The 140,795-nt window shown below is 39.0% G+C and overlaps 4 protein-coding genes and 1 long non-coding RNA gene across 8 annotated transcripts in view; 3 read left to right on the forward strand and 2 right to left on the reverse strand.

Moving 5' to 3' along the window:
- Positions 1–33,146: 33,146 nt before the first annotated feature.
- c3h4orf33 (chromosome 3 C4orf33 homolog) lies at positions 33,147–36,562 on the reverse strand. The gene is made up of 6 exons (XM_022204157.2): positions 36,409–36,562; positions 35,708–35,901; positions 34,674–34,734; positions 34,541–34,592; positions 34,256–34,455; positions 33,147–33,928 (listed from the first exon to the last, which is right to left on the reverse strand). Exons 2-6 carry the CDS (start codon positions 35,886–35,888, stop codon positions 33,832–33,834), a joined length of 591 nt encoding a protein of 196 aa, XP_022059849.1. The 5' UTR covers positions 35,889–35,901; positions 36,409–36,562; the 3' UTR covers positions 33,147–33,831.
- sclt1 (sodium channel and clathrin linker 1) lies at positions 35,758–53,572 on the forward strand. Of its 2 annotated transcripts, none has more exons than XM_051945243.1 (21): positions 35,758–35,865; positions 37,320–37,387; positions 38,223–38,275; positions 38,438–38,510; positions 38,762–38,817; positions 38,942–39,071; positions 41,299–41,421; positions 41,616–41,681; positions 42,401–42,471; positions 42,759–42,849; positions 43,150–43,241; positions 44,491–44,668; positions 44,838–44,936; positions 48,749–48,820; positions 48,961–49,035; positions 49,178–49,320; positions 49,448–49,640; positions 50,705–50,901; positions 52,314–52,392; positions 53,063–53,158; positions 53,304–53,572. In XM_051945243.1, exons 1-21 carry the CDS (start codon positions 35,841–35,843, stop codon positions 53,361–53,363), a joined length of 2,040 nt encoding a protein of 679 aa, XP_051801203.1. In that variant the 5' UTR covers positions 35,758–35,840; the 3' UTR covers positions 53,364–53,572. The 2 variants fall into 2 exon arrangements, with proteins under 2 accessions (XP_051801203.1, XP_022059847.2); XM_022204155.2 differs by lacking the exon at positions 35,758–35,865 and adding an exon at positions 36,652–37,122.
- A 67-nt stretch (positions 53,573–53,639) lies between these two features.
- Positions 53,640–116,709, forward strand: dnah6 (dynein, axonemal, heavy chain 6). Of its 2 annotated transcripts, none has more exons than XM_051945240.1 (81): positions 53,640–53,891; positions 54,206–54,294; positions 54,415–54,491; positions 54,653–54,832; positions 55,569–55,901; positions 56,065–56,199; positions 56,282–56,442; positions 56,690–56,876; positions 57,001–57,102; positions 57,198–57,308; positions 57,472–57,558; positions 57,658–57,778; positions 58,546–58,697; positions 59,079–59,231; positions 59,400–59,651; positions 59,838–59,966; positions 60,187–60,300; positions 60,395–60,538; positions 60,707–60,862; positions 61,384–61,434; positions 62,413–62,505; positions 62,601–62,720; positions 63,098–63,278; positions 63,419–63,515; positions 63,703–63,928; positions 64,701–64,865; positions 65,325–65,435; positions 65,585–65,710; positions 65,845–66,000; positions 67,078–67,239; positions 68,428–68,565; positions 70,575–70,742; positions 70,842–70,990; positions 73,215–73,322; positions 73,851–73,977; positions 74,440–74,652; positions 74,737–74,958; positions 75,188–75,310; positions 77,552–77,734; positions 78,016–78,162; positions 79,345–79,566; positions 80,431–80,578; positions 80,959–81,116; positions 82,805–82,936; positions 83,405–83,576; positions 84,322–84,468; positions 84,576–84,649; positions 84,743–84,897; positions 85,514–85,745; positions 85,830–85,982; positions 86,906–87,046; positions 87,651–87,893; positions 88,101–88,268; positions 88,391–88,626; positions 90,742–90,886; positions 91,152–91,268; positions 91,535–91,658; positions 92,280–92,476; positions 94,983–95,186; positions 95,954–96,079; positions 96,248–96,412; positions 97,241–97,308; positions 97,459–97,639; positions 97,881–98,060; positions 98,211–98,444; positions 101,072–101,207; positions 103,087–103,253; positions 103,572–103,762; positions 104,402–104,562; positions 105,379–105,467; positions 107,299–107,445; positions 107,583–107,721; positions 109,746–109,865; positions 110,062–110,183; positions 111,764–111,893; positions 112,044–112,171; positions 112,376–112,561; positions 113,326–113,398; positions 113,912–114,063; positions 116,042–116,264; positions 116,466–116,709. In XM_051945240.1, the coding sequence occupies exons 2-81, from the start codon at positions 54,225–54,227 to the stop codon at positions 116,567–116,569; spliced, it is 12,120 nt and encodes a 4,039-aa protein (XP_051801200.1). In that variant the 5' UTR covers positions 53,640–53,891; positions 54,206–54,224; the 3' UTR covers positions 116,570–116,709. The 2 variants fall into 2 exon arrangements, with proteins under 2 accessions (XP_051801200.1, XP_051801201.1); XM_051945241.1 differs by having other exon boundaries at positions 78,019–78,162.
- Positions 116,710–122,657: 5,948 nt separating this feature from the next.
- LOC110957914 (neuronal acetylcholine receptor subunit alpha-7-like) overlaps positions 122,658–140,795 on the reverse strand; it is a 46,615-nt gene continuing 28,477 nt past the window's right edge. The window contains exons 5-10 of the mRNA XM_022204153.2: positions 138,152–138,231; positions 135,891–136,058; positions 131,524–131,718; positions 130,905–130,991; positions 129,411–129,520; positions 122,658–126,887 (exon numbers count right to left, since the gene is read on the reverse strand). Coding sequence (XP_022059845.1) covers positions 126,288–126,887; positions 129,411–129,520; positions 130,905–130,991; positions 131,524–131,718; positions 135,891–136,058; positions 138,152–138,231 — 1,240 coding nt within the window. The 3' untranslated portion in view covers positions 122,658–126,287. The remainder of the gene's footprint in view (positions 126,888–129,410; positions 129,521–130,904; positions 130,992–131,523; positions 131,719–135,890; positions 136,059–138,151; positions 138,232–140,795) is intronic.
- Positions 129,425–140,795, forward strand: part of LOC127533083 (uncharacterized) — a 50,454-nt gene continuing 39,083 nt past the window's right edge. For both annotated transcript variants that reach the window (XR_007940720.1, XR_007940721.1), the window contains exons 1-3: positions 129,425–129,544; positions 131,528–131,665; positions 135,898–136,042. This is a non-coding gene — a long non-coding RNA (uncharacterized LOC127533083). The remainder of the gene's footprint in view (positions 129,545–131,527; positions 131,666–135,897; positions 136,043–140,795) is intronic.

The raw sequence follows: 140,795 nt of genomic DNA on the forward strand, positions 1-140,795 counted from the left end.
CATCTGAAAGTGTTGATACCTTTAAACACAAACTCATTAGGTTACTGGTTAGAATGTTTCATAACTCTTATTTTATTCAATCATTTTTTTATCAAACTAAAAAAAATGATTGAATGTTGATGTTTCACAACCTCTTAAGGATTTATTTGTCCTTCTATTTGTATCCCAGTTGTATTTGTTTTTGTAATAATATATACCAATATATATATATATATATAATTAATATATAATATATAGTTAATGTATTTTTTATCCCCCCCTCTACACACACGCATACACACATATCAATTTAAACAAATTAGGTATAAATTAAGTTTATAATAATGCTCAAATGTTTTCCATTCATGAATTTAGAAATAGTCCAACTTTGCAATCCATTTTTTTTTTTAAGTCTGGTATTCAGAATTCTTGATTCAAATCTAAATTCCCTCTTTGCTTAGTGGCAGCAAAATCTTTAGCCTTTGATGGCAATAAATAGTCAAGTACTGTGGACGGTTCAGTCAAGTGGACGGTTACAACTGGCTCTAGGTCAAAGCACGGAGAACAGAGAACGAAGGTGGTTCTGAACTAACCTTGTGACACATCATTTATAACCAGTAAGTGTGATGAAGCATAATAGCCTGAGGCATACTGAGGGCCCAAAAAATATATCCACTAAATACCAATCTAAAGCTGTTCCACAAATGCCAACACAATGGATTAGAGTGTCAACAAGAATTCCATGGTCAGTAGCTTGAATGCAGCTTCCAGGTCAAGCAGCACTAATGCAGTGCACTCAGCAGCATTGGCATGCATCAAGAGGTCATTAGTGACTCTGAGCAGCACATATGCTCCTGATGAAAGCCAGGCTATGCAAGTGGCTGTTTGGTCTGGCTGTAAAAGCTGTAACCTGCCGACTGTTCTCTGTCTGATCTCAGTCCGCAGAGCATAAAAGAAAACCATTTATGGAGAACATTATCAAGAAGGTGTGAGATGTCCTGGCGCTCTTACAAATGTGCGGGTATACGAAACTGTCTCACAAAAGAGGAACAAGAAAGAGAGAACAAAATGTAATAGGCTCGGCAGAGGATTGAAGGGGGAAAAAAACGGCCAGTGGAGAAAAACATAAGCCGATAAGCTTATTCTTTTCAGAAACATCCATGTAAAGTACGCTATGCTATCACAAAAGGTAATGTAAACAAGAAAATCTTCCCAATTAGAGTCTTTATGGAAGTTAGCAGGACCCTACTAGCATCTGAATTCACTCAGCCCCATTAACATCCATCATTTAATGCATACAAAATACAACCTCCTGAAAGCTTTCAATACTTGTTTCTTGAAATGATCAGTTTTACATTAAGTCTTGAAGTGTTTATGCGGCTCATGTAGTGTTTATGACAGTACGTTGCTCTTGCAAAAATTACAGCAGCATAATAATTAGGGTTCTGCAGTGCAAGAGCTTTTTACTGACAAATGTTAGTGAAAATTATAGTAATGTGATGTAATAAATTATTTTGGTGTACCAGTTCAAATAGCTCTCCACTTTTTACACTCTATTTGCAAACCTCAATGTACAAAAAGCCCATCCCTTTTGTAGCTAGTGTTGATGGTTAAATAGCAAACAGCAGGTCAGATTAGATATCGTTTACTAATATTAATTCCGTGACTTGATCAGAGGCCAGAATGAAACTGTGCTGTCATCGGGTTTATGTGCTCTCTGCAAAGCTGGTGGAGAAACACGCTTCAACACAACCCCGCTGTCTGCACTCGCTCAGCTCAGGATTGTTCATGAGATAAAAGATGCATCACTCTGCAACACCACAGTATAATCAGAGTGGACTGAGTGATTCCATGGTTTTAACAACAGAGGGTTACATCAACTTCAGCAGTCAGATTCACATCAATAATTTAGACAGATCAGCTTTTAGTTCTGAATCAGGACCTTTAGCAAGTTACTGTTGGAAATAATGTGTGCCAAAGTCAGTCGATGACTCTTATTTCAATGCATAAATACAAATTAAATCATCTTTACTTGCTTTCTATATAGGTATTTATTTTTTACTATGTGCACTGCAACTTTCCTTGAGGATGGCTTAATTTTGATTATGTCTCAATTTCATTTTTTGCAGGGCTGTGGACTTCAGTGAGGTCCCTGCTTAAAACTGTGTATTTTTCAGCCTACAGACTCAGCTGGATCCTCTGAGTTTTGATAACAAACTACTGAGGAAACAGTATAGGTTCATTTCTTTACATTTCTGGCAAACTGAAAGCATTTTATTTAACTTCATAAAAGTCAGAGGTGATAACAATCCGAGGAATCGTGTTTTACAAAGAATAAAGAAGCCCGCTGGTGCATTTTGTTCTCGTTTTTGTCTTTGAGTTTATTCAGCTAACAAGCTCAATACATTTTGTCCGTTCAAACCTCATATTTGTTAGACATTTTCCTTTACTATGCTTCTAAAAGAGAGTTTTATGTTTTTCGCTGCTATTTTTTCTGTCATCAAAATTGCTAGTGTGATCCAGGTAGAATAGTTACAACCTTCATAATGGCTAACAGGGATCCAAATCAATTAAGTTCAGGGAGCACAAAAGCTTGGGTCAGCAGGATCAGTACATTGAGGATGTTGCTGGATGGTTAATTATTAGGTTTGAACCCATTTCAAAACTGTTTTTATCCTTCAGTGTCCCCATCATTCAGTTATATCTTTGATCTATTTTGTGAGCATTTGCTGTCAATATTGCAGTGGTGCAATGCCAACAGTTTGACGCAAGCTAGATGAGAGCAACATTTTTCATCAGAGCACAGCTGCTTTGTAAAACTGCTATGGAGTGCACAGGAAAAGAAAGCAGTATTTTCAGCTTTAAAGCTCCGTAGTCGATATAATTTTTGCATCATCAGACAAAAATCCAATACTAACCTTTCATGTTAGACAGTATGAAGAGCAGCATGGAGGAGGAAGATGTGGAGGTGCAACGGGTGGAATGGAGGACCTTTACTGAGGAGGAGTTTGAATTACAGAAAGAGCTTAAAATAAATGCTTAGCTTGATTATTTTGCATGTTTGAAATGCATATGCACTTGTCTAGTGGGAGGGGCTTAGAGCAAGGGCCTTGTCTAGATTACTGCCTACCCCAGCTTTAAGTTGCCTGCAGAATTTCCTTTGTTCAGTCGCATACTATATAAATTCATGTTCATAAATAGCTTTTTTTCCCTAAGATAAGACTTCTTCAAGGGCCAAGTGTAATGATTACATTGCTCCTGTTAGAATCAACCAGATTCACACAGTATGCTCCATGCACATTGAACATAACATGGCCAGAAATATTTTTACTGCATGAGGTCATCATTTGTTAATGCATCCTGGCTCTGAGCATTCCGATCTGTTCAAGGGCCAACAAATGTCAAAGGTAGACAAGAACAGTATTGCGAGGTACGCTGGGTTGCTGTAAGTAAACGCGTGTGAACAGTCAAAATTCATTTGTTTGCTGTGATTAATCCACAACCGTTCTTGTGACTCAGTGGCATCTCTCTTTCAATTCAGCAACCATTGAATTGGTAATTAGCTCGGTAGCTCGCTGATGGCCTTGGTAGCAAATTCTTGGTATAATGTATTGCTGTGATACTTGAAAGCATTTTTTTTCTTTTTATTTAAAAAGTAGGCTAGAGTGCCATCAAATATTTACATGAGAAGAAAAATGTACAAGTTAGATGAGAGCTTTGCTGTCAGAAAGGAGATGGACTATACTGGGGCGTCCGGTTCTGCGGTGGGCACGAGCAGTGCAGAAAACAGCAAAATGGAAGTACTTTAAGGTGAACTACAAAGTAAGAAAAAAGAAAAGGAGTGGGGGCGGTGGTGGTATGGGGTGGCTAAAAAACTAAAAAGGTACCGTAGTTGGCTCAAGAGGGAATTTGAGAAAAAGAAACATAAGCTATTCCACCAGCCATTTAGCACTGTGTTATAGACACAAGATTAGAGAGGAGCAAGGAGTTGAAATGTCAGGTTTAGGAAGGAACGTGCTCAGATTGAGATTCACCACCATCCTTTTAATCATTGAGTCTAGCAGTGCAGCGTGGAACTCTGTCAGGGTGTGTACGTACACGCGGCAGTGTGTACTTGTGTGTTTATCATGAAAAGGGAGAGGTATCTTTAATGGAACCCCACATTCATCTCACTGCCGCTCCAAATTTAAATGAGACATTTTCACTTCTTGCCTTTTAGCGATGAGGCATATTAATAAGCTGGGAAACCATGTTGAAAGGTTAGACAACTTTTTTTCGCACCGAGGAGAAATCGTATGTATTGTCTAAAGTGCTTGGAGGCTTTAGATGTGGGAAGTGTGTGGAGGTGAGGCAAGAGGACATCAGAGATTATACACAGTTGTGCGGATCAAGGAGAGAAAGGTTGATCAAACACTAGTTAGAGGTCCATTTCAGTGGTGACACTTTCTGAAGACTGCTTCTCTTCTGAGTATTTTCATGTGCTAAAGAAACAGCAAGACGCCGCCCAGCATCCAATCCACTTTTTCTTTTCTTCCTCCCTCTCTTCTCTCCTGCTATTCCCACACTTACCTCCTCTCTTTTCATTGCTTATCCTTTTCTTCTCTCCTTCTCTTTGTCTCTTAGCCCTTATCAGAAGGTGACAGAATGGTTTCGCAGCACAGCTCAGAATCACTGTGCAAAAGGACATGAGTGACATGTTCCCTTTTTTCAGAGACTCCTTGTCATTTTTTGTAATATGTTTTAATTTTCATATTCCCTCATTTGCAGGTGGAATCTGTGACACTGGAAGGCGCCAGCCTGCTCTGATACTGTCTTGTTATCACATTGCCTCAGCATAAGAATATCTTACTTGTCAATTTCATACAGGCATGATTAAAAAAAATTATGTGAAGTGTAATGCTTTTTGGTGATTTTTAAAATGATCTACAGATTGATTCACATACGTGCAGTCTGTGTGTGTTATTTATCCATCATACTAGAAGAACAATCGAAAGTGCACCACATCAACTGAAGCTAAACTCAAATCAGGCAATTAAGGGCCAGTGATAAAATTTTGTTTTTGGAAATTTGGATCTTTCCCATTTTTAATGATATCTTATAGTAATCATTTGCCTGAACTGAAGCAGTTCTAATTTTCTTTGTGGCCACTTGAGACCACAGGAACAAGCTGTACAACAAGACTGACATGTTACAGTGCTAATATGTTACCAAAAGTTGCCCATGTACACATCTAACCAGCATGAACATGATTGCTATTTATTTGCAGTTGTGTTTCTAAATGTAGTTCCAATATTTGATCTTCTTTTTGCTATTTTTTGGGCTCCACCAACTGTTTAGCAGTGCAGTGTTTCTCTAACCCTAACTCTATGCTTGTCATTGAGTTATTAATTCTGAGTGCCTGCCATATGACTTTGTCAGTTCATTTTCCTGAAACAGATCAGAACAGTGAGACTAAACCTAATAAAGCAAAGGTGTGGACAGTAAAACCAAAACAAGGAGCTGAGAGAGACCAAAATACTCCACAAAGCTAAGGAAAAACGAATTCTCTGCTGGTCGCTACCTGCAACAATTTTTACATTACACATTCTCATTTGACACATAGTATCAGTATAATTAGAAATGCATCATTAAGAGGTGATTAAAAAGGCCTTAATTATCCTCAAAATTTATGGGCCCACCAAACCACATTGGGACAATGTAGTCCCAGTGTGGTTCAAAAAGTGAGGCTCATTTTACGTAGAGTTTACAAAACTTGAACATAAATAAATAAATTACAATTACATAGATTTCTTAAATATTTCAGGCACCAGCCCTTCAAAATATTCTATTTGGCTGATTCCATGTCAACTCCCACAAGATCTTACGAAGGTCAAGAGCACCATTTAGAATTTGTGTTGTTGCAGCGTCTTGGTCGATGGGTATACTGCAGCTATTACAGTGTTGCTACCTTTTGATTCCATATGCTTCCTCCACCATTTGTCAACACACACCCCAGTTTGTGCCGGTGAACTGTTGTTATCTAACGTTATGTCTGTTGCATCGCCTCCTTCTTCCTCCGTCACCTTCTTCATCTCCCTTTAGCTCGCAGCAATCACCGGGGTATGCCACAGCACACGGTTTGCTCTTGTTGAACAAGTTTAAAAGTGCACCGATGTGTTCGCTCCACATTTTATGCGACACTATGAAGTTCAAGGATTATGGACGACAAGGGATAGGACATTTGCTCCCTGAGTTTGTCCTCATGACAGTGCTTTTCCACAGACTTGCTGCAGCTTTACTTTACTTATGCTGCCTGGGGAAACTACTACCTTAAAAGCCAAAGTCAGGGAGCAGAAGTCTAGGCGCTGCAGTAAACAACATAGACAACCTGAAAACAAAATGACTGATTGCAGCTTTACTTTGTAAGATATGTCACTGGTATGTGTTTTCATTATAGGCAAGTATACAGTAAATCCCAAGGCACAAAAGCATGTATAGACACCACTACAGCAAAAAGCATCTCAGCTATGCATGTAGCTAGTTAATCCTGTTGAACTGGAGAAGCATTGATCATGTGATATCTATTTATCTGCCTCACATATTTTTTGGATTTAGCTTTCTGATCATCCCTAGAGTCCCAATCAGTAGCTCCCACTTGGAGTATTCCTACATATCTTTTGGCAACTCGACAAAAACAATGCCTAACTAAAGTGCCATTCGGTGGTATATATGTTCGTCTGGTACACCCCTCAGGCCATTATTGTTTGTGCTACGGTTGCAGTAAACCATTACTGATATCCTTAAATTAGAAAACCCTCGTGTTTTTCTTTCATTTCCATACAGTAATGTGGGAGATAATTAGCCAATATACTGAGCTGACTGATGTTACCATGTTGGTTTTAAATGAACAAAATCTTCTCCAATTAGCATCTTATTTTTAGCTACCACAGGCAATGTGGTAGAGCATGAACCCTCAACCTGTCAACATGTTGCCAAGTGTGGTGTGTTTATTCTTGTGGCTAATACACACACACACACACACACACACACACACACTGTATGCACATCTTCTTCTTCTTAAATATGACAATCACAGACGCTCAACGCTGAAAAGGTGCAAAAAGAAATATTTCAATCACTGTAATTGTGTCGTCTGCTTGGAGATCAAGGTTGGTAATAAGGAACAAGTGACAAGCTGTGGTGAGCTTGGGGAGTAGAGGGGTAAGGAGAAAGGCAGCAGAGAGAGAATAAAAAATCTGCGAAGGCAAACTCCCATGCAAGAGGCTTCTGTTAAGTCGATGAAGGATGTGCCTCCACTTCCGAGAGTCTGGGTTTATTCAAAAACTGACACATTTGAGATTTTTGAATCATTTATGCTGTATGGCATTATGAATAATTTTGTCTTTCTACATGATTTGACAGAATATTGAATCTAAACACGGCTCTGTGCTTGCTGCCGAAGAGACTTTAAGAATCATCATCACTAAGTATTGATTTTCACAGTTTTTTTTTTAAATCACAGACATTCTTTATATAGGACCTGAGCTCATCCCTTTCGTCAGTAAAGACATAACTGTCTAATCTGCACTCCGGGCTTTAGATCTATTTTTCTGTGACACACACAGAGACGCACAGTAGGTAGCTAGCTGATAGAGTTAGCAGAGGCATGGGGTTTGGGTTAGGATTTGGTAGGCTGCTGCGACAAACTTTTGATGTGATCCACAGGAGATAATGTGACTGAAATTCAGCTGTAAAGACAATGAAAACAAAGACAAAGGCAGAAGGAGCAAAAGCAGGCAGAAGAAGGTTAATTGTATAGAAACAGCTTGGAAGACACAGAAACAGAAAAAGAGATGAGGCATGTGTGTATGGAGAGGCTGACCCAGAGTGAGAAAGAAACTGTCAGGGAGCTGAGCTGTATGTCTTGTGAAGGAAAGGGAAACTGACAAAGAGACACTTATCTCTGTGAAGAGGATTTAATCACAGTCCCAGCAGTTAACCAATAACATCATCATCCTTTTTCTCACCCTCTGTATCATTCCCTCTATCCAGCTCTGCGGTTTTCCCCAGACACAGACCATTGAGTCTGGGCAGGTTCCCCTCCCTTCACGGCTTCCCTCTTAATGGAAAACTAAAGGTGTTCCGGCTCATTCCACATTCATCTGAGTCTGGTGCTATAACTCTCCAAACAGGGCTTGTTAGTCCATTATCACTGGTGTGTGTGTCCGTGTATGCATGCACGATTCCCTAAGAAGTCACAAAAGTGCTTTATATTTGAGAACAGAGTCATCAGGTGTCAGTGTTTTGTTTTGTTTTTTTTCTTTTAAATCTGAGTCACAAAGGATGAGTCAGTCACAGCATGAGTGTTGAATGGAAAGACGTGTCAGACACCAGTTCTCCTGCCCAAGTCTGTCTCTTATGCACAGTCCCTCAGGCAACACCTTAAGTGCACTGAAAAAAGCCTGCAAGATTACCATCCACTTTCTAGGAATTTATGCCTGCAATGAGGGAATCGGCTTAAACATATTTCAGTTATATACACAAAGGCAGGTAGAATGCAATTTAGAAAGGACAAACACACCATTTTGTCTCATACTCTCAATTATGTGAGTAATTTTCCCTTGTTTCTGCTTCAGGAACTTTGGCTTATACCTAGGAAAACACTTGTTGTGATAGGTTCATTTACATTCGGAAAAAAGCAGTGAAAAATTCTCACCTTACTGTTAACTATGTTTTATTTGTTAACACTGTAAGACAGAATAACAAGCTAAACGGTTTAGCGAAGGCGGGGTTGCAGTATACCCACAAGAATCGATGCAAATTGGTAAACAGCCAAACAGGAAGCTTAATTAGATGTACTCAACGGGTGTAAAGGGCTCTCACTAAGGGTTGATTAAAGTTCATGACCATTTACAAAGCTTGTGCAAAAATAAATGAATGAATAAATAAATACAGCCTTTTTAAATGCTACCTCAACTCTTTTTTTCCATCCTGCTTTCCTTTTGCAATTTTAAAATTATTCTAATTTTTTTTTTTTTTTAATTAGTAGGCAAAGCAATGAAAACTAAGACAAACAAGTAAGGCTGAACCATGGTGTGTATGCAAGATAACGGATGGTTCAAGGAAAGATTACACTCAAGACAAAGTACCAACACTTTATATGCAAAGCAGTGACAATTTAAGAGAAGTAAATAAGGCTGGAGCCAAAGTTACACTTTAGATATCATGCATAAACAGTGTGTTTGTTTAGACATAGAGAAGTATGTTAGTTGGACTTTTTGGAATACTGTTATTTTTAATGATTGTTTGAAAGCATCATCAGCCAACACATGAAACTAACTCCATAACATTGTATAGGTCCCTTTTGTGCCACCATAACAACTCCATTTGGGATAGACATACATATGGAGATGTTGTGTATTGTTTGGCACCAGGATGTTGGCAGTGAATCCTTTGGGACCTGTGGGTTGCGAGATGTGATCTCCCTGCTTGTTCCATCTTATCCTGTGGATGCTTGGTCAGAGTCTGGAGAGTTTGGAGGTCAGATAAAGTCCTTGGGCTGCTAGTCTCAACAGCTTTTTCAATGTGCATCGTCTTGCTGTTGGTGGTCGCTAGCACTGGAAAATGCTGTTGCTTTTGTGGGTGTGTTCTCCAACAATGTTCAGATGGGTGGTGCAGCATGTGTCAAAGGTTCACTCAAGGTTTCCCAGATCTGTATATACAGCACGTGATGTGATGTGTTCTAAAAATTAACTAAATGTCTCATCTCGTATCTAATGTTCCCTGTAAATTAGATTTTACTGAAGAAAAGTGTTGTTCATAGACGATCAGTAACAACATGAAAGCTGCTCCCAAGTCAAATACGGCACATTTCTTTCCATTTTATTCATTTGGTTACTGTCTAGAAATGTGAATGCCAAAAATGTGCTATTGTGCAGTATGTGCAAGTATAAGTTACAGTGAAACATGAAGCTCCAAAATGAAGTGTTATAAAATTATTATTTATAAGGCACTTAGTTTGAATTAATTATTACACTGTGACGAGCTACTGTGAGTAGCACGAATGGGGTAGCAATTACAATTAAGAGGATTGTAGAAATTATATGTGGAGTACATTTACATACTAAAGTGGAGCAAAGCATCAAATTTTTATTTAAAAAAAACTATGCAATTAGTCAACATTGCTGAGCATCATTTATGCATAAAGTTGGTCATCGTTATGCATTATGTACTTTGATGGTCACAGAATTCAACCCTAAAACTGCATACAAATTGTGGAACTGTACAAAGACATGTTGCCTGTTTTCTTCCTACTCCCAGTAGTGCCTGAGTGAGAAAATGTAATGTATAAATTTCTCATTTTTATTTTATAAACTCAAACTTTAGGGCTACACCTGTTCAATATGTGCAATACACTACAAATATACCGGTGCTTAACTTGCACATTCTGCTATTTGTTTTAACATTAAATACTCCTGGAAGCCCACACCAGCAGCACAGCTGGAAACGGTTATGTCAGCATCTTCTGTAGGTAGTTATTGGGATCAGACAAGCTGTAGTGTATTAGTTTGGAGGGGAAGAGGGTTTGGATTTAGCTTGGCATCAGCATTCTGTCATTATATTCCAATACTTTCTTCAGGTTTGACTCTTTTTATTTAACAGCTCATTCCCGCATTTCAGGACTTTTCTCTTGAAACAATCTTTTTTCTTTTAATTCATTCTGTGGCTGTGATGACAGTAGCAAAGACTCTATTAATAATACATTTTGAAAAATACATAGAACTTTCCAAGGGCTGACAAAATCCGTCAAGTGTGACGTGCAAAGTCCCATCACCTGCCTACATCATCATCTATCAGCGGTTCAACCAATAAGAGGGCGCCATGCCATGTAAATGTACAAATATTGATTTGTTGATTAAGTTAGTACTAAATTGTTTGAAATAATGAAAAGAAAATTTTAAAAAAGTAACTATTACATCGTAGCAAATGTCGTGTGGTATCTGTAATCTTTCTTGAAAGCATTAATTGTCTATAATTTTGTTTGTTTTGTGTCTTTATCATGTACATATTATAACTACTGTGCAAACACACACAAATTCCCAGACCAGATACAACATACTGTGATTGTATTATATGATCGATGTGAAAATGCATTAGCACACATGCATACTAAAAATTAGAGCACTTGCAATTTGTAAATGAGACACATCATAACACAACATAATCTATATCCAAGTTTTATGTGTATCTTTGAACCTAAAAAAAAACCCGCTGCTTGATACTGACATCAACCCACAGCTCTGTACGTACAGTAGTGTCAGACCTCAGAATGACTACAGAGAGCAAGAAGGTTAAGAACTGCATCTGTAATTCTATAAGCGTGTAGTATTACATATTGTTTTGTCTCCCCATCTCTGTTACTGTAAATCATAAGTAATATTCAAGTTCTTCCATTCGTAAGTAACTTTCTTTGTTTTATTTGAGCTGAATTACTGTTGTACAACCATTATCTATTTAGAAAAAAATAATCAGTACAGTGTAAGTTTCTCTGAAATACTAAATTGATATAATTTTATTCCCAAACTTATGGTCCATAATTGCTTTATAAGTGCAACATAATTGCAAAATAATTGCGCTGTAATTTGCAGACTCTGATCTTCACAAATTCCAAAGGAGGAACTTGAAACAACTCTAATAACCTGTATTCATCACATTGCTTCTAGCTTTTCTCCTTTTCTGTTCTCAGACAGCTTTTGCACAAAGGACTTTTTCTTTTGTCTTTTTTTGTATGTTTTGTTGATTTAAGGCCAAAGTATGAGCCTGAGGTGAATTTTATTCGCTAAAATTGTTCGTCTTTTTCTTTTTCTTAGTCCAATAGTCTATCTTGTAAATGCTGAAATAAAATCTTGATTTCTCCAATTCAGCATTAATATGCGTTTGGAGTGCTTGCGGTGAAACAATCTCTTAACCAGCCAGCCAAAACACATTGAATTATCTCCTTGTTCAAGGGTGAGTTTATATAATATTCCCATTGCTTGGTACAGTTGAATTTATGGACTAAGAGAAACTGTGTTCCTTTGTGTTCCGCTCGTCTTTTTCTTCTGTCCTCTTCCACAAGCAGAGTCTGTTCATCTGGAGGAAGATGAAAGGATGACTTTTGCTCATTGATATAAATAAATGGAGAGAGAGAGAGGGATGAAGCGAGGCCGTGTAGGAGGGGAGATATCCTTGGGGCAAAAGAAGGAGTAGGAGAGAGGGACGAGCCGACCACAGGGAGGAGAGGAGGTGGAGGGTGAGGGCGAGGGAGGGAGGTGGAAAATGAAGAGTGGAGATGTGCACTGAGAGGATGAGAGACGAAAGAAAAGGGTGATGGTTGTAGCGGAGAGAGACGAGGGGGAGGAGAAAATGGAAAAAAGAGAGGAGAGTGGAGAGGAGAAAAGAGAGATGGTGGAAATGCATGATAAGAAAAAAAAACTCCTCTCTTTATGAAAATGAGATTTTCCACCACATATGATTACAACTATCATCAAAGGGTCCAACTGATTGAGTTTCCATAAACTGTATGTGCAGACAGACACATGGATGCGTGTGTTGGTAAATGTGTGCATTTGCTTGCTGCCTACGCACATCCGCATACATTTTGTCTTCATGTCTATGAGTGTGCATGGAGGTTGTTTCCTTAGTGTTTCTTGGTTTTTATGAGCTCATCTGTCTGCTTTACTTATAAGCCTGTATGCTTGTATTGCCCCTTACAGTATGAGCGCGTGTGCACAGAGTCTTAATCTCATCCACCTGTGCTTGTTGAAGTACATTTATATGAAGCACCAGTTAACCTTTCTTTCCTGTCTGAAGCCATGGCGTCGTGACATTATATTAACTGTGGCAGGTGATATATTACCACACTTCCCACAGTAAGATTACATTACCCCTCTCTGCGTTCTCCTGTTATTCCTCTTTCCCACCACTCCTCCTCATCTCTCTTCTGCTCTACTGCTTCTTTCTTCCTTCCTTCCTTCCTTCCTTCCTTCCTTCCTTCCTTCCCCTGCTCCTTATCCCTTTCCTTTTTTCCTGCTCACCTTCCCCTCATACACACACACACACACACACACACACACACACACACATATATATATATATATATATATATATATATATATATATATAAGAATATACACAAAAAAGGGGTCATCGTTGAAAGAAATAAAGGCAATAAAACACTGAGTGAGAAAGGAAGATGATCTCAACCGAAGTGATGCGAAAACAAAGAGAAAAGACATTCCAAAGAGAATGAGTACTGGAAATGACAGAGAAAAAGAAAAGTGCTGAGAGGTTTTAATGGGGTTGGGGAGAGTATCAAGGCTCTTTAGCATGTAATGGAGCACTCTTTACAGAGTTGGCAACCCTATATGGTTATCTGTGGTGGCTACAGTATGACACCATGGTTTTCACAATGCATGGAGGACTTTAATAATAGCAGCTTCCAGCAGAGTACCGAGGGCTGGTCGTGAGAGGTGTGCTGGGCATAATAACAGAGTAAGTGAAAAGAGTGAGATGGAAATACGTAGAAGAACAAAGATGCATTCAGTGTTGCCATTACAAAGGTGCTCCATGTTCAGCTACATTATTACCTCAACAAGGGTAGTGTGAGTGATGAGGTTTGAGGTAATGATGTCTTAGACTCCCACTGATAGATTGAGATGCATGACAGGATAGATGATGGCTTTGTGGAATGGATGGACAGATGAACAGATGGGGAAAACAGAAATGATGATGATTGGTGAGATATTTTGTGTTGTACATCACTTTTTGGTATGCCCCTTATCCAAATGTCACATTACAGAAAATGTGCATGCATGAAGCATTACAAAATAATAGTGTGACTAAGTATCTGACTCGTGGCTATTTTTCGGCCTGTTTCAGAGGTTAAAAAGCCTGGATGTGCTCACCAATCTGAGTAAAAAGAGCATTCTCGTGCCAAAAAATCAGCTTCAGGAATAAAGTCTGTGCTGCATAACTGTCAAAGTGTTCCTGCCTCTTGTGCATTTCCTACACTGACATCATTAAAGAAAGAGAAAATACAATTTAAGAAAGTTGTGATCATTCTGCGCAAGTGCGACAATTTGATTTATGTTTCTTGTGATTTTTCTTACTTTCTTTTTGTCTTTGACTAGGTAGGTATACTGTAAATTATTCTAAGTTTGTTGACCTCAGAAATACAACCTCTGCTGCTGCTGGCAAGTTAATTTGACATGAAAATTTAGCAGCTTCAAGTGTTGAAAGGATTTTATGCCTCTTTCAGTTAAACATTGAATTAAAGTTGATACAGTGTGGCTATTACAAAAAAAAAAAGAAAGATTATCCCAAGTCAATTTAAAACAGATGTCTACAAACATCAACGAATGAAAATCTAAAATGTAAAATAAATAATTGCACATATTCATGTTCTTTAAAGTGGCAACTTATTAAACAGATGTGCAGCCAATTGGTGCTATAAGTCACACAGTCAGTGAAATGAAGATCATCTGAGTGCAGTGAAAGTGTTGCAAGACATTGTAATATAAAGATGCCTGTATCTGGAAGGTCTAGTCACTGGTGAGTCATTACTGCTGGCTATATCTACCCCATGAAGACAAAAGAACACTTCAAGCAACTCCGTCAAAAGGTTTTTGGAAAACTAAAGGACAGGAAATAGATTTGTGAAAATTTTCAAGTCACTGAAAAACCCTCTGAGTACAGTTAAATGAAGTTAATATGGTACATGCATAAATTAATCTGTCTGCAGCAGATTGCCCTTAAAAACTAAGTGACCATGCAAGAAAGAGATTAGTGAGAAAGGCAACCAGGACACCTATGATTCCTCTGAAGGAGTTGCAAAGTTCAGTGGCTGAAATGGGAGAAACTATGCATACAGCAATTGTTGTCTGTTTTACCAGTCAAAGCTTTAAGGCAGAATGGTGGACAGAAAGCCACTGTTGAACAGAGCTCCTATTACACCTTGACAAGAGTTCGCTAGCACTGGAAGAAGGTTTGTTGGTTTAATGAGACCAAATTGAGCTTTTCAACCATCAGAGTAGACATTTTGTTTTGGAGACACCAAACTTGGCACATAATCACAAAAACACTATCCATAATGTGAAGCGTGGTGGTGGCAGCATCGTGATGTGGGGATGCTTCTGTATAGCAGCCCCTGGAAAGCTTGTAATGGTAGAGGGTAAAATGAATCCAGCAAAATGCATGTAAATCCTGGAGGACAGCTTGATGCAATCTGCAGGAGAACTGCAAATTAGGAGGAGATTTGTTTTCTAGCAAGACAACAACCCTGAAGGATACAACCAAAGCTTCACATAAATGGTTTAAAGACAACAGTGGATCAAATTTAGTACTAACGATACTCACAGTGAACACTATTTTCATCATTATGCAAAGAAAAAAACAAGATTCAACACATCTTGAATGACATACAGCAAGTTGAATGGGTGCTCAAAGGTACAAAGGGAACCTCTCAGGAGAGTTTAAATCTCAGAGCATGGTGGGGAGTCTGCAAGCACTCTAGTTTTGTGGGTTTTAATGAGCTGATTGAATTCTTAGCTGAAGAATAATTCAACCCATCATTTTGTCAAAACATCTCAAATCTGACAGTCAGTGTTTATAAGTTCCAAAACTATCTGAAAATAGAAGCTAGATAGTTTAGGTTTATCTTGATATAAAATTTTTGTATTTGCATGAAATTGGCATGAAACATTAACTGATTATTCTAAATTCTTGCTTAAATTTTTGCAATGTATATAAGAGGAGAAATTACATAATGAAATACAAAGTGCTGATTGGTTGAATAAGTTGGTTGAATACTAATATTTTCAGCCGAACTAAAAACAGACTTTGTGATTTTTCTGCTCACATGTTGTGTTGTAAACTTACTGTTTCAAATAAATAGCCTCCTATAACCCCCTTGAAACTACCATTTGTCCTGTTTTTGTGTCGCTCCTCGGTGACCCTCGACATCCATCCATCCATTCATTCTCTACATACCGCTTTATCCTCACTAGGGTCGCGGGGGGTGCTGGAGCCTATCCCAGCTGACTCGGGTGAAGGCAGGGGACACCCAGGACAGGTCACCAGTCTGTCGCAGGGCTACATACATAGACTAACACTCGCATTCACACCTACAGGCAATTTAGAGTCGTCAGTTAACCTCAGCATGTTTATGGACTGTGGGAGTGCCCGGAGGAAACCCACGCATGCTCAGGGAGAACATGCAAACTCCATGCAGAAAGATCCCAGGCCCACCCCGGGATTCGAACCGGGGACCTTCCGCTGCCTGCGTGCGCGCGCCCGGAGATTTGGAGATTTGGGAGGCGCTGTTTCACCCTTTTTGGTAGCGCTTAAAAGCCCCCGCTTCTTACTGTATGATTGCCAGTCTGCAGCATGTAATCGTGTAGTCTGTTGATTTTAACTCTGATCATGACTGGAACTGATTTCGGCTATCTACATGACTTTAAGTTACTGTAATTGTGTCGGGTTTTTGTGTGTATTTTGTAAGATTTGTAACAGTTTTAAAAAGAGAAATGTGACTTTTACAAGGGGATGGATATTGTACTCAATGACATTTGCCATCTTAAAAATGTGAAAAAATAATAGCTTAACTGAGCAATATTTTCCCTGAACTAGTGTTACCAAATGACCAAATGAGTTAAGCTTTAATATTAGATTTATATTTGAGAGACTCAATGCTGAAACAATACTTGATATGAAACAACACAGGTTGATACTCAATATCTGATTAATCTTAAGAAATGTTCTCAATTTTTGTGTAATATACAGTAAATTAAACACATTGAGTGTAAAAAATACATTTACAGTTTTACTCAGGCAGTATCTATCAGGGCATTATTTTTGTATGTGGATATGCAATTTTATGTCTTCAAATGGAATATTTTAAATAATGTGATTAAATTTACTTAACAGGACAAACCCTACCCTGTGATATTTTTTGGGCCAGATAATATTATTATTATTTTTACCATATAATACTTAATTTTGAATTAAATGTATTTAAGTATTTAAATTAAACTATTTAAAACACAGAAAAGTTTAAATATTCTCAGTACTGTAGGGAAACTTTTATAAAGAAAGCCTTACCATTACTTGTGTGGCTTTATGTAGAGCCAAGTTGTCTTTTTACACAGAATAAAAGCATAACAATAACCATGCTTTTACATAACCACAATATTTTTTGTACTCTTTTCACCCCTGGTATTATTGATTTTGGGACAGCAAAAATATTTTCCTGTGTCTAAGAGTGTAAACAAATTTTGCAAACCACACATGTTAATTTTGATATGCTCTTACAGAATAAATGTCATATTTGTATTGTGTTTTAGCTGTATGTTATGCTTTGTAATTGTAGACCCCTGCATATAATAATCAGGCCTTGGCAAAAAATACTCTGCCATTTTCAGAATTTGTCCCAATCTACTTGTTTTCTTGTTTATAACTTTACTGCAAGCTTGTGCTTTACTGTGTACATAGGAAAATGAAGAAAGGGGTCATCATTTTTCCTGGAAAGATGCTTGTGTCCTTCAGGAGGGGCCCATCAATTTAATAATAATATCACTAATAACTTTTTAGTGTGACTCAGCATTCAGCTACTTTTATGCTTTTATTTTTTTTGGACCATTTCGTCATTTTAACTCTTTATACTCTTGATTTTTTCCATTTCCAGCAATTATCATATTATTTAAAATTACCATTTATTATCAATTATCATCAAATAGCATTCCTCAGATTTCTTTTTGCTCTTGTTAATCTTTTATTTTTTATCTATTTTGTAACCCTGTTTTGAAAAGTGCTGTATAAATCAAGTTTATTATTATGATAAAGTTTATTCAGAGTTTTAGCAGTTTTTTTTAACAAGAGATCTAATATTGTTGTGAGAATCTATTAAATTATCACACAGCAGAATGTTATTTTAAATGAGAACAATTTAATAAACAGAATACTTGAAAACATGTTAAATGTCAGCCACAGTGGTGGGAAGGCAGCACATCAGATGGTAATAATGACTGTCATTCTTCAGCTCAGTGTCTTTTTTTAAGCATGTTTCAACAGCCTTGGTTGTCCTTTACTTTCATCCTCAGGAAGGGTCGGGCCACCAGTTGACTTGAAACAATTCACAGATCTCTGCTCAACATGTGGATAACCTACAACGACAGATAATATTCCACAATAATATTTTACAGTATATTGCAATCGTAAAATTACACCACAATGTACAAAATGCATAATTACATATGTTTTCAATGTATTCTTAAAAGTGAGCAGGATTATAAAAAACACATTATATTTACTCTCTGTACTGCAATTAAGTAGCATTTTGTGTAGTTATGAGTATTTTGTAAAATCAGTACCTTTGCTTAGATTTCAGTAATTTCTGTGGGAAACATAAAACTTTACAATTTTTAATATAGAGTCTGAGCGCTGTTTAAATGATAAACCATGTTATTGATCAATAAACTTATTAAAAATTATACACAAAGAGTGGAATGGCTATAATACCAAAAATGTTAAGACTCAACACTGGTGTGACTTTGTAAATAAACAACAGAATGTTGCAAAAGAATTTTATCACATATTCAATTTGACTGTTTATTTACAAAAGCACCCTAATTTACAAATGCAAAGCAATGATGGCACATTTTGTGCATTATTTTAAGAATGAATTAACCTGTATTTTCTTCTTTAAACCTTATTCATATCATGATTATTGAATTATATGGTAACAGAATTACTTGGCAGTAGTTATAACATAATTTAAGCACAATATATACCTTCATATGCCTTATTTATTTTGAGGTGCAAATATTTTTTGCATGACTTTGTGCAGTTACAGATTAATAGAACTTAAATGGTTTTACTCAAATCATTTCAGCAATTGTACACACAGTAATTACCGTAAATGTTGAACACAAACGTTGATCATGATGTGATTTGAGCTGGTTTCGATCCCACGCCTGGCGGACGGCATCTGACTCTCTAAATTCTCTGCTGTGGGTATACGCGGCTGGCCCGCGCGAGCTGGGAGTGCTGGAGCTAACTTATTGTTACTATCAGCAGTGATGAATACTTACTCTCCTGAAAACATTTCGTATATCCATCCTTGTTCTCGTTCTTCTCCTAACGCTGCTCTAGTCGGTTCTGTGTGCTCCTCCCGGTAAACACATGCTCCATTTGATAAATCATCAGCTGACTCGGGGGAAAGCAGGGGACACCCTGGACAGGTCGCCAGTCTGTCGCAGGGCTACACATACAAACAATCACACTCACATTCACACCTACGGGCAATTTAGAATAATCAATTAACCTCATCAATTAACCTCAAAAGCTACCAACATTAGCTACTATAATGATCATAAGCAGTAGGTGTAATGGGAAAACTCTGCATTTCCCACTTTTACCAACCAGCACACAACACACTGTGAGGATTGCAGGTCAACAAAGGGGATGCTTTCGGCCATTTTGTTAACAAGAGAGATGGTGTCCCCTCATATGCCCTCTTAAGTCACCTACTGCTCATAAGGCCCTGTCTGCCGAAATAACTAAGAGTACTGGATTTAGTGAGGGCTTATTTACCAGCTTAAGATGCCAGCTATTCATTTGTATAAAGAAAGTTGTGTTATTTCTTGTTTTAAACTTCTTAAATCTTACTTTATCATTTCCTTGTGTCAGAGTGTATATTTAAGGTTCTATGTGTAAGAATATGAAGCAAGCTATGTTTGTTAATTGCCTGTGTGTGAATAGATTATAACACAATTAAAATATTGCCCCCACTACCACCACCTCCCCAGATTTGTCCAAATTTCTAAAGGGACACAGAAAACTCACAAATTCCTTGTGCTGGGATAGTTATTGGCTTTTTTTTTAAGTTTGTCCAATGATTTCTTTCCCATAAAATATAAGAAATGCTGAGCACATACTGTGCTTCTATCATATTGACACTGTCCTTTTCACTCTTTGTAGCTTGTAGCTGATTCACTAAGAATCACCTAATAGGAGCACAGGGAGGGATGATCAGTTTTCCACACTGGATAAGAAATGCTGAGTTCAACTTTCCAAAGACAAAACACCTATAGAGATGGATAGGATCACCTCGAGCCTTTTCATTAAACTTAAATTCTTGAAGCCTTACACAACCTAGACACAAATATGCTGATCTTGTTGAAAGTCACTCCTCTGATGAGAAAAGTTAAACTAGAAGCAAGAATGTATAAACGTAAGATTAAAAAAAAATAGGTAATTAGCATATACAATTATGGAAACCTGAAAACTTACCATTCAATGTGTTTTCACACTTGTGGACAGTTTTCTATGTAAAAGACCAGCACAAATTTTCAGAGAATATGCAACGGCTTTGAGGGAGTCAAAATGGTCTGACCCCAAAACACCCTTAATCTTGCAGGTCAGGAAAGCTAAGTCACTTGCCAGACTCTTGTGAAACATGGTTATGAATGATGCGCCAGCATCAGCCCGATTACACTGAACTGGGACACTGTCAGCATAGGGCTGCAAATATCCCGACCAAAATGGCAGAACTAGCTAATACCAATACCTGACTCGCACTGCCAGAGTCGACTTTTTGCCCAACTGCCAGATCTCATATCTAATCATATCAAGCAAGCTAGCAGCTTGTAAAAATGTAATGAGTGACCTATTATTCCACCAGGACTACCCATGACTGAACTTCAGTGTTGCCATAACTTATCTGAAATAGGAAAAGCACTCAGAGAGTGCAGTACTCCACAGAGGCTGCTCAGGCATTGTATAATTTCCAAGTGATAAAACCCAATAAGACTGCAGTGGTGGATTTGTCGTAGGATCACAATCATGTGATCGTCAGCAGGCAGCTGACGTAGTGTTCACTTGCTGTCATAGTTATAGTGAAGCTGTGCTGCTATCTCGTAATGAAACAGAAATCTTTAGCAAATCTATGGATCCAGACTATAACCCGCATCACTGCAAAATGTAATCAGTTGGTCCTTGTGTCATTTCTGACGTTCCCTGAAAATTTCATCTAAATCTGTTAGCACATTTTTGAGTAATGTTGCGCACAGACAGACAGATTCTGATCACTGATCATCAGATAACTGCTGCGTTCCTTGGCAGAGTCAAAAACAAAAAACAGCCCTAGTAAGGATGACAGAAGTGGACATTTCCCTCCAGTGCAATAGCATGCATTTAGTGAAAAACAAAAACCAAATACTTTTGTTTTTTGTAAATCTCTTCTTTTACTGAACTTGTTCAATAAAAACTACTACTCTATGTTTAAATCCTTTAATTAATTATAGACTCTCTGAAGATATATAAAATACACAGCTTTAAATAATGATTTTATTAGCTTGTTGAAATCCTTAACATTGTCTATATTCCTTTTCATATCTTGGAAATAGCTTATTACTGCAAATATTAAGCTCAGGCATTCACATAAAGGAACAATAGGCAAAACCAACTGCAGTGGAATGCAACTATAATCTTAACCAGATTAATCTGTGGTGGCTTTTAAAGTCAGGAGAAAAACCTGTCTAGGTTACTTCACGTGAAGGTTTTGCCCACCCACTTTTTGTTCATGGCATCCCCACCTCACCTCTGCATTACACGATGATCTCATTAACACTCATATATGTAATTCTTGTGCCTTTGAAAATGTCAGAATGAACATACAAGAAACATTTCTTTTTTTGTAAATTCACCAGTATGTATCATTTTTATGCATTTGCATGGGCGAAAATGCAGTGGAGTAGTGGTTAGCACTTCCACCTTGCAGCAAGAAGAGCCATGGTTCGAGTTCCAGCCTGAGCCTGGGATCTTTCTGCATGGAGTTTGCATGTTCTCCCTGTGCATGTGTGAGTTTTCTCCGGGGACTCCCGCTTCCACCCACAGTCCAAAAATATATAGAGGTTAATTGATCACTCTAAATTGCCTGTAGGTGTGAATGCCTGTCTATATATGTAGACTGGCGACCTGTCCAGGGTGTCCCCTGCATTCGCCCGAGTCAGCTGGGATTGGCTCCAGCACCCCCCGTGACCCTAGTGAGGATAAAGCGGTGTATAGAGAATGGATGGATGGGCAAAAATGGTATGAAAAAATGAACAAATCTTGCATGTGATGATAATGCTTGCAACAATGTGCAAAATGAAGGTTAGCTTGGAAATGGAGTCCCTTAATGTCAACAGATGAATGTCACAATACAAACTCCACAGGAGCTGAAAAACTAGGGGGACAAGAAGCATCAACATTGGCAGAGGACATAGAGAAAAACCATCTCCACACTTTGTTTTAGTGCTACCTGTACAGAGAGTCCGAGCTAGTCTCAAATATAGTTTATACAGTAGTTGAACCAGACTGCAGTTCATTTAACAGCCACAGGTGTCATTAAAAACAACGGTTTTCTGAATGTCACACTGAAAACCTTTGACTTCCAAGAAAATGCAAAGTCATGCAGATAACCAGATGATGTGCATCAACGTGCAGAGCAGAAAAGGGCATGTAAGGTTATTGAAACTACAGCATAATTAATAACTGGCACGTTGCTTGTCTTGGCTAACTGTTGGGAGGGGCCAACCTATCACCCTAATTTGACAGACAGGTTTTGGATGGGATTTGGTCCACTGAGAGTCGGCCGCTCACCACTCCAGTCAGTCACCTTCATAGAGTCTGACACCAGACTGCTTTTCTCTAATTCAAACTTCACATCCAATCACTTTTCATTTTCTCATAAATCCTGTTAGATCCCGCCTCCCTCCCTGTGCTCCTATTAGGTGATTGTGTTTTAATTTGGAGCAGCGAATGAGCTATTAGCTGCTGCTGACACGTTACCCATGTAATGCTGGAAGGGAGCACGGCAGCTGTGACAGTTTATCCTTATTCATTCACTCACTCACTTTCACTCACTCACTGAGGCACACACACACACACACACACACTTGCACCTTGCACACTCTAAAATTAAATCAAATTAAATGCACCTACCTTTGGAAACAAGTTTATCCAAAAAGTTTGACCAGAGACAGACAGAAACACAGAGTAATGCAGCACAGAGCAGATAAGCAAAGCCCTTGCCTCCTGCTTCTGTGCTGTTAGGTTAAAAAAAAGTTATACATGGCCTAAGACTCTGATCACATATTCACAAGGTGGCTCAACCTGAAAGGAAAAGGACAGGGGAGATATGCAGACACTTTTTTTTGCCCCTAAGGAGACACAGAGCTCCAGTTAATTGCAGTTGCAGAAGATGTCAGAGCATTATCAGTGTCTGCTTGTCATCAGTGTTGACTGGCAGCTTGATAGAAGCGTTATCAGCAAGATAAAAAGAGAGAAGTGGGTGCGGAAACAGAAAGAAGTGAGGGAGAACTCCAAGTGATGAAAGAGTGGAAGAAAGAAAGAAATAGAGGACAAGAGGGAAAAGAGATGAAGCAAAATTAAAAAATAAACATCATAAAGAAGGGAAAATAAAAGATATTCTAATTTTGTGTTATCTGCTATATAAAACTGGAGAAGTTTTATCTTCTTTACTCATCACCATGCTGCTTCTGATCACCAGAGACCGGTTGCCAGGCAGCAAACATTGGCACAGACAAAAAAAAACACAAAAAAAAACAACATAAAAATAATAATGAAATAAAAATAAAGGCTCTCTATGATCCACTTTTCTATCCATTTAGTTCCTTCTTGTAAGCCTCCCCTCTTCTGCACATTCCCAGTAGAGCAAGGCCCAGTTTTGACTTTTAGCATTTATATCCTGTCTTCAACTCCTTCTCTCAAAGTTTGCCCTCTATTTCTCTCTCCTGCACAATTTCTTTGTCTTAGATGAGTTTTGTGTTCCTTTCATCTATTTCCCATTTTTTTCTTTTTCTGTGCTGTTTATGCTTTTTCCTTTATTCCCCTTTCAACTCTTATACTTTAGGTTATTCTGTACCACTTCTTTGTATGTATCCTCTCTCCCTTTGCTGCACTTTAGCTTGTACTACTCCAATCAAATTCTGATCACATCTTTATTTCAAAGATGCCAACCCTCCAGGAGGCACTACTTTCATGTGATGAAACTTGCTTATAATCCTTTCAAAGCTGTACAGCCAAGGCTGAATATTAACACTCCACATTATTGACCTTCTACTTACACAACGCTTCTTTGTCAGTTTTCTGACTCAGAAAGTACTGTTCCTAGTGTATCAACTACACGCTGCACAGCAGAAAATACTAAATTTAACATTTCCACATTAGGTCAACAGTTGAGTTTTATTGGAATGAAAAGGACAAAGTGTCAACATGATAGAAGCACAGTATGTTCAGTGTTAAATATATTTAACACTCTGGAGTGTATAGTACTTACATCATTCCTATATGACCTAGTTTATATCAGGAAACAAGTGTAAGACAAACTTTGAGCAGTTTGTGGTTGTGATATGGATGAACAAGCCTTTGTGAGTTGATTACATTCATCTCATTGCAGTATAACCTTCATCTCCTCTACTTAGGCTTTGTGGTATTGTATTTAGCACTTCTTCCATTTGTCAAGGTTGCATTTTAAAGAGGCTTCAAGAAGTGTTGGTTCTTATGACAGCAAAGGGGTAAACTGCCCGGAGTTCTTCTTTCTTCTGCTGTCTTTTACAGGGGACTCCTCTTTCTGTGACACTAGAACATGTTGATAGAAGTTGTCTTCTTTTACAGTTCACTGTCCCTCTTTTTCTCCTTGTTGTGCAGGACTTGGCTAACTTTATCATTTGTCCAGATGGGGGGTTTGTGGGATTGTTGGTAGTGCCGGGTCTGTTATGTCAGCTGTGTTGTCTTAAGTCTGCCCAGGAGACTACAGAGCTGTCAACCTGCCCAACATGCCACCAGCATACAAAAGATTGTGTAGTTAATAAGCAGTGAGGGAGCTCCTTCCTTCAAAACTGCATTGCATGAAATGCTTTGTTGCTGGCGTGAAGTACACCACATTCAGGACCTTTTCTACTGTCACTTCATGGCCTACATATTTTGCAGAGGCTCTCACCATGATGTTCAAAACCTGACTACTGCACCGATGCACGCTGTTAAAGCTTATTGTAATAAATGGTGCAAATTTAGGAGTAGATCAAAGTTCACCCTGAGCATTAGAGAAGCTGATAGGCATATTTTGTCACCTTTGGGCCTAGCCTTTCTGTTCAGCTCCACGTATCTAAACCAGCTGCTGGTGTTACTGTACAGATATACAGAGTGGTATTGATTTTTCTCTCATGTAGTCACACATCCATCATGCAACATCATGAGGGAGGCATTTGATCGGTTTAAAGTTTGTTGTGCAGCTTGACAGCAAACCCAGACATGGAGCCAGACTCCAAAAGAACTATCTTCAGCCACAAGAAGAACAAGGAGTCCTCCAGCAGATGGTCTGGCCCCCACAGAGCCCTGATCTCATGGAGTCAGTCTGGGATTACAGGGAGAAGCAGAAGACACTTGGGTGATGAATTTCTGAGAGCGCAGATGTTGGTTGAATATTGGCTGCTTTGTTTGCTCTGCTTGTGTAATGAATATCATTTTGCAGCAAGTGTGTAGAATTATCTTGACATCAAGTTTGTCATGTTTTGCATGTGAAACAGTCATTAAATTACATGCATGATATGTACATTTTCATTATTATGGTGCTTCATCTAGTACGATTTAACACACGCTTTTATTCAGGTCTGCTAACACAAATGTGCACATACAGAGCTGTGAAAAATGATTCCTGATGTCTTCTATTTCTCACATATCTTTTACGTCGCTCATATTTCTGACGCTTAAATGTTGAAGATTATGAAACAAATATTTGGTGTTAGTTATTTAATATGAGACAGACATAACCAACAAAACTCAAAAATCTGTTCATGAAATGATGATTTACTAAAGATTAATTGAAAACCTTTTTCACCCCTAAACCTATGGTTGGGCCGCCTTTGGGAGCAACACCTACTAAACATTTATTACAGCTTGTGATCAGTCTTTTACATCACCGTGAAGGAATTTTGACCCACTCATCTCTGCAGAAAAGTTTTAATTTGGCCACATTAGATGGTTTTCCATCATGAACTGTCCTTATACAGTCTTGGCACAGTATCACAATTGGTTTGAAGTCCGGATTTTGACTAAAAAAAACTTAATTTTGTTCTTTTTGAGCCACTGCAGTCGGTCTTTCTTGTGTGCTTTGGGTCATTGTCTTGCTGCATAAGCTGCATGTGCTTCAGCTTTAGGTCATGAACTGATGGGTGGATATTCAAAATGTCTTTCTTGTGGAATGCACTATTAGCTTCATGCTCATCCAGATACTTTGTCTTGCAAATGCCAGACAAACCTTTATGTTCTTTTGGTCAGTAGTGGTTTGCACCTTGCAACTCTTCACTGAATGCCATTTTCATCCAGTGTCTTCCTTATTGTGGAATAATGTATAACGACCTTAACTGAGGCAAGTGAGGCCTGCAGTTATTTTAATATTTGTCTGGGTTCTTTTGTGACCTCCTGGTTGAGATGTTGATAAATGTTGGTAGGCTGGCCACTCCTGGGAAGGTTCACCACTGTTCCATGTTTTCTCCATTTGTGGATAAAGGCTTTCATTGTGGTTCTCTGGAGTCCCAGAGTCTTAGCAATAGCTTTGTAACCCTTCAGACTGATAAATATCAATGACTTTGCGTCACATCTGTTATTGAATCTCTTTAGATTTTGGCATTATGAGCTGCTCTTTGAGAACCTTAAGGTCATTCACAATGCCAGACAAGTTCTTTTTAAGTGATGTTCGGATTCAAAAAGCCTGGCAGTATCATATGGGAGTGCAGCTGGTGAGATTGAACTCAACTGCCAAATGAATTTGGTCACTTGGTTGACTGGTAGCAAAGGGAGCATTTACTTTTTCACATCGGGCAAGATGGGCTGGACAACATATTTCTTTCAATTAATGAAATCAACAAGTCTTGTCAGAGCTGCTAGTATCAAACAGAAGGTGCAGGACACAGTAGCTTTTCCAGTTTAAAAGAGTCTCATTCAGAGGTTAGAATAGGCGTAATTTCACCCGTGATACTGAATATCATGTTCTGTATTAGACTATTCTTCAATTTTCATTTTATTTTGTGACTTTAGCCTCATTGTCATCTGCTGTTTGTTTGAATTGAGGCACAAAACTTGCCACCTTGGGTTCAGAAAAAGTTTCAGATTTGGTTTAAAATGCACCCTTTCACAATGTTAACTGCATGCTACAAGACTGTCTCCTTAGCTGAAAAAGAGCGGCAGTGGCATTTCCAGAAGAAATTAATTGCCTGTGGCCTCATGGCAGCTATTTCTGACTTTCACAGATTTTTCTAGGTCTGTCAGATGACCCTGCATGTTAAAAATGTTGTCAAATATTGTCACACATGACGAGTTGGGAGTGACACCAGGCTCAAACAAATTGTCTACTAATATTCTTTTTCTTTCAGCCACAGAGAACATCAGTGTTTTGTGGCAATGCTGCAGGATAGTTCTCCAGCATGTCGGAGGATATCACAAATCAGTATCTTGTTTATCCACATAGGTTGCTTTGGAGGACAGGTGTTACTGCTCAGATTTACTGGGCATCAAAGTAAGCACTGGGAATTCTTCAAATAAATGGTATTCCTGTGTAGTAAAGGGCAATTAGGGCATCCGGGTACAGTTGTCACTTAGAAATGCACTCTGTTGCATTGATTGATCTGCTTAATGATAGTGCTGGAATTAATTGAGTCAGTGGAGATAAATGGCTATGCACTGATCATCCAGTGACTTTCAAACCATTGATTTGTCCCTTATCTTGGCTAATAAGATGTCGTGAGGGGAGGACAGGCTGGCGGTGGTTATTCAGACCTAAGCCACTTACTGTTACCTGCTCCTCTTAATGCAGCTGATTAACGGTTTAATTATCAAACACAATTAACATTAGGGTAGTTTATTAGCAGCAGCATTAGTAGCAGAAACAGTAGTACACATGCAAATAGGAGTGTTGTTAATATTTATCAGCAGAAGTTTCTGGTTTAGGGAGCAACATGAATGACAAAATCAAGGCCAGTGTGCGTGCAATTTAAAGTGATTCTTCCATGAATGCGCCTTTGTTGTGGCTTTCTGGAGCACTTGGATGCAATTTTAATATGACTATTCAAAATGCCTGCTGTGAAAAGGGCTTGATTTTGACTTGTAGGTCTTTTAAAGAGTCCTTCTAAAATGTTGCATGTTAAAAATATATGCATGCTTGCGTGTCTTTTCACAAAATTGAAAATGAAAATGAAAACACCCCCTTGAAATGTTTATGAGCAGGATGATGAAGGAAGAAGTGTTTTTGTATTTTCCTCTGCTCAAATTGAAAGCAGGATCAGAATACAGCAAAGTCAGAACCACACCTAAACCTGGCAAATAAATGCAATTGGAAACCAAATGTAACAACTATTGGCAATGCAATTTAGGAGATTTTGAATTAATGTTTTGTTTTAGGTGTGTCTTTAGTGTTTTTAGTCGAAAGAACGATTAATTTAAGGTTGACATCAATGTTTGATTTCACAGTTAATTTTCAAACAGCTATGTTAAGAAAACTCAAAAACAAACTAACACACGATGGTGGGGGAGCCTCCGTACGAAGTGTTCACCTGACATTGGGAACAACTTTGGGTTCAAGGACTGAACAGCCAACCCTGCAGTAATGAGTGGATGATCCCGGACACAGCCTCTGTCTTTACAATACAAGAACTTTATTTATTCCCACAGGGAAATTCAATAATATTAATAGTATTATTGAATATATATTATTATTATTGAATATATAGTAGTAGTAGTAGTAATAATACTAATACTACTGCTACTAATAATAATAATAATAATCAGTCACTTTAGCTTTCATTCATGTCAAATAACCATCTGCAAAAAAATATTTAAGTTCTCATGTAGCTAACATTTGCAGTTGAAATTATCAGAGTCAATAGTTTGCTGAAAGTAGCTCAAATGACAGTTGATATACAACAGTATTTTTCCATAGTCTACATTCTGCCTCTGAAGACAGTTACCTAAATTACACATTTCACCTCTTTCCTGTGCGGTTGGCTTCCTTTAATATGTGAGGTGCAGGTGTTGAATTGATGGAATGCACTGAAAGACATTTCAGCATTTTATCCGTTCATAATGCAGCATAGGCAGCCATGACACCTAACCCAGATAAATACTATAATTATCAGTTCTGCCTCTCACAGCTCACCCGTCTGCCGATCGTCTGTCGTATCCATCATGTCTACACAAACACATGCATGCACGTAAAAAACCAACAAACACACACGCAGTGTTTTGACGTGTCAAATCTGTATCCATCATGGCAAGTCAAAGTGAGATTTAGTGCTGCACCCTGGCACGGCAACCGCACTGTGGGCGAGTCCATATTAAATTGTCTACTGAAGTGGGCCAGATTGTGTTAGGTCAGTCTATCCATTCATCTGCGCTAATGCTTTTTCTGCCTCCATCCATTTCATGAGCTGAAGGAGACTGGAGAGAGGAGGATAGGGCCCCGGGAGAAGAACACAGGTGAGGAGCAGAAGAAATGAGGGGAAATATTTGCAAAGGTGGAAAGAGAAAGGAGCCCAATAATAACATGAGATAATGGAGACGTGAAGAAAAGCCTAATAGTAGGAAAAGGAAAATCACAAACATGGACTAAATGGAAGAAATGCATGGGTAGACTGTGACACCTAATGATGTAATTATTTTTTTGGTTCACTATTTGCAATTAACTACATTGTTATTTTCAACACTTTTAAATGAGCAAGCTCACGGCTCCTTCTGTAAGAGCAACGCAGGCAAAACAAGACCTAATGGAATGAAACGGCATGCCATGTCCAGCAGCTCTACTAACAAGGCTCGTGATAATGAGCTTTAGTAGGTGAAACATACATGCATGATTGGACCCAACCCAACATACACACACATACACGCACGTATGCATGCGCACGCACACACGCACGCACACACATACACACGCGCACACGCACACGCACGGCCTTGATGTGCTTAGACACTATCAGCATGCTCTCATTTTGCCATGACTACTCTTTAAGTGTTTGTTACTATGGCAACCATGTGATTTATTTTCCAATTAAGAGTTAGTGAACTTGCTCACTTACAACCAGTAATATCAAGCTGCACATAAATTACCTTCAAGCGTAATGCAGTCTATTTGCCATTAAAAAAAAAAAGAAAACCAAAGGAATATCGCCGTCCTGCATCTCCCCAAACAAACAAGAAACTTCAGCAGCAAGAGTTTGCTCTTTCTTTTCTTTTGTTTTTTGTACAGGAACAAATATTCTCTAATAATTGCACACTACTTCTAATTGGCAATTAATGTGCTCACTAAAAAGGATGAAATTCAGCAGGCTTCACATCCAATAACAACGTTTTTCATCCATCTCGCTTAAAATGAAGATAAACAATGTGCGGATGGATGAAAGAGTCAGCAGGCAGGTGGATTGTAATGGAATCAATTAGGTAAACAGTCATGATTTATATTCTGTGTGGATAACAAAGAAGCTTAATTTAGTTTGTTTTCCCTTCTTACTGATACCATTTGTTTCTAATGTTTATGCGATGATAACATATGAATCCACTGCCTCTTGTGACAAATAAATTGAGTATCGGTGCCTGCCGTCTGTGTGTGTGCTCTGTGGAAACGTGTGCACAATGTGTATGTGAGCATATAAGCAGAAGTAACTGTTAATTATAACTCTGACAATAGATGTTAATGCACGTATTAGAGCTGATTCATAAACATGAAGGCAGTGTGCGTGTCTGTTTGGAGCAGATTACGCTTTCCGTGTGTTTCTGCGTGCAATTTGTCTTCATGTTGACACGAGCAATGTTTGCGTGTCTATTGATGTGTGAATATGAGAGAAAAGACTCTTGCCTGCCTAAGTTTGCAAATCGTAGTTTAACATTCTTCTGTAATGAAACCCCTCTGTTCCTCTGTCTTTTTCCCTGTTCCCCTCATCCTCTCCCTCTCAGCTCACTGCGGTGTTCTGGAGAACTAGAACTCGTCTGGCCCTCATTAATGTCCCTGGCATTCACTTGGCTCTGCGTCTCTCTTTCTCTCTCCCCCGGCCTCTTACAGCTTCATCTCACATTCTAGCCATACCATCTTTGTACGTGCAAAAAACTAGCAGGCTTCAAGTGCAATTAGTGCTTATGTCATCACACATTCACAAATGCACACACACACACACACGTGCTCACTACACACTCTGCAGAAGCATTTAGGTCTACATCTTCTTTCTCTTTTTTTGGGCCCAGTCCCACTCCTACCGTCCTTCATCCCTGCAGCCGTCTCAGTAATGATGGATTTGTTGAACAATAATTAGACAAAGTTAATAAGCATTCAGTTGGCCCTAGAAAACACAAAAATGCCATTTTCCCTTCCATTAGGGTATTATTCAAGGCAGATCTGCTTTAAAGTGAATAGACTGGCATGACATAGCACCAAAGGTGTATTGCTAAGAAAATGCTTAGCGTTGGTTGAAGAGGAAATATATCAGGGATAAGGTTTCCCAAAGTTTAAGTCTTAATGGCATTTTGGTGATTAGATAAGATAAAGTCCTTCATAAGCACTGATCAAAGTTTGCTTAATGCGATGTGGTGTATTGGAAACAGGCCACATAAGGATTGTGTACTGCATCGTGTTGATAAGTTCTATCGCTTTGTGCAATCTGATACTGTTTTTGGCACGAGCTTGCAAAGGCTACAAATTGTCCCAGTATCTTATTAGCTCCAGTATGAATCTTTCATTTGGGCCTCTATCACAGAATCCTTAAAAACTAGGGAAAGTCATTACCGTTTTCACTTTTTCAATCGCTCGCTCTTTTCATGTTCTGAGATCACTCCTTTATCCCTCGCGTTCTATTTTTCATCACAACTTTATCCTCATTCATACCCTCAAACACTCTTTAAACTTGCAGAAATGAGACCCACGTTTCATGAAGAAGAAAAAAAAGAAGAAGAACTAGGTCTGAGGTGATCACCAGAAAGTTTCTGACACCAAGAATCACCCTTAAGCTGGTGTTGAATGTTTTAGAGCAGGTTGGTCTTTTTTTTCTGAGGGGGATAAGACAGCTCTTGTGTCTGCTTGTCTGCCGGGGCTTTGGTAGGTAGAGGGGAAGCAGCTACCTCTTCTGCTCTCCCCTCTCATCTCTTCACACTAATTAGAGAGAACTGGGTTTAAATCTTGGCGGAGACACACATCATCGGCCTGCGCACAGGTGTGCTGCAATCATCAAAGCATTTTATGAAGATCCTGGTTTTGTCTAATTGTGACCAGAAACATATTTTCAGGTCAGCATTTTGCCAGTTTAGATTTGCGCTGATGAAAATGCAGTGTGCGTGCATGGAATATTGTGCAGTGCGGTGGCAATGCACCGCAGGCAATGATCAGGAGGGGGCTTAAGCGGTGGCTCTCCAGGCCTAATCACTGCACCCATTTCAAAAGGCAAGGACGCCAATTAAAACTGTAGGGGCTCAATATGGGTTTTGGGGCTGCACACAACGAAGAGTAACGTAGCCAACATGAAAATCAATCGGCCTCCACGTCTCCTGGTCAGGAGAAGCAGTTGCCAGTCAGTGATCCAAAAGAAACCACTGATAAATATGCGAGGTCTATATGGAGTAGTGCGAGGCAAAGGAAGGAGAACGAACAAGTCAAAGGAGAAGACAGAGATTTGTGAGTCCCCAGTCATCCATTTGTGTGTGCCGGTCTGTTGGGATCTGAAAGCCTGTGATCTCAACTTTTTAAAAGTTGGTGGAAAAGTAAGTGTAGGGGACTTTCATATGAAGGGTAACAAACTGTAGAGTGTCATGATCAGTCAATTTAATATTCAAAACAGCTTTTAACCAACTTTCCATCAGTTTAGTCATCATTGGTGACTATATCATACAATTATTTTACACAATAAGAGGACATTTTTTATTCCAAATCAGTCAAGTTGAAGTAGTAGTTCAACATTTTAGGAAATTAGTTTTTGTTTCTTTGTAAGCATGGAACTACACCCAGAAGCTAAGCTAAGCTAACTAGCTCAGGGCTTCCAAACAGAGTCCGAAAATTAGAGTTCTATTGACTTTCTCAACTCACTCACAGCAAAGAAAATGAAAAATTACACATCTCAAAATGTCTGATAATTATTTTAATAGACAGACATGGAACTGAAACATTATCACACATCATAATTACAATCAAAGTGACATTTGTCATACAACTGCACAGAAAAACCTCCAGTCCAATTCAGTTAATATGCAAACATATTTAACTGTAAAATGATTTCAGTGAAAGCAGTTAAATGATTACATGAGGACCTACTTACACTCAGCATTAATCCAAAAGCTCTGACATATTCTTCCTGAAAAACAGATTTTTTCCATCACTTGTGTGTCTATGATCGTGAGTAATAACAATCTGGGCCAAAAATCAGGTCTTGCTGGGGGTTATCTCAGTGAAGTGAGGCGTTCAGGCTACACAGGAGCAAAACGTCAAAATGAGCATTCCTTGCCACCAAGCACAGTATAAGCGCTGTAGGTCACACTGTGTTCAGGCAATCCAAGGTGACGTCCAATATCTTGTGATGTGTGTGTCTGCACGCTCGCACAGATGTGTGTGAAGGCTAATACGCTCTGACAAGCTGATAACATATTTCTTGTCATACGGTTTGACATCATTAACTAATAAAGATTGATTGCCCTTTGTTCCCTGTCAAAGACTGTTTGTACCGTTGCCCTGCTGCCGCTCTGGTGAGTTTGTGTGTCTGTGTGTGCAAGAGAGACATAGAAAGAGAAAAGGAGTCCTTCTGAAAAACCTCAAGGCTTTCCCTTCCACAGAGCAGATTCTGGTTGGACCCAGTCCTCTCCCATGATGCTCTGCAGGCGGAAATCTTGGAAATACTCCAGGCGGTGGCTAAGAAACAGAAAGAGATTTCCATATATCATGTGTCAAACTGCTGCTTATATACACATACATTTATATCCACAGATATAGTATTTATTCATTTATTAGCATACCTCTCAATCTGGTTGTTACCTCAAAAGAAAGTCAGTGATGGGGATTTAATTTCTTTCTCATCTATATTTGTTATTGGGATTTGAATTCTTATAAGTCTGGCTGCAAAATTGTAATGTGTAATAAAATTACTGGAGTACCATTTTACAACAAAAAAAAAATATTTTGTTTGAAACAGTCTGAGTTCATGAACCTAAACTTCACCCAAAGATTCAGCAAACTTACAAATTTGGCTTTTGGCCTTCCACTATCTCCTCCTTGGGGATGGAGTAGAGAGCCTCATAAGTGCGCTTCTCTCCTGAGCCATGGATGGCGTACGAGTTCATCTTGTTGACATTGGGAGGAAAGTACGGCCATGGAAGGAGAGCCTCTCCCATCCACCTGTCCTTTATGGTTGTGGCATTAAACACGATGGGCAGTTGTTGCTAGAAGAAGAAGAAAAAAGAGTAAGAAATGCTTGTCACCGAACATAAAATAAGCTCCCTGACAACTCTCTCGCTGTCCACCTACCATGAATGCTTGGCCGACTCCTGACAATAACAGTATCAGGTGTTGTCCGTGTCTAAAGTAAAAACACAGAGAAGATGTGACTGTCTATAAACATATGATCATAGACGTAGACAGAACAAGAGCTTGGACTTACGGGCAAAGCTCCACTTCCAGGTAATTATTTGTAGTACTATCAAGGAAGAAAGACTCCACGACTGATAAGAAAAAGAACGGAAACTTCAGATGAGACCTTTAATCCTACACTGATAGAGTGCTTTAAATGTGTTATTAACCTCAGCAGCAGCAATCCTGGTAAAAAGAGGAGCTTAATGAAATCATTTGAGTAGTGTATTTCAAGTTACCATTATGCAAAAATAACAGATACATAAACCTTCAACTACGATAATGGGACCAGCGCACCCGCTAACCTAGCAGAATGCTCATTATCTACCTAGATCATAATGGGGTTGGTTTCCAATCTATTAAGTAACATTAATGAGGCCAAATATGTGGGGCTCATTAACCGGAAATCGAACTTACTAAAGGTCAATTACAAGGGATTGTTATTACTCAGCCTCATTACAAGGTTTAATTGCTATGTCACCATAATAATGATAATGCAGTTACTATAATGGTCACATAAACATTAATAATTTTATTTCAGCTTGTACAAAGGCCTGAAAATTGCATGAAACAGACTATATTACTCAACTACTACTGCAGTAATAATGGTACAGTAAGTGCAATTCTTGGGGGGGGGGGGTGTAAAAACTACAAAAGCAACACGTGTACAATACAATGCAATCTATTGCAAAAGGTCATAATTGTGACTTCTGGGAAGTTGATATAGTTCAGTCTGAATCAGCATTATAGAGTCCAGACCTTATCCAGATCTTATTATTATTTTTAAGAAAATGTAACTTTCCACAGCTTGTCTTTAAATTATCAAGCACCAATTATCTATCTATCTATCTATCTATCTATCTATCTATCTTAAAATAAGAACGCATAGAAAAGTGAGTAAAATGTTTTACTTTTGGCTACACCATTTGCAAATGTCACCGCACATCATGTTCTGTTTAAATGTATACACAATTTTACAGTCAATTTGCAGTCACTCATCATAACTGCATCAATATTAAAGCAATTGCAGAAATAGCTGCATGACTACCCTACTGTCTTAGGCACCTTCGTAATCCCAGAGTCCAGGGAAGGGCTGACCGGGGGGCCCCGCAGGAGACGCTGGGTCATTGAAGAATGGACCAAACACCTCCATGTTCAGCCCTCCTTCCCCAGGAGAGAAGACAATCCTGATGGGTTCATGATCCACAGGGTCGCTGTCCCAGGTATGCCGGATATCAAATTCCATTTGTTTAAAAGGACTGAAAGAAAAAAAATGCAATCAGAATGAGAATTTGCTGTGTAATTACAGTGAAACCAGTTAAAAGCAAACTTACAGAGATTCACAGCATAGCAGAATGTGGATAAATGCTACAAACTGCAGCCCACGAGCTATCCCCATGTTGTCTTTTCACTGATACTGATGGAAGTGTTCCACAGATGAGCTTGTCATGTGTATTACAGTTCATCTTTGACTCTTTGGTGTTATCCAATAAGGCCAATGTCAAATAAAGTTCTGTTAATCAGTAACATGACTGTAAATCTGACTTCCTGATAGAGGAAACCGGGAGCTGTCAATGTAAACTTTATTAATGATGTTATGGTTTTAGATTAGACATGATTTGAATACCGGACAATAAATAAACAAAACTGAAGACATTCATTTCTACCAGAAACACAGTGACATCAACGTTAGCAAAATTTAGTTCGTTGGGAAATCATATGACTTGTCGACCTATCCAGCAAATTTGTGTTACATTATGACTTACCAGACAAGGCTAGCCAGAAAACAAGCTATCTTTCCGCTTAACAATACATATCATCATATATATATATTCCGGAAAAAATGAAACTATAAGTTCATATTTCCCATCTTGGAATTTACTTCCAAATGTATCTGACTGATACTTCCCGATACAGATAGGAACCTCTTTTCCAGTCTCTTGTGTAGACCGAACACCATTACCGACGCACATCTCTATTGTCATTGGCTGTTATTTGTTTGCTTCGAAATGGGCGGCGGAAAGAAGAATCGAAGTTAAAACCTCTCGTGATTTTGCACTGTTTTTTTTAACACGCTTGAAATGAGACGTATGCATAATCTGTACGCGTCAGATATCTCTGAAAATGTGTTTAGATTTTGACAAACCGATTGAAATGGGTAGTTTGTTAGCTAAGCTTAGCCGAGATTGATTAGCTGCTCTAGCTAACGCTAGCAACCCCAGGTAACCACAGGTAGTCGTAGCTAGCTAGCTTGCAATAGATCTTCTTTCTTGGCATTGTAACGTCGTTAGCTGAATTACTTTACTGCTGAAAGAAAGTTCTTGCAATCCCGAACGCGCTTCTGTCAAACAACGGTTGACACAACTAGGGACAAATTTTACCTGCTTCGAGCTTTAATCGTTTTATTATAGGAGTGAGTACTAACGCTTGTATTTACACATTCAACATGGACGCAGAACTTGAGTTTTTGCACGATCAAAGTAAGCACAAACAAAGATGATACTTTTCTTCTGACACCCTTTTTTCTGCTTCACCATCTCGTTTTTTTGCATGCTTTATACTTTCAAATGTCCTTTTCTGTTGACCGTATTGTTTGAAATTTGGACAACTTTTGTGAAAAACCCGACGACTCTGATTAACAGAGTGTTTATTCATCAATCTGTGTCCGTGTTTTCAGTCCACAGGTTAAATTCTGCTCTTAGCCAGTATCAGTATGTCCACCACAACCAGTCCACACCATCTCAGGTACAGACTACAATATAAACTGACTAAGTGGTTTTGTTACCTAAGGAAAGAAGAGTGTATTAATTGGGGTTGCATGATAATTTGGGGGGGGGGGGGACGACATTTCAAGACTTTGTTTATGTGCAATTGCATATTGTGATATAAAAAAAATGAGATTTTTTTTTACTTGAATGATCATTTTGTAATAATTGCTATGGTTTTTGTATCTGCGTGTAAATTAAAAAAAATAGATAAAAATACTAGTTTGTAGAGTTTCTCATTTATTGTGTAACACTGGCAATGGTATCAAAATAGTTTTGGATTTTGGATGGCATTCGGCGATACAGAGTTTATGATACTGCTTTCAAAAGTCAAACCCACAGAGTACCTGTTTTTAGTCAACATCATCCTTTCTGTAGAAGAAGTAATTCCATGTGGTAGATCTTGCATTTCTTTTGTAACCAAACCTTCCTCTTCAGTGTTTCTCTCCTGTTCCTCTCTTATTTTATATCCACACAATGGACCTACATGTCAACAATCTCTGTGTCTTCTGAATAAAATAAAGAAACCCATGTATCCAAAAATCCTTGAATTGAAAGAAATTATGTTCTGATGCAAATTGAATTTTCCATGGAATCGTGGAAAATTACAAGTTTTATTTCCATATCAAACAGCAACAGCAGCTGTAGCATGATGTGTTCAAGTTAATTTGCCTTACTTCACATCACATGTCCTATGTATGTGCATATTGTGATGTGGGTGGTGACACAATATTTTGTGCGCCTCTATTTGGTGTATATATAACTCCTGTTTAGCAGCTAACAGCCCTCACTACTGTGTGTTAAATGTCCTATAGGTTGAAGAAGCAAGGCGGGCAGAGTGTCCTGCACCCTGGATCTCAGATAGAGGGTCAGTTGATCTGTTTGTCTCATAGTAATTCCTAGACACATTTGAGAGACATGCCGCTATCACTGGGGATTCAGCAAATTCAAGTCATGCATAATATGTTAATATAATGGCAATGTAAAGCATTTTTCCCCCAGAAGTGACACCAGTATTTTTTCCTTACAGCATAATGGCTCCTCTGATAGTGGAGTATGATCGGCACATGGAGGAAATGACTGAACAGCTGCGGCAGTACCAGGTGAAAACATAACAATGAAATAATCAGGGACACAAATTCATTGATGTTAACATTTAACAAACTTTTGAAGTATCTTGGACTTGTCTGCCTGAATAGTATAAATAGGTAGGTATGCTTTAGGTATATTTTAAGTAAAGGACTGTAAACATTTCAAGCCTTGAAATACACTAAATCGAGCTGGGTAATGACTATCTCTGTCTTGAGATTTCTTGATTTGTTCATATACTTTTTTTTTTTTTTTAAATCAACAGGGGCAGATGACAGATGTTACAGTGAAGCTGAAAAGGGTTGTCAAGGAAAACGAAAGGTGAAAAAAAAAAAAAGATCCATTGGTGTCAAGAGTTGGTTGTGTTTTATTTCACATCTAAGGCTATGTGCAGTTTTGAAGCATTTTTGAAAATGTTTTAATCAATATCCACCACCTTATACAGACTGCATGCAGAACTGAGGGAGTCTGTTGAGAAGCAGCTTCATTCCCTGCCTTCAGGAGTAGAGGGCAGCACCCTGGAGGAGGATTCAGTCATCAAAAACCTTCAAGAACAGGTCCAGCTGTCTGAACAGGTCTGCATATATCCATTTAAACCTTTGTAGATTAAGCGCACACTTACAGTTCCGTTTCTATAATGTACATATGTCATGGTGTATGCCATTCTAGCCTGTGTAGAGTCCACCAGCTCTGTGCGTGTGAAGCGGCTAGCTCGGAGGTCTTTTTCCACCTCCCTCTGTGTATTCACCTCTCAGCTCAGAAGTTAAGAAAGTTTTCTCAAACATTCTTAAATTTCTGCATGCCGTTCGTAAAACTTGAGAGCAAGTACACGCACAAAATGTTACAGGGCTTCTTAAGGTCAACTGTCCATGGTGCTGAAAAGAAACAAGGATAGATTTTAAAGAAGCAATTCCCATTTAACTGCCACTAAAGTGTGCTGTGAATGTAAATACATAAATCAACTAATTGGCCTCTTCCATACACACTGTTTTACTATATTTACTTGGAATCTATTATATGCCTGACATTCCCTAATAATTTAAAATAAATAATGAGGTAACAACTGCTGTGCCGCATACGTAATGAGCAGTTTTCTCTTGCTGTGGTGACACACGTGGATCCCACAGTGTGATGACTGAAGGCATCTGCTGAACACAAAATTTCATGACACAAACAACTCGTCCAATGCAGAACTTTACAAAGACATGTATAAGACCTGTGACAACATTTTTGAGCCTTGTGAATCTGGTAACGATAGCAGTATGAGTGAGAAGTGTGTTAATGGGCCATTTGACTGATGTGTGTGTGTTGATGCCTTTGGGAAACATGCCTTTTTCTAAAGTGAGGCCGAGGTGTAATTTGGTGGAGGAGCTTTCACTAAATTCATCTGTATAAATGCCTGTATTTATTGGCAGCTGTATTTCAAGATTAGTTCTATTTGTTCTTTGGTGTGTCTTTACACAAAACCTATTTTTTGTGTGTTTCTTGTTGGTATGAGGAAGGGGGATGGGCAAACATTTAGTCTTCTCTTGGTCTCTGTGAGCTCTCAACCTGTTTTAATGCAACCAAATTGTATGTGTATTTGTATTACACAGTGTATTTGTCATCAAATTCATAGATTTCCCTTTCTGTTGTGAATTGTACAATAATTACATTTAATTATGGAAGAGAAGAAAAAGCTGCAGTGGTTAGTTGATTAAATTATTAGTTGATCAACAGGGAATGAATCTGCTGCAATTTTAATAATTGGTATGCCTTTTTTTTTATAGCCAAACATGCTAAAATGCCCGGGTGAAGCTTCTTCAGTGTGATAATTTGTTGCTGTGCTTTATTTGTAAATAAGACAGTAAATGGAATATCTTAGTGCTTCAGAGTGTTCACTAATTGATCAAATAAAAAACAAGTAATTTGAATCCATCGCATTGGTCTATGTAAAAGTATACAGACACTGAGTTGATTATGGAGAAATAAATGTGCAGAATTATTTAATAATGGAAATACTTGTAAATTGCAGCCCTGAATCTATTGAGCAAAAATCTTTTGAGTAGGAGTCAATACCAGATTGTTTTAATTTTTTTATGGATGTGACATCATCACATAAAATACTGGTTCATGATTTTAGCTGTATTGCCAATTGAAATGACTGATAACAGAGAAGGTTCAATTAAAAAAGCCATTAATTTCAGACAAAAGGAATCTATTGTTACAATTCAAAAACATGAAAAATGTTGGCAAAGCAACTTCACTCTCTTTTAAATGTGGCTACTGAAGAACACACAGTCAAAGCTGGATGCTGAACATTCATGGAGACTACAAATTAGATTAGAAGACTGATACAGTTTTGATCTGTACCACAGAAACAGCTCTATCTTGTGTGTTTTACACGTGCAACACCGGAAAACAGTGATGATGCCATAATTAGTTATTTCAGTAATTAACACACACGTTGGATATATTAACTCTAAACAGCACGACCATTCTCCCAGTGGTTCAACACACTTTTATAATGAAGTCACCATTTCAGCACGTTCTCATAATTCTGAACAAAACCAAGGTCTTTTTTTGATTTAGTGGTGATTCACTCTCTTGTTAATGAGATACAACACGAACTATTTAGAAGGCATTATTTCTCTTTGACAAAGCAGACCCGCTTTTTATGCTTTCTTTGTCTGTTGTAATGGTCTCTAGTGAATGCACGAAGATGTTTGTTCTTCTCATGTAACTCTTAGTAAAAAAACATCAGTGTCTTTTTTTGTGGCCTGTGAATGTTTCTTCATGTGGGTGGATATTTTTTCTGTTTAGGAGCGGGTGCAGGCCACAGAGCTGTGGCAGACGGCAGCCCAGGAGCTGGACCGCCTCCAACAGGTCTACCAGAAGACCGTGTCTGATGGACAGAGCCACGACGCCCAGAGACAGCAGCTCAAGGTTCAGTATTCCCCACATTAACATTCAGAACCAGCGCATTATTAGAGCATCAACCCTTCGCCACTAGGTGGAGCCATTATCACAGAAGTAAGGTCAATTACAGCAGTTTGGTCTCAGTTAATGCTTGATAGAAGCATGAGCTAATTACTAGCACTTAACTTTTATTGAATGTAGCTTTTTTTTCCTCCCGACAGGATCAGCTTGTTCAGTTCCAACAGCACACGTACAAACTCCAAGTGGCCAATCAGAAACTGGAATCGGTAAGTGACGGTTAATTAAAAGCGCGTTAAATTACCGCCTCCCAATTAGCCATGGGAGTGAAATGCTGTGCACTTCACTGAAATGAACCCGGCTCTAATAATTAATCCTCTGACTAACAGAACCGGTGTCTACATCACTGTGGTAGTCAGCAAGCATGATCTTGTTGTATAATGGTCTGTCACCACAGTAGGTAATCCTCCTAACTACCTTAGCTGTTTTTTTGTATGCTACTCCCTCCTCTATCTCCCACTCTGTTTCTCTCACCTCCAATCATGGATTATTCAACACCAAACTGTTTATTTAGAGAGACAGTTGACCTGACTGGGGGTACAACATATTGTGGATTTATGTATTCACAGAAAAACACATGAACACACATACATATGCCTGGTGTTTACTTTGGTCACAGTACAGTGTGCGAGGAGATAGTATAGTAATACTATATCCCTGTGATGCATTTTTAATGAGAGGGCAAGCCTTGGGTTTTCCCTCTCTCTGACTGTTCATGCAAGCAGCCTTTTTTGGTCTCTGCTTATAAGAACAACTGACTTTGCAGCAGTGAATGACTGACAGTGAATCCTTAGGGTTGGTTCAAAAAGGACATAGAAAGTTTTAAGAGAGAACTTTTGAGAGAAACTTGGTTGTGACATAAAGTTGAAGCTGTGTGTTTGGAATCATGCCGCACAAATGGCAGTCTTGTCTCTCTTGCCACACACAGACTAACCAGCAGTTCCTGAAGACAATGACGGAACAGAGCACAGAGATGGAGGAGCTACACAGCCAGCTCAGGTAATTGCTCAGCTCTGCTCTGGTAGCATCTTGGGTAAGATGCGTGTAGACAGATGTGGGTAGTAGTGATCTTCAATTTTAACAAACAAGCATGATAGTGGTATTCATCTTCTCAACTGACTTTTAGCAAAAATGCAAATTAGTGTATTTTCCAAATTGTGAAACTATTCGCTTCAATTAAAGTAACCTAAAAAGATGGCTCTACATTCTACACAGGAGACTGTCTTTCTGTCTTGTTACATGCTTAAATTGTGTTTTTCTCTCTCTCTGTTTCTGTCCTGGTGTAGGCAAGCCAAGATTGAACTGAGGACGGCAACAGCCAAAGTGGATGAGATGACCAAATTATTACAGAACGTCCAGGGCCAAATGCAGAGACAGGTAAGACAAGAAAAAAAAAAATGCTAAAAAGTTCACCTAATGACTGTGGAGAGGATAGAGGAGCAACAGATCAAGACTTGAAAGATTGATCACACTTACATAACTCAGTAACAATTGAAAAAGCAGTTGATTCTATGACAAACAAAAAATGTTGTGTTCTGGTTATTTTGTGTTAGACACACGCCGATCGTCAAATTTGTCATTATGTTGGGTATTTTATGAACAAAATAATTTATCCATTTAATTAGTCTGTAATGAAATTCTCAGATTGTTCCAATACAACTCTGTGTGTGAATTTAGGAGGAAGATGTGGCAGAAGCTCAGGGTCGAGAGGACGCTGCAGACAGACGGCTCCAGCAGCTTCAGGCAGCCTTGAGTCAGCTAGAGACCAGGTGAACACCTATTAAACTGTTGCTGCACCTATATTTGCTCCGCCAAGGAACGACAGAGTTATGTGACGATCAGCGTACGTTTGTCTGTGAATCTGTTTGTCTGTCTGTCCGTGTGAAACGTTACCGAAAAACGGACTTACGGATTTGGATGAAATTTTCAAGGAAAGTCAGAAATGACACAAGGACCACCTCATTTAAGTTTCACAGTCATGCGGCTTATAGTTTATATCCACGGATTTGTTAAGGATTTCCCATTGCTAGGTATAGCTGCCAGAGCGGCGTCGCTGTTACCATGACATGAACACTGTCAGTTACTTGATGATGATCACATGATTGCGATTCTTCTACAAATTGACTGTGATTTATCAGCTGGAAATCAGACAAGGAACAAATGATTAAACTGTCGAGTGTTTCTGAGTCCCATCAATTTCTGCCGCCCGCTACATATTTAGGTCACGTATGTAGCAAACCCCAGCCAGACAATGGTGAAGCTCCTGATGTTTCACAAAGCCTTAATTTACGTTCAGCCATCAGCCTTATTTTGAACACAAATTCACCTTTCTGTCCTTCACTCCTTTCTTCAGGAAACGCCTTAAGAGCTTGTCCCCATTCCAGCTAGGTGCTTATAAGTTTAGACACATCCTTTGCTAGACAGCAACATTGTGGAACAGTTTTCTTTCATCTTCACATGAATTTTCGGACTTTTCGTCAGCGTCTTCCTTATGTCAAAAAACAACTTCTTAGAAAAACACTTCCTGTGCCGCTGTAATGGTTACAAAATAAAAGCCTGTAGCATTTAAAAATACGCCTTTGAAATAAAAACCTGGAGGGAACAGTTATTTTAACACTAGCAAAACAAAGGCTTGACAATAGTGATGAACTGATCAACAGACCTTTATAAGAGTAATTTACATTCAGTATAAATACATAACATGCGCATGCATAACACATGCCTGTGCTCAGCACAAGGACATTTTTTATTAAAAATTTCATCTGTCGGAAATGATACGTCCACTGAGCAGCCTTGGCGGAGTACTGCGCTCTCTGAGTGCTTTTCATATTTACTTTTTGCTCGTATTGCTGGCTATCAGCCAAAAAGGAACAGTGCTTTAGATTGCATAAGCACTTCCATATGTTGATCTTATTGAAAGTCTTGGAATTTTGCAGCAATTTTGATGTTTTGGAGCCAATCAGCAGTTCCCTGCTTTTCCCGTTGCTGCTGGTTCTCAGTCTTTCCCTCTGTTGCCAGGCTAAAAGCTGCATCTCAGGAGGCAGAGGCAGTTCGCAGAGAGCAAACTGTGTGGGAGAGAAAGGTTGGAGAACTCCAGGCACGCTGTACCACCCTGGAAGAGGAGAAGTATGAGGCCTTGTCCAAAGTCAGAGAGAGTGTTCAAGTGGCTGAGGAAGCTGCCCTGCAGAAGGACCAGGTGACTGCATTTGCTTTGTCTTTTATCCCATTCTTTTTCCCCTCGTTGGGTCTTCATGTCAGGCTGTCCAGCTGCATTATCCTCTGACAAGTCTTCACATCCTTCTGGCACTTTAGAACTTTTACCAGTGAAACATGTACCCGTTTCTGTCTTTCCTCTCTCCCACCAGGCCCTGTTAAGAGAGAAGCAGAAGACAGAAGAGCTGGAAAAGACAAAGGAGGCCATCAAACAGCTGATCCAGGATGCTGCAGTTCGTACCAGAAAAGAGGTACACAGAATGGCTGAATAAATGTTTCTACTAAATACCCTCCATGTAATTTGATCTGTGTGTGACTAAAAGCTGCTTTGAAAGTACTGCAGAATAAATCACTTTAGCATTAGAGGTGTTAAATGACGTCAGGATATTTGGTGCCAGCTCTGTATACTTTCATTTTCAAAACGCATTTCTAAAAATTACACAAACCACATACTTTTTGATTTATAATTAGCTTTGCATGGAAGCACAACCTCCAACTGTATCAGTTGCTTAGTCCAACTGTTTTTTTTTTTTGAAAACACATAAGTACTAAGCCAAATGCAAAGCATTGCTCTTTCACCCTGTGTAACCTCAGCCAGAGACATGGTGATTAATGCTCTATTAATGGGTCTTCTTCATCAAGCCCTTCAACTGTTTAATCCTGTTAATGCAGCATAGTATGACTGAAGTGCTGGCTGTCATCTTAGTTACTGGCTGGCCGTCAACATATATTTTAGAGAGTAACTGTTGATGCGTTATACTTTCTTTGAATCATGGACCGTTCCATGCATTTGTGTTTTTTTAAGCTTCCAGGTAATTTCGTCATAGAGTTGGAGTTGAAGTTTAAATATTGCAGCCAAATTGCAGCACTCTATTCACCTTAATCTTCCCTTTTCCTCATTCTCATTTAAAGCCATTCAGTGTTCAGATAAGTGTGTGTAATGAACAATTAATCCCACAAAATGCTTGCAATTGGTAGTCAGACCTCTTACCAGAGGCCACAAGTACCACTCAGACTGTTAATCATGAGGGGTGGGGTTTCCAAAAATAGAATTGTGTCCAGAGCTACTCCCTATTCAGACACAAACAGACACAGTATATCTTAGGAGGAGTAATGTTTGTGTGAATGAATTTTGTTTCTTGAGTATCTGATAATCACACATTAGGATGCACATACATTCAGGTACATGCAACCCCAAGTTTCGCCTTCGGTTTTTCCTCCACTGGTGGACATCTGGTGGATGAAATGTGCCAAGAACTGTAGCCAACAATCGAAAGCAAGTAACATATAAACAATGATGGTTTGAAAAGCTTTGTTTCATGAAGAAGGAAGTGCATTTAACGTGATAAGTAGATTTCAAGGACGCACACAATGTATTTTCATGGAAAACAGTGAATTTAAATTAACCTTTGTTGATTAAATATGTCCCTGTGAAGTCTCCTTGTAAAGAAATAATGTTTGTGGTCTTGTGTATATGCATGAGAACAAACCAAAGAAGTCTCCTCCTCCTTTTAAGAGACTTGTTCCAGGATGCATTTGGTTAACATTATGAAACATAGATTTGGTCCAGAAGACGTATGTTGCTGAAGAATATCATTTTACATGGGTCGAGGGATGCATGCAACAACATAAAACAAAAATAAATTTCACCTTTTAGTATCACTCGCTGTTTCGGTGGGGTATTTCCCTTCAACTTTATAGTGGAGTACAGTATGGTAAAGTTATGAGAGAAAATAAGGATGTAGAGATGTGCAATTATGCACAACACACACTGACATGACATGATCAGCCACGCCACCAACACAATCCAAACAAGTATCCTTTATCGTCCCATATTACACATGTATTATATATTGCATACACATTTCGTAAATATAGTATTTAACAAATTAAATATTGTACATTAATCAATTTGATTAGGCATTCGGGGTGAGTTGTACTTGTGAAAGCTCAGGATAATTAATTTATCTGATAGCTACATCTGTATATTATACTGGGGTTACTTTAACAGCATCATTTTTACTTTTTCAGTGTTCTTGAATTCATTGAACTGCAATGACAGCACAATGATGATTATAATGCTGATTATATTTGTTTAGAATACTCTACCAAGAATATACAGACATTTACCAATCATATTGCTATACCAATATTGCTCTTAGTTTTGTGGCCTTTGTCCCTCTATTATCTGTTTTCTCATAAGCAGAGATGCAAATCAAAGTTATCTCTGAGAAGTCCATAATTATTCTGCATGACTAGGTTATTGCTTAATGTTTATGTGCATCTTCACCTTTTTAAAAAAACGTGCTCATATATTTTACTCTGCTTTTAATTCATTATGCCATCCTGCATGCATTTATTGCTCATCACACATTATTGTCATTTTCTCTTAGTCTGCTTCCTTATTTTCCCCTATCTAAGTAAAATGAAGCTCATCGAGAGAATGCAAAGAGTGTACAAAGCAGTAATCAAAGCAAAGGATTTCTGTTTTGAAGAATCTAAAATATAAAACATGTTTTGACTTATTTTACACTTTTTTATTTCCTACATAATTCCATACGTGTTCATTCATAGTTGTGATGCCTCCAGTGAGAATCTACAATGCAAATAGTCATGAAAATAAAGAAAAATAAACATTAAATGAGAAGGTGTGTCCAAAGTTTTGACTGGTAGTGTAGATATATACGAAAAAATTGACGTACACACGAAAATCTATACAGCTGCAGAGAATATGCAATTTTGTGATGATTTTATTAACCTGAATGTGTAAAAAAAAAGACACAGTTAAAGCAAAAGTATGAATATGAATTACTGGGGGACCAATAGTCATTGGTTATTGAAGTAAAAGTTTACATTATCCTGCCTTCTCACTGTTTATTTGCCATTCAGAATGAGCTGTCCAGTAGGTTTATTTGTTAGAGTCTCTTCTGCTAACACTAAAATGTATCAGCCACCAGCAAAGCTCACCAAATGTTCTACTGTTGCCTGTAAATGTGAACACAGGTGTCTCTATGCACTACCAACATCTGATGACCTATAGAGCCAGTCGATTACTTACATTATTTATGCCAATGTCACCACAACAATAGTGACGTTCTGTCCTCGGTGTTGGCACGCTGTATGACTAATGTTACTATTAGCTTTGATCATAAGCCCAAAGGTCAGAGCTATGTGACAGTTGTAATGCAGAGGGAGAATCAGAAATGGTGGAAATGTTAAATCAGATTTCAATGTACACGGACTATGTGGGTGACTATGTTCATGTTGCATATGCCACTTCGATGCAACTCAGTCAGTGTCAGCCCTTTACATCTGTTTGCTTCTCTCCTGGTCTCTGTGCTCACTTGTACTACATTTTAATACATTGACATTCCCAATAAAGGTGTTCTAATTTACATATTTTTCTATTTTTGTTGTCAGACAATAGAACAAGTATGAGTATGAAATAGAGACTGAAACGCTGCACATTAGGACTACATGTTAATCAACAGTTGCTTTGGAGCTGTATTCAAGCTGCTTCTCTACACCACTAAACTGTTGATTTCATAACCACATTATTGCCTGGAAAACTCCCCATACACATACATTTTAAAAAAACAAACAGTGCTAAGAATTCCGCAATATTTCCATGGAAAATGATCACTCAGAGAGAGGCTCATTCATGTCTGTAAGCTGCCATGTGGTCAGCTGTTCTGTTCTGCATTGTTCATCACAGGCGCAGAGAGAGTCTTCTTGAAGGGGGCAAGGACAGTAGCAGTTAAGCTATATTTAAAGCTACAGACAATGAATGTGTGAAACAGGACTAAAACCAGAGTTATACAGTCATGGTATAAAACACCATCTTTGCAGTATTTTACGGTAAAAAATATACTCATTAATTTGATGAAAGGGGTGTAATATGAGACCTTTATTAGAACTTATCCTGAAGTACTTTTCCAGTACCCTTTTTTTGTCCACTGAAAGTCACAGACTGTAATGGGAAGAAGGAACAGAACCCTTACACTCACCAGATCCCTGAAGTCACTGCTCACATTTGAACTGTGTCTGACTTTATCTTTAACAGGTGGAAAATGTTCGCAAACAGTGCAATGTTCAGATCCACCATATGGCAGAGGAGCTGTCGGCACTGCAGCTGGTAACCTGCCCCGCTAAGGGGACAAATTCCTTTTCAAAATCACACGAAATCCTCTTTCAGTTTCTACCTGCCTACTCATTCTGTCTCTAACCAGGCCTTTTCTCCGACTCTCCTTGTTCTCTCCTTCCATCTCTCGCTAGGAGTGTGCAGATAAAGAGTCTCAGATTGAAAGGTCCCTGCGAGAGAGAAAAGCTGTGGAGGAGGAACTGGAAAAGGTATCTGTGAGAGTATCAGCGAAACCACAAGAAAGACATCTACTAAAGCTTGCTCGAGACTACTGATAGTGTTTGAATGTGTTTTTATGAATGAGCTCAGGTGGTGGTCATTTTAGTAAAGCCTGTGGTGGTTTTGTTCTAGGTGTATAAGGAGGGAAGGGCAGAACCAGAGTTCAGGAAGATAGATGCCCTTCATCAGAGATGTCTAAATGCAGAGAGATCGAAGGAAGACTTAAGCCTCACTCTACAAAGCACCCAGACAAAACTAAAAAAGATGGAGCTGGAGTAAGTATAACTTAGCAATGTCGGTTTCTACTTACTTTGTTTGAGCTACAAATTTTCTGTGTCACAAGTTAAGTTCTTCACCTTTGCTCCACTCCTTACACTTCCTGATCCGTCCGGCAACCTGCAGCTATAATGAGGAGCTGTCACGGTGCCAAGAAGAAGTGCGTCGACTACAAAGCTCTCTGGCTGCAGCCCGGGATGACTGCGTTGGTGTCAGTGATGAGCGGCTTCAGCTGCAACAAGAGAACTTGCAGCTCCGCAGGGAGATGGATGAGCTGCGCAAGGCCTCCCTGCTGGTCCAAAAGAAGGCCAAGCAACAGGTAGCTTAATGACTTCTAGAAAAAAAAAAGGATGTAAATCTGTCGGTCTTTACTTTTTGAACAGTGAAACAATTAGAGACATTCGAAATAAAAATGAAGAAATAATGAAAGAATGATTTTAAAATGAAAAAACACTAAGTAGAATAGATAAAATACATTGACAAATAGATGAAGAAAGATGGAGTAATGGGTGCCCACTGTAAGAACTGCCAGCTTGGAAAGACTGACTTGAATCAAGAGAAAATTTGAGTTTAGGTGGGAGATGATGAAAGGGAAGGAAGTGACCCTGCTGGGGTCTCAGTTAAACTTTACAAGGTCAGAGTGCTGGCCCATTAGAGTAATGAACCGGAATGGTAGAAAAAAGTAGAGAGATAGTGGAAGCAACATTGTCTTGGTCTGGACAATTGACAAGTTGATAATGGGTCTTCCAGCAATTTAGTAATGTACTTCCTCAAAGATGAGGACCTTACTCAGGATAGGTTAAAAAAATATCCAAATTTAAGCAGCAGCTGCTGATCTATCCTGACTTTTGATTTGTACTTTGAAAACCCCTGGGTCTTGGAGGTCCCATAATATAGCACTTAAACACATTTCATTAGAACCTCCCTGCCTGGTGAAGGTCCACATTTTTCTAACTCCATACCTCTAGTTTGTTAAGCAGGTTTTCTTGCCATGATCTCTTCTCTTAGATCTCTGTAAAATCTATGGAGTACCCCTTTATAAAGATTGAAGAAAAAAGATGAAAGGAGTAGGGAAAGAGACATGCATTTAATCCTACTGCTCTGATGTGTTTGCCAAACAGCCAGTGGGATTAACAGTTGAGAAGCCTTTGCTGAAAGAAATAATTGGATGGTAGTTTGATAGTTAAATATGTATAATACAGTGTTTGCACACAAATCATGCTTGCAGAAAGTGATAATGTTATTAACTGATAATTTATCATTCATTGTCATTAGTTCTCACATGATTGGATATGCGACTGTTATTTATCTATTTGAATGAATGTTGGACCGGTTGGTTGACCTTATGGACACAATCTCACTCGCTCTGCTGCTCTCCTCAAGGTTTCGCAGATGGAGCATGAGTACAGCCTAAAAGAGCAGGGATTGGAAGCGCGGGTGAGGGAGCTGGAGGAAAGCAGTCGAAGCTCGAGTGCTGATCTGACGCGCCTTCTTACAGCACAGCAGAAAAGCACTCAGCGATGGAAGGAGGAAGCCAAGAACCTAGTCCAGGCCTTTGAGACTAAAATCACAGGCCTCAAGTAAGGACTTGTGATCATAGATTGTAGCATTACTAAATAAAGAAAAGTAGAAAGACATGCACTGAGAATGTCTTGTTGAACCAAACATTTACCACTTCAAACTTTTACAGTTGCAGGGAACAAATGATAAAATCTGATACTACCTGTGAGTGTAGGTATGTCGTGTAAACCTTTCCTCAGGTAAAACTGAGACCACCACTTCCCATAAGGCTTTAGTTTATATATACAGAAACTTCATTGTTGCTGTGGATTTAGCGAGATGTCAAGTTTTTAGCTGGTATTGTTTATATTATGGCACCATTAAAAGTATGGACAGCTCAAAAATCGTAAATTGAAGCATGGAAGGACTTGATTTTGAGTTTTAGCTTGAGCAGAAATTTACTGACTTCCTTGCCTTTGCATTTGATAGCTTACAACGAATATGCTAGTGCTGCCTAATTTAATGTAAGAAATATGAGCTTGAACATCAGTATATTTGGATTTCTATCATAAAAATGTTTTGGAGACATTTGAACGCTCTTTACTTGTGTGACCAGATATAAATTTACAGCAGTAGATATCATTACAAGAGCCAAATACAGACTTCTATTCCTGATCCTGATTATGTAATAGTTTTCTAATTAATCCAGGACAATGTACCACAGACTTGTCTTACAAGGAGTAGCTAAATGTGTGTGCATTTCTGTGTGTTTATATTCATCCATCAGAAGTTATGACTCTGACAATCACTTGAGTACCGTGACTGCTTCCATGAGTCTTGACCGTGTTGATGGGTGAAAATCCAAATCACAATGGCTTTACTTAAAGCTGGTTCAAGAATGTCTGTATGCTCTTGTCTCTTTCTCCTCATGCAACACATTTTGCCTGCATCTTCCTTTACCTCTTCTGGTGTTGCAAAATGGGAAGTGATGTGCTGCTCAAAAAAGCAAGCGGGCTACGCAAACATTTTGTGATTAAATAAACCCTGCGAAATGAAGCATACAGTGATAACCAGTGTAATGGAAAGTAGTGAGTAATTGGCAGACTGCTGGAAAGATGATTTAAATAAGATTAAATATGTTAATATTTAATAGAGCTCTTTATTAAATGCAATAGAAACAGTGTTTTTATTAAACAGGAAGAAATATTCTTACTCTATAACCTCACTGCCTAAGGACTTCAGTGTTTCAGTTTTATCACAAACATTAGATCAAAGACGAAACACCAAATAAGGTGGAGCATGGAAGATTTTGATAACAGCCAAAACAAAAATTGACTTACCTCTTGAAGTTGTTTTGCCCTCAGCGACAGCTGTACTGCACTGATGCGTATTGGAAATCCTGAACATGCTAAAGCGCTTAAAAATAAGGCTGTAGAAATGTTTTCGTTGCTTATGTAAAGGGTGACTCTTATTTTTTTATTGTTTGTTGCAGGACAGAGCTGAATCGTCAGAAGCAGCGTTCACATGAGCTGGAGATACAGCTTGAAGCTGACCATAATACCATTTCTGAGGTTTGTGTAACACACACATGCACAAATATTAGAGATTCTGAAATGCAAATGAAACCCCGAATAGTGTTCATGGAATTAATTTTTTATAGGTATAAATGGAAGATGATTGTGACTTCAAGATTACATCTTGTACTTCAGGATACTGTCCTCCTCCATTACTGGAGCTGGTCTATCTTTTCCAGCCTATTCAGCTGGTGTTGACCTCTGCAAATGTCGGGCCTTCTTTGTAACAGAAGACATACTAAAATCTTCTACTGTAGGGTCGCAGATGGGTTTAGAAAGTTTGGACTTGGTAATGTTTATCTTATGACGTTAAACAAGATATTTTAGAACAGTTTGTCTCATTTTCAATGCATTTATACACAAAATAACAAATATTTCATGACAAAAATAAAATAAAGGTGCTGAAAACGATGTGCTCAAAGAACCTACCATAAAGTAAAGTGGTTTGTTTAGAAGCAATGAATAGTGCTAATAATGTAAAGATTCACTAAAAATTTCTGCTTGTTTTTTAAATGCAAAGCTTACATCTGTGTGTGGGGAAGAAAAATCTGTCTGTGGTAACAGAGAGTGATATGTTCCTTTAGTACTTTATTGCTTTGAAAACAGAAGTTTTCACACAACTGCTGCTTTTTTACTCCATGTAGCTTATTGATATGTGTTTTTGCAGTATGAGAGGCAGCTAGCAGAATGTCAAGAGAAAGCGAGTCGTCTCCAGAGACGCCTGACACAAGCTGAGCAGAGGGCAGCTACTGCTACACAACAGGTATGACTAACTGGTGTGTTTGTGTCCTGTGTAAAGACAGAGTGACATGGTGAGACCCTTATATGATGAGATATATACATATTATTTACTGTTCTTTTGTTGAATACTGCAATTATTTACTGTTGTCTTTTTGTTTGTTTTACAGCTGAGTATGTTGGCATCCCAGCGAAGGAAGACTGCAATGGCTAATCCAGATGGTGTATGATGGCAGCTGGTTACTGTGCTGTAGAAACAGTAATGTGCAGACTGTGTTGCTTTGTCAGCATTCTGGCCAAAAGTGTCCATGTTTTTATTGTTACATGACCGCAACCATTTTCTAGACTAATGTTGTATAAAATGGTGAATTGTTTGTGAAAGAAGCCACTAATATGTGCAGTATAATATCCCAAATAAACTTTGTGATAACTTAAAATACACTGTACTTTTTTTATGATGGTGTATTTATAAAATTTAATAAAAACTCAATGCTTTGTGTATTAAAATTGGGCATAGTTGCGTTTGTGAAACTTTCTAGGTAGGAGAAAACCGTCTGGATGAAACACAACGCCAGCAACGTGCAAGACTATATCGCCTCCTCCTGCGTTGCATGCCGGGACAGAGTTTTGTTGCCAGGTAACCGTAAACCTCCGCTCTGTCAACAGCGCTTGTAGCGCAAAATTGGTCTTTATATAAAGTTTGGTAATTTGCAAGATACATTATATGAAAATCAATCTGAAGCTGAATGTTCGTGACGGTAGGCGTGTTTGAACAGTATTACAAGATATTGCTTCCTCAAGACTGTTGAAAAGTTAACTAACTTAACGGCATGTTTAGAGGCTGTCAATGCTAATTGTTTTAAACGCTAATGAAATGTTTTGTGGTACTTTACTGTCAATACTCTTACTTTTTGGCATTGTAGTGTTGTTAAAGCTATGTTAAAATGTTTTGAGACTATGCTCTGTGTTCACAAATGTGACAACTCGGGGAAAAAAAATAACTCAAAGTTAGTTTTCTGAATAGTGCAGCTCGTTGACTGCAGCTTCACTGCTACTCCTTCCCTTTCCACAGCCGTTAAGGAAAAACGGCAATGGCATCTGCTTCTCGTGAAAACTCCCTGCCAAGCCTCCCTGGCCAAAGCAGGGACAGTGAATGTGGAGGTAGGTACAGCTAAGAAGATATGTAAAATACTAACAACTTAAATGTCAAGTAAAAGCCTTGGATCGACAACTTTTTAAATAAATGAAAGTAATAAACTTCCACATGACATAATGTCTCAGAGCGGCTGGCCAGACTCCCTGAACTGCAGAGCTCCGCTGTCCTACCAAGGCTTCCAGCACATGTCATAGACCCAGAGGTGAGTCCTGGTAAACTAAGATCAAACTGAAACCTTAAACAATACATTCTGCTGTATACCTAATTTAATACCAGTGCTATCAGTGCATGTTAACCTTGTCACAGTTACAGATAAGAATATTAGTGTTTTGCAGATCACACGTTTTCTTTCTCTTAATGTAGGCTGTGTTGAAGAGGCGTATAAAACGAAAACACCCCAGTGAAGAACACTTAAAAGCACGTGAGCTGATGTTTTCTCCAGGCTGGTACACTCCGTTACGTTCTCCTCAACAAAAAGAGCAACTGCACAGACGCCACAAACGATTGCCTGTCAATCTGCCTCCTCTGGAATCCACTGAAAAGGTCAGATATGTATGATAAGAGAATGAACATTACATAAAGATGTCCTCCCTTTTAAAATATTGGTCTTGGTTACTTCTTTCGGAGGTTTTGCCCTTTCTGTATAGACTCGTGTATGATCACAGTTTGATGCTGTTTTACGAATTCTTCTGCTGAAAGTAGGAACTCTGTAAAAATCTGACTAAGTTCTGTATCTGTAAACATGATCTATGACATCTGGTTTGAAAGCCAATTCTGGTCCAATATTTAATATGTACAAGCATTTGAGAGGAGTCTTTCAGTGAAGTAGACATTTTATTTTGACATTAAACTTTTCAAATATTTGCATTGTCTGAAAATTTAATGAAGGAGTACCCTTAAATATCCATTTAAGAATTTTTAACAAGGTAATCAAATGTTTGGGTATTAACCATATCAGTTTCAAATTATTATCCAGAGCATATTTTTATGTCTTCAATCCTGTTTTGAGCAGATAATTATACAGTATTTGTAGTGTACAATAGACAGGTTTGTTAAAAGTATATCTATGAAGAAAATATGTCAGAAATCTAAAAAAGGCACCAGTAGAATCAATTTTTTCCAACAAGACTGTAACAAGGTTAAACATTTTTAGGCTTCCTATTCATTTGCCAGTCTAAATTGTAGTGATAATGTCAGCTTGCTTTTGGGACAGTTACTTTCAGGCGTGGATTCACTTTTTGAACAAAGCGATTAATGCTTTCTCTCCCTCTCTTCTCAGTTATCCCAGAAACTGGTGTCTACCCCTAACCTTCCCAGATGGCCTTGTTCCCTAAGGAATATCAAGCTGAATGAGCTCTATGAATACAATAAGGATAATTATTTGTTCATCGACGATGAATATGTGACGTCAGTGCGAGAGGGCAAATATGACATGGTCACCCGTGACCGCTGGGAAGAGGAGTATAACATTTACTGCAAGCTTATGCGCATCCCTTTTTTTGCCCTCTACAAAAAGTGGAAACCCCTCTATGTCTGGCACACCAAAGTTCGCGCCAGGAAGATTAGATTGGCCAAGGACTCCATAGAAACCCGTTCTTGTTTTTTCAGTCCGGTACGTGGGTGTGTAAACTGAGGTCTTGTATTCATGATCTTGATTTTGAATATGGAACACATGCATTTTTAAATATGCAGAAACAACCTGAAGTTTCCAATTTTAAATACTTGTTCGTAGTTTAGATATTTTGCTGTTTTTGACATTTCTGTATGTCACACAGTCTTTAAGTCCTGCACTGATGGATATCAGGAAAATGTGCTGCCAAATCAGTGACATGTCCTTGTGTCTCATGGAGAAAGAGCACACGTACACACTGCAGGAATTCCAGAGCACCCAGTTTGGACAACTGCAAGAGGTGCAGTGGCACATTTTTACAAAAATTAGGCAAAATGTGTGACTGTCTTCAGAAGCTCATTGACCTCATTTGTTATTGTCAGGTACTGAATAACCTGGGGAGGTTTCAAGACCTGGTTAAAGAGGTGACCATTTGTGCCTGTCGCCATTACTTGGAAAGTGGAAAAACGGACTCACTGATTGCGAACCCCATGACTGTTCTCAAATTTACAGATATGAGAGAGCGGAAAAGTCGCCTCATCTGGTGAGTTAATTTCTTTTATTTGCTTCCTTTTCAATCTCTATGCTTTCTTTCTTCATTTTTTTATACCAAACATATTGTGTTTCCGCCGATGTATTTCACAGATAGAAGACATTTTGACATATCACCATCAGAAATCACAAGTGTAAATAACTAAATTAATATTGGCTGAATTCCACTTACTGTGCTGTCATTCATGAATCGGGGACATCTATCACATTAACCCAGTTTCTGTCTCTTGTCTACTCAGCTTCATTCGTCTTGTTGACTATTTGGTTGTCAACTCCTTGCACAGCTTGGTGGTATATGCAGTACATAAACTGCTCGCTGTACTCGAAGAGCATATAGGTCAAACGCCCAGTCATGCCATTATTCAAAGCTGGAGCCACCACTCTGCAGATGCCAGTGATCCTGTTGAAAAGAAGATGAATAAGAAGGTATGAGTATGTTTCAGTATTAGTAACAGTAAAGCCACTGTATTTATTATCTTCAACAAATCAAGTTGTCAAGCAAATACTTGGGTTTCGTTTTTGTTTTTGTTGGTGTGTGTATATCTGTCAGTCTGCTGAGTCAAAAGCTGCTTGTGTCCATCCCGTATTCATGTCTGAGTTGATGCTGGACACAAATGCTTTGACCTACAAACCCTCTGAGGAAGACTTTCAGGTTTGCTTTCCAAACTGTTTTGAATTTTTCCACTTTAAGTTATTTAATACTCATTGAACATCGATCTGAAGTGGACTCCTTGTTATTCCCTACAGGAAGCTGTTGCAGAGATGATCAGGGGATTTGAGAGCATCGTGATGTCAGTTCAGACACTTACGTCAGATCCTGCTTTTGAGTCTGTGACAGAGCTTGAATCGTTTGAAGATGTAATTGTACTCATAATTTCATTGTGACAATGATTTGTGTATATTCAGAATAACTTTGTTATTCTAAATGTCAGTGTTGTTTATTTGTCCAAAATATCATAGTACTCTTTTTTTCTGATATTAATATGTGATATAATAGTTGCGTATGTTTGTTAACTTAAAGCCATTAGATAAATATGAAAATGGCCCTTCCGTGGAATTCATCGTTGAGAATGATGGCCACCTTCAAAGTATGATTCAAAACATCAAGGTTGGTTTTTACTTTGCATTGTTTTTCTTTCATTTCAAGCTGTACTCTGTTCAAAAAGTGCCGTATGTGTATGGATCTGACTTGTTTTTCTTCCTTTAGAAATCACTCCATTTTGCTTTTGATGCAGCCAAAGTTTACTCACACACGTTTGAGTGTTTTCGAATATCTTATAAGGAGAATGAGAGTCTGGATCTGGATGCAATGCAGAAACAGGATCATGGTAATGTGCAGTAACATCTACAGTGTCTTTGTATCACATCTAACGCAACGCAAAGAGCTTTGGATGCTTTTGTTACCAAAACTTAAAAACAACACAAATGAGTTTGGAACAAAATTAGAAACCAGTTTTCTTTTCAAATAGGCACAACTCTCCGCCCTCCTTCAAAGTGCCCCGTGGAGTCTTTTTGTAGTTTTGCTTGGATGTAGTATCCATTACCAAAACATTTTGGGTGTATCCTTAAAATTTTGCAAATATCTTGAATTAATTTCCAATCTCATAAAACATTTGCGAAGTTGATGTTTTTCTTTAAATAATTGAAGTCCTGCAGTGTTTACATCTGTTCCTTGCTAGCCTGCTGTACCCTTGAACATTGCATTTCTTGCTGCATTCCTTGGTGTGTTACTGCTGACAACTGTCAGCAGGACAGTGTAAAACCAGTAGCAGAATGTGTGTTCAAAAATGTCACTTGTGTGCTCATTAAACATTACTCACCGCTACATGTAGCCCTATAAGACATAAACCATGGGTACCTTTGGAAATCATTTTATTTATTTTTTTAAATTTATTTTTCTTTATAACCTATGAAGTACAAATGTCCATTTTCTGAAGCATTTCAGAAGTTTGGGGATAATTTTACAACATGAAATAAGTGTGCAAAGAAAAATTCTCATTATTGCATTCAACTTTTGTAGGAACAAATCTCAAGTATGAGTACATTTTGCCTTTTTGTTCCTTTAAGGCTGATGATTATTGACTTTGTCTCACAGATGTGTCCTTCTTTGAAACGTCACTGGAGTTACATCACAGAGTGCATAAGGAGGTCTTAGGTGTCCAGCAGAAGAGAAATCTGGGCTTAGTGCTTGTGGACAAAACACAGCTTAAAGACAAGCTTGTGTCTTCTTCTTCCCGTTGTCTGGAGGTCAGGACTAACCTATATGCTAGCACATACTGTACACACTGACATGCAGTATAGCCATGTTCCATTACAATGTACTGTGACACTTTACCAACACTGAAATAGTTTTATTTTTTTAAACAATAAACTGCTGCTGGTGTTTTATGAATATTATGTAATGTTTTTGAACATCATCAAAATTAGATTTAAACAAGAGGGCAGGGAATCCTTTCTTGTTTTAATTAAACTCATTAAAATTTAAATATAAGCAAGAAACAGCACTCCAGTGAGTGATCTATTTGAGCAAATACATTCTTACACAATCAAATTCTGAATGAAATGTGAAATGAAAAAAAAAAAAAAGTTATATGCAAATGATTTCTCTTCTCAAAATTTCTGTTCCAGGTCATCAAGGACATGCTCACCCTGCAGGCTAAAAGGCAGTTAGATGCTGTGATTGCTGCGATTCATGACGCCAAGAAAAAACTAGAGCTCTGTCCCTCTGGTACAGATGATTTGGCCAACTCTCTCACATTCCTGGATGAGATTCAGGAGAGGGTAAGATCGACATGTCTTGTTAGTAGCAATTTTTTTTTTTTAATCAAAGGAGTTTGTTGCAAAAGAAAAGTTATTTTTGCAATATCTCATCATCAAACCAGTCTATTCTCACCTCTTGACTTTTTCTTTCCTACGTCTTTTTTTTGTTCCCTTTCTCAATCTCACCAGATCTTGTTACTAGAAGAGGAGCATGAGACAGTATGTAAGATGTATAATCTTATCACCTTGTACTCGATTGCCACGCCAGCTGATGATCTTGCAGGGTTTGCCAGATTGCAACCATCCATTGAATCATTGCACATCATTATTGATGAGGCAGTGGGAAAGAGAGACTCCACCATGGACAAGTTTTGCAGTTCTATGCTCACAGACATAAAAAAACTTCAAGATGAAGTCATAAAAATTGAGCATAAGTCACAGGTATGTGTAAAAATTGTATTAACTTTTGTATTTAGAAGGACTAAGCTAATTTTTTATTTTTTTTTAAATCCTACATTTGGTTGTTGTCTAACCAAGAAAGCCAAGGTTTGTTATTCATGGTACGGTGAAATACATGTCTCTGCTCCATTTTTTTTTTACTTTGTTAACTTATGGGTCTCTGTTTAGGCTCCACAAATCTTAGACATCAATGCAGATTCCTCTGAAGTGCATCTGAGGCTGGAGGAAATTCAGATTTCCATAGATGAACTGCAGGCCCAGGCATCCACGTACACCTCCTACCAGAAAAAGTTCAAGGTGCTGGGATTCTTTGCATGTTTTTTGAGATTTCAAAATAGTTCACATTAACAGACTCCAGGAAGACTAGCTGGTGCTATTGGCATCAGCTAATGGGGATCCTTTCAAATAAATAAATAATTAAATAACATGGGGGTCACATGCATTTAGACAGCGTCTTCCAGAAAGCCAACCAATCTAATATGAACTAGTCTCCTCCCTTATCTTCTGATGTTTACAGTTGGAAATGACAAAGTTTGACACCTTGGAGAAGTTAACTGCAGATTTCAGGCTTAAACAGCTGCTGTGGGACTCTATGGAGGAATGGGACTCTTTACAGTATGGATGGTGGCAGGTGAGGTGCCCAAGTGTATTTTACATGTGAGATCGAAGATGCATACAGTATAATATATCGGCATTTATGATTTATGATGTTTGCCCATCCCCAGAGCACACTTATGCAGCTGGACATGGAGCAGTTTAGCTCACAGATCAACAAATATGGCAAGTTAGTCAATCAGCTGGAGAAGGGCCTGCCACCTAACAGTCTCGTGCCAAACCTGAAGGACAAGGTGGACGTCATGAAGCAAAAGGTGGGTGGGACAAAGTGTTCTGCAGTGACTGACATGTTTGTGTGTAGTGTGTGGCATCAGAAGCGTTATCTCAAATCTTTCTGAAATAGTGTTACATTAAATAGATGGACTGCAAGTAGCTACTGTTTTACGGCTCTATCTAAATCATCGTTATGTGTTTTCCTTCAGCTGGCTGTGGTCACAGATCTCCGCAACCCATGTATGAAACCAGAACACTGGAAGACCCTGGAATCTGTTGTGGGGACCTCATTGGTTTTGGAGGAACTTACTGTTCCTGCTTTGGAGGAGCTCAACGTCTTCTTGTATGGCGCAGAAATACAGGAGGTGAAATGAATGTCGATGCTAGATGCTTATTGTGCTCTGTCTGCCTAAGACTGCCGACTAAGTTCTGGTTGCAAGCTAAGATAACCAGTACTTTGTGTTAAATCATTTTGGGGGTTTTGTATTTTGAATAATAGTAGATGTACACAGGTAAACACAAATACAAAAATTTGTGAAAGGTTGATTGATTGATTGATTGAAATGTTCTCTACTATGTTCTTGTGGCGATCTAATACACTATATACTAGCTACAACTAAGATATTACAAATGATTAAAAAAGTCTAATAAGATGTTCAAATTACATATCATACATTTGATACAAATTTTGTATGAAATGAAAGTCTCTTCATTAAAAACCTAACTTAACCCAACAGATAGCCAACACAACACACGTACTTTTACTTTTTTTCAAATAGCAAATTCTTCAGGTCTCTGTTCCTGGGAAACTGAAATCCAAAATGAAATTCATCATTAGTAAAACCAAGATCACAAAACCCTCATCTAACATGACATTGACTTTTAGATTTCAGGACAGGCTTCAGGAGAGGCATCAGTGGAGATCGTTATTTCAAAGGTATGCGAACTACATATGAGAATGCATACAGATATTATATCTCCATCTACACCTGTAAAACATACTGCAGTAGAAGGGAAGTTTACATTCCTGTCTGTTGAATATGATTCGCTTGTCATTATAATTATGTCATGTTTCTCCTACTCATACTGATTTGATGACATGAGACTTGAGAATTACACAGAGCTTTGCTATTTTTTCACATGTCTAAAGCTGCTCATCAGTATCAAATAAAACCGAATCAATTTTAGTTATTTATTTATTTTATTTTCAACACACCGCACAAGCTGCAGTGGATGTGCTGGTTTGTGGTGTGCCAGTGGTTGTCATGTGGTTGTATTTGGAGCAATGGTTGGCTTTGGAGTTTTAATAATAGATATAATTGAGGCTTTCGTTAATTATAATCAGCTAACATCAGTTTCTGTGAAAGCAATAAATGCTACAACAGACTGACAGGTTTGTTCTATTTTACTTCAGTCAGTTGAGAAGATAATGTATATGCCTGTTAAATATGATACTACAGCAAAGAGATGGTTCGCCTGGCTTCACAGATTAATGGAAAATATGTGACACGTTAAATGTTGGAGCTCTGGAGGTGCAGATCAATGATTTATTTATTTTTGTCTCAGACACAGCCAGTTAAGCCATTACCTCCTGCTTGCAGTTTTTATATGAAGCTAAGCTGCATTGTCAGACATCACAGCGCCATTGATCTTCTCATTGAACTAACAAGAAAATAAATAAGCATGTTTCCAAAAATGCCATTCTGTTTCTTTGAGTTGAATTTATGATTCTTTTTCCATTGTACCACATTCAGTCTAGCCATAAATTAAGTCGCTGTGAACCACTTTGTAAACATTTGTTGCAACCACTACTTTTCTTAGCGTTTTTAGGAGAATACACAAATGCATAACGGATATTAAAGAATTTGAAGGCAGTGAGCCCATGTTGTTTAACAAATCTCAATGAGCCACGCAGGTGGAGGATGTGTGGAGGACCACAGAGTTCACAGTGCTGTCTCATGGTGCCTCCAAAGAAGCCTTCATCTTGGGAGGAACAGATGATATCCAGGTAGTAAAAAGCATTACTCACACAGTTATTTGCAAAGAACAGTACCATTTCACAGTTCCTAATTGTGTTTGTTTCTGTGTTTGTTTATTGTGAAGGTGCTCCTGGATGACAGCATTATCAATGTGGGCACAGTGGCATCTTCACGCTATGTAGCGCCCATTAAGCTCAGGGTGGAAAAATTGCTGCATCAGCTGAACCTCTTTAACCAAACACTGGTAAAGGCTTAAAAGGAAAAGCAAAATGATCTTTTATTTGGTTCCAAATGATTCCTCTCCAGATAGTAAAGGCTTGCCTGCCTCACTAAATGCAGAAGTGACTTGATTTTTGCCTTCAAATGTTACACACCAGCACTCCCTAGTGGCCACAAACAAGAAAAAAAATACTTGCAAAAAACATGCTTTGTTAGTGTTCATTGAGTGCATTTCAGTTATTGTACGGTTTAACTAACAGTGCTGTATACAAAGCTACAGCTGTTTCTCTTATGAATTTCCCCCCCTTTTTTAACCTGTCCTTCTACTCACGTTGTTCCCATCATCTTCTACCCCCCTCTCTTTCATTCATTTCCATTTCTCCTTTCTACTCTCTTTTTCAGGAGGAGTGGCTTACATGCCAAAGAAACTGGCTGTACTTAGAGAGTATCTTCTTGGCCCCAGACATCAAGAGGCAGCTGCCTACTGAGTCCAAGATGTTTGTTAAAGTGGACAAGTCCTGGAAAGATATCATGACAAAGGTCAATAAGATGCCCAATGCCTTTAAAGCAGCCACACGGCCTGGTAGGTGACCATGCAGCATACGTAGAAAAACAGGCAATGCGGCATGTTAAGGCTAAAATTGCATATGTGATCAGAATTCCATGATCACAGGTAAACACAATGTTATACTCCAAACAACCCTGTTATTTCATTCCACACAGATCTATTAGTGACTTTTCAAAACAACAACGCTCTTTTGGATGAGATACAGAAGTGTCTGGAAGCTTACCTGGAATCCAAGAGAGTCATCTTTCCTCGGTACTGTGTATACATTATTTGTTTCTTAGATTTATTTGCATATGTATATAAAGTATACATATACATATGCTGCTCTGCCATCCCTGCCACTGAGGTTTTCCAGTTACTCTAATTCTCTCTCAATGAGTTCTATGGCTGATGTGCAGTGAGAGCTCTGATATTTGTTTTTTTATCTCTTGACTTGCAGATTTTACTTCTTATCCAATGATGAGCTGCTAAAAATCTTGGCTCAGACACGAAACCCTCAGGCAGTGCAGCCCCACCTCAGGAAGTGTTTTGATGCTATTACAAGACTGGAGTTTGCTTTGCTGCCTGCACAATCTCCTGGTGCCACAGGGATGGCGTATGCTGGAGAACAGGAGACCATATACAGCAAAGACATCCTGAATATGGTCTCCCCTGAGGGAGAGAAGGTCAGGTTTGAGTGGTCTTAACACATTTGGTCATTATTCTCTGTGGCTGTGCTTTACTTTGGTGTTATTCTCTTGTTCCAGCTCTTGCTAATAGGGGGAGAGAATGAGAAGGAACAAAACTACTCTTATACTTCTTTATCATCTATGTGGCAGCTTATGTTGCTTAGATTGGACCACTGAGTTAGTCTCTGGTTGCTGTAAAGTACCCAATGTAACTTGAAGGCAAAAATAAATGTCCACTTATATGAAGAGATGTTCTCTCTTGCAGTCTAGCTACAGAGAGAATTTTTGCATTGCAGTAGTTAGGATTTTCACAGTTATATGTGATGCTTTAAATGCAAAAACTTTCACAAGCAGAAATTAAGGCAAAAAGCAAAAATGACAAGTTTTGGTTTTCATTTAATACGATGAGAGTAACATTTGTAATGCCGTTCTGGAAACTTGCTTTGAAACTACACATTTGTGACTGTGTTGGTATCTCACAAACACTTGAAAACTGACTGCTCGCGGCTAATCCCATCCTGACACTCTGTGGTTTTAACCTGTCTTCAGTACTGATTTTCTTTTCACTCAGAGACTCAGTCCAGTCTCCCTTCGCTTGTAAATTATACAGCTGTTGCTGGCTTGTTGTATTTGAGTGCAGTGGCAATTTTGCTTGCGAAATGCTCTAAAAGCTGACACAGATGATTCACATTGAAGTTGTATTAAAAAAGACAAAACAAATGTAATTATAAATTTAGCTGGACCTGATCTCAATGTTCTGTGCATGTAGGTACGTTTTACTAAAGGCCTGAAAGCACAAGGCAATGTGGAAGATTGGCTTTGCAAGGTGGAGGAGGCTATGTTCTCCTCACTGCGATCCCTCAGCAAGGCCGCAATAGCAGACTACCAGGTCAAGTCAAGGGAGGAATGGGTGGTGGGTGGACATCCATCACAGGTGCGCGCGCACACACACACACACACACACACACACACACACACACACACACACACACACACACACACACACACACACACACACACACACACACACACACACACACACACACACACACACACACATACAAACAAAACCAAGATTTATAATAAAGTTAACGGTCTGTGTCCTATAGTGTTACCTGTAACGGCTTTTCATGTCTACGTGTCACAATGAAATTGCACAGTTACCTGTTAATTGTAGTTTCTGCTATGCTTCTAACTTTGAAAACTGTTATTGCTCTCTGATTGTTCACACTCAGGACTCAGGAGTAAATCAACTCTCATTTATTGGAGATGTCTAAAATGTTGATAGATCTTGCTACTTATTTATTTTGTGTACTATTTTCAGGTGATGCTCAAATGCTCTTGATATATATAAATAAGGCATTAAATATCAGTTTGTATATGTATCCACCAGGTAGTGCTGACCATCTCTCAGATGATGTGGTGCAGGGACATGGATGCCTGTCTGGAAGGAGACCATGACCACTTTGCTGCCTTGCAAGAATTTGAACTCACTAACTTTGATGTAACCACACTACTAATCTTTATACTGCTTTCTTGTTATGTCATTGTGAAAAATTAAATTCAACAAACAAGACTGGACTTTTTTTTCTATTATAATTTCAACTTTTTTACTTAAGAATGCTTGGGTGGCTGTTCTTGTGTGCATTTCAGAGGCTGAATGCCTTGGCCGCACTTGTACGTGGACAGCTCGCTGCTTTACATCGTAATATCATCACTGCCCTCATCACCATCGACGTCCATGCCAGAGACATTGTTACAGATCTAGTCCGGCAGAAGGTATAGTAGTACAGTGTTAGTGATATACAACTGAGCAGCAATATTTTTGTTTGTTCTTGGATTGTAGGTACAGTAGAGTACAAGACATGTAATCAGAAAAAAATTTGAAACTAATAACCACCCTTCTTTTTCAGGTGGACAACAAGTCCAACTTTGAATGGCAGAGACAGCTGCGCTACTACTGGGATGTTGACCTGGACAACTGTGTAGCCACAATGGCTCTCTCCACTTATATTTATGGCTATGAATACCTGGGAGCCTGTCCTAGGCTGGTTATCACACCACTCACGGTAACGCAGAACAAAATATTTCATGTGCACAGACATACAGTCCATATAATTAATATTTAGACAGTCATACATTTTTACATTTCTTGCCCTGTGCTTCATCAAAAGTGTGGGATAGAGCCCTTTTAACATAGTGTCCAATGAAGTCAAATAAAATCATCATGTAATAGTGTTATATAGTATGAATGATAATGCCATCATAGCAGAAAATTATTTGCAGTCGATGGATGCCTGAAGTGTCTGACCCATAGACTTTGCAAGATACTCTTGCTTGATGTGGGGTCTCTTTACTTTAGTCTGGCCTGCAGCTCAGCCAGATTGAAATCAAGCAATTGACTTCATCAGTCAAGGATATTCCACCTCTTCACCCAAGTAGCTCTTTGGTTGCTTTGGCTGAATGTTAAGGACTGTCGTCCTGCTTACTGAATGATGAAATGTCATCCAGTGAGTTTTGATGTGTTTGACTAAATATGGACACACAAAGTGCTTCTGTATATGTCTAAATTCATTTTGTTGCTTTGGCCAGCAGTGAAATCATACTAAATGCCAGTGTGTCAGCTTCATTGTAAGCCACACATAGTAGAGCTGTGCCAGCACCATGTCTGAGAGACTGAGTATGCTTTGGGTCATTTCAATGCTGTATTCATAGTTTTATTTCAGATTAAATGAGCTGAATCACAGAGCCTTAAGGACAAAAACATAACTGTCTGTGTACTTACTGTGTGGACTCTTACCTTCCAATAACTGCCATAACCTAATCAAACTCTAGTATACCTCATAAGTTACACTGAAGCGTTTTTGTTTTTAAATTCAGTCCTGCTGAAATCAAACTGGATACATTTTTTTTCTTCAGTTTTCAGTTAGACAAGCTTCCCTTTTGGCAGATGTTCTTCAACACTGTTGTTTCATTTAGATTGCTCTTTAATCAACATATATCAACATCTGTCATGCGGTAATCACAAATTAGACTGTGACACAGAAACAAGGAATGGATTGTATTTATCTGTTGTTTTTTCATTGTTGGAGATATATGCATTCTGCTCCCCTTTCCTACATTTTTTGGTATGCTGTAATGTTCAGGATCGTTGCTACTTGTGTCTGATGGGAGCTCTTCAGCTGGACTTGGGAGGTGCTCCAGCTGGGCCAGCAGGAACGGGCAAAACTGAGACCACCAAGGATTTGGCAAAGGCCTTGGCCATCCAGTGTGTGGTCTTCAACTGCTCAGATGGACTTGACTACAAGGTCAGCAATGAGGGATTAAGTACATCTGTATCCAACATCTGAATATTACTTTTACTTTTGTTTGGTGTCTTCTGCTTGCTGGCTTTGTTTTTATTTTTTTTTTTGTCTAGTATTTTTTTCTTTTCCAAAATATCTTCCACAGCATGTGTTTGCTCTACTTACAGTACCTCTAAAAAGGTTTTCTTGTTTTAAGTGTATCTGCTCGGTGATGCCATTAGATGGCACTATTGCAAAAGCAGTAAAATCCAATGCCTTGAGCCAGTTTAAGCACTGATGATGTGTACAGATGTGGAATGCAACCATCTAATTATGTTTCATACTTAACTAAAACCATGCGTTATTTCCATGTGTATTTATTACATTATCAATGTATTAAAGACACATTCAGAAATGCAGTCTATCCAAAGGGAAGACCTCATCAAAATTTAAAACAGGATTCTGACCTGCTATTATGCCCACAGTAATGGATTATTCATACTTTCTGCTTGTTTACAATTTCTTTTCTTCAGCCAGTCTTCATTTATTATGGTGCTGACAAACACAAGATGGTCATATGCCTATAAAAATAATAACTTATGACTATCACAACTTAGCAGTATTTTATAAACCCCAACACTTCAGATTGGACCTTTTAACCTGGGAACACACTGTGCATTTAGTTGTAATGTTAAACAGTGCTTTGTCCAGCAGCACAGTGAGGTTGTAGTCAGTGTAGGTGAAAACGCATACCAACAAGATAGATTGTAAGCCTTTGTCTCTGTCAGCTCTAGCTGGTTATTGCTTGAAGACAACTGAAGTGTATTAGTAGTTGGACAGGGGCTTGATTTAGGAAGGCTGGATCACATCCGTCTTGTTTGATGTGTAAGTTTTTTTCATATCTGCTCATCTGTGGCATACCCACATATAACTGTATACCGTTATCAAACAAATTAAAACTGTACATCGCTAAATGTATGCATGCATGTATATAGAAATTTGCTGTTGCTTCCTGCAGCTTCAAACATACACAATGTGTTTGCTTGCTTGGCCTGTCTCCAACAGTCGCTAACCACATCAAGCAAAACATAGTCTCTTTTTAATTTTGGATGTTGAAAGTAATAGTAGAATTACAGACATTACATTATGTTAAATACAGTATGGTTGTTATTTTTTCAATCTCTTTTCATCAGTCACATTTTTCTCTTATAGATGATGGGGCGATTCTTCAGTGGTCTCGCTCAGTCAGGAGCTTGGTGTTGTTTTGATGAATTTAACCGAATCGACATTGAAGTGTTGTCTGTCATCGCTCAGCAGCTCATCACTATACGAAATGCTAAAGCTGCTAAGGTAAACACAGTCACATTATGTTTACTATTTTTTTAAAAGCAAACAGTATATAAACAATTAAACCCTCTTCAGTCAGTTATTAAACTTCTTAAAAAAAACTAATCTGTGTATCAAACTTGCACACAGATGTTTTTTTCTTGGAAATGATCCATTCCTGCCTTAAAATGACTTAAATGTAACTTTGCACAGTTTCCTCCTTTAGAATGTGCAGATCTATGAACTTCCTGCCTCTCTCTATTCAACCTCCCCCTCGTGCTACAGTTTGAGGAAAACAGCTCACCTACAACAAAGCTTGTCTATAGCAAGTTGTAATATTGGATTAATTTTGGTACACAGGTCTGAGCAGGATATAAATTCTGCATAGTGATATTGAAAGACCAGCTCCACAAGCTGATGGACTTGGGTCCTTTGGTTTATTGGCTATGAAAGTCCTTGAAATCTCAATTTGATACTGGTGGACATTATTTTACTCAGTGTTTCAACTAGTACACAAAAAATGCCTAGACAAATGGACATCCATCCATTATCTATACACCGCTCAATCCTCATTAGGGGATTCAAGTCCCCACCTTTCCAGGATCTTTCTGCATGGAGTTTGCATGTTCTCCCTGTGCATGCATGGATTTTCTTCAGGTACTCAGGCTTTCTCCCACAGTCCAAAAACATGCTGAGGTTAATTAGTAGCTGTCAAGATGCAGGGGGTGAACCCGTGCAGAGAGCAAACAGAGTAGACAAGGCTGAGGCAGAAAAGATTATTTAATTTGGCAGAAAAATAAACTCAGGAGAATATGAGGGAGGGAGCTCAGGAAACTAAGCAAGGGGTGATGGGGAGGGGGTGACAGGACCGGGAAACAGCGGTCTAGACATCCAGGGAGATGTGGGCCGGCGGAGAGTGGGCAAGAGGTTCTGATTCCAGGGGGGAAAGCACGGGCCGGTTGTACTGGGTGGTGGGCAGGATGAGCACTGGTTTGGTGGAGCAGGGACCTTCCAAGACGGGGGGAGAGATCCAGGTAGGGGTTTGGGGAGGACCAGGAGGGGAGGTCTGGGTGGACAGTACAGTAGCTCTAAATTGTCCGTAGGTGTGAATGCAGGTATCATTGTTTGTCTGTATGTGTAGCCCTGCAATAGACTTGCGACCTGTCCAGGGTGTCCCCTGCCTTTACCTTAAGTCAGCTGGGATAGGCTCCAGCCCCCTATGACCCTAATGAGGATTATGTGGTATAGATAATGAATGGATGGATGGATGGCCATAAGGGGGTCTTTAAGTACTGTATGTTGCTCTTCATCTCTCTGCCTCACAATCATGGACAAAAGTATTGGCACCCCTGGAATTTTTCCAGAAAATACACCATTTCTCCCAGAAATTGTGGCAATTACAAATGTTTTTGGTATACACGTATTTATTTCCTTGATATGCATTGGAAAAACACAAAAAACAGAAGAAAAAAGCCAAAATGGACAGAATTTTACACAAAGCTAAAAAAAAATGGGCCAAAAATGGCACCCTCAACTCAATATTTGGTTGCACACCTTTGCCAATAATTTTGTCCATGACTTTATTGTGCTTTTCAAAACCAAGTCTGACGCCTGAAAGATCTCGAGTCAATCTCTCAATGATTAGACACTTGATTTCACTGCATCACTGTGATTGTGGTCTTCTGGCAATTTTGTCTAGGTTCATAATTTACCTCAGCTAAATTTAAACATTGAAGAAATTAACTCTGAAGCCTTTTGTTTTTTATGGTATTTCTTAAAATTCTAATAATTATTTTCTGGTAAATGAATAATAATCAATTCCATTGGGCATCATGCAACAAATTAATATGAACAAAATAACTTCATGTAATCATTTTATGTAATGTGCTAAAAGCCCATCAGAATAGCTAGCCAGTAATCCACTGCAGAATTACACATTTTCCTGACACGCACAGACTTTACTAGCTTGAGTGGATTTCCAGACATCATGCTCATATACACCAATAAAAGAATCCCTCTTAACTGTTATGCAGCTATCAAGATTTCGATTTGAAGGTCGTGAGATCAAGCTGGTGATGACTTGTGCTGCTTTCATCACCATGAACCCAGGCTATGCTGGAAGAACAGAACTACCTGACAACCTTAAAGCTCTATTTAGACCAATAGCCATGATGGTGCCGAACTATGCGCTCATTGCAGAGGTAAGTGGCTCTTTCTGTGTATGCATACACTGATGCTTATTTCTCGCCCAAATAATTTTTCTGTTCTTTTTCTGTATTTTTTTCTGTTGTGCCATCCAGGTTATTTTATACTCAGAGGGATTCGAGTCCAGTAAGACTCTTGCAAGGAAGATGACCCAGATGTACAAGCTGTGCTCAGAGCAGCTGTCTCAGCAGGACCACTATGACTTTGGAATGCGAGCCGTCAAGTCTGTCCTGGTCATGGCAGGGTCAGAGCATCACACTGACACACATGTGCATTCAGTTATAGACAAGCATTCACCTTTCAAGAATGCCCCAAATGGGCCACAATACACACACATGTATGAATATGTTTGTTTATTTAGCTTCAAAATTACAAGTATTAAAAAAAAAAAAATTGTAACTCAGATTACAGTCTTGTAGTCCAGAGCACTTAGATTGTACTAGGAATGAACGTTGAAATACAGTGGTATGACAAAGTTTGGGCAACCCTGATAATTTTCAAGATTTTCCTTTATAAATCACTGGTTGTTCAGATCAGCAATTTCAGTTAAATATGTCATATAGCAGACGAACACAATGATACTTGAGAAGTAAAATAAAGTTTATAGGATTTACAGAAAGTGTGCCATAATTACTTAAACAAAAGTAGGCAGGTGCATAAATTTGGGCACCCTTGTTGTTTTATTGATTTAAATACCTTTAGCACTAATTATTGGAACACAAAATTTGTTTGGTAAGCTCATTGACACTTGACCTACATACACAGGTGAAGCCAATAATGAGAAAGGGTATTTGAGGTGACCAATTGCAAGTTGTTCTCTTTACATGTTCTCTGAAGAGTGGCAACATGGGAGCCTCAAAACAACTGTCAAATGACCTGAAAGCAAAGATTGTTCAACATCATGGTTTAGGGGAAGGATACAAAAAGCTAGCTCAGAGATTTCAGCTGTCCACTGTGAGGAACATAGTGAGGAAATGGAAGACCACAGGCACAGTTCTAGTTAAGGCCTGGAGTGGCAGGCCAAGAAAAATCTCAGATAAGCAGAGGCAAAGGATGGCGAGAACAGTCAAGCTCAACCCACAGACCAGCTCCAAAGACCTACAACATGATCTTGCTGTAGATGGTGTCACTGTGCGCACTTTGCACAAGGGGATGCTGTATGGGGGAGAGTAATGCGGAAGAAGCCTTTTCTGCACACATGCCACAAACAGGGTCGCTTGAGGTATGCTAAAGCACATTTGGACAAGCCAGCGTCATTTTGGAATAAGGTGCTGTGGACTACTGAAACTAAAATTGAGTGATTTGGACATAACAAGGGGCGGTATGCATGATGGATGAAGAACACAGCATTCCAAAACAAACACTTGCTACCCACAGTAAAATTTGGTGGTGGTTTAATCATGTGTGGCCAGTGCATGTACTGGCAATCTTGTTAAAGTTGAAGGTTGCATGGATTCCAGTCAGTATCAGCAGATTCTTGCGAACAATGTTCAAGAATTAGATATATTCTGATATTATATATTTAACTGAAATTGCTGATCTGAACAACCAGTGATTTATAAAAGAAAATCTTGAAAATTATCAGGGGTGCCCAAACTTTTTTTACCACTGTAACCTCATTTTTTTCTACGTGTAACTACAGAAAAAAAGAACATAAGTACTTCTTCACATAAGCACTGGCTTCACTGTGTAGCATCTTTGTGAAATTCTGTAGCCAAGAATATGTCGTACTTTAAATGAATAAGTGGTGAGACACGTAAAGAGAAGAGGAACAAAAACACAGTTGTTCCTGGTCTGTGTGGGTGTATAAATTTATCTGAATGGATGCTCTTGACCGTGTGTAGTGAAAGTCGTGTTTTCAAATCATTATTAGCTGAAGCTCAGAGAACTGTCGTAATTATCTTGAGTCACTGTTTGTCTTTGAATAGATATTACTCCTCAGAGTATGCTCGTTTTCCACTGAGCACACATTCATTATCTTCCACTCTAATGCCTCTGATGTTTTATACTCTGTGTTTGTGCAATATTGAAAAATTAGTACGCACTGGCTGTCTGTTATCCTTATTATACCTGCGTTTGTAATGAGTTAATTTTTCACCAATTATTTTAGCCATTATAGCATCGATTTTCCCACATTAACGTTGATCTCAGTGAAAACACTTTGGAAGAGATGCTTGAGTTGTCACATTGGATTCAGTTAAGTTAATTCATTTTTTTGAATATATTTTTTTCCTTTTATTCAAAGGTGTAATGAATACTGAAGATTGTTCTGCAGTTGGCCAGATGCAGTAAGGAATAGAGCAAACAGCAAATAGACAGATGAGCTAGCGAAGATAAATACAGGATAAAGTAAAAAAAAAAAAAAAAGCCCTCAACTTGCTTTCGACAAGTTTTAGGATGACACATAACTGTTTCCTTTATGTAGTAATTATTTGTATGACACATACCTGTTCCATGTTTGTCCTTAGGTCACTAAAGAGGGATAACCCCCACCACAGTGAGGATGTGGTTCTTATCAGAGCGCTGCGGGATTCCAACCTGCCAAAGTTTCTCACTGACGATGCTGTACTGTTTAGGTAAGCATATCAGACCTTTTGGTAAGGAAATATATTTTACTTAAGGTGCTCAAACTACAGACTTATTGGTAAAAACTCAATCTATAATTCCAAACTTGAAAGTGGTTAAATATTACACTACCAGTCAAAAGTCTGGACATGCCTTCTCATTCAGTGTTTTTTATTTATTTTATGTGTTGTAGATTAATACTGAAGACATCGGAACTATAAAAGACCCCATATGGAATTATGTTGGAAATAAATAAGTGTTAATCTTCTGTGTTAATGTACAATATAGAAAATAATACAAATCAATAAAAAGCATTGAATGAGAAGTTGTGTTAAAACTTAGACTTAATCTTTTTCAAGTTGGGAATTGCAGGTTGAGTTTTAACCAATATGTCTGTAATTTGAGCACCTTAAGGAATATATATATATATATATATATATATATATATATATATATATATATATATAGCTTGTGTTTTTACATGCAAATGAAATGTTGATGTGTGCATGCATAATGCCATTTTCCACATCCCCCTCCAGAGGTATCCTATCAGACCTGTTCCCTGGTGTGTGTATCCCTGAGCATGACTATGGTGTGCTACACTCCACCATCCTGGAGTCCCTAACTAAGCGAAACCTTCAGCCACTGGCTACCATGACCAAGAAGGTACACACTTAGTTGATAGACAGAATATCCCAATTGCTCTCAATGGTTGAATCAGTGCATGTTATCCTAACAGCACCAGTGTGGGTTCGTGTGCAAAAGGATAAATGAGGAGCAAATTTAAAGCCCTTTGGAATAAAAGTACTGTTTTAATGTAGTCCATATACTACGTTATGTTGATGTTTCGTGTTATAGTTTTTAGACATTGGAAATCAGTGGTACAGGGAAATAAGCTGTATCAAGCACATTTTGTCATTGTTATATTGACTTTTTTTTTTTTTTTTTTTGCCAGCCTTGTATTTTAAGGAGTTAGTTTATCCACATTACATTGTAATTTTACTTGCTTATGTTTTGGATCTAATGAGTAGTAAACTTGGATACATTTGACTTTGTTTAGGAAAAAAAACATCCACCTTCAAGACATGCCCATGTTGCTCTCCTTTACCATTATTTTCTTACTTCAAGGTGATCCAGCTTTATGAGACCATGCTAGTGCGGCACGGTGTCATGTTGGTAGGGCCCACTGGTGGAGGGAAGACGACTCTCTACACCATCCTGGCAGACACTCTAGAGACACTCCATCACACAGGGCACCATACTGACAACACCTTCTATCAGCCTGTCAAGACCTATGTGCTCAATCCAAAATCTATCTCGATGGGGGAGCTCTATGGAGAGGTACTGCAGACAGACGAATACATAATAGAGTGACTTTAGTTGTGTCTCTCTCTACATTTATTTGTATTTATGCCAACCTCTTAGGTCAACACATTGACACTGGAATGGCGTGATGGACTGATGGCACTGAGTGTCCGTGATGCAGTCAGCGACACCAGTGATAAGCACAAATGGGTAGTCTGTGATGGACCAGTTGATGCCCTGTGGATTGAGAACATGAACACTGTGCTGGATGACAACAAGATGCTCTGCTTGGCCAACAGCGAGCGAATCAAACTTACACCTTCCATACATATGGTGTTTGAGGTTAGAGCTAAACATGGTGAAAGTTGACTTGATGTCATTTCTAGTCAGGAAGCAACATTTTAAATCCATATATACAGTCTTGAATATGAGCCCAGGAGTAAATTGCTAATGCTTGAGCAAAGTTTGAAGCTCTGAGTTTTATCGTATACTATTGTAGCCCTACAATAGTTGGTGCTCTTACATCAGGTGTTTTTTTTTTTTTTTTTTGTTCAATATCTGTGGTGTTCAGGTCCAGGACTTGGCTGTTGCATCTCCTGCTACAGTCAGTCGCTGTGGTATGGTATATATTGATCCTGATGAGCTTAAATGGATGCCCTATGTGCAGACATGGATCAGCCATCTCAAAGCCAAGGTGGGTATATCCTGCATTTCTATATTGTGCGTTTTAAAATGTTTTTTTTTTTTTTCTTCATTGTAGATAAACACTATTACACACAAACAAAATACAACAGATTATGGCTGTAGTATAATGTATATACCATATCTAGGTAAAACTTATCTGCAACCCTTGTGTCTGGTTAGACTTTTCTATCTTTAAATGCAGTTTCAGACTTTCCTCTTCTGAAAGTTGATAAAAATTAGAGGATTTATGATTGAAGTTTGGCATACGATTTCCTCAAAAGTTATATATAATATGTTCTTGTTTTGGTCCCACAGGTCAGTGTATATATGGTGTATGTAAATTGTTTTCTCTCAGTGCATTATTCTACACCTTTGATCATAGCCCAAGCTCTTGGCATTATTCACACATCAAACACACTTTCCCAACATTCTGTGTATGTAAAACTGTGGCTGTGTCTTCCCGAGTGTGTGTGCAACGGAACATGAATGTTAGTGTTTTCTAGGCATTACTAACAGTAAAATTTCGGCATCAGCATAAACTTTGATGACGGCACATGGCATCAAAGTTTATAGCTTGCAACATAAGCCCTGAGCCTTTAGGGGTGACTTAACACCTCAGCATCTCTCTCTCTCTCTCCTCTCTCTCCCCCCATTCAGTTCAATTCAGTATTATATTACAGACCAAAAAAACCCATATATCATTCATCAAAGGAAACAAGAAGCAAGTCACAAAGACGGTATACAAGTGCATTTAATAATCTAATGCATAAATGAGAAGACAGAGTGTGAGCTGTCAGGACACTGAATACAGCTGTCATGTGTGGTTGACCTGGTTTTCTCTTAGGCTGTTACGTGTTCTGATATATTTGGCTGCTTCTATGGTGCAGAGATGTTTTTTTGCATTTCATTTTAGTTTGTTCAGAGAGTGAATCAAGATCTTGAACTTCATTTTTAATTTTTATTGTTCTTGTGTTTGTCTGGCAAGTCTTCCAGAGTTGCAGAAAATGTCTCTGTCCCCACCTGTCTTTGTGGACAGAGCTGATATAGTCTGTCCTTTCTGGGCAGCCAGGTCTGCCCATGTCTCCCAGTGTCTATGTCCAGGCTGTGATCACTGTCTGTTTAGAGCCAAATAGCACTGAAGTTTGTTTTGAGTTTTTGTTGTAGATGTCCAGTTGTGGTTACGACACTGTGCTGCCCTCTTGGTAGTGCAGAGCTTGGTAATAATAAGAACTGGGATTGCTTGCTTTTGGCTGTTTGTAGTATTTGGTTCCCCTCTTTCTTTCTGTCTTTTTGTCTCTCTGTTTATAATTGACTGAGACTTTCCCCCTTGCCAACAATATATTTATCTGATGGTATTTAGTTTATTTGTTACTTTTGTGTTTCTCCTGTCATGGAGTATTCAAACCTTCAGCTAGTTCATTCAAATTCATTGAACATTTTTTTTGGTAAAGAACTTTCTTGAAAGGGTGAAAAATAACTGACTGCAATTTAAACAATTGTCTGGAGTGGTTACTGTTTATTAGAGACTTTAATTTATTTAGTATTGATTTTAAGGGTTAGGGTTAGGGTTAGGGTTGATTTTTTGGAACAAAAAAACAAAACAGTTTAATCGTAATTTAACAGCTATTTATTATTGGACAATGATTTCTGCAACCCATACCTGTATCTTTGTTGTGTTTTTAGTTTACCTGAAGAGTGTGTGTGTGTGTGTGTGTGTGTGTGTGTGTGTGTGTGTGTGTGTGTGTGTGTGTGTGTCTGTGTCTGTGTGTCTGTGTGTCTGTGTGTCTGTGTCTATACTGGTGGGGACCCGGTGGGGACTTCAACCTGACTATTGCTATATAGCTGGGGACTCGTCTCACGGTGGGGACCTAAAATGAGGTCCCCACGGGTGGCAACAGCATTTTCTTGGCCATGTTGTTGTTACTAAAAATGTAAAAGTGCAAAAACGTTTCTTTAGGGTTAGGCATTGCTTTGGTCTGGGTTAGGGTTAGGGGTTAGATATGAATGGGAGTCAATGGTAAATCCCCACCGGTATAGATAAACAAAAATGTGTGTGTGTGTGTGTATCTATCTATGGTTGGCATAAATATGATATGAAGAGACTAGTTAATGTAACTATGCTGAACTAATTTGGTTAGTTCAGTGATTATGGGTGCCAAAGCTTTATAAAGGTTCCTTTGTAATCCTACCCTCCTGTCTTTTTGTCTTTCTATAAACTCCACTCTCCCTTCACTCCCTGTTGTCTCTCTAGCTTCCAGACCCAGTGTGCACATACCTGCTGGAGCTGTTTGAACAGTATGTGGAGAAAGGTCTACAGTTTGTGCAGAAGCATTGCACCCAGGCAATTCGCCAGGTGGACATCAGTAAAGTCACTACTCTGTGCTCCCTACTAGAGGCACTGTTGCTGGGCAGAGGAGGGCCAGACCTTACCATGGTGAATTAAATACGAAATTATACTGTCACTTTAACTGATTTTAGTTGTCTAAGACAGACACAAGAACCAGTTAGTGCAAATCATGACAGTTTTGCACAACATACACAAACAGTGTAGTTGTAATGTTATTTGTTTATTTATTTTTTGCAGTCATCAAAGGTTAGATGATAAAAGACAAAGACAGCAACTTTTATTTTCAAGAGCATACTGTCAGTTATATGCAGACTAAATTTTGAATTTCTCATTACTTGCTCTGTTTTAATATGTTTGTTTTTTGGTAGCAGGACTTTAAGCACCTCAATGGTTTGCTATGCCAGACCTTCATATTTTGCTACCTATGGGCAATAGGTGGAAATCTAACCAGTTCTCACTGGGATGCTTTTGACAGCTTCCTAAGAGAACAGTTTAAAGACAACATCAGTGCTGAGGTATGTTGACACAACCAGAGCCACTGATGCATACAGAGATGAATGAGCATCATAGAACTGCATGCTTTCTGTCACTCTGACATACATTATATTAAGACAAAATGTCACATTCTATATGACATTCTCAGCTGTGCTGTTAAAACTGCCACTCAAAACATATTTTATCCCTCATCCATATTGCTCAGAGTCTAATCCATTCCCAATGCATTTGCTGGTTTAGCGTAAAATGCGTGGAAAAAGCCTGAAGCTTATATATTACATCAAAGTACTCTTGATACGGGATGTATCTAGCTGGAGCATAGCGAATCTCAAAGAGGATTCTCCTCTAGGATACCAGTCGCTCATGTGAAATACAGATATTCGGGAGGTGCATCTATATTGTACATTTAGTAATGCCTTCCGTGGGATCCAAGAAATATATTAGAAAGGTAAATAAGATAAAAGGATGAGCTTTGTGCCAAGGGTATGAAAGTCCATATCAATATTCTATCGTGCTCGCTTTGGAGAATTATGTATCTGGGCTTATAGAATGGAAAAATCTTTTTTTTACTGTAAAGAATTGGATGCAGTGAATTATATTGAGGAAAGCAGAGGGTAATAATTGAAGTCATTCAGCCTAACAGGAAATGGAAGTCTAATTGTTTGAGAGGTCTGACTTGGCTGTCAGTAGTGGCAGATGATTGAGGGAATGTCTTAATGACAGAAGCAGAACATTGTGGGGTTGGAACATGACTCACTTTCTCAAAAGCTGACTGAGCATGTAGGTAATGTGAATGTCAAATACACTGTTTCTGTGACTATTTTTGTATTTACTATGAGATGAGGGCACAACAACAAGCTCCTACTGTGAAGCTTGAACTCCCAACAAACATGCGCATGCATATACACACACATGAACATTAGTAACAGCAGGAGTCAGGGAAACAAATATGACAGGCAAATACTAAATTAAAAGAGAACTTTCCAAAGCACCATATAGCAGAAACTACAGTTGGCCAAAGACATCAAATCAGAGTAAAATATTTATTAAAAATAATAATTTATAGTTTTTGTAGCTAATTATAGATGGTCTAAAGTAGGGACTTGCATGTGTTTTTGTCAAATTTATTATCATTGTATTTTGTATTGTATTTGTATTTATTTCCATGTGTTCGTTAGTGCTCATTCATATTTGCTTTCTAGCTCCCAGATTCTGGTGCCCTGTGGAGTGTGTACATGAACTTTAAACACAAGCGTTTGGAACCATGGGAAGAGATAATTCCTTCATTTAAATACAACCAGGAACAACCCTTCTTTGAGATGCTGGTCCCTACCACAGACACTGTTCGCTATGGCTACCTGATGAAGAATCTATTATCTGTGCAGCGTTCTGTACTCTTCACTGGGGAAACTGGAGTGGGGAAGGTAATGATTTTTATTGCAATATACTTGCAAATTTGATTCTAATTATGCAAGATATTTAACAAAAGAACCTACAGGTCTCCACTCCTAAAACAGCATTTGTGACATCAGCAGGAATTTAAGTTGATGGGCAGCGCCACTCTCTGTGCAGTGACTACCTCATAAAGCTCATTGAGAGATTGCCAAGAGTGTACAAAGCAGTAATCAAAGCAAAGGGTGGCTATTTTTGAAGAATCTAAAAATATAAAACATGTTTTGATGTCTTCAGTCATGAAAATAAAGAAAAAAGCATATGCATATATATACATATATATCTTATAGACACACACACACACACACACACACACACACACACACACACACACACACACTCTCTTCAGGTAAACTAAAAACACAACAAAGATACAGGTATGGGTTGCAGAAATCATTGTCCAATAATAAATAGCTGTTAAATTACAATTAAACTGTTTTGTTTTTTTGTTCCAAAACTGTCCCAGACAGTTTCTAGCTTGCTTGCATGTTGTGTGGTCCCCTGCATATGTACATTAGTATTACTCCTTCTTGCACTGTTCAGATTCCCTATTGGTCTGCATCATGCTGAAATCACAGAGAAACTCACTTTTTTAATATCAAACCTCTGAGACTTCAATAAAACTCACTATTTTCATTGCAATACTGTAGTATCTAGGAAAATCAACTGCAAAGCTAATTGGTGGTGTTGAGCCAACTCTCATAATTTATCCGTGGTGCTAAAATTTTGGTGAAACTTGGTGCTGCAGTAACAATAATGTAGCCTGTAAAAGTTAATGAAAAAAAGCAACCACTGTCCATGTTGTTTAATCATTTCTGTATATCTGTGTGTTGCAGTCTGTAGTGGCCCGAAGCCTCCTCAGCAGTATCCAGGAAAATGAAGGATACCTTCCAGTCTACATCAACTTCTCTGCTCAAACCTCCTCAGCCCGCACACAGGAGATCATTGAGTCCAAGCTGGAGAAAAAGAAAAAGAACGTTCTGGGTAGGAATCAGAAAACATTTTTGGCATTCACAATATGAATGCAAATCCACTGATTTGAAGAACCATTCTGGGTCATGTACATGCTACAGTGCTGGTGATTTATTTTTTATTTTTTGCATCAACTGCACAACAATATAGTTTACAGCAGGGAAATTATATATGTGACTCCCATTAGTGAAATCAGACTCGCAATCTCTTTATGAATGCAAACTACTATGTAACATATATTAATTTATCTGTTCATAGAGTTGTCCTTCACTTTTCTGTTTCCACTTTCCAGGTACACATCAACTCTCTGTCCACCCATCCATGTGTCAACTTGACATCTGTTAACCCTGTTCTTCTTCCTTTTTCATTCCTTTCCTTTTTTCTCCATGTAGGTGCTCCTGGTAACAAGAAGTTAGTGGTCTTTGTGGATGACCTGAATATGCCAAAGCTGGACAGTTATGGCTCTCAGCCTCCTATTGAACTCCTGCGTCAGTTCCAGGACTTTTGTGGCTTCTACGACAGAAGCAAGTTTTTGTGGAAAGAGATCCAGGTAAATGAACAAGGTTGTATAAATTATGGTGGTTCATTCAACAAATATCTCCATATATGCAACTATTGCAGCATGGAACTTAGGAGATGATTGGTAAAGTATAGTGCGGCAAGTAGTTGACCATTTTAAGAGTTTGCTAACAAATTGGTAAATGTCTGTGCATGTCAGTGTTCAGAAAGTGCAACTATTTTAGATGCACTATTTAAAGTAGCATTCAAACATTTTGGGAGATAGGCTTGATTAGTGTTTTACAGACACTTGGCTGACAGCTGAACAGTGAGGACACAGCATTAGGGGTGTTACATGCAGTTACCGGGCACAGCTGTGCCAGACTAGCTTCTGTCTGCAAATTATTGTTTTCATAAGCCAGTGTCAAGTTTTCAGTTTCTGCCCATATTTATCACAGAAGACAGAGCCTGCAACCAAAACAATTCTGAAGTCACCAGAAAGCACCCAATGAGTCAGGCTGTATTCTCATGTTTCCTATTTGTAAAGCGAGGCTAAACTCCTCTAGGAACTTTACTCATAGAGGTGAAATTGATATCGATGTTCTCATCTAGCTCTCTGGAAGACTGTAAATGACCATATTTCCTAAAATGTCACAGGGCCTTTATAGGATTTTAGACTTGTTTAAGTATGTTTTTGTAAAGTGTAGATAAAGCTCTTTAGTTTTGGTTTTGACTCAGTCTGCATGAACTTATTTTGTGGTCGCTGGTGTTATAATGGAGACTGTCCATTTATGTAAGAAACCCATTCATCTTGTGCACTGTGTTAATGTTGCAGACCCATACTTATATTCAGCTTTTTTTGAAAGTTTGCTGTATTTACTTTAGCTACACACACATGCTCGACTGGTAGTACTATAGACTGTTCTTGATGTTTTAGAATGTACTGAGGTTTGTTGATGTGCAGGTGTGTACATAATGTTGGAGTTGCAATATGTTCAGGAAAATCAATAAATGGGTACATGATTAATCTTGTGATCGACTGCATACTGTAGGACAGACAAGCATTATGCAAACAGCACATCTATTATAAGCACACTAATGCAGCATTATCACTGTTTTAATAAGAGAAAAGAGTTACTCAAAATTTAAGCATTAAGTTCATATTTTATTCAGTATATTTACTTTTCCATTTACCCTCTCATTTAATTAGTTTATCCTCCATTATCCTGAAGCACATTAAAAAGTTTTAGTTATGAGATAGGTCGAGTTTAGGATGTTTTAAGACATTGAGCGTTTAACACCTGTGTTCTTGCTGACCAGAATCAGAATTAGTGCAGCACAACACAGCAAAAAAAAGTTGTGACTCTATTTTTAGTATTGCACCTGCTTACCTTCACAGGCATTCTGAACATTTCTGCACTTCCCTCTGCTGCCCCATCACACGAATGCCTTCTCAAATGGAAACTCTTACTATTGTACCACTATTGTGTCCTCAAGAAAAAAGAGAGATGCTGTTAGCCTGGCTTTGAAAACAGAAGAAACTCCTGCGTAATTAGTCCTCTATGATTTTCCGGATGATGGAATGTCATGTTTCAAAGCAGCAGAGACCCTATCATTGCTCACTGCCGGGGACATTTGATGAAGTTTCTAATGTGAAACATGTCCTCATCCCCATGCCTATTATCCATTTTTAATTTTGACAGTACCTCTTTCTTTGCGGTTCTTCTCCTTATCCTTCAGGAAATGACCATTGCAGCAGCATGTGCTCCTCCAGGAGGGGGACGCAACCCAGTGACCCCCCGATTCATTCGCCACTTCAGCATGCTGTGCCTGCCAACGCCCTCAGAACACAGTCTCAAACAGATCTTCAAAGTCAGGAGACACACATATACCCCACACTCTCACAAACACCACAAACACAACCTATGAGTTATCACAAGTGCTATTAAAGCTTTAAACCCACACTTTACATAATCCACATACTCACACTTAAAATTACTCTTCCTTAGATCTCATGTCCACTATTACATTAGTGATTTAATGTGTGCTCAAAGTTTTTTTTTTTTTTTTTTTTTTTTTAAACCTAAGCTAAATGTAATGATGAAAAAGTGTAATCATCAAAGGTCAGTTGGTTTCTTAAAGGGCTATGGATGGTTATTATGTGGACAGGAAACAGAATGTACATGTACTGTACTTCTCTCTGATATCAAACTTCCACTCTTTACATCTTTGTCTTTTCGCCTTTTTACTCCAGTACCCACTAATAGTCTTCCGTATATCACACTTTATGCCTTCCCTCATGCTTGTTACAATCTCTTTTTCCCCCTAACCTCCTCCCAGGCCATCTTGCACGGTTTCCTCAGTGAGTTTTCCCAGGCAGTAAAGGACTGTGCTGAACAGATTGTAGATGCAGCTGTGGGGATTTACAACCGTTTGAGTGTGGACCTGCTGCCCACACCAGCAAAGTCCCACTACGTCTTCAATCTTCGAGATCTCTCCAAGTGTGTCCAGGGTGAGAGATGGGCACACATCTTGTGGGCACCCACTCATGCTCAGATATCCGCATTGTACAACCAGTGTTCTGAAAGCTGCAATTGTCATAACTACTGAGTGACAACATGGAGGCTGCACAGTAATTCTGCTGTGTTTTAGTAATGTTGAAAGGTAATGGAAAAAAATAATGAGAGAGAAAAGGAAAACCTACATTCAGTAGAAGATCCATGATAGTGATGGGCTGTCACTGTAACTAGATGAACAAAGATGTATTTTATCGGGAGAGTGTAGAGAAAGACGGTCTCCTCTCTTTTCCTCAAGAGCACAAACCAAACTTTGGCTTTGCAAAAAAAGACTGACAGATGCAGAGAGTGTCTAAATCTTTGTACCTCCACAGCAAGGGGTGCAGCTATAATTTGTATCTTCAAGCTATACTACCAACATTTTCAAGGTCTGCCTCTGTGTTATGCTCCCTGATTGTTTTCACTATCATCCCTCTGCCAGCTTTACCTCTCTCCACTTCCTCCAAAAAGGACCACCACTGCATAAATTGCGTTAATGTGTCTTCTACCATTTTATTCTTTTCACTTTTCACTCATTCAAAATGCATTGCTCAAACATGCAGTACCCATTACCAGTATGGGTATACTTTCTGATGTTGCGAAAACAGAATGCATGTTTAGTGCTTTGTCATAGTTCCAATCCATGCATGCTATTAACATTATCTCTATACATCTTTCCCTCTTTCCCTTCTTGATGCCCAGGTATACTGCAGTGTGAACCAAGTCAAGTCAGAGACAAGACCCAGATCTTTCGTCTTTTTTGCCATGAATGCCAGCGGGTATTCCACGATCGACTTATTAACAGCCAAGATAAGACGTATTTCAACACCATCGTCTGTGAGATGGCCAGTAAGAATTTTCAAAAACTGCCCTGATGGTTTCCTTTGCTAAATTTGACTTCTTTCAAAAAATCGTTTTTAAATGCATTTTTTTGACTTTCTTTCTCTTTTTGCCAGGCAGACATTGTGATATGAACTTAGAACCCTCATACTTTGTGACTCAACCCATCATATTTGGTGACTTTATCAAGGTCTGATTTTACCTTTTTGATTTATATGTTTATACAGAAATTCCTCAAAACATTTCGTTATTCCCACTCCCCTCCATCTAATAATCACTGCAGGTGGGTGCAGAGAAAGACGATCGTGTGTATGAGGATCTGACAGACATGAATAAGATCCAGACTGTCCTGCAGGACTATCTCGATGATTACAACATGACCTTCTCCAAGGAGACTAAGCTGGTTTTCTTCCAGGATGCCATTGAGCATGTCTCCAGGTGTGTATATGCAAACTTGCACAACTGAATTGGCTTCTTCGTTGGTGGTTGATGGATTTTAACTGTAGGTGGTACAAACTGTGAAAGGAAAGTTACACCAATGAAGAAGTAACTATGGAAATGTTTTCTTATTGCTCTGTCGGAAGCAATGTCTGGAAAGAAACTGTAACACATTCTAGGACTGTAAAGATGATGTTTCTGTGCTGTCGTGTTGTTTTTTCTGCCTGCTAAAAATTACAATTCAGTGTTTGATAGAAGCATAGACTGAAAACAGCTGGGCATATAGTCATGTGAAAAAACTAAGTACAATTTTGTACTGCTTATTTCTTCACATGACCATCAGTGCCTGCCAATGGTAGGGTGTATTTAGATGACTTATAATAGAAATTATTTATGAAAGTACATCTAGTCTGAATAGATTCATCAGGGTGCTGTATCACTCTAGTACATCTGTTCTCCTTAATGAAATTGAGTTGTTCAAGGCAAAATGGAAATTGCTCTGAATGGACAGATGGTTTATATCGAATGTAATGTTTGACAATGTCCAACCACAACATTTTTTTTTTGTTGTTTTTTTGTTACAAACTTAGCAGTGATTTAGCCACTTGTCTTTCAGGATTGCCCGCATGATTCGCCAGGAGAGAGGCAATGCCCTCCTAGTCGGGGTGGGAGGTACAGGCAAGCAGTCACTCACTCGGTTGGCAGCCCACATGTGTGGATACCGCTGTTTTGAGATTGAACTGACCCGAGGCTACAGCTATGACAGCTTCCATGAAGACTTGAGGAGGCTCTACAAGATGGCTGGAGTGGAGGGGAAAGATATGGTGTTCCTCTTTACAGACACTCAGGTATTGAAGAAAGACTTGGCTGCTGTGGAACACGTAAATATTGTAACTTTTTTATGCTCAGTGCTGCCCACTCTCTTTTACCAGATTGTGGTGGAGGAGTTTTTGGAGGATATCAACAACATGCTAAACTCTGGCGAGGTACCAAACCTTTTTGAGAAAGATGAGCTGGAACAAGTGTTGGCTGCTACCCGCCCTAAAGCCAAAGAAGCTGGAATCAGTGAGGAGAACAGGGATGAGGTATTGGAATGTAGCGATGATGTTCTGTAACTCCAAAGCAGGCACATAAGTATTATCTTAACAAACACAATCCTCTATGTAATCCACTTTCTGTTCAGTTGCAGGTAAAAAATGACTGCATCTTAGATTTCTTGTGAATCTTAAGGAACTAGGCCTCAAAATTGTAACCCTTGTCCCATCAATTTTGAGTTTCCTGTAAAATACAATTCCAAATATTAGAAAAAAGCATGGAGGCATGCATTTCCAGACCCCAAACCTATGATTGTGACAGTTTTGGAGGGGCTTAGGATGCACTTTAAGGAGTAGTTCAATGTTTTGGGAAGTACACTTATTTCCTTCTTGGTGACAAAGAAGAAAAGAAGTCTAAAAAAAAAAGAAGTCTAGATAATTAATGCTACTCCCGTGGACATATTGTTATTGTAAACCTACTGCCAGCAGCTGGTTAGGTTAACACAAAGACAGGAAACAAAGTGAAACAACTGGTTTGGTTCTGTCCATAAGTCAAAACAAACAAACAAAAAATAACACCAGCACACCTAAAACTCTTTTAATTACCATGCTGTGTCTCATTTGTTTAATCCACAGACAAGCTACAGTGCACAAAAACATATTATGGTTTTATAGAGACTGTATGCCTGATTATTTCTTGAACTGGAACATAAATATTAATGTTCCTTCCAGATAATTATATTTGCCACTGTCAGTTGTTTTAAGATTAATTGCTCACATAGCATTTCAGAAACGCACACATACACAGTGCTTCCTACAATGGGCCAAAATAACCATCAGTTAAAGTCAGCCCTAAGTGAGCTGAAAGAAATCAGCATTTAAAACGTTATCTGCCTACTGTGGTTAAACCCCACACATTTATGGAATCTTCTCTCCGTGTGTGTGTGTGTTTCTGTGTGTGATGATGGCTTCAGGTGTTTCAGTATTTCATTTCTCGTGTACGGGAGAAATTGCACATTGTGCTGTGTATGAGCCCTGTGGGTGATGCCTTCAGGTCCCGCTGTCGCATGTTTCCTTCACTGGTCAACTGCTGCACCATTGACTGGTTTGTGCAGGTATGTTGAGATTCCACCGGCTTTTTCTGACCGCATTTGTTCGTATATATCACTGAGTTTGATTATCTACATTATTTGGAGCACAAATCCATCATTTAGTAAACATGGAGACAGTTACCTATATGCTTGGTCAGACAAATCACTCTCCTTGTCTTGAACCAGTCCAGAGAGCTGTTTAGCATTGCCTTCACGCTTCTGTTCCTGGCAGCTATACACAAAATGTAATTTTTTTCCCACCCTGTTGTTCTACCTGCTCCTTTCTTCTTATTGATTTTTTTTGTTTTATTTTGCAACTGTCGTTCAACATTCTTTTCACCTGCTGTTGTTAGAATTGCACGTCATGTCTTTCAGAGCACATTCTATTCATCTTCTTATCTGAGATTGAGTTTTTACTTTAACTCTGTTGTAGAAGCTTGTGATTTGCTTCTTTATTGAATGCCATTATTGCATTTTGTGAAATTCTATAAACATCTGTTGTTCATGTATTGCTACTCTGCTGAATTACTGTTCAAGTAAGCAAAGGCTGAAATCCATGCTGCTTTTCTTGCCCTAACTCTGAACCTTATCTGTCTTTCCTCTCTTCCCCGTACCATCTGATACCCAGTGGCCTCGGGAGGCATTGCTTTCTGTCTCTCAGGCCTTTTTCCAGAATGTAGACCTTGGCAGTGAGGAGCTGAAGCAGAGCTTCTCAGCCATGTGTGTGGAGATACATGTTAGTGTCACTGACATGGCTGAGCCCTTCTACTTAGAGCTGAGACGGCGGTACTACACCACACCTACCTCCTATCTGGAGCTCATCAACCTCTACCTGAGCATGCTGGACAACAAGAGACAGGAATTAGTTATGGTATGTCCAACTAAATGATTGATTAGTTGTCAATTGTACTGTTGATAAATTGTTACCTGGCATTGTGGAGGTAGAATAAGGAGCTGGTTGCTGTAATTAGTGATTAGTAGTAATTGTCTGCCTTTTAGTAGCTGTGATTGTGTTGCCTTTTTATCGCATATAATTTGAAGCATAGTGTATATAATTGGTGTATGTATTCCTGTGTAGGCCAGGGACCGTGTCAAGAATGGCCTTACTAAACTCCTGGAGACCAATGTGCTTGTGGATAAAATGAAAGTGAAAATGTCTGCTTTGGAGCCAGTTCTGAAACAAAAATCTATGGATGTCGATGCCCTTATGGAGAAACTGGCTGTAGATCAGGAGAGGGCTGACGAGGTCTGTCTGTACATATGTGTGTGTTATCATAGAACTCTAAAATGTGCCTATAGTCTTCTATACAGAGTATCAAAAGCATGATACCTGTGTGTGCATAATCAAAAAATAAACCCTTGCCACAGGTACGTAAAGTAGTCCAGGACGATGAGGCTTTGGCCAAGGTCAAGGCTGAAGACACTCAGGCCATTGCAGATGATGCACAGAGGGACTTGGATGAAGCTCTACCAGCTCTGGAGGGTGCAAATCAGGCCCTAAATTCCCTTGATAAAGGTGACATTGCTGAGATCAAGGTGTTCGCCAAACCCCCAGACCTAGTCATGACCGTCATGGAGGCTGTCTGCATCCTGCTCGACTACAAGTTAGTATGCTTCCCTTTTCCTTCTAAAAAAAAAACCAAGACTTATGTCTGTCAAGTCGCATAAAGTGCCACTTGTCTACCCATTTAATATTCCAGTGTTTCAGACTTTTGAAAGTCACAAATTGTCACACCCTCCTATTCTATTCCAGAATGAAACACATCAAATTACAGGGATGCTATTTAGTAGGACATATTTATAATAAAGCCAGAAGAGCATAGAGGGCAGATCAGACATAAAGGCTTAGTGAGGAAAGAGCTAATCTTTATACAGTGTGTGTGTTTCTTTTGAACTAAAAAAAACATGACTGCACATATCCAAACTAGTCTGGCTCAAAATAAGTATATCACTGTAATCACTATCATCACCTCAGCTTTTTCCGTTAGGGATAAGTGTTGATAACTTCATCTATGTGAACTAATTATTATGAACCTAATTTCAGTTATCACCATCATAATTTCAATCTTCTTTGATTTTGGCAACCACTCCACTATTTCAGCTTTACTATTTTAATCCCACCTATTTTGTCGTCAGCATTCAGAGGGATTACTCTACCATCTCTACACTCACCTCTCTGTCAACTTTTAAATTACATCAGTCATCAATCTACCGGATTGCTGCTCTAAATCCAGTCCTGGCTAAAATCCTATCTACTTTAACCTTTTACCATTCAATACTCTGCCCCATAGGACACTGGCATAAAGTCGAAGTTTCATGGACTGTTTTGGCAAGATAAATGAATATGACAGTCATGCGTTTACACCGATTAGCCAAAACTTTATGACCACTCACATATGAAGCGAAAGCTGTGATTAATGAAATCACCATATGGCACGTATTAGGCAAAAAGCTAACATTTTTTTAAACATGTTGGATGTGTGAGAAATGTGTAAGTACAAAGACCTGAGCGATTCTGACAAGAATCAAAACATTAGGCCAGATTGAGATCAGAGTATAAACTAAGTGATATTAGATGCTCCTGGTCAGCTGTGGTGAGTATGGATGAGCAGTGTTTCAGGAGAGACAAACCAATCACAGGGTGTTGCTTGCATTAAGCTCATTGATGCAGAGGAAGGAGGAAACTGGTTACAACTTGTAGAATATCGACTGTAGTACAACAATTACAAAATATTCTAATAATAACAAAACACAATGCATTGTACCCTGCTGCGTTCAGGGCTGCATAACCAGAGATTGGTCAGACTGTCCTGACAAATCCCTACCCAATTGTCAAAAGTGGTCGCAATCGGCATGCTAGCCTCAGATCAGTGGAAGAAGGTTTCTTGGTCTGATGAGTTCCATCGTCTTGTGCACCATCAGGAAAGTGATGTGGAAAGAAGACAAGCTGGTGGAGGAAGTAGGATGCTCTTCTGCTGAGAGAGTCTGGGTGCTGACATTAATGTTGACATTTTTTTTTTTGACAAATCCCACCTAGCCACACATTGCTGCCAAGTAGAAAGCCTGTTAATATAAAGGGTACACCCTGATGACAGTGACCACTTTCTGTGCATTGGGACATTGCACAAATTATTGAGGAGTGGTTTGAGGAACATGACAAAGAGTTCAAAGTGTTATACTGACCTCCAAATTCCACAGATCTCAGTCTGATGAAGAACATGTGAGATGAATCCACCTTGCAACTTACAGGCACACAGTCCACCTTCAAAGGTCTTGCAGATTTGTCACTGTTTTGGTGGCATTAGAAAAACCAATAGTACTGTTTTGTCTCCTCAGTGTATTGATACATTATACTAGAACTGTGTAACATGACTTCTGACCACTGCACAGTACATATCTCAAGGTGGAAGCTCTACATTCCATTTGAATGGCTTAGTACTACTTATTTATTTTATGTTATCATGTGCTTTGGTTGTCTGTATGTGATATTTTATTCTTACATGACAGTTACAGATAAATGTGCAATGCACCATGTGATGTAAATGTGGAACAGCCTGAAAGATTCTAATTTAATACCAACTTAAATAATAATTTCAACTGATTTATTTTGTAACATCATAAATTCCGGCACACGTGCACACCTATTTATCATCATTATAAGGGACTATTTCAGTCCCCATTTTTCATGAATTTTCACTAACATTCCTCTCTCCTTACAGACCAGACTGGCCCAGTGCCAAACAATTACTGGGAGATGCCAATTTCCTCAGGCGTCTGACAGAATATGACAAGGACAATATCAAACCTCAGATCCTGCTGAAACTGCAAAAATATATCAACAATCCTGATTTCACACCTGAGAAGGTCTGTTTGGATTTCATGTCAAACACTAATATTTTATAAGCAGCAATCAGATTAACGGATTGTGACAAAATTAGAATTCAAAGTTGGAATGGAAGCAAAAACATAACTGCTAAAGTTTTCATTATGACAGTATAATTACAACGTGTATGTATGCTGTGCAGATTTTGTGATTGCTTTATCATGCAAAAAAAAAAAAGATGGAATGTGGTATTGTTTCAGTGTATTGTTACTTTGCAGTAAAGCCTTGTTGTATTCCTGCTGTTAGGTAGAAAAGGTATCCAAGGCCTGCAGGTCAATGTGCATGTGGGTCAGAGCTATGGATCTTTACTCCAGAGTCCTCAAAGAAGTTAAACCCAAGAGAGAAAAATTGGCCAAGGCACAGGTCAGTATTAATATAGGTTTTAACCTGCATATATACACAATGTGCAATTTTATGTATATTGCTTTATCAACTCATGCTTTAAAATCATATTGCTACCTGATTCTTTGTATTTTTTTAACAACCAAAGCATCTATCTCTTCTGTATTCTGTAAGCCCCATCTAGAATGGCTTGTATACATTAGACTTCATGGTGATAAATATTGCTCAAATATCACTTTCACGTTATTTCGCTGCTTCAATTTCTCTTTCTATCCTAACGTATCCAGGAGGAGCTGGATCTGACAATGGCCACTCTGAGGGAGAAGCAGGAAAAGCTTCAGGAAGTGGATAACCAGATCAAGATACTACAGGAGCAGTTTGAAAGGAGCGAGAATGAAAAGGAAGAGTTGGGTGAGGACTTGCTGTTTTTTTATGTTGCCATGCTAAACTCTACTTTGATCTTAGACTACCCACCTAGTGTATTTTTACTTGGCCACGGAGGCGGAGCTTCAGCAGAGCTTTGTGATGGCCGGCGTTAGTTTGTCTCTCTGTCAGCAACATTACTCAAAACAGATTAACAAATTTAGATTATATTTTCAAGGAAGGTCAGAAATGACACAAGGACCTATTGATTAGATTTTGTCAGTGATGTCGCTTATAGTCTGAAACCACAATTTTTTTAATAAAGATTTCTGCTCTCATTGATAACAGTACACGTCACTGTAACTACGATAACAAGTGAACAGTACGTCAGCTGCCTGCTGATGATCACGTGATTGCGATTCTACTACAAATTGAACATTACACACATGTCTGACGTGATACAAGGAATGAGCAGCCTTGGCAGAGTACTACACTCTGAGTGCTTTTCTAGTTTATATAAATGTATTCATGTTCTGTAAAAATATCTAGAGAAGTAAAAGTTGTAAAGTTCTACCGAAAGTCTTTTACTTAAATGTCTGTAAGTACTCTAATTCTTCCTGCCTTTACCTTTTCGATTGTTTTGTCTCACTCTTTTTTTCTTTCTTAAAGTTAAGAAAATGGCGATGACACAGACTCGGCTGACCAGGGCAGGGAAGCTAACTTCTGCTCTAGGTGATGAGCAAGTACGCTGGGAAGAAAGTGTCGTCCTGTTTGAGCAAGAGATCATCAATGTCGTAGGGAATGTCTTCATTGCAGCTGCCTGTGTGGCCTACTGTGGAGCGTTCACTTCCCACTATAGACAGCTGGTAGGTACCATGTGGTAGGTTAATGTAATACAAGTTAGGGCTCCTGTGGCATACAATATAGGCTTCTGATACACCCAGTTAGAGTGTACTAAAGAATTTTGCCCCTTAGCTGCAATAAAATGCACTACATAAGACCCAGTTTTCTCATTATTGTACATATATTTCTTCTTTAAGATGCAATCCTCAGTACAATAATGGTCTTGAGCTGAATATGTTTGCACATCATTACAATGCATAAGTTAAGCACTAACAGCCAACAATAACAATTTTAATCAAGAGGGAAGCTGAAAGAAATTGTGCAGTATTCTTGTGCGTACTATATATTTTAAAACAAACCAAAACACAACTAAATGTCATGTACTCTTAACCCTTGTATGGTGTTCGGGTCTGTGGGACCCATTTTCATTTTTATATCAAAGAAAAGTAATACGATATTTTTTTATTTCAAGCTCAGATTCACTGGCCTTGGCTCATTTTCCGTGAAGAACATACATCACAACACATTTTCAATGACCACACACCGTACACCCCCCCCTACGCATTTATGTTACATACAGGGTGTTCGGGTCCACTGGACCCGGGGCCAATAAAAGTGGAAGTTTTAGGTCTTGTGCATCTGCTCTCTGTCCTCCTCCTGTCTGGGCCTGGTGTGTGGGTGTGTAGGTGTGTGTAGGTGTGGGCTGTATGTGTGTGTGTGTGTGTGTGTGTGTGTGTGGGGGGGGGGGGGGGGGGGGGGGGGGGGGGTATTTCTGCCCTGCCATTCCTGCACAGCTTTGCAAAATTCAAGCACCAACACCTGCTCTCTAGGAGCATCAAAAATCAGAAATGATCATGGATTACAATGCCACAAAAGGAGGTGCGGACAACATGGATAAGCTGGTGACTGCCTACAGCTGCAAAGGAGAACCCTATGCTGGCCACTGGTGATATTCTTTTACATGTTGGACATCTCAGCATACAATGCCTTTGTCATCTGGATGGCACTGAACCCAGAGTGGAGCAGAGGGAAGCTCCAGAGGAGGCGACTCTTTCTTGAGGAACTGGGAAAGGCCCTGAGGCCTCAAATACAAAGAAGACAACATGTTCCAAGAACCCCAGCCTCTGCAGCAATCATGAGGAGGATTCAGGACGAGAATGCTGATACTCTAGCCTAGCCGCGCTAGACAACCCACAGCAACGAATTTAATTCTCTGCCAGGGTGGGTCTAGTTACCCTCCATAAGGCTCGAGGCTGGATTCTCCTAAAACTGGCCGGACCAATCACCATGAAGTGTAGAGTCAGAAGGTGGGCGTAACGAAGTGACGACAGAGGCGCAACGATTCTGACAGAAACAACCAGCGCACAATAAACAGTTATTTTTCGACTCGGCTTTGGCCACAGCCCTTAAAGATTTGAAGCTAAAATTCAACTTGAAAGATAAACAAAGGACGACACTGAAGTGTTTCATTGAGAAGAAAGACGTATTTGGACTTATGCCGACGGGATATGGCAAATCCTTAATATACCAGTTGGCTCCGCTGGTTAGCTAATGGGACTTAGCCACAATCCGCCGGTGCTCTAGGAACTACATCAGCCTATTCGTTGCACTGATTGGTTGTATACCTACCCAATTGCTGCAGAGGGATTTGATAGACAACCTTTTAGCCCGCTTCCCTCCCTATCGAGCGGTCCTAGACCCTTGTGCCTTCAGAACATGGGTCTAGCGCGGCTAGGCTACTGGTGCTCCATCCACCCAACCTACAGAACCACCACCTGTGGAGTCTGAAGTAAGTATGTGATGCTATTGCAGCTGGTCTGACATTCATGTCTTGTGAGAGAGAAGAGAGTTAGTAAAATTCCTGATCTTTTCATTATTCTTGGTTGCAGCCAGCAACAGCAAAAAGAAGCGCTGCGAAGTGTGTGGACCCAAGATGGAAAGAAAAACACAATATACATGCATCAAGTGCCAAAAATACATATGCAACACACACACACAGTAAAACTCTGCCCCTCATGTGTTGTATACGTGTGAAAAAACTATATTCAATGAGGCTGATGTGTTGTCTCGACAGACATGTTTACTGCATGTGTTCAGCCTCTGATGTTTAAACAGATCAGAATGGGTTAAATTTCTGATGAAATTCAAATAAATAAAAGTCAGTAGTTATGAAAAACCTTGCTTCATCTGTAAATGTGTTTATTGTTTCCACTCTTACCTTGATTATAATTGATTTTCTTTCTTTCTAAGTACTTTTTATTAAAAACTAACAAAAAACGAGTAGCACTTTTATTCATAAATGTGATCTAACAATGGTAAAGAGCAAATATTTACCATTTATGTTGTTTATATTGCTTATAATTGAACTGAGGAAAACATCTGTTGAGTTTTTTAACGTAAAATTATTTGATTGTGTTGAATTGAAAACCCCAAAATGCGCCGGGTCCACCAGACCCGCGAACACTGGCTGTGTAACAAAAATATGAACACCACACAAGGGTTAAATGTGTGTGTGCTCTCTTCCCCCAGCTAATTGATCATTGGATAATACAGTGCCAGGAACTGAACATTCCCATCAGTTCCAGCTTCAGCCTGATCAACATTCTGGGTGATCCGTATGTCATCCGCCAGTGGAACACAGAAGGGCTGCCTCGTGACACCGTTTCAACAGAGAATGGGATCCTGGTGACTGAGGGCCGCCGCTGGCCTCTTATGATCGACCCACAGGATCAGGTGAACTGGAAACTAGGATCGAGGCAATTGATTAATTGTTCTCGTCATTTATTCCCAACTTTCACATATTGTGTCATGCTAAGGACGTGCAAATGTGGACACAATGACTAATAAAACCAGAGTAAACAGTATATTATTTCACCCATTCCTTGTTACAGAACTGTTAAGTATTTCATTTGATTTAAGCTTTTACAGCATGGTTGCAGTATTATCATAAAGAACAAGAAAATCTTTCTCAAAATAGAAATCTGAGACTGTGTCATAGTCCAAGGTGCACACACACTGTCCAGCTTCTTCACCTTGAAAGGACACAAACCAGCTCACTAAGATTAATGTACATGTACAAGATGAAGAAGCTTTAGTTTTCAGCCTCCCTTTTGCCTTTCAGGTCATTGTCTTGACTGCTAACAATCCCAGTTTTCTCTCCTGGCACATTTGAAAATGTTTTCCTCCTCATTCCCTGCATTGCTGTTCTCTGTTTTATACTGACAGAACATGGTGACATAAATTCTGACAATTTATTTGGAAGGTTTCCATGTCAGAGTATGTCTAAGAGACTCCTTATTTATAGTTGATGATATACTGTATCGTACACTCCTGCAACACAAAAATCACATGCATTATTATTTCTTTCACACTGCACTACTGTACCATTGGTTAGGTTTCCCTTATTTACAAGTGCTAACATACATTCTTATCATATATAAAATATGTAAAGAGGTCATATTTTTATCACATTGGATAAAGGCCATCTCTTTCACCCTCAGGCCAACCGGTGGATCCGCTCCAAAGAGACCAAACATGGTTTAAAGGTGATCAAGCTGACAGACCCAAGCTTCCTCCGTACACTAGAGAATGCTATACGCATGGGCATGCCTGTACTGCTAGAGGAGGTAAGAACACATTACTCATGTCATGGTAAAATAGACTTAATCATGAGGGAGATGATTTATGGCTAAATACAATTCCGTAACTTGAACTACGAGAACTTTACTAGATAATGCTTTATTGCTGTCTCTGTGGTGGGTGTGTGCTTATCCATTCTTGCCCTGTGTGTATAGTTGAATGAGACTCTAGATCCAGCGTTGGAGCCCATCTTGCTGAAGCAGACATTTGTAGCTGGTGGTCGAACATTGATCCGACTTGGAGACTCTGATATTGACTATGACAAAAACTTCCGGTTCTATATGACCACTAAGATGGCCAACCCACATTACCTGCCAGAGGTAAGGGCAGCACACACTCCTTTCAAAGCAGTATATTCGGTCAAGCTATGATGAATACATGTTGTGTTTGTCAGCTTTCTCCTTTCAAAGCATTATATTCATTCAAGCTATGGCAAATACATGTTGTGTTTGTCAGCTTTAGCAACTCTTAGTATAATTGAACTACCACTGCTGTTAGGTCCCATAAGCTTTAAGAGGTGTGCATCAGGGTGCAAATCAAGTTACCATGGATTTAACGAATACCAGCAAACCTCTGCCACTAAGGTTTTTGTGAAGAAATCCCAAATGGCTTCCTAATATGCCAGCCAGATATTTATAGTCTTGCCAAAGAGCATGTCATTTGTGGAGTATAAACAACTGCACACAAAAGAACCTTTGTGAACCCATCTGCCATGGTAGAAATATGCCTGCAGGTATAATCAAAACAATTATTATCAAGATAAGCAAGAAATGAAGTCACTTGCCAGCTAGACCAACGTTTTTGCTCAACATCACTCTAAGAGAGCAGGAACACCCTGCAAATGTGAGCTTCTATTCTCGTGTTACATCAGACAAGCAGTGCATGAAGGCAATGACAGATGATACACCATTTGATAGTTTGAAATACCTGGTTGTGGTACTCAAAATGTCAACAGCTGTGGTGGTTGACAGTAGCATGACAGTTAAAGTCTTGCAACTGAATTAAATGTCTGGTGCACATGTACAATTGTAACCATGTGAGTTGATAATCATGGCTGCCACTGAAGGAAATATCTTTTCCAACTTGGATGTTCCTTGTCAACTTGTGTAAAAAGTTCAATTAGATTGTGTTCTGTTACTGCTTTACAGGTGTGCATCAAAGTTACAATTATCAATTTCACTGTGACTGAGTCAGGCTTGGAAGACCAATTGCTCAGGTACATTCACACAAACCAGATATGTATCACACTCAAACATACCTACTCATGTGTGTCTTAACAATACTATTTTACACTCATGTCTTTCCCGTTTCTCCTGTCTACCACCTGAATCACTTCAACATCATAATCTCTCTATAACCCTGCAAGTGATGTGGTGCGTCTCGAGAGCCCACATCTTGAGGAACAGAGGAACGAATTGATTGTAAGCATCAATGCTGACCGCAACCAGCTCAAAGAAATCGAAGACCGTATCCTGAAGCTTCTCTTCACCTCTCAGGGGAATATACTTGACAATGAGGAGCTAGTTCTGACTCTCGAGGAGTCAAAGGTAGGACAGGCAGAGATCATGCCAATGATCATGTGCTCTGCTATGCGGTTGATAAATTTACATTATCTATCTTGAGCCACAGTGATCCTTTTCATACTTGTTTTAAACTTACCTTGTTGATGCCCTAATGTGTTACTGTTTTCCAGTTTTGCCCTCCCAAATCCCATCTGTTCTTAGTATACTGCTGTTTTTCCCTGTCACTTCTTTTGCCTTCTTTTGTTCTTTATCTACTACTCTCTAGGTGACATCAGAGGCCATAAAGCATCGTTTGGAGGAGGCAGAGGCCACTGAGCTGATGATCAACTCTGCAAGGGAATGCTACAGACCTGTGGCCACCAGAGGATCGGTCCTGTACTTTGTCATCGCAAGTCTCTCGGAGATCGATCCTATGTACCAGTTCTCCCTGAAGTACTTTAAACAGGCAAGAGAGGAGCAAAGCTTTATTTTCCAATCCACAGAAAATTTTTTATTCAGAATCTGTCAGGAATACTTCATGGAAGTGCCTCATGTGCCGATGTAATGTGATTGTTTTCCCTACCTCTCTCTTATTTGCTTCTTTTTCCACATTCAGCTCTTTAATGCGACCATTGAGACATCTGAGCAGAGCAGTGTGTTGGAAAAGCGTCTCCAGATCCTGCTGGACCAAATCTTGCTTAACTCATACATCAATGTCTCACGTGGCCTCTTCGAGCAGCACAAGCTTATCTACAGCTTTATGTTGTGTGTTGAGATCATGAGGCAGCGTGGTGAAATTTCTGATGTGGAGTGGCAGCACTTCCTCAGAGGAGCCTCCTCCTTGGAAAAGGTAAGGTGGCAGAAATCAAGTCAAAATTCATCCATCCATTATCTATACAGAGCTTAATCCTCATTAGGATTACACTGGGGCTGGAGCCTGTCCCAGCTGAGGGCAAAGGCAGAAGACACCCTGGACAGGTTGCTAGTCTATCTCAGGGCAACACAGACAAGCAACCACACTCACATTCATGGCTACGGACAATTTAGAATTATCGGCATGTTTTTGGACTGAGGGAGGAAGCTGGATTACCAGGTGAAAACCCACTCATGCACAGCTTGAACATGCAAACTCCACACAGAAAGATCCCAGACCAGGACGCAAACTGGGGATCTTCTAACTGTGAGACGACAGTGCTAACCAACATGCCTCTTTCTCAAAAAAAAAAAAAGATACACATAAATAGAAGCAGAGTAGTAAGTAAAGTAAGAACTAAATTTAGTAAACTTGCCAAATAAAACTATAGCATGTGTTTCTCCCTTTAACCACATTAAGAAGGCTGTAATCATTTGTTGCTGTTGTTGTATTTTGATGTTTTTCCACTGCACAGTGAGGATGGCTGTATAACACTTAAATATAGTCAAATTTGATTAAAATGTGTCGAGAAGACTTCTTGCAGTTCAAAAATTATGTTTTAAAGTAATTGCACTCTGCAGGATTTTTATGTTAATGCACATTAGTGGCATAAATGTAAAGAAATTTAGTCTGCAAATGTGAAGGTGAACATATGAATGTCGAAGAAAAAGTTGGTCTCTGTTTTAAATCCGCCAAGGAACGAGGCGAAATTATGTGATGATCGGCATATCAGTCTGTTCATGTGTGAATCTGTCTGTCTGTGCGCAACATTACTCTAAGCGGAATAACGGATTTGGATGAAATTTTCCGGGAGGTCAGAAATGACAAAAAGACCAACTAATTAGATTTTGCAGCTTATAGTCTGGTCCACGGATTTGTTAAAGATTTCCATATCTTTGCAAGATAGCAGCACAGCATCACTATACGACAACAAGTGAACACTACGCCAGCTTCCTGCTGATGATCACATGATTGTGATCCTACTACAAATCCACTGCTGTGTTCTTAATGGGACGTATTCGTTGGAAATTATATGACTGCTGAGCAGCCTTGGTGGAGTACTGCGCTCTGAGTGCTTTTCTTGTTGCTAAATGTCTCTGTTCTCCTTAAACCCTCTTGGGCAAGGTACAAGTGAAAGGTGGAATTTAATAGTGTGTTGTTTTTTTTGCACATTGAAATACATTTTTAAGAAGTTATAGTTTGTAACTTGATGGTTGCATTCAAGCAATGCTACTTTGGAAGTTATGCAGTTTGCACAGCAGCCAGCAGAGTTTTTTAAACAAGGGACAGTGAAATAGTAAATCCACATCACTTCAGCTATTTTGAGTTTGAGTATACCAAAACTGTCAACTGTCAGTAAGGGGACCTGACCACTGAAGCCAGAACAAATTGTCAAGGATGAGGTTTAATTGCCTTTAGGAGGAGAGAGATAACGGCCAACATTCAACTGTGTCATGAGTTCTAAATACAACCAAGCATCCAAGAAAAAATATATATTTTTTGGTTTCTGGGTAGTCTTGTAATTAGAAGAAAATATATAAATTTGTTACAGTTTGGTGGTTGAATCCTCTAAACTGCAAGTAAACAAGGTGCTGTTACTTTCCCTCTGAAAAACCCCACAGGTTGGGCTGTTTAAAATATTCTCATTCTCTCCACCTCTCATGTCACGATTGAGTCGATGGGGGCGGGCGTCTTTCTCTCTTGGCCGACTTATTGCTGCAGACCTCCTGAGTCTGATACAAACATTGACAATAGACAAAAGCACTTGCAATATGATGAATTCTTTCTGTGGATAGGCTGACAAAAAATATTTCTGTGAAAGACTGATAAGAAATATCTCTGTTTTTCAGTTGCCCATGCAGCCTGCATCCTGCATGTTAATAGACCTTGGGCAATTAATGAAAAATTGTCAGTACCTCAGGTCATACATAAGGCTAGAACAGACTCCTTTAGACTGACTAATTTAGACTGTTGAACTCAGAATAGCCGTGCTTGCTTACATTACGGTATTTCTTATCATTTATCTCCAACTCCTGTGGGATAGAGGGGTTGTGCAAATGGGACACTGTTGGTTTGAAGGTAGCATAGAGCGATGAATAAAAGAACCTTTGAGATTTAGCTGTGGTTTCATTCAAAAATTTAGATGGTTTTGCGACCACAATACTGATAAGTCAGTGTCACCCAGGGTTATATTTCTTGTGTTTCTATCCACCGTTTGGTTCTCATTTAAATGGCATTAGTTAAGCTGGGGGTGCTGTCTGTTAGCTGTCATGATCCTCATGCTAATTTTGTCCTTTCTTCTCCTTCTCATCTGTGTTTCTGTCTTTTACTTTGCAGCTTCTATACATCATCATCTATATCTAGCTTGCTAGATTTGTGTGCTTTATCAATGCATCTCTTATGTCTACCTGCCTTGGAAGTTTTGAATCCTCCTCATGTCATATTTTTTAACATCCTTTAATCCTTCTTTACTGCCTCTTTACTCAAGGTCTGTCCTCCATCCTTTTCCCATTTGCCTTATTTTACTGTTGTGACATCTCCTTTTCTATTTCCCTATCTCCCAGGACTATGCAGAGCCGCCAGATGTGCCATGGCTAAGTGATTTTTATTGGCAGACATGTTGTGAGCTGGAGGACAGACTGCCCTGCTTCAAGGACATTGCCAAAGAAATCACCAGAACTCATATCCATATCAAGCTAGGTAACCCAGCCCTATTGTTATCCTGGTTGATCAAGTAAGAATATTGACATATTTAGTGCATTATGTATCTGCTGAATCTAAAAACTAAAGTATCTGAGCCACATAGAAATCATCACGTGCCACTCTTAAGCTAAGCTACACACGTGGACAAAATTGTTGGTACCCCTCAGTTAAAGAAGGAAAAACCCACAATTCTCACTGAAATCACTTGAAACTCACAAAAGTAACAATAAATAAAAATTTATTGAAAATTAAATAATCAAAATCAGCCATCACTTTTGAATTGTTGATTAACATAATTATTTTAAAAAACAAACTAATGAAATAGGGCTGGACAAAAATGATGGTACCCATAACTTAATATTTTGTTGCACAACCTTTTGAGGCAATCACTGCAATTAAACGATTTCTGTATTTGTCAATGAGCGTTCTGCAGCTGTCAACAGGTATTTTGGCCCACTCCTCATGAGCAAACAGCTCCAGTTGTCTCAGGTTTGATGGGTGTCTTCTCCAAATGGCATGTTTCAGCTCCTTCCACATATGTTCAATGGGATTCAGATCTGGGCTCATAGAAGGCCACTTTAGAATAGTCCAACGCTTTTCTCTCAGCCATTCTTGGGTGTTTTTGGCTGTGTGTTTTGGATCGTTGTCCTGTTGGAAGACCCATGACCTGCGACTGAGACCAAGCTTTCTGACACTAGGCAGCACATTTCTCTCCAGAATGCCTTGATAGTCTTCAGATTTCATCGTACCTTGCACACTTTCAAGACACCCTGTGCCAGATGCAGCAAAGCAGCCCCAAAACATTACTGAGCCTCCTCCATGTTTCACCGTAGGGACAGTGTTCTTTTCTTCGTATGCTTGGTTTTTGAGTCTATGAACATAGAGTTGATGTGCCTTACCAAAAAGCTCCAGTTTGGTCTCATCTGTCCAAAGGACATTCTCCCAGAAGCTTTGTGGCTTGTCAACATGCATTTTTGCAAATTCCAGTCTGGCTTTTTTATGAGTTTTTTTCAGCAGTGGTGTCCTCCTTGGTCGTCTCCCATGAAGTCCACTTTGGCTCAAACAACGACGAATGGTGCGATCTGACACTGATGTACCTTGGCCTTGGAGTTCACCTTTAATTTCTTTGGAGGTTGCTCTGGGCTCTTTGGATACAATTCCAACGATCCGTCTCTTCAATTTGTCATCAATTTTCCTCTTGCGGCCACGTCCAGGGAGGTTGGCTACTGTCCCGTGGGTCTTGAACTTCTGAATAATATGAGCCACTGTTGTCACAGGAACTTCAAGCTGTTTAGAGATGGTCTTATAGCCTTTACCTTTAAGATGTTTGTCTATCATTTTTTTTCGGATGTCCTGGGACAATTCTCTCCTTCGCTTTCTGTTGTCCATGTTCAGTGTGGTACACACCTTTTCACCAAACAGCAGGGTGACTACTTGTCTCCCTTTAAATAGGCAGACTGACTGATTATGAGTTTGGAAACACCTGTGATGTCAATTAAATGACACACCTGAGTTAATCATGTCACTCTGGTCAAATAGTTTTCAATCTTTTATAGAGGTACCATCATTTTTGTCCAGGCCTGTTTCATTAGTTTGTTTTTTTAAATAATTATGTTAATCAACAATTCAAAAGTAATGGCTGTTTTTGATTATTTAATTTTCAATACATTTTTATTTATTGTTACTTTTGTGAGTTTCAAGTGATTTCAGTGAGAATTGTGGGTTTTTCCTTCTTTAACTGAGGGGTACCAACAATTTTGTCCACGTGTGTATTTTAATCAATCTTCTATTCTTATACCGGTACTATCCCCTGGTTATTGTTAAACAACGGTCTTTTTGATCTGTATAGCAATAAATGAAACTCCTCTCCTTTTAGGATGTTTTCAAACATCTATTAATCCAGAGTCCTGGGAAGGCTATGTGTCAGAATTGCCACCTCTCGGGAAGTCCAAAGAAGAGAAACAGGAGATAAAGGGCTACTGGAATGAGAGGTTGGGGGCCTTTCAGAAGCTAGTTCTTATCAAGAGTTTCATGGAAGAGAAGGTGAGCCTTGATGAAGCGTGTGGAACGATTGTTTTCAGGTCTACAGGGTTAGAGAGAATTTGGAGTGTATTTGTTGCGAATCCTACATGATTAAATTCAGCAAGGATTTCACTAAATACACTAATTAAAAATTATACTAGCCTGCAGCCCTCCCTGCAGCCTTCAGTTCAACCTCACGGAAGCAGTCCCATATTAACCCTATTCTTGGATTTCATTTTCTTAATGTTTTCTTTTTTTTCCCTCCTGTCATGCACAACTACTACCTGTCCTGTTTGTCCTAATATTTTGTGACTTATTTACTTTCCTTGTCCTTTCCAGGTAGTCTTTGCAGCAACAGAGTTTGTGATTGTCACTCTAGGAAAGCAGTTTGTGGAAAACCCTCCAGTTGACCTGGCTAATCTCTACAATGACATGTCCCCCTCCACCCCACTGATCTTCATACTAAGCACAGGATCCGACCCCATGGGTGCCTTCCAGCGCTTTGCAAATGAGAGAGGGTGTCTTGACAGGTAAAAAAAAAGAAAGAAAAGCTGGTGGAGAGGTATGCTGAAGTGAAACCCAAAATGAATAGTAAAGGAGGTTGTCTTTCCCGCATAGTAGCCAAAACAGTAAAGCTTACTTACCAGTCCCTGCAAATTTGCCTTGTATTAAGATCAAATACACTTTATTGATCCCACAGTGGGGAAAATAATTCATCGTTACAAGAATAAGAAGTACAAGAATAAATTAGAAAAGCAGTGCAAAAACTGTTTCTAATTTATTCGTGTACTTTTGTACTATTGACTTTGTCAAAGAAATTCTATTCATAAAACAGTATTTATACTCGGCAACTTGTTATGATCAGCATATGAAGAGTTCATTTGCAAAAACAGATAACTCTGTTTTGGTAAAATTTCAGAAAACTTTTTTTTAATTATTTACTTGAGATAATATCAATCAAACTGAAGTTGAGTGGATTTCAGTAAAAAAAATACATGACAAAATAGAGAAAAAATAAATTATTAGTGTTATTGTCTCAAGGAAACAATAAAAAAATTAGTTTTCTGAAAATTTGTAAAACAGAGTTACTTGTTTTTGCAAATGAACTCTTCACATAAAGGTGTGAATAGTGTATCACAACGGCTTTTCAATTTCTGCCTGTTTCTCAGGGTTGAGTCCATCTCATTAGGTCAAGGCCAGGGACCAATAGCAGAGAAGATGATCCATGCAGCATTAGAGAGTGGCAACTGGGTGTTTCTGCAGAACTGCCACCTGGCTGTGTCCTGGATGTTAGCCATGGAGGAGCTCATCAAGACCTTCACTGAGCCTGGTACTACCACAAACATGAACATAGAAGCATGTCTTGTGTGTCTATATAGGAATCATTTCAGTTGTTTGTCTCACGCATTTGACAGAACAGATATGCTTGTGCTTCCAAATTAATGAATCTATTGTGGCTCAAGGGGTCATACTGACATTGCACTTCTCACTTCTTTTTTTGTACTTACTTTATGGTTCATTAAATGGAAGACTCTTGTGTTTTTCAAAGCAAGCAGCCAAGCCTCTGAGAGATTTCTACATAAACATGTTTTTTTTATTCACAAATGATTGTATTTATCAAAAAAAGCACAGCTCCAAATTGTGATATTTTAGTGACTCTACATGGCATGCATCTGAATCTAGTGCTTGCAAATGAGAACTAGACAAGAATAAGACATTGGGCTCCAGGTTGGCTTCATGCTTGAGTGGAAAAGTAAATCTTTGAACCTCTTTTATTACATCCCAGATAGGAGACGTGTAAATTTGTGAGAGTGAAAAGTTGCAGAGGGGAGCTATTTTTCCGCTGAAGTCGTTTGTTGATTTGCTAACTTGTGGTCTTGTAACTTTTGTGAGTTTTACTGCACAATTGTAATATATGACTGAGCTCACTGCAGGAAAGGCCACTGAGAAAATACATTAGCAAATCCATTGATTGCAATGTACACTCAATATAGCTGATCTCCCAGGGAGTTTTGTCATTACTTTTATGGTTTTTCCTCACACTATATCAGCGAAAAAATACCTCAGTGCATTTTTTTCCAGAAACATCCATTACATATGTTTTCTTTTCTTTATGTTTGTGGGTAATATTCCTGTTTCTGTGCAGATACATCAATCCACGAGAACTTCCGTTTGTTTCTCAGCTCCATGCCTACCAAAGCATTTCCTGTTACAGTGCTCCAGAACTCTGTCAAGGTAGTCACACACATAAACACAATATGGAACTGTAATCTCACTTTGTCTCAGTTCATTTCATGTGATTGTTGCAGATGGCTCTGCAGAGTTAATGTTCCCAGTATGAAGAATTATTTTTGCATTCACTTCCAGAGTGAAAAAGTGCAGCTTGGAATAAATGTCTTCTTTGCAGTGAGCTTAGTCTACGTTTGCATGTTGCTCTTCATCATACTTTTTCATAAAGACTATGCAAGACACAGTTTCTAAATATTTATACTAAACAACTTTGTTTATTTCTGTCGGAAGCCCACACGTGATTTGACACATATTGCAGGGGTACAAAACTATCTACATATTGAATTTCAGTACTCTTCTCTGTTCTTTGGATATTTGGACTTTCTTGACCTTATGTGTCCAACACTCCTTATGGACAATTTTTAGTAGTTACAAAATCTAAAGTTGCTCTAGCAATTATTTCAAGTTTATTCAGCTTAGAAACGTACATTTCTGTGCTACCTTAAAAATGTGAGTAAACTGCACTTGGGTTTATCATTTTGTGTTGCTGAGTTAAATTTTAATGGAAGTTGCGTAAACACATTTAATAAACCTAGTAAGTTATTGTGTTGAATCAACATTGAGATCTTGCAGGTGCAGGTAAGATCTGCACCTGTAAGATCTTACCTGCACCATAATAACAGTCATTATGAAGACTGTGAAACTGTCTCTGTTATAGTGGGATAATGGTTAAAATGATTTCCGTCATTTTGTAAGGAAACAACTGCAACTTAATTAAACTTGTTATAGGCACAGCAATTTCCATTAGGTCTGTTTTTCTCTGAGTTTTAAACTAATCAAAGGCATCCTGGGAAGTTTGTTTATATGCTAGCTTTGTTTCTTATGAACTTAATTTAATGATGCGAGTGAACACTCATCTGTTCATTCATTCAACTCCACATTTGAAGTTAAAATGGTTCAAATTATTAGAATGTGTGTTTTTAAGTGCTAAAGTGGTCCAAAGATACACATGATAAAAACAGGTTAAGTTCTATTGAATAGAAATTAGGAAAACTCTTATTTACATCTAGTAAATTTGTAAAATTAAGTTAAATTTGCTAAATTCCTTCATACTATTATACAGTGTGGCTTAATGCTCATTTGACTGTCTGGTCAAGCAAGGTCAACCTCACTCTCACTTTTAGCATTGTGAGTTTTGTTCTATGTGGTTTCAGTAAAACGTATTCAGAGCACCTTCACAAACAAATGCTCACAGGAAACTGATATTCACTGCAATTACCATAGCTATCTGCTTGGATAATACTTTGTGAGTCCAGCCTTATGTATATTAGGTTTCCAGTCACAGCAGTTTCACTTGGGTATAATCCATCTCAAAGTTTCTTCTATACTTTCACACACACATACTGTGAAACAAATATTTACAACAAATCATGCTCCTCCTTTGGGGAATATGCTGCAGTTATTTACTCATTTAAATATGATTTCATCACACATAAATGTAGTTATACTGTCTCCCTAATTTGGAAAACTATTTGTTTTATTCCTTCCCAACATATGTTTCCTAACTGATAATTGATGGCTGTACATCATTTGAAATAATAAATGTTGCAGCATTATAGATTAATTGAAGTGTGAAAATTGTAGGTCCCACCTGTGCAGTATGATTTGACTTGTGTATGTAGATGTTTGGGCTCAGTTTGTCTGCCATATGGGCCTTACATGGTTTACATATGAATAACCTGATGCCAGAAAACCCTCAAAAGTTTCGGCAGTTTGAGCAGATTGCTCACCACAGTAGTAACTATTAAACGGTAGGTCTCTGTGTTTTCGTTGCCAGGTGACTAATGAACCTCCTAAAGGTCTGCGAGCCAACATGCGACGAGCCTTTACAGAGATCACCAGCAATTTCTTTGAAGATCACGTTCTGGGTCGCGAGTGGAGGAAGATTGTCTTCGGAATGTGCTTCTTCCATGCAATAGTCCAGGTGACATACACACATACATGACCATTTCTGCTTTGTGTGCCTGAACGTGCATGCTGTAGTGAGTGTTTGCATTGCTGTCTGGTGTCTCCGAGTGGGTGTATGTCCTTAAATGTGTGTCATATCTCCATGTATCTTAGGAGCGGAAGAAGTTTGGTCCGCTGGGCTGGAACATCCGCTATGAGTTTAATGATAGTGACAGAGAATGTGCTCTGCTCAACCTCAATCTCTACTGCAAAGATGGCATCATTCCTTGGGATGCCCTCATTTATATCACTGGTAAGGAAAAATATGCTCTCGGATAAGTGTTTGTATTTGCCTGCAGGCGCATCTAAATTTATATGCACAGCCTAAGCTAATATATTTGGGGTTTTGTGTAGTATGCTGCTCTGATCATATTCCTATATCTAAGATGCATCCTATTTTGGCTTTAAAATTATAATATTCTTCCCAAAATGTCCATGATTTCATATCCTCGTGCAAAAAGTGTAATTATTCTTTTTGAAATATGATTGCAGATTGTGAAAAGTTCTGTGGAACTTTCAGTTGTTCAACTTTAAACAAAATGCAAGAAATAGTGTACCATGTTTGCTGCCATGCTTGTTGTGGTCTCGACACATGGCGCAGACACTACTATTTTGTCAACAGCACACGTATTTTCAGCTCCATGTAAAATGGGGATAGCAAAATGTTTGCTGATTTCACAAAGCAGGGCAGTCCTGTAACACGATTTCACTCTGTTCTGCAGCTGTGATCCCTCATTTGTTCAGTTCTCACTCAGTGAACTTTCACTGCTCTCTGTCTCTTGACTGTGTTTATAGAAATATAATGAAAAGAACAGATGTTCCCATGCTCAGTGAAACTCTTTTTCAAGCTCATCAGCACAGCCTGACATTATTTTCAAGTGAGATAAAGCATTGATTGCCAGTTTCAAAATAAAGCATTTCATTTATTGTTTTTGTTCGCAGAGGTTTGGTTTGGAGTTTATTCTTATTTCTCTGAGAAGTTATTTTTTTCCCCTTCTTATTTTGTTTGATGACGCATTTTCAAGCATGAAAATTTTTAGATATACTTTTTAGTTTTGTCATATAGTTTGTCCACAGATATGGACAAAAATTCAATTTTAGTTGTATTTAATTATGCCAGTTTAATATTGTTAGTCTTGGACATCTGTAGCAGACATCTTCAAAGTTATTATGTAGAGGTCGAAAGCATCCCTTTCATTAAGAATGCTCATCATATCGCTAAAGTTCATTTGTTTCCCTAATCTGGTTTTCAATTACACCTCCAAATGATTATGTGGTGCGTTCAGTCTCAGTGGAGCACATCACATCAAATTGATGTCTCTCATTGTTGTTATCACACGACTGTGTTATTAGTTTAATCTTTAATTCTAACAGTCCTTGTGAGCCTGAGCTACAAAATCTTTAGGGGAAAGGTTTTGGGCTCAAACCAAGCATGATATTGCCGCTCCTCTTTGGAAAGAGCAATTCCTCCTTTCTAGTGTACAAAAAGGCTCTGCCAGCTCTACCATGCCTACAGCTTACTAAAGGCTTTCAGTTGAGATTTTTCTGATTATTCATTTCGCTTTTTATTGTCTTACATAAATGTGTGTAAATTACTATAAAGTATGGATTTTAGGCATTTGATTGCTAAATATATGTTAAATTACTCTGTTTTCTTTTATTGTCATAAAAGCATGTGTCTCTCTTTAGAATTCTGTTTTCTTGCCCTGAGGTTTTCCTTGGTTTGTATCTTGTCAGTGTTTTCCACATTAGAAAAAGAATGAATCAGTGAGTTGTCTACATTAGTTCAAATTTGTGAAAACATTTTAACATTTTCGAAAGAGATTCATAATTGCTTTCTTCAGTTAAATTTCTGATGATTTGTTGGCACAAAAGATTGAGAATAGCTGGCATGATACAGCATGGATTGCTGAGAATAATGTAAGAAAACGACAATACACTTGACAGACTTCAGGAAATTGCTGCTGCGTTTGCTGCACTGTACGTCTCACCTACAGCAGTAAATGTTTGGTAACTTGGTCTTTTTTGTCAACTTGCTTGCTTCCTTCTGACATTATTTACTTGGCGGTTACTCAAATTTCCTGAATGCTCAATGTTTTATTCATAATGGTTGCTTTATCATGCTGATTCTGAGTGGGAATTTGAATAATTTGAGTGTGGCACTCTTGGCTTGGACTCAGTCTGAGGCCACAGCAGGGACGGTCATTCAAACAACCACCTTTTCTATCAGTAAAGAAAGCTACAGTGATGCGCATGATGTGGTTTTGTGCTCCACAGGTGAGATCACATATGGAGGAAGAGTGACGGATGCCTGGGACCAACGCTGCCTCAGGACAGTCCTCAAAGGCTTCTTTTCTCCTGAAACGCTGCAAACTGGCTACGCCTATTCCTCCTCAGGTAAAGTTGATTCAGCTTTTCTCCATTTCTGCCTATTCTGGATATGTGCATGGCATTGAAAAAATAACAGGAATGTATCTCAGGAAAATGTAATTCAATACAGCAAGCATATGCACGCTTTCAGGAGTCTGTCACAGTGCGTGCTTACATTCTGTATATTTCCATTGGATTAATGCTTTTCTCTTCTGTGTGTAAGGTATTTACTATGCCCCTGAGACAGATGAACTGGAGCAGTATAAGAAGTACATTGAAAGTCTACCAATCATAGATGATCCTGAAGTCTTTGGCATGCATGAGAATGCCAACCTGGCTTTCCAGGTAAGAAATACTATTATTACAATATAAGTAGTATCTTAGAAAAAAGCCATACAGAAAAGTGCATTACTTCCATGTCTTTCAGTTAGTCTATTTATTTATATGTATATAACTCTGCATGATGTTATGTACTTTTATGTATACTTTCCATGAGTATATGTTACGTTATAAATTTTGTGTATGTGTATTTTGCAGTGGGGAATATGTTGAGTATTTCACTTCACTACAGTTAAAAGAAACTGTTATTGGGCCCACTTGTGATTTAGTATGAAACAGCTCATACAGGACTGTTATAAAAGCATTTTTCCCTCAGAGAGCCTCTGAATGCAACTGTAAAATATTGTAAAAAAAAATAAATAAAAATAAATATTATATATACATATAAGTACACTGACCTGGCAGAACATTATGGCCACTGATGGATAAAGTGAAAATAACACTGATTATCTCTTCATCTTGGCACCTGTTATATGGATATATTAAGCAGCAAGTGAATATTTTGACCTTAAAGTTGATGTGTTAGAAGCAGGAAAAATGGATTTGAGTGAGTTTGACAAGAGCCAAGTTGTGATGGTTTGAAAACTGGGTTAGAGCATCTCCAAAACTGCAGCAGTTCCTGGTCTGCAGTGGTCAATAGCTATCAAGAGGTCCAAGGAAAGAACAGTGGTGAACCGACAACAGGGTCATGAGCAGCCAAGGCTTACTGATGCTCGTGGGGAACGAAGGTGGTTCGTGCTGTTGTTGCTCAGATTTCTGAAGAAGTTAATGCTGGTTCTGATAGGTGTCAGAATAAACAGTGCATCGCAGTTTGTTGCATATGGGCCTGCATTGCCGCAGACCAGTCAGGGTGCCCATACTGACCCATGTGCACTGTCAAAAGCACCAACAATGGGCATGTGAGCATCAGAACTAGACCACGGAGCAATGGGAGAAGGTAGTCTGGTCTGATGAATCACGTCTTCTTTAACATCCCGTGAATGGCCGGGTGCGTGTGTGTCGCTTATCTGGGCAACACATGGCACCAGGATGTACTATGGGAAGACGGCAAGCTGGCAGAGGCAATGTGATGCTTTGGGCAATGTTCTGCTGGGAAACCGTGGGTCGGTCCTGCTATCCATGTGGACGTTACTTTGGGACGTACCTCCTACCTAAGCAATGTTGCAGACTATGTACACCCTTTCATGGAAACAGTATTCCATGGTGGCTTTGGCCTCTTTCAGCAGGATAATGTGCTGTGCCACAAGGCAAAAGTGCTTCAGGAATGGTTTGAGGAGCACAAGTTTGAGGTGTTGACTTGGCCTCTAAATTCCCCAGATCTCAGTCCAATTGAGCATATGTGGGATGGACAAACAAGTCCGATCCATGGAGGCCCACCTCGCAATTTACAGGACTTAAAGAATCTGCTACTAACATCTTGGTGCCAGATACCACAGCACACCTTCAGGGGTCTAGTGGAGTCCATGAGTCAGGGCTGTTTTGGCAACAAAAGGGAGACCAACACAATATTAGGCAGGTTTTCATAATGTTATCCCTTATCACTGTATACGATATAAATATGTTAATGTATGTGTTTGCCTCTACAGCGCCAAGAAACCATCACTCTGATCAACACCATACTGGATGTTAATCCTCGTTCTTCAGCGCAACATGGAGCCAAAAGTAACGATGACATAGTCTGCGAGCTTGCTGAATCTATACTAGCAAAGCTACCTGGTACATACACACTTGTAGAGTGGCACACCCTGACATACATCATCATTAAAAATGCGTGTCATCATGAATTGCTTATCAGGCATTCTGTTTTTTTCATGCCTACCTACCTGGTCTCCCTGCTTGCGTACTTGCCTGCCTGTTGATGTGCAGAGCGACTGGACATGGACGAGGCAGTGGAAACACTGTTTGTCAAGGACAAGAATAGCCGCCTGAACTCCCTCACCACTGTTTTGGGCCAGGAAGCAGACCGATTCAACAACCTGCTGAGAGTTCTGAGGGTAACACAGACCAATATAACCATTTCAGTTGTGTTGCTAGTCAGCAGCTTGAATCATAGTACATTTCCTTCATCTTAGAAAATGATATTAAAAGAAATTAAAACTAGCATTGTAAATGGTATCAGAAACAACCAGCAGTGTTATAGTCATTTATGTCCTTTTCACCACTATGTTGTGATGTATGATTCTCTTTGTTCTTCGCAGCTGTCTCTCATCACCCTGCAGAAGGCAATAGCAGGTCTGGTTGTGATGTCAGAGGAAATGGACAGAATCTACACTAGCTTCTTGAACAACCAGGTTCCTACCCACTGGGCAAACTCTGCTTACCCCTCCCTCAAACCCCTGGCTTCCTGGGTCAGAGACCTGACCCTCAGAACGTCCTTCATCGAGGTTAGAAAGAGAACACGGATATTTACACACAAACACACACTGTAAAAACAATCGATATGTCTCAATAATCTCTAATTAAAAGTTATGAATTGATTAGACATGAGTGTAAGCATGGATAAAAATATGCCATGATTCACTTCCTTTGTATTACTGATGCTTACAGAAATTAATTTGACAGGGAAAATCTGACTCTGCATGCTGGCTTGATTGTGCTTGTGTGTGCACATGCACACACTTCTGTATGTTTGATTTCTATGTTATCTCATTAAGATGAAAAACAGTAACAACACATGCCCATTCTGTGTTCTTCCCAGAGGCGTAAACCATCTCCCGCTGTCTCCTCCTTCTCCTCGCTCTTCCTCCCTTTCTATCTCCCCATACACCCTCTTTAGGCATTCGGTTCATTTCCTCTGACTTAAGCTGCTCTTCCGTAAGACTGGTCCGAACATGTGTATTGCACATTCCCTAAAATTAACTCACACAAATACACAAAAGAGACAAACAGGGTAGAGTCGCATTAGTTCAGAAAGTGATGGGTAACCGCTGAGTCAGACTGCATGTGTTCACTACCTCAGAAGAGAAAACCCACCTAACTGCACCATTACAAGTTGAGTCACTTAGTCACTTTCAAGTCCCATAAGTAACAGGACCTCTGTAATGCAGCATAGCAGACTGAAGACAACACATTAAGATGCTATTTCAAGACACACATATTTTAATTACGCCTCTCCTTTTTCTGTCTCTCTCTTGCCCTATCTTGCAAGACTTGGATCACACGTGGTCAGCCCAAATCTTTTTGGATCTCAGGATTCTTCTTCCCTCAAGGCTTTCTTACCGGTAAACCACTGCAGTACCAAAATACCTTCCATGGTTTTTAATTAACCCTAACAGTAATACAAATTTCAGAGTGACTGGAATATATTCTAGAATTAGTTACAAGTTAATAGAAATAATATATTTGATATAAGGTGATATTGTGTTTTTCTTCTTCTTCTGTAATAAGAGCAAACTAGCGATAAATTGCTCATTTGAACATATACTACCTATGTACAAAATAGTTATGCATTTTTTAGTGTGCCACAGCATTTAATTTGTCCAAAAACAATTAAAAAACTGTTATCTGAGCTCCGTTGTTGAACTGAGTGGCATGTTCCTTCATTACTACAAACTGCACTTTCTTAAAGTGCACCAAAACTGGATTAATCTGCAACTGAACATAGTCAAAAACACACCATCTACTTCTGTTAGAGTAACCTTAGTGTAAAATGCAAAATTTGTCTTACTCTTGTTGTGTTTTTCAAATTGACAGTGTAAAGTGTTTTATGTTGTCCTCTACCTGTTGGCCTGTAGGGGTGCTGCAGAATCATGCCCGGCATTACAATTTGCCCATTGATGAGCTCAACTTCCGCTTCAATATGGTGCCAACATACAGGGACGAGGTAGCAGTCTGTGAGGCTCTACGCTCTCTTTCTGTCACCGAAAAGCTGGACATGGATGATGAGGTAATGGAAATAGAGGACTGCATTTAGTAAATAATGTTTTAACATTGTGATCTCTTACTTTTAGATCTTCTTGGCACCAGCATGATATTCCTGAAGGAACTGTGTAGCTAAAAGTAAGATAGAAAACAAAATAACCGGTTAGTAACATTAAGCAAAATAGTGAGAATATTATTATATAGATCCACATTTCCCTGCAGTGTCAAAACTTATTTTAAGTTTGTACAACTCCTCAAGTTTATTCAAATCAAATTTTCTCTGCGGAGTGCCTGGAGGTAGTGTCCTTACATTCACCCTTTCATCCAAATAAATCTTTTCCCTTTTTTCCCCCCCATGAAATACAGAGGAATTATAAACGGACATTGTTGACTAATGGTTATCTACAAAGGATTTGTTCAATCTCACATAAATATTTTTGTTACACTGTAGGATTACAATTGGTTACCTGTTGCCAGACTAGAGCTCTTCCAATCCTTCCAAGGCTGGCAGCTCCAGATCCTTCTAGCGTGACTTCTCAAATGGATGTTTTTAAAAGTCCACATTTGAATTATATGTAAGGCCAGACGACTGGAACAATTGCTGGAAACAAAGTAACTTTAATCAACCCATGTGTAACTTTGAAACAGCATACCCTCAAGGTCAGTACAGACAAGATAGTCCAGTGGGAGAAATGTCACTCTATGCCTGCAATCCGAGTGACCCATGAACTTGCGATTACATCAGAAACGTCACATATCTTAGAATTCAGCAAACACAAATCCAAGGCAAACATAGATGGACAGTTAGTGCATAGTATTTATTCCTGACTCAGATGTATTCTCACATCAAATTACACAATTTGTGGAAATTGTGTATTCGAGAAAACAAGACAGATTTTCTATCTCCAATTTTTGAAGCTGATAGCAAATTCTCTGGTGTAACATTAAATGGTGATCTTGGCAGCAACAACAACAATACAGCTTTTTTGGTTAACATTGCTGTGACAACAATGTGGACTATAGAGAAATAAGCCAAAATAAAACCACATTCATCACTAAACAAGATTGCTGTGAACAGTCTCCAGGTATACTGGAACAAACAATTCATTGATCAATCGAAAATAGATTTAAAAACTGAAAATGTTACATTTCATAAAATAATTTTCTGAATATTAGGTATGGACTAGAAGGAATTGACTTGCCACTCAGTCCAGATGCAAACTGAGGTCCAGACTTTAACTCTTTGATGCACAGTGTGGGTCAGGAGATATCCATTTTCCATTGGATTTGAGTCACTTTTGATCCATTTTGTACATCAGAGTTAATAAGCCTTGCCCTATACAATTAGCAATAATACCGAAGTTTACCTTGTCTTGATGTACATTGTTTTGTGCAAGTCCATGTTTCCCAGAATCTCTAAAATGGAAGAGAAAAGTACAGTTAGAAGCACCCATAGAACCACAATAGCCAAAATTAATGGATCCATACCATTTTGAAATAAACCAGACTTATCTTCCAAACTGTATGTTGGCTGTTGTACTGCACAAAAATTGTATTTATGTTGATAGAAATCATTTTTAGGAAAAAGCTACTTTTAAAATTGGTACATGGTTTTTATAATAAATTTAACTGGGATTAGATGTGAACTCTCTCATTTGAATAATCTTACAAATTTTTAAACCATCCTGCAAACTCTTCTGCATCTCTGCTAAAGAAAATGATCCCCATATATAGCTGTATACACATCCAACAAAGGCTAACTTTAAGTTCTTTTCATTTAGTAATACATCTTTGACAAGGAGCAGTGACATGGCAGCACAGTGGTGACTGTTAAAGTAACCACCATTCATGCAAAAACTGACTGTAAAGAGGACATAATGGATTTAAAAGAGAAATTTCAGTGCAGTGTTAAAATTATGTGAAGAGAAAAGAGTTCAAACTGTGATTCCTTCAGTAAGACTCCATGACTTATCACTCCTCAATCTCATTTGTGGAAACAACAGTTACCAGAGCCAAAGGATGGCGTTCTTGTGCACGGCATGTATATGGATGCTAGTCGCTGGGACGACGTCACCATGGTGATTGATGATGCATTACCTCGAGTGATGAACGCCTTGCTGCCAGTCGTGCACTTCGAGCCACAGCAGAATTATGTACCTGAGACTGACCTCTACCACGCTCCTCTATATAAGACCTCAGCAAGAGCCGGCACTCTGTCCACTACTGGTACATACTGGATCCATACAGGAATCCTCGCTCACATAGTAGTGTAGATTATACTTTATATTTTTACATTAAAGCCATGACACATTTTTTAATAAATGAACAGACAGGATAATTTTCAAGTTATTTTTAGGTCATCTTACCACTAAACAATGTTCAAAACAATTTGATTCAGATTTTTTCCTCATCTCTGTCTCCCTCCAGGTCACTCGACTAACTTTGTTGTGACAGTAATGCTTCCCTCCAAGAGACCCAGCGACTATTGGATATCAAAAGCCTCTGCACTCCTGTGCCAATTGGATGATTGAGTTTGTGTTAAACATATAAGGCTATGTACACCCTAAAATTAACTTTGTATCTTCAGTGGGCTTATTTGTAAACATTTCCACAAACACGATTTATACTGAGTACATTTTCTTCACAATAAAAATTTCTGAGCTAGCCCTAACTGATCTATCAGCTTTGTTTATGCACTCAGGTGTATTCAGGTAGATTAATATTATCTATATGCAGCAACAAAGTCTTATCCTTCAGACACTTGAGATCTGTGCAATCCATCTGCATCTTTGAAGATGAGACATTCAGTCTCTACGATGTAAACACCATGTACTACCCTGCCACACTTGGAAACTCCATTCACGTTGTGCGGTAAGTCACTGAATGTGCTTACTGAGTGTTACACTACATGTGTAGCTTCGGGGAGAGAAAACACAGAGGGATGGACGGCAGCAGAGGTACATGAGACGGATAAATAGGGATGGCTGGACAGGCACATAGATGTTAATGGTTCAAAAATGAGAAAAACATGAAAATGTAACATAGCTAAGAGGAATGTTTTGAGACGGAAGAAGGAGTGATGATCATCAGATGATGAAATGTTTCCGCCACTGCCCCCACATACATCAGCAGCCTATTTGTGTAACTGAGGGCATGCAGCACAAGAAACATAAAATATGGCTTTTCAAACCCATTAAGCACACCCACTGCAGCACTGGGGCAGAGTGCAAATGTACTCAATCTTTGTCTCTGTCACACACACTGCTTCTGCACACCTTACTGCTTTGGTAGCAGCAAGCGGGTCGTATATAAACATTATATTCAACATAAACCGGGGGGGGGCAGCACAAAAACAATTGCAGTAAAAAGCATCTGTACAAACAGTTGATATTCCACATCACCCCAGGCTACTTCATAAACCATTTCTCATCAAAACTGAGTGGCAATTTTCCCACAATTAGAAAAATAGTAAATCAAAATGGGTGATTTATAATAAATTACAATATTGGGTAGAAAAGATTATAGCATATATTAATAGATAATCACCACTTAACAGTTTTTTTGTAAACTGACAAAAACAAATTGCAAAATACAGTAACATGTAACAAAAATGCAGATTTATTGGCTGATATTAGTGTGTAAGTGAGCTTATAAGCAGCAAGAAATAACAGAGCATAAATATATATTCTGACTTACAATGTCACATGCACAGTACATAACTCGGACATAGTTTAAATAAAAAAATAATGTAAGGAATTGGTAGAAAGACTGCTTTGTCTTAATGGCATGGTTTCAGGAAATAAAGAAAAGCACACAAGATTTTAAAAGTAATTGCATGTGAAATGGACATCATGGAGTTTTTTTCATTGTATCATTCAATTGAAAGAGGAAAGCATCATGACTTGATCTATCGTCTTTTTATGAGGTTCCGCCTGATTTCCCTTTTCCTATTACTTTACTGTATCTGTCTCTTTTTTAAAATCTGTCTATCCTTGACTGTCACTATATCTGTTTTTTTTTCATTATTTACTGTCTGTGTTTGTGCAGGTTTGGAAGCTGTGGCAGAAGCAGATGCGATACATGTCATGTAACTACTTCCCTAAAGCCGTAAATGGTGATGAGTTGTCTGGCCTTACGGTGGCTTTTAAGCACGCTTCATCAGGACACATCCGATCAGAGGTAAAACCTTCCTGCTCATTAATCTCACCTTCAAGCAGATTTAGTCTCAGATAAATTTATGTTCTAAATAAAATCAGCATGTGGTTTTTTTCTTGCATTTGGAGCAGTCAAGCACAGTCAAATTCTTTTTAATTTCAGTTTTGTGTAATTCCCCCAATTAGTGCATACACAATAACTGCACAAGTGACTTCACACGTGTGGTTTTCTGGTTTTCTCATCATTGGCAACACCCACTGACATGCTACCCTCCTTTATTATGCTGCTTTCTCTTAATCAATCCCTCTATTAGTGTACATTATGCTCTATGAATAACTGGGAATTGTGAATCTACTTTACTGTATTTAGAAGAGAAGACATGCAGAAGAGGGTGGAAAGGAATTGAAGGAGTAAATTAGATTATATGCCCCAGTCACTCTGAAATCAGATTAGCAGTGTTTTATCATCCCACACACACATACATGCACTTTCATCCCTGTGGATTAAGTCAGAGGGAAGAGGAAATGGTTGATCTAAAACAGATGGGTCCAAAGAAAAATGGAGGCGTTTGTGTTTTATTTTTTAAAGAGGGAAACAAAAGGAGGACAAAGGGATTAAAGTTTGAGAAATAAAACACACATAGTTTATGACAGCAGCTGTAGGACAATAAAGACTGCTGTAAACATGAATATTTTATGACTAATAACCATGTCTGCAATGACGAAAATCATGTCAGCCTTGTGCTCTCACTGGCATGATGTAAAATTAGTTTTAATAATGCTGACCACAGCCATTTTAGCTGAATAGAGAATATGTCATCATAGAGTGTTTGTATTTATGAGATGAGGCCATAGACTGTGCATAAAAGATGGACACTGATTACACCATCAGCCACTGGTTTGTGAACTACTGTTCTGGATTGAAATTTGGTATTTTGGTAAATTATCTTTTGAAACCAGAGTAAGTGATCATTTGATTTGATTGGAGTACCCAGAAACACTAGACCCAGTGAAGCATACGCTAGCAACGTGTCAATAAAAAGGAGCCTCCACCTGAAAACATACCTGCTTTATTATCTCTTTTACTCTGAACGGGACCATAATTTTACAAAATAAACATTGTGTTGCATTTACAGATACTTGAAAATAGCCTTTGAGACCACAAACTCATTAAAAGATTGTTTACTTGTGTAACAAATAAAGGGAAATGTAGGATAATTTTCTCATAGATTTCAGTACAATCAGACTTATGTTCGCCCCCTGCCGACATTATAAAGATTGCAGATGTAAGGCACTTTGTACTTTGGCTTTACTTGTCAGATCCAGTCCACATTCATCTTTTAATAAGCACTCTGTACACCACTGTCTTGGTCATACAGGTTATTGAAAAGTAAATAGCTTCATTCAGAGTTCCACCACAGCAGTGACTTTCAGGTTTTTGGCTGTGTACTTAGGTATTATTTGGCTACGTATATGAGTGCTATGTTATTAAAGGATGAGTCTAAAATATAAGAATTTTTGGTGTTCAAGTCAGCAAAGTTGAGTGTATCTGCAGTAGAGCCAACTGCATTTTTCAGACTGCAGTTGTGGGACTGCATTTCTGCAACCTTAGCAACAGTGATACCCATTGATTTAGATTAGTATGGAAGTGGAAAGGATAATATTTCTGGCCAAGATGGCCAACAATTAAAGCGTGATGACCAAATATGAATCACATTTGAATGATTTAACATTAAAAATTGATGTAATATCTCGATTTGAACAGCACAATTTTTGTTAACTTGCTGAAGTGGTAGTAACAACCTGTGATAGTCTTCAAGGACCGTAATAAACTTTAAAAGCCATAGGTCGTTTGACACAAAGTATTGTTTTGGTGGAATAAACCTTCAAAGCCATAACTCATTAGTTAAAAGTGCCTCTTGGGAGGATTAAACCGTTAAAACTATAAGTACTGAGATTCAGAGTAGTATTTGGGGTGGAATAAACTTTTTTATTACATTACTTATTAGATAAAGTGCTATTTGGGTAGAGTAAACATTAAAACCAGAAGTTGCACATTTTAGCGATCATCCTTCCAACAGCTGTATCCTCCTCAGCTGTCAGCACATAATTTTGGCTTAAGTTAAACAGCTGCTGGTTGCAGCCTTATATTTAGGGTCCCCAAAATATTTGTCATTTTTTGAATTAATAGGTTCTAGGTGAATGTGCATGGTATTATAATAATAGTAACAGAAAGGTATTCTAGTATTGACTTGTCGTGAGCATTTTGGCCCTAGTCTTGTTTAAGCGCAAGGCTGATATAATGAAGACTAAGACAAGACTGGGTCACTGATGTGCAATTTTCAACATACAGATCGGAATGAGTAGCATCTGAGGCTGGAACGATGCATTGCTGTTGCAGAGGTACTTATGTTGTCTTGCAGCACTGTCTGAACTAGTGCCAAGTCCCCACCTGAAGACCAGAAGGTTATGTGCTTGCAGGCAATAATTCTACAAAACAAAAGGACATATAGAGCTCACAGGACGTGCATGTGTATGGCCTTTATATTATACTAACTACACAAAGTCCAGTGAGATTTGTTCCACCTGACCTGGCTGCAACAGTGCCACCAAACAGAGCAAACATTATTCACCAGAATTACATAAACCATTCCTACAACCCAGGTGGTTTGTTCCATCTCAGGGCCAGAATAATGGAAGCAGCTCTGGGGCAGTGTGTACAAAAGTCTGGGCTGGGAATACTATCTCTTGGCCTGCTGGCAAGTAGAAGATGTTTGCATGGTGTGATACAGTGTGGTGCAATTCCAGCCACCAACAGCTGTCTGTCTGTGTGTGGTGAAGCTTGAGATTAGATTTGACCAATTTAAACATGTTATCCCTCTGCTGAGCAGCATTTGGCGTGCGTGCGTGCGTGCGTGCGTGCGTGCGTGCGTGCGTGCGTGCGTGCAGGCTGCCAGATGTACTGACTAATATCACAGGGAGTAAGGAGATTGCATCCCACCTTACTGGTCTGTCTCATCCATTCCTTGTTGCTTGGAATTAGGAAGACTGTTTATCTATACTGTGTTACAGGTTTGCATATCTGAGGTCAGGTTAAGCTACCAGCACAAGGTGCAGAAATGCTTGTGACACATCTTTGTGCAGCTGTCTAAAACATGACCTTAAAGTTGCAGAAGGTAGAAAAGGCAAAACAATCAAAAAAGACAAAATTAGAAAATATGCAGCACTTTAAACTAATCCAAGAGGATGATCACAAATCAGTTTCTTCTCAGGCTGCTTGAATTCCAATACATTAAGGGTTAGTGTGGATTTTTTTTTTCTCAGTGATGCCAAAAAATAGTGAATACTTCCACTTTTAGCTTTAATGCTGTATCTGGCCACATGCACCTGAAAGACAATTAATAATTAAAAGTATCTTTGAATACCATACCCTTTAGAGATATTGTTCCCAAAAAGGGGAATCCTTGAATGTTGCATTGATTTGTAACCATCTAGACAGAATCAAAATACTATTCTTCTTCAGCATGAGCCAGTGTCGAAACAGGGAAAATATGTCAATCCTTATTTGTCCATGAAAAAAACTGATCAATGTAAGATGTCAGGTTTCATAAATCAACATATTCTCTGCTCAGTTGCTAACATCTGACAATTGTTCCGTTGCTTTGAAAAAGATTAGACCACACACAATTTGACATTTTGGGAAATGTGCTCATTTGTTTTCTTTCCAACAGTTTGAAGTCACATAAAATGACATTTTCATGCATGTTGAATGTTGAACTAGACTCAGCAGCCAGTTAATTTAGCTTAGTTTCAATACTGGAGGCATGGGCGAAACAGCTAGCCTTGCTCTGTCCCAAGGTACCAATATCCAACTACCAGCTCTTGTAGCTTCTTGGAGTTTCCACTGGTTGCCTAGCAACATGACCAAAAAATAATCTGACAGTGAACTTTTGTTTTTACACTCGTACTTACAAGTACATTTAATTAAAAGTATATGTTTTAATCAGTAGGCCTTGGAGGTGCTGGAAGGCAGTTTTTATTACCTTTGTGCCGAAACTAGCTCCTTCCACTTGTTTGCGCTCTTAATTCTCTGTTATGCTAAAGGTCTGCTGGCTCCAGGTGTATTTTTTCCCCATCCAACTCTCATTAAGATGTGTAATTTTCAAAATGTCAAACTCCTTTGTTAAAGCTTATTATAAGGGGGGGAAATGGCACTTTTTTAAGATGTAATGTGACATCTTGTATAATTGTGTGAACAATACTATTGCGATAACATGGAATGATTCACAGGGCACATTGGATGACACGCTGTCATTACACTGCCTGTCTGGACAGACTGACGAAAGCACCCCAGTAATAACCCAATCACTTCCAGAAAGAATGCAGAGGGGTTGACAACCCTGACAACCAAGAAAAGGGTATTATTTGGTGAACTGTAGCATGTCAGCCACTCAAAGGTGAATGATCATTGTGTTTCTCATTTATTTCAATTTTTTTTCAAAATAGTCATGTACAGTGTGCATTTATGTACATTATTCAAATGAGAATGAATCATACTGAGCAGAGAGGCACAGAACACAAAGAAAAAGACACTCAAATTGATCAAAACACTGATTTAAAAGAAAGAAAAATGTAGCATGGCAAAAAGGAAACAGTCACACCGTCATTTTCAGTGTACTTAGTTTCACCTTTGCAATGCTGCTAATGGAGCCAGTTGTGTGGTTTCAGCTTCAACATACTGTCTTTTGAATTACACAATGTCTTTTTCTCTGAAACATCTAATTCTCTGTTCACATTTTGAACACTTTCACTGTCATAGATGCTTCTCACATGGAAAACGTGCTGAACAAGCATCAACATGAGTGAGCAACAGTAGAAATCGGTCAGCTTGTCTCACAAAGAATCTATATAATTGGCTGTCTTTAGTTGTCAGTCCATCAAATGTACATAGAAGACACTCCTCATTCAATATCTAATATGAGTCATTGCATCTTTGTTCAAATCTCCAAGATGAGTCAATGATCAAGGTTTTCCATTATCCCTTGATTTATTAGGCAACATACTTACAGCAGTCAAGACCCATCTTCCCCCTGGCCCACATGTATTTTTACCCACATATTATTTGTCATAAACCAAAAGCAAATCATGTTCTCATTGCAGTAATACTTTCCATTGTGTTTCAACCACTCCAATTTACAATATCCAAACACAATGTGCAATAACAAACTGAGTATTCACAAACTTTGGGGAGAATCTGGGTAGTCTAATTTCTTGACAAGAGTTAGACCATTCTAAAGATTGGCAAGAGATGTAAACCACTAGTCTCACTCTTCCTGTAGCAGAATGGCAGTTTGAGTAGTGATGAATGCCATATTGGATTGTTGCTTTTAGACTACAAGCTACAGACCTTGGCTTCATATCCACAACACAGATGTGAGAGGCTAATTATTGCCTTAAAATTACAATACTAGTGTCTCCAATGCTATTTTGGGACATTTTTTTGTTACAAAACAACTGAGTGCTTTAGTTACCTTTAAGCCAAATGTTGTAGCTTCAACATAAAAACAAACAGTGTAATGGGTGCTGAATGTTGAAATCAACAGTGCAAAGTCCTTGCATGTGTTTCAGACAACACTGGCTTCACCTTTTGCCGTTTTTCCATTAGGAGTAGATTGGCCAGATGGTTTACAATGTAGAAGTGTAATGACAGGCAGTCAACGGGTGGCAGTTATTTGTCTGAACTTGGCCCATTGATTCACTGGAACAGCATGAATTCCATTTCAGTTGCTATTTTGAGAGTAGTCAAGCAGTGTACTGTATGCTCTTACTTTCATTCTTCCTGAGTTTCTCTTAAAACAGCACTGAAAATGGCCAAGCGCTGTCAGAGAGCTCCATGAGTAGAGTAGCATGTGTGACAGTAGGAATTCACTCGTATCATATACCTCTGAGGAATTCAATTGTATTTAGTTTGATTCATAACGCTCCAAATTAGAATATACATCACTTCACATAGAAAGGTCAAAGCCATTCAGTGTTATAGAGAGAAAACCAATAGTTTCCCCCATCAAGCACTTGTCGACATTGGGCAGGAAAACTCCCTTTTAACAGAACCACACTCAGGGTGGGTGGCTGTCGGCCCACCCAGATCAGAGAGGATGCTCGGTTGGTGAGAAGAGACGAGATTTAGCACAAGTCTGTTACATAAAGTCACCCAGTAATCCTTGTTGCATGTTGTTGCAAGAGATTAGAGAAGGAAAAGTGTTAACCTTTCACTGAGTATTAGAGAGTAAAAAAACCACACACACAAAGCACTCTGCGCTACAAAAAGATTAGTGCCAAATGCATCTCCACTGGGGTGATGTCCCCTCAAAATACATTTAAAAATACTGTCGTTTAATCATTGCTTGATTTGTTCGTCTTTCATAATTGTTCTCAGAGTACGGCAACACATTCTGTAGCTAGCGCACAAGTAATGTAACACCAAATCACATCAAAAAATAAATCCATTGTAAATGAAAGAGTTATTTGTTAAAAAAATGTATGATATGCTAACAACACTCAATGAACTGTATTCACAAGGGATTGAGGCTAAGATAAATTCTGGTCGATCCCTTGTGGAATTACTTCACAGTTTAATAACATGGCTTGGAAAGAGCAAAAAGCAGAAATGTCACATTTAAGTATGACTTTCACTGATACCGATGGATCTCTTAGCCACATTTATGACTGTGGAACTTGTCTGGACAAAAAGATGGTTGTAAGAAAAGGAAGCTCAACAAATGAGGAAAGGCAAGAATAATATGAATACACCAGTGAGACACAACATTAAAACCACCTGCACACCTGTGAGCAGTGGATCCTTTTAGGTCCTGAGAGTTGTACTGTTGGACCTCCATGGATCTGGTTTGTTCTGACACATCTTGCAGATGCTGGTTTGGTTTTGGGGAGTTTGGAGGCCAGGTCAGCACCTTGGGTTCCGGTATCATGTTTCTGGAAGTTTCTGCAGTGTGGCAGGGTGCATTGTCCAGCTGGGGCACTTCACTATAATCAGGGGATGTCATGGGCATGATGGGATGTGCTTGCTCTGCAACAATGTTTTAATGGGTGGTAAGTGTCAGGGTAATAACCCTGACCCAAGGTTTCACAACAGAAAACTGTAACAAGATGATGAGTGTTTTTCACTTTACCCATCAGTGGTTTTAATGTCGTGGCTGATTGGAGTATGTTAACAAGAGAGTGACATGGTAGAGATAATAGAAAAAAATTAATGAATGTTTTTGTTGTTGTTGTTATATGTGAGAGAAAACTGACTGTATTAGTGTTTTGGACTGCTGGTGAAATGAAACTATCTCTTGGCTTGGGGAAATAACAGAGCTTTTCCTTTAATTTCTGGAATTTTGTATACTGGTTGAGAAATAGAATTATCAAGAAGCATATTGGCATTATCTGAAAATAATCACTTATTGGAGCCCTAGTTGAAAGAGCTGTGAGTGAGTGTGTCGAGATTACGTTTCAGCTTAATCAGATTACACTAAAACATGTTTATTTAAAAATAGGAAAAAAAAGCATAGTGGCCTGAAAAAACACTGACTGACTTTATTTTATGTAACTGCTGAAAGCATTTACTTGAGCCATTTCTAGAAGATACACAGAGGTGACAGACCCTGGAAATGGGAAGAAGAGTAGCTGAAAAGAAAGAGCTGGAAGGGAAAGAGTGCAAACAGGATTTTCTGATGAGATGAGAAGCCAAAGCTGTGGCATGTAAATGATGTGGTGCAGCTGGGATACAGATAAAAAGTGCATTAGTGTGAGTTTCTACTTCGTTAACTACTGTATGTAGTCTCAACCCGCTACATGGCACACTGTACATATGGTGTGAGCTGGGGGAGCCACCCTGACAGGGAAAAACCACATCACCCAAACCATTTACTACTGACACATATATAATGGATAGAGGGAAATGATTGGTACTGATGTACAGGAACGACGATTTTAAAGTCATCGTAGTTGTATTGTGTGGCACACATCTAATCGTGTCAGGATTTTTACTATTGACTTTGCCTCTCTTTTGCCTCAGAGAGGGTAGAGATCAGCCTTATGTGAAGTCCTTGGACACCGCCTCAATGAAATTGGGTGCTGACATGAGGATGGTGAAGGTGCAGATGATGGAGAAGAGCGAGAAAGCCACCAGACATAACCGATCCACGACTGCCGCTGCGAACTTCCACTCACTGCAGATTGCCTCCCCCTCGTCCTGTTCCCGGAAGCGGCCTGCAATGTACTGCACCTCCTCCAGGATCCGAGAAATTTCCGGAACCTGCTCCAACAGCAAAGTCCGTGTCTGATCCGAGATTATATCATGCTGGGAGGAGCCATTAAGGTGGTTTCCCCCAACTCCTCCACCACCGCACACCACCACACCTGAATCAGTGCTTGGTGGAAAAGCTGGGTTGTCTGTGCCCATTGAATGGTAACCAAAGTACAGGTTCATGCTCCCATTGGTGGTGGTTGATTGGGTGGACGCCTGCCCTGGTATGGTGTTCATCTGAATGCTACTGGTGCTGGTGTGGTGAGGAGGAGAATGGGGATACTTGTAGGTCAAAGGACTACTTGAATTCACGACTCTTCGTCTCTCCTCTCCAGGCTTCTTCATGCGGAGGAACCAAGCACACCAGTTGAGGAGAATGACTCTGACCTGGATGAAGAGGTGGCAAAAGACAAGAACATAGGCAAGAAAGCAGAAAAACTGAGAAAACCAATGTCAAGTGGGGCCTAGTTATTTGAGATCCCAGGAGCAACCACCACCTAAATAAAAGCTTTAAGCAAACCAATGAAAAGTTAAAATGAGAAACTATATAAGTTAACCACATGATTATGCTTATGCTTGATGCAAGAATGATTTTAATAGGCTGATATATATTCTGGAAATGATGATTGCTATAGAAGAGAATGATTTAAAATAAGTTATTTGATCATGCTAAGAAAAATGATTTAAAGAAGTGATTCAGTGTAACTAAGTGAGTTTTGAATGGAAGTAATCTGTGCTGTTCTGAGCTGTATGCAGACAGGATGGGAAAAGCAGAAGTCTCCTCAGAAATGAGGAACTTGGAGTTTCCACAGGATGACAGGATGGGCTCAGGCCTACATTGTCATGACAACTGAAGTGTGTGTAACAAGTGGATGTGTTAACAGAAAAGATGGAAAGAATGATGTATGCGTGATAGGAAGAAGGTTGTGTCTTAAACCTATGAATTAATTACCTGGGCGTACCTATTAGTTAGAATTGTGTGTGAAAATGTGTATGTGCTGAGCTGAAGCCGAGCTAGGGTATAAAACCCAGAGACACAGACACTGAATTCGGAGTTCTCCCCCGGAGGGGAGAGATGCTGCTCGCCAGAGCTGCCGGGGAGCATCGCCATAGTTCTGAAGAATCTTCACCGGACCCTTTTGCCCAAGAGACGTGAAGACAACGCGGGACTTAGGCTCCAGAGTTCGCTGAGAACATCGTTGGAGGCAAAGTCTTTTTCTGACTTTGTTCAACAAGCGAAGACCACACTCTGCCAGACAGAGAGTCCTGAGAGGTCTGCAGTTGTCCAAAGAGATGAAGAGAGGCAAGCACCCATGGCATCCAGAGAGGCGCAGGAGGCAGCAGCAGAGGGCTGCTCCACTCCAGGGGCTGGAGGACCCAGTGACCCACCACAGCCTGATGAGACGGGGGCTTTCCACCACCACCATCCGACTGAGAAGACAGCTGAGACGCCCGCACTTGTGTTCCAGCTGCTACTAAAGATAACTGCCAGACCAACGATTGGCTATCGGGACCTCTCCACTCCCCCTGCCTATGAAGAACACCCTCTGCCCACAAAGAAGACTTCGTACCGAGTCTGCTGGTCCACGGAGGAGTTCAACTAGACGCAGGTCAAGACCGGGCGTGGCAGCTAAGGCCTGGCTGTCCGCTCTCTCTCCTAAATTTACTAATTAGAGAAGATTCTTAGGTACGCTCAGCTTAGTTTAATTTAGTTAAGTTAGAAATAATCAGAAATAATTAAATTGTTTAATCATGAATAATGCTGTGCCCCTGCTAATAATTGCTTAATAAAACGCTATATTGCATTTAAAGAGAAGTCTAATGAAATGATTATGATTCACCTATTCTGCATAGTGGTAAAAAGTTAAGTTGATTGTGTGCATTAAATCTAATGGTTCTTAAAGGTTACTTTAATCCAACTAGTTATTTAAACATTACCCCTGGGGTTAGTTATCCAAACCTCTAAAACGAACCTAGGAATATCAACAAGTGCCACAGTTTTAAGAGGAAAGCTGTCGTTAACAAACGTGTTCAATAAATCAATTCTACTACTTAGGTGGGCTGCTTAGTAAGAGAGTATTTATTGGAGTAAGAGGGGTAAGACGTTTGGAAGAAGACAGTTAGGACCTAGGCGAGTATTCCTCGACACCAGCTTAATTATTCTGCTGAAACCTGTTAGGTGGAATACTAATAGGCAGATAGAATCTAACCCTTTAAACGGAGAGCTGGTCCTGATTTAACCTGAGGCAAGGGTTAAAGAAGGCTATACTGAACGACACCAATTAAGATCTAAGCCACAAGGTTGTACATAATATGAAATAGTCACATTGCTAAACAAAATACAGTATATCGGAAAGCGGAGGATGGTTCATAAGTACAGAATTAATTATTTTTTTCAAATTAGGATTAGAGCCTAATAATTGTACAGAAATGCATTTCTTTTTTTCCAACCTAACATTGTGCTCATGCTTACTCATTTCTGAATCCTCTGATACATTGTCCCCATATAGTTTTTATTACTAACAGTGACTGATAGCTACCATCTAAAAATGTGCAGATTTAAGACTTACGACACCCTCTACAGCTGCATCAGTCGGATCTATGTTTGTGTTTTTGTTACTGCTTTGCATGAATGTAGCTCAGTAGCTTGCATGAGTATGACAGTATTACTTTTAATCTGGCTCCAAAGCTTTTGGCTTTTTAACAACAACTGGGGGAAGCCAGATCGCAAACCAGATCTGCTTGGATCTCAGGACATGTTCGTTGTTATTTAAGGACAAAATCTCTCACAGTCTTGGAGGAGATGTCACTGTTTTACTCAAAAAGGCTGAAACTGTGGCTTTGTTGTGTCCTGGATGATGTACGACTACTTATGTTGTTGAGACTTATTGCTTGTGTGTGTTAACTTACCCATTTAGGCATCTTCCCTCCATGGGGGTCATGGTGGTGGAACTGTAGAACCAGCACGGTTACAACCACAGACAAGCCCACAATCATCATGGTGCTGGCGAAGTACTGAGCTGAAGAGGAATGGAAACGCATCGGTATGTCACATTTTCCAGAGAGGACAATTAATACAGTGTCATTAACAGAAATTGCAGCGTCTTATCTGAAGTGTAATGCTGATTTTTATTATTATTTTTTAGTGCAACAATAATGAAAAGTAAGCATTGTGTCTAGTCAGAAACGTTGCCCAGCCAGTCGGTTGATTAGTCAGTTTTAACTATGTCAACAAATAAAAGGTCATAACACCCCTGTGGCTATTAGGAGGATGACTAATAGTTTGCTTCCTAATCTTTCATCCAACTAAAACATACACAGGCTTGGAGACACTGGAAGCTGCAGACGACATGAAATACAGCTCATACTCATGTATGCGAGCACACACAGCTGTTCTGCAAGTGACCTTGAGAGAGTCAGACCAATCAAATTATTCTCTATAATTTCTGTGTCAAAGTATAACTGGAGCTGTATGAAAACCTGTTGGAACTAATGCTGAAGAGCTTGTTGTTTTACCGCAATCATTCAGTTCTGCTTCATCTGTGACGTGTTAGTACAGCTACAACAATAAAGGCCAGTTTTGCTAATGGTTTCGTTTTAGATCACTGAGCTGCCAGATGATGCTAAGCAGCATCTTTGGCTGCAGCATTCAATTTCCATCTCATAGCCTGCTGCCTTGCTTCTTCTGGTCTGCATCACTATGATCTTATACGATGCCACTCTGTTTATTTCCGACACTGAGCATGATCTTCACATTCTGCATCAGCAAGCAAACACCCACCTCCCCGCACAACCACATACCCCTCCCCCAGCTGCCGCATATCGGTGAGTCTGTGCAAAGAAAATGGTTTGCTCCAGGTTTCCCTGTGGTGAGAATATTAGGTGTAAATATCTCCCCTGACTCCGTGGCAAACCAAGATCTACTTCTGCTGGGTAAATGATTCTTTTGAATCCATCAGCATTCCTAGGTTATCTGTCTGTCTGAACAGTTACTTATATATATATATATTTTTTAAATCCACACGCTGACCCACTACCAACCCTGCAGCTTGTCCAACATGTTCTCATAGCTCCCTGCAGAAGGTCAGATTCAGGTGGAGGATGGAGGGTGAAATGTAGCATTTTTGCAAAAACAATGACTTTAGAGCATCATTTTAGAATTAAGCACTTTCCTGGATTCTGCATTGTTTTATTTTAAATTGTGTTAATCTGAAGTGGTAAATGAAGAGGCCAGTGGAAATTCATGGAAATGCACTTCAGCTTATCAATCCCAAATAATTCATTGTTCAGAAAACCCTTGATCATTTTTAAAACCCATCTGAATTGTTTTGTTCTTTCCTTTGCATCACTTTCAAAGTCATAATCACCAAAATGAGCAATACTTAGAGCATAATGGGGTCTTACCAATCAGAGGAACAGAGTCTGAAGTGGCAGGCATGATCTCTGCTACCAGTAACATGAACACTGTTAGAGACAGCAGCACTGTTATGCCTGAAGAGAGATGAGCACAAACACAGAGGATGAATTTCTTTCATCACATATCTATTTTTCTCTTAAATTATGATTTGAGAGAACTCGAAACAAATGCAGCTGGTGGCTTCAAAATGTGAAAAAAGCTGTGAGTAATTACTCTCTTTGCCACCCTCAGGGGTATACTTCTTTCATATTTACTGGGACCGCGTCTTACTGAATGACATTTTTGAAACATGCTGGCATTTTCAGGTCCAGGTGATTATCTTTGCTGTGTTTATTGTGACACTTTTTTTTTCATTTGCTACTGAATAGAATCCCAAACAAATGCTAATTCACGACTATAATGTCAGCATTAGCATAGAGCGCTGACAAACAAACGGCTTAGTGATAGTGTTGGGATCTGGTGAGCTGAGATCAGCAAGGCAGGAGGGGAAAAATACATTTTTGTCTCCATGTATGATTGTAATCATGAATCACTGTCTGCTTCTGTTAGTGTGACGTGGCGTTTGCGTGCACAAAGATCTGCTGATGCATGTTTTCTGCTCTGTACCCAGTGAGATCTTTTCTCCAGAGTCAGCAGGAAGCAGGAAGACCAGCAAGGCCAGACCAGAGATGAGCACACAGGGGATGAGCAGGTTGAGGCCGTAGTATAGAGTCCTGCGGCGCATCGTGACCGTGAACGTCACATCGGGGTAGGGCTCCTTACAACAGTCGTAGTACAGCTCATTTCGCTTTGCTGGCACTCCTAGGGGACAAATTGAGGAGGAGGAGCGTCAGAGTTATTGAATTATGAAATAAAGGTCCAGTTTTAAGTTCTGCTGGACTGAATAAGTTTTAGGTTTAACTTTTGCTGTCATTTCCAACTTGTTCAAGAGAGTATTTGATTACAGATTCAGTATCTATTTAAAGTGGTGATTAATAAAATCAAAGTAACATTCAAATATATGATTCAAAGGTGAGTTTTGTGATCTGAAGACGACTGGTTTGAATCCTTCGTCAAAAAGGACAAATGTAAGTCAGTGAGAAAAATATATGAAACACGTTCCCCTGTCCAGTCACAACAACTCTCAGCATCAGCAAGACACTTAACCATGATCTAGAAAAAACAAAGAAGAATCGCCCAACAATTAGTCCTACGACAACTTATGGCAGCCAGCAGACAGGATACTGCCAGGAAATTTTCCATCAGAATAACTGGTCAGATTTATTGTTAGAAATAAAATCTGTGCACCAGAATAAAGCAGCGGTCCAAGGTTTTTAAATTGTCCAACAGACGGGAATTTTTACAAACAGATAATAACATACCGAAGGTCTTAAAATCAATATACATTGGAGACCGAAAGACATAAAACTGCGACATAAAAATAAAAAAAGACATTTTTTGTTACGCAATCTTGCATTTTTATGTAAGGGACAGTGGATCACACAAAAAAACAAAGACTGCGGTCCTGTACATTTTATGAATTGTATTAAATTCCAGGCTTTAACCAAACCGATATGTTGTGATTTCAGCAAAATTCCTACAAACACGGAAAGCAGCTTGTTGTTGGAAAAACAGAAGCAAATGCACGACACCCAAGTTAATACTGTACATAATATGATTCCCTGATGTTATATACTATGAACCTTTTGTTTGGCAATATGTTTTAGCTGATCTAAAATTCCAGTAGCTTAATATTGTGTGTTCCCTAAACAGACAGAGGTTCCACGTAAAGTCTCATGTCCTAAATGTTTGTCATTTCATTTCTAGCAGGCGCTTTCTTGAGGATAATCTTTGCCTTCTAAATCCTATGCCAACAAGCTGGCAGTGTCTTTTAATCTTACTGCATCTGTCTTTGGAAATGTGTCGTGAAACAGCTGTGTGATTTGCAGACAAATCAAGTAAATTTACATACACCAATTAGCTTTAACATTAAAACCATTGGCAGATGAGTGTACATGGATTATCATCTTAGAATGCAATGCTCTGCTGGGAAATCCTTGGTCCTGCATTCATATGGGTATTACTTTGACATGTGCTGCCCCCATAGCTATGATTTGGCTGTTATCACAGAGGTGTAGGATTTTAGATATTTTGCAAAGAAAAATAACCTACAGTGAGGAAAAAAAAAAGAACAAGAAACCGCCTGGATTGTTGAAAGTTAGCTGCGGTTGTTCAGTGACCTTACATTTAGTTTTAGCTTTAAAATATAAAACTGTGTTATTGGCCTCTAAGCTGCACACCTCAGTATTGTACAGTAGATGGACTTTCAGTTAGAAAGGAGGAATTTTAGTGTCACCTTCAGATGACCAGACTACAGCTGCAAATTTTAATCATTTCATTTTCCCATATACTCATCTTCATACAAAAGTGTGTATGTGTATTTGGAGCAAAAATTATTAGCAAGCTTGACTTTGATTGATTTCATATGCACAATCATTTCAAAGTGGAGTACGGGTGGTGTTGTATTGCACTTTTGATGAATATCAACACGTTGGGAAAAGATGTGTGTATGCATATGTCTGAGTGAAGAAGAGTCACTTGTGGCTCACAATCAACAATCTGTTTCATAAGAAATCAACCAGAAGTGCCCTGAATTTGATTGTGGTTTAAACATCATTGTACGGCTGTAGCGACCATTTATACTCTTTTATTCATACTTTGTTTGGTGATGATTCAAAGTGGTGACCTGGGATGACACAATCAGAGGCAAAAATGTAAATATGCAACCCATTTGGAATTGAGTCACGTAAAAATGCTTGATTTTACTTTTATGTGTGTGTTTTTTATGTGTGTGTGTTCGATGCTAAAAAAAAGTTAGATTTAAATTGATTGCACGGATTCAATTTCATTTCACTTAAACTTGTCACCTGGATGCCTAAGAGAAATAGCCTTTGTTAGCCATCTATTAATTTGATGGATTGCCGACCTGCAGATGCATTCAACCTGTGTGGGTGTCTGTGTGAATGTGTGTGCACTCGAGCATGAGCATAGGCATGTTCTGAGGCACCAGGACAGTGTGTGTTCTTGGCCAGCTTGATGCCTGGCTGTGCCTGAATTAAGTGAACCATTCCTGGGCCAGCTGTCACCACACACACCCATGACTCCCCTCCTCCATTCTCTCAGCCAGCTGGGTCCACTCGCCTTGTGTGAAAGTCTGTTTGTGTCTGTGAATGTGAATTTCTCTGATAGACTCTGATTAGCACCCAAAACTTGGGTTAGAGATGATATGAGTTCTTCATTTCCACATTGAAAGAAAGGATGTTAAATAAATTAGATGGGGGAGAAAGACGAACAGTGTATTTTATATGCCCTATTGTCTTACTGAACTTGTGAATCTCTTTCCCTTTGTTCCTCAGTAAGAGACAGACAAACTCCGAGGTAGTGCAGACAGAGTTTGAGAAGAATAGTAAAGTGGAACTGCTGCGAATAGAGAGAATCCTTCATGCTGCGATGGCACATCTATCAACAAACATAATTTCTGCTAAATGGTGAAAGTAATTTATCTTTTTTTTCTGTGATTCTTAGATTCCTCCAAATTTATTGACTCAACACCAGGATTTTATGGTGTAGAGTACAGAAAGATTCTACAATAAAAAGTTGATAAACTAGTGAAACAGCACAAGGATTGAGTGCAATATAAACTAACACAAAGGCACAAAAGCTTAAACGGGCACTAAATGTATCCATGATTTTCATTGCTAATGTGCTAACAGTGATACACCCTATTTATACCTGTTATCAACATGTGAGCTGTATCTGGATAAGTTATCAGGGTAGTATCTAGACATGCAACCCATGGCTCTTTGCATTTACACCTGGTGTTAAATTAGCTCTTATCTCAGTTGTTCCAGTAACTGGATCTGATATCAGTATGCAAATTAGATTGGCAAGGCTTGTCAACAAACATGATGCATCTCCTGTCAGGTGAAACAATGCTGCTGCTGCTTCTGCGATTTTTTATTTATTTATTTATTTATTGTAGAGGGTGGGGGGGCACTTTTAAATGAATGTCTCTGCATTTACTTGTAGCGTTTGTTTGACTTGCTTGAGTTAGCATGACCCTTCAACTTGCTGGGTGCATTTTTAACAATCTAGTTGTGTATGCTTGCAATGCAAACCTGTCCACCTCTCTGTGTGGTCTGACTGATTCAGTTGCATTTCAATTGCAATGTATTGTACACTTTGTATTAGCATGCTTTTTCTTTCTTCAGATAAATTGTCTAAGTGCAGATCACCTGCTAATATGTGGTGTTATTGGGGCTTGTTAGTCTTAAATTCTTACATTCAAACAAAATGACATACTCATCTCCCAAATAGTTGTCAGATGCCTGTCAGGTAACACTCTAGAGAGGTTACCTCAAGTGCTTTATTAACTTAAAAGTGCAGATTTTTGAGCTCTGATAGTCCACCTGTTGGGTTCTATATTTCAAATTATTCTTCCCTGTCCATTACAGGAATGTTGCCAGAAGCAGATTTTGTTGAAGGGTTGGTAACTTCCACTGAAGCAACATTCTCCAGACTATCTAAAGCACTCTGACTCAAAATGATAGACAGTGAGAATGACAGGGCAGGTAACATAACTGAAACACTTGCTGTCAGAGATGTGTGACAATGATTGGATGTCCGACTCCCTGGAATATGACTTGAGGTTGTAGCCAATGCAGAAGCTCTGTCAGAGTTGCGTCAGCATCTTTCATATTCAGTTTGCGCCTGACGCATCTATGCCTCACCCATCATAACTCATCTTTCTCCATGTTATGTCACCATGCAGATTCTTGTGCATTTCTACCAGTACATAGCCTATTAACTTCTTCTAAAATAACAACCTCCACTTATTCTACTCATGACTAAAAGCAATGTGAATTAAACAGCAGGAGTGCCATGTCTTACGGATGTGAATGTGTCTTAGTGTGACTCTGTTTTGTCTTTCTTACCTACAAGGTCCCACTCTCCGTTGGGTATGTAGGTAGAGATGTCCACATCCATCATCTGCAGATCCACCAGCCAGCCGTTGTGGGTCCAGGAGCCAAATTTTAGGTCACACTTCTGCACATCGAATGGGAACCATCGTACATCAATGTAGCAGGTACTTTTCAGAATACCTGCAGAAAAATGTTGGAAAAAGTCGCTTTTTGAAACCAACCACTTACTTCACTTTGTGTCTTCGTATGTTTTTGTCTGTGAATACGCATTCTTCTGTTAGCCTTTGATTAATACCCAAATTTGGGTTAGACAGGTGTGGAGAGAGAGGATTGTAAAAAAAAAAAAGGGGGGGGGGGGGAATGGAGAATGACAAACACAGCGAGAACAACATCTTACAATGAAGTCGACGTTGCTGAAACACCTGCTGTCAGAGATGTGTGACACTGATTCGATGTCTAACTCCCTGGGAGATGACATGAAGGGCATAGCCAATGTTGAAGCACTCTGTCAGAGTCTTTCATATTCAGTCTGGTGCTCAAGCATCTCAAACATCTATGCATCACCCCTCCAACCTTTTCTTTATTTTGTTATGCGATGAGAAGAATGAACAAAACGTAACTTGAACACTGCAGTTTCCCTCTCTAAAATGCCTTTAAAATGCCCTTGTGACACCAAAATACTGCAAGAAAACATAAATATCACAAAGCAGTTTATTAGTAAATCACTTATTTGTGCAATTATCCAATCAGTCAGTCATGTGGAACCAGTACAATGTATAAAATCTTGCAGACACAGCTGAGAATGTTCAGTTAATTTTCTTATCAAACATTAGAATGAGGGATAAATGTGATTTCAGTGGCCACGGCTTGTTTTGTTGCTGCCAGGCGAGCTTGTTTGAATACTTCCGAAACTGCTGATCTCTGAGTCTACAAAAAAACATTCAGTGAGTGGCAGTTCTGCAAATAGAAAAGTCAGAGGACATGCAAGAGGTCAGAGGAGAATAGTCAGACTGGTTTGAACTAAAAAAAAAAAAAAGGCTACAGTAATTTGTATTGCCACCTTTAACAATTGTGATGTGCAGAAGGGCATCTTGGAATGCTGAACACTTCAAATTTTGAGGCAGATGGGCAAAAACACTGTGTCTGGACCACTCTTTTGAGCCATGAGCATGACTCTGAGGCTACAGCCTGTGCTCGCTGACAACTGCAGGCTACTAGCAGTGGTGTAATCTTGGGGGGCTGCTTTCTTGGCTCACTTTGAAGCATTTTATACCATTCAGTCATGGTTAGAATATCACAGCTCATCTGACAGTTTTTGCTGACCATGTGAATTCAGTTAAAGTCACAATTTATAATATTGTAATGACTGCACCCAGCATTACAATGCACCAATTTACAAAGCAACAGCTGTCTCATACTGGTTTCATCACCATGACAGTGTGCTACAGTGGTCTTTTGAGATCAGAATCCAACAAGGCAGATTTTGGGATATGGTGCACGGATGTAGAAATCTGCAGAAATAATCCTGACCACCAATGTTTCCAACATGTTGTAGAATCCATACCACAAAGAACCGAGGCTGTTCTGATAGCAAAGGGAAGTCCTACCTAGTGTCTGTGTGGTGTTCCTCATAAAGTGCTCTGTGAGTGTATACTGACATGGAAACTCTTGAGTCTCGTCAAGTCATGTCAGTATTTCAAATGTCAGCATCTGAAGGAAACAAGCGTGCGAGCAACCCCGAAGCAAAAGTGCTTTTGATGTATCACAGAAGAACACATCAGATTACTGTAACTTGTCACTCACTTCACTAGTGGAGTGTAACAAACACAACTGAGTTGCTGTGTTTTTGGTTTGCAGGTAAAATCATCGGTTTTCATTTAGAGCTAAAAAATTTTTGTCAGGTCCTACAAAAAGCTACACTTTGATGTCGGTAAAAACCATGTTGAAATAGTAGTTGCTGTAACCTTAATGTCTGGAAACCTTTATTTTTTTCCACAATATTGAACCTAGACATCTGTATACCTGAAAATCACCAGAACCGATAAAGATGGAAGGTAGAAGCAGTTAAGCGAGAATGAGGAGGATGTTAATGAGAGTGATAATAATGATAGTGTTGCTGGTGTTCCTTATGTCAGTGATGATCTCGATTCAGTGAACATGAACGGTGGTGGTGTGGACAGATGTTGTAACAGCAATAAAGATGATAATTGAGATAATACTGCAGTGCTAACAGCAATAATAAGGGCTACACAGCATATAGTTTAATATCTCACCTGGTGGGATGTACTGGCAGGATCCTGAAGCATTGACCAGCACATTTGTATGGAATGTAGCATCAAATCTCTCATCCGCACTACATGAAGGAGGATTTGAAACACAAGCCCAAGAAGAACAAAAAGACAAGAGTTAGCAGAGAAAAAAACTGAAAGGGGTCAAAAAGTTAAGTCAGAGATAACAACAAAGAGGACAGCTACATAGAGAAACCCAGACAACAAACACAAAGGGAGAATGAAGGTGACAGAGCTAGGTAGAGACAAGGAGGATTAGTGTAGACCCAAACAGACAGTGTTTAATTTTACTGATCATCTTAAACAAACATGGTTGTCTGCTCGTGAAACGTCCTTCAAATAGACGGGGATTATGCAGACACAAAAGTAAAAATCAGACGTTTCACACAAGAAGAAAAATCTCCAGTTGTTTCTGGTTGTTTCTGAGAGTTAAACCAACCACCAATGTGTCTGAGACAGCCAGTCTTAGATTATAATTACTAACTAATAACTACCGTTGTGGACTCTTAAATGTAAGATATTACGGGTCTCTGTGCATTCATTGCAGTAAAAGACACATTTCAAGGATACTGAAATTAAATCTTTAACTGAATACCGTCTTAGACTGTCTTAATTAAAATGTCTCAGCTTTTTCAGCACCTTCGTTTGGCCCCAAATACCAACAAAACTAATGGCATTACCATTAGGCCCAGCTGCAACTTGTTTTAGTGCTAATTAGATCATTTAAGTGTCAACACACTAAATTAAGGTGAACATGACATACCTGCTAAAGACTGGCATGTTAGCACGTTAGCATACGGATTTTAGGTTGAGGCTTAATGTGCTGTTCTATCTGCAGTCAGTCTGAGTCTTATTAAGTTACTATGCGGAATAATACAACAGGTGTAGGTGTAAAAGGTGTAGGATTTTCTCCTACATATTAATGTATGCAAACAAGCTCATTCACAGTTTTCGGTATTTTGTGAACCCCCTCAAAACTGAATGAGGTACACTTTAGATTAACACAAGTCATTTTAAACAGTGAATGAGTGCCATCCAAAGCCAAACAATAGCTTAACTCACATCAGTATATTTCTACCACTTACAGTATGAGGCTGGAGGGAGAAAGTAAAGGACATACTTGAACTCTTAGGATGGCTTTTTGTTGAACAGGTAAAGCATAAATTTTAGCAAAGTGCATTGGGACTGAGCCCAGGAGGCATATAACAGGACAAGGCTTTACCCAATGGAGATTTATAGCCTCTACATCGATAATTTAAATCTAATCATTCTTTTCACTAGAGGGTAGAAAAACAAAGAGACTGTGAGAATGCTTAGGAAGAGCCTTAATCGCTCTCATCCATTGCCCAGAATAAATGAGCTGTATTAGCATTGAGCCTTGTAGTGGTATCTAGAATACACGTACCTACAATGTACATTGGGAAGCATTAGCATTGAAATGAGAAGGTTTAATTTCTCATTTTTAAAACCATCTATCAAAGCACTAATGCAGGGTGCAGTTAATATTAAAGTGTTGCTTTTAAACTAAGACAAAGCCTGGATATGTAAGAGATTTTTCAAAATGGTTCGTTGAACCTTATAGAGTGGGAAAATTTGTGGTGTGACTAAACAGTGCATAGCAAGCACACACGAGCATCAAAGGAGAATCGCTGAGGCATAATCTTATCACATCTTAATCAGATCACTAAGTAGGAGGAATATGTTTACAAAAGGTCAAATGGAATGTGGCAAAGATAAGGCCATGATGAAGACTCTGAATCTCAATGGATGTAGTTTACTCATGATGTGATTCTTCAGCCATTTAACCAAAGTTCTTACATAAGAGCCATTAAATGAAAAACGGACACTTTTTTTAATGGCATGACATTTACTTGCAAATAATTTTATTGTGAATATAATCTTCGAGCAGTACAGAGAAAGCCCAAAGGAAGGTCAGACATGGAAGTGAAATAACTGAGCAAACTGGAAAAAATTGAGGTGGTGGCTGACATTGAGAAATCATGCTCGTGGGTAGAAAAGGCCGATCTTAAGAACAGAGGTTTTGATCAAAGCAGCACCAAAGCAATAGAGGCAGGCTTCTATTCTATTATAGCAGTCAGGACCCACAGTGTAGGCTGTGCAAAGATGCCCTTAAGACAGTCCAGCACATTTAGCAGGGTGTGGCATGCATGCTGGGACAGCGCACCAAACGGTACAATTAAGTGGCTGTGATAGTGCACAGGAACATCTGTGCTGAGTATGAGTTAAAAGTCATAAGTCTCAGTGGGACCACCAAAAGTGGTTGGGAACAACAGAACTAAGGTACTGTGGGACTTTGAATTCTGGAGTGACAAGCAGCAGCTGTTGGCTAACCAACCAGATGTAGTGGTGGTTGACAAGGAGCAAAAGAGGGAATTTATGATAGATGTGGGTATCTTAGCGGACAGTAACATCAGGACGAATGAGCATGAGAAGATGTACTGAGAGCAGGAAGGATACCAGAAACAAATGCAGAGGAAGAAGAGAAGACCAAGGTGGTCCCAGTGGTAATACAAGCAATAAGGACTGTGATCCCAAAACTGGGAGAGTGGATTCAGCAAATTTCAGGAACAACATCTGAGGTCTCTTTAGAGTACTGCAGTCCTGAGAG

The sequence above is a fragment of the Acanthochromis polyacanthus genome, chromosome 3 (genome assembly GCF_021347895.1).
Source record: "Acanthochromis polyacanthus isolate Apoly-LR-REF ecotype Palm Island chromosome 3, KAUST_Apoly_ChrSc, whole genome shotgun sequence".
NCBI lineage: Eukaryota > Metazoa > Chordata > Actinopteri > Pomacentridae > Acanthochromis > Acanthochromis polyacanthus.

Coding starts and splice junctions, on each gene's coding strand:
- c3h4orf33 (XM_022204157.2), bottom strand. CDS start 35,888: ATGGAATTTGATATCCGGCATACCTGGGACAGCGACCCTGTGGATCAT. Junction 34,735..35,707: donor TGGACTCTGGGATTACGAAG/GTGCCTAAGACA, acceptor TTTTCTTATCAG/TCGTGGAGTCTTTCTTCCTT. Junction 33,929..34,255: donor GAAGGCCAAAAGCCAAATTT/GTAAGTTTGCTG, acceptor TCTGTTTCTTAG/CCACCGCCTGGAGTATTTCC.
- sclt1 (XM_022204155.2), top strand. CDS start 37,089: ATGGACGCAGAACTTGAGTTTTTGCACGATCAAA. Junction 38,276..38,437: donor CCCTGGATCTCAGATAGAGG/GTCAGTTGATCT, acceptor TTTTCCTTACAG/CATAATGGCTCCTCTGATAG. Junction 49,036..49,177: donor TGGAGGAGGAACTGGAAAAG/GTATCTGTGAGA, acceptor GTTTTGTTCTAG/GTGTATAAGGAGGGAAGGGC.
- dnah6 (XM_051945240.1), top strand. CDS start 54,225: ATGGCATCTGCTTCTCGTGAAAACTCCCTGCCAAGCCTCCCTGGCCAA. Junction 79,567..80,430: donor GGGAAACTGGAGTGGGGAAG/GTAATGATTTTT, acceptor TGTGTGTTGCAG/TCTGTAGTGGCCCGAAGCCT. Junction 110,184..111,763: donor ATGCCAACCTGGCTTTCCAG/GTAAGAAATACT, acceptor TTGCCTCTACAG/CGCCAAGAAACCATCACTCT.